Source organism: Amblyomma americanum, chromosome 1 (assembly GCF_052857255.1).
Source record: "Amblyomma americanum isolate KBUSLIRL-KWMA chromosome 1, ASM5285725v1, whole genome shotgun sequence".
In the NCBI taxonomy this organism is placed as follows: Eukaryota; Metazoa; Arthropoda; class Arachnida; order Ixodida; family Ixodidae; genus Amblyomma; species Amblyomma americanum.
The window spans coordinates 299,046,357-299,184,642 of record NC_135497.1 but is presented as its reverse complement, the minus strand read 5'-3'; the positions used below and the strand labels follow the sequence as shown (position 1 = coordinate 299,184,642).

At 55.7% G+C, this 138,286-nt stretch overlaps 20 protein-coding genes across 20 annotated transcripts in view; all 20 read right to left on the bottom strand.

The window, feature by feature from the left end:
* Positions 1–12,343: 12,343 nt before the first annotated feature.
* On the bottom strand, positions 12,344–14,752 carry LOC144119450 (endothelin-converting enzyme 2-like). The gene has a single exon (XM_077652057.1). It carries the CDS (start codon positions 14,750–14,752, stop codon positions 12,344–12,346), a length of 2,409 nt encoding a protein of 802 aa, XP_077508183.1.
* Positions 14,753–18,752: 4,000 nt separating this feature from the next.
* On the bottom strand, positions 18,753–21,161 carry LOC144119440 (endothelin-converting enzyme 2-like). Its single transcript, XM_077652049.1, has one exon. The coding sequence runs from the start codon at positions 21,159–21,161 to the stop codon at positions 18,753–18,755; it is 2,409 nt and encodes an 802-aa protein (XP_077508175.1).
* Positions 21,162–25,422: 4,261 nt separating this feature from the next.
* LOC144119429 (endothelin-converting enzyme-like 1) lies at positions 25,423–27,645 on the bottom strand. The gene has a single exon (XM_077652047.1). The coding sequence runs from the start codon at positions 27,643–27,645 to the stop codon at positions 25,423–25,425; it is 2,223 nt and encodes a 740-aa protein (XP_077508173.1).
* Positions 27,646–31,592: 3,947 nt separating this feature from the next.
* LOC144119418 (endothelin-converting enzyme 2-like) lies at positions 31,593–34,001 on the bottom strand. The gene has a single exon (XM_077652043.1). The coding sequence runs from the start codon at positions 33,999–34,001 to the stop codon at positions 31,593–31,595; it is 2,409 nt and encodes an 802-aa protein (XP_077508169.1).
* Positions 34,002–37,683: 3,682 nt separating this feature from the next.
* Positions 37,684–40,092, bottom strand: LOC144119411 (endothelin-converting enzyme 2-like). The gene has a single exon (XM_077652035.1). It carries the CDS (start codon positions 40,090–40,092, stop codon positions 37,684–37,686), a length of 2,409 nt encoding a protein of 802 aa, XP_077508161.1.
* A 3,685-nt stretch (positions 40,093–43,777) lies between these two features.
* Positions 43,778–46,186, bottom strand: LOC144119401 (endothelin-converting enzyme 2-like). Its single transcript, XM_077652028.1, has one exon. The coding sequence runs from the start codon at positions 46,184–46,186 to the stop codon at positions 43,778–43,780; it is 2,409 nt and encodes an 802-aa protein (XP_077508154.1).
* A 3,685-nt stretch (positions 46,187–49,871) lies between these two features.
* LOC144119393 (endothelin-converting enzyme 2-like) lies at positions 49,872–52,280 on the bottom strand. Its single transcript, XM_077652020.1, has one exon. The coding sequence runs from the start codon at positions 52,278–52,280 to the stop codon at positions 49,872–49,874; it is 2,409 nt and encodes an 802-aa protein (XP_077508146.1).
* Positions 52,281–56,294: 4,014 nt separating this feature from the next.
* On the bottom strand, positions 56,295–58,703 carry LOC144119381 (endothelin-converting enzyme 2-like). The gene has a single exon (XM_077652015.1). The coding sequence runs from the start codon at positions 58,701–58,703 to the stop codon at positions 56,295–56,297; it is 2,409 nt and encodes an 802-aa protein (XP_077508141.1).
* Positions 58,704–62,551: 3,848 nt separating this feature from the next.
* LOC144119372 (neprilysin-1-like) lies at positions 62,552–64,798 on the bottom strand. Its single transcript, XM_077652012.1, has one exon. The coding sequence runs from the start codon at positions 64,796–64,798 to the stop codon at positions 62,552–62,554; it is 2,247 nt and encodes a 748-aa protein (XP_077508138.1).
* Positions 64,799–75,370: 10,572 nt separating this feature from the next.
* On the bottom strand, positions 75,371–77,617 carry LOC144119362 (neprilysin-1-like). The gene has a single exon (XM_077652005.1). It carries the CDS (start codon positions 77,615–77,617, stop codon positions 75,371–75,373), a length of 2,247 nt encoding a protein of 748 aa, XP_077508131.1.
* A 4,120-nt stretch (positions 77,618–81,737) lies between these two features.
* Positions 81,738–84,041, bottom strand: LOC144119353 (endothelin-converting enzyme 2-like). The gene has a single exon (XM_077651998.1). The coding sequence runs from the start codon at positions 84,039–84,041 to the stop codon at positions 81,738–81,740; it is 2,304 nt and encodes a 767-aa protein (XP_077508124.1).
* Positions 84,042–88,042: 4,001 nt separating this feature from the next.
* LOC144119344 (endothelin-converting enzyme 2-like) lies at positions 88,043–90,451 on the bottom strand. The gene has a single exon (XM_077651991.1). It carries the CDS (start codon positions 90,449–90,451, stop codon positions 88,043–88,045), a length of 2,409 nt encoding a protein of 802 aa, XP_077508117.1.
* A 3,684-nt stretch (positions 90,452–94,135) lies between these two features.
* On the bottom strand, positions 94,136–96,544 carry LOC144119330 (endothelin-converting enzyme 2-like). Its single transcript, XM_077651981.1, has one exon. The coding sequence runs from the start codon at positions 96,542–96,544 to the stop codon at positions 94,136–94,138; it is 2,409 nt and encodes an 802-aa protein (XP_077508107.1).
* Positions 96,545–100,661: 4,117 nt separating this feature from the next.
* LOC144119318 (endothelin-converting enzyme 2-like) lies at positions 100,662–103,070 on the bottom strand. Its single transcript, XM_077651979.1, has one exon. The coding sequence runs from the start codon at positions 103,068–103,070 to the stop codon at positions 100,662–100,664; it is 2,409 nt and encodes an 802-aa protein (XP_077508105.1).
* Positions 103,071–106,754: 3,684 nt separating this feature from the next.
* On the bottom strand, positions 106,755–109,163 carry LOC144119307 (endothelin-converting enzyme 2-like). Its single transcript, XM_077651972.1, has one exon. The coding sequence runs from the start codon at positions 109,161–109,163 to the stop codon at positions 106,755–106,757; it is 2,409 nt and encodes an 802-aa protein (XP_077508098.1).
* Positions 109,164–112,845: 3,682 nt separating this feature from the next.
* LOC144119298 (endothelin-converting enzyme 1-like) lies at positions 112,846–114,111 on the bottom strand. Its single transcript, XM_077651962.1, has one exon. The coding sequence runs from the start codon at positions 114,109–114,111 to the stop codon at positions 112,846–112,848; it is 1,266 nt and encodes a 421-aa protein (XP_077508088.1).
* Positions 114,112–118,953: 4,842 nt separating this feature from the next.
* LOC144119288 (endothelin-converting enzyme 2-like) lies at positions 118,954–121,362 on the bottom strand. Its single transcript, XM_077651952.1, has one exon. The coding sequence runs from the start codon at positions 121,360–121,362 to the stop codon at positions 118,954–118,956; it is 2,409 nt and encodes an 802-aa protein (XP_077508078.1).
* Positions 121,363–125,046: 3,684 nt separating this feature from the next.
* Positions 125,047–127,455, bottom strand: LOC144119278 (endothelin-converting enzyme 2-like). The gene has a single exon (XM_077651946.1). The coding sequence runs from the start codon at positions 127,453–127,455 to the stop codon at positions 125,047–125,049; it is 2,409 nt and encodes an 802-aa protein (XP_077508072.1).
* Positions 127,456–131,127: 3,672 nt separating this feature from the next.
* LOC144119266 (endothelin-converting enzyme 2-like) lies at positions 131,128–133,536 on the bottom strand. The gene has a single exon (XM_077651939.1). It carries the CDS (start codon positions 133,534–133,536, stop codon positions 131,128–131,130), a length of 2,409 nt encoding a protein of 802 aa, XP_077508065.1.
* A 3,791-nt stretch (positions 133,537–137,327) lies between these two features.
* Positions 137,328–138,286, bottom strand: part of LOC144119256 (endothelin-converting enzyme 2-like) — a 2,304-nt gene continuing 1,345 nt past the window's right edge. The window contains exon 1 of the mRNA XM_077651927.1: positions 137,328–138,286. This exon is cut by the window's right edge and continues 1,345 nt beyond it. Coding sequence (XP_077508053.1) covers positions 137,328–138,286 — 959 coding nt within the window.

The window sequence follows — 138,286 nt, the reverse complement described above, 5'->3', positions numbered from 1 at the left end:
CCCAAACTTTACATATTAAACAAGATGTTCCCCACACAGTATAGCGCCAACTGTCCGTGGTGCAGAGCAAAACCAACACTATATCATGTCACATGGGAGTGCGGAAGAAATCAAGCGTTCCACAAACACAAAACACCAAGTGCGGAGCAATGGGAGAGCCGGCTCACCAGCTGCGAGCTAGGGGTCCAAAGGGCCCTCACAGCACACGCAAGCGAGGGGGCCCGACTCAGTGGAGCCCTGGACTAGGGGCCCACCCACGGCCAAGGAGGACCCAAGCTTCAAGACGAAGACTTCGCCCTCTACCGCTACTACTTCCTAAAGGAACCAATAAAGTTTTTCATTCATTCATTCCACTCCGCTAGAACGAAAACCCGCCGCCGCATTCCGTCGCTGATTATGATGAGAGGTCCGTTCTGGTTCTGGCAGGTTCGCTGAAGCCGCGCTGTTCTGCATTCCGTCGTTGATGACACACACTGATTCCGGTAGCATCGCTTAAGCCGCTCTGCGCCGCATCAGACCTCTGCGTGGAGCTTACAGTCGCAGCTCTTTTGCTGGCAGCTGCGGCCTCTGCAGCTCCCCAATCGCGCCACCGTGAATCACCTTGGGGCTGCCGGTCTGTCCTTGCCTGCTTCGCTTGCGGTAACCCGGGCCACCGTGAATCACCTTTGGCACCCGGTTCGTGGCTGCTTTCTTCGATTCTGGTAACTTGTGAATTGCCGCCGCAGTGAACGCATCACAGGCAGCCAGGCTGACGAAGAAGTCGCCTCTGCACACTTGTGCAGGTTACGCAGGTTAGAAGTGGTGGACCTATATTATTCTTTGCCACACCGTGAACTGATGAACGCTGTGAAGAGGTTCATTACCGAGGATAACGATGAATGGGTGTTTATTGACCAATGCAGACTGTTCATTGAAAGCTTTTTAGAAATTCTGTCGTTTTATTTGTCTGCGACCGTGGTAGAATGACAAGGAACATCATATGTACAAGCAGCCGGTGTTTGCATAGGATCTAGAGTTGCACCCATTTTGGCTGATATCTTCCTTAGCGGTGTTGACACTGGCATAAACAGCGCGTAAAAAGACTTCGTCACTCGTATTTTCGGGTACGTAGATGGCTACCTGGTTATCACCCGTGCAGGCAGCTTCCCAAAAAGGCTGGTTGATGTTTTGAAAGCTTTCAGCGAATATGGATGTGGCCTCAAGTTCACTATGAGATCCCCAATGAAAACCAGCTTCAGTTTTTGATGTGACTTTGTTTATCGAACGTGAACATTTTTGCTAGAGTTTTCGGCCGATGTCTGCAAAACCTTTGCTGAACATTTCATAGAGTCACTCCAAGCTAATCAAAGAAGGCATAGCACTATCATGCCTGAAATCTGCTCTGAAAAAGTCATGTCACGAAAGGGTTGCTGACGGCATTACTGCACAAGTGTGCAGGTTACGCGCTATTGGTTATCCAGACCGCGTCATCTCTAGGGCTTCAGAAAAGCTGCTTAAAAGTGTTAAGAGCGGTAACTCCAATGAAAGGAAGGAGAAAAGAAGACTTGCTGTAGTCCCCTACAAGCATGGCATGTCGCACGGCCTCAAGAAGGTTGCAGGCAGGTACGACGTCAATGTCGTATTTTCTGCCCCTGGAAAACTGAATGCCATGTGCAAACAAGTCTCGCAGGCACAACAAACAAAGAAGGTCGGTTGGCAGGTTCGACATGTGTCACCCTCCGTTGACTGCAAAGAAAACGTTCTATACAAGACACCCTTCAAGTGCGGTGCCGCCTATGTTGGGCAAACAGGCAGATGCCTCAATAACCCAATGCAATGGGCATTGAAACCCCCTTGGACGTCCCATGGATGTCCTAAACGTCCACAGGACGTCCGAGGCAGTTTCAGTGCCCATTGGGAAGAGGTTAATGGAGCGCGAATGCACAAGAACAAATGACCCTCTTTGCCATGTTGCCGCTCATTGCACTAGTCGCAAGTGCAAACACGAAAAAGAACATAAAAGAAAACAGAGAAAGATGGCCCGGCTCCTGGGACAAAGTTTCGTTGCAAAAAATGCGAATACGGACCGCTGTACGAGAAGACAGCAGTGCTGTTCCACCATAAGAACAAGGTGGTCCGAGAAATGATGGAAGCATTTCACATTCATAATCTAGGAGAAAAGTGCATCAGCAATCCTTCTGTGACATTATGTGACAAGAAAAATCAGTATCTGGACTTGCACATGGCATAGGTTGTTTACCCCCTTTTGTCGTTTTTTCTGTTTTTATATATTATTGTTTACGTTCACTATATATTACCTATTTTCGTTCTTCAATAAACTTAGTTGCTAGTCAGCGCTTGTCTTGCCTTTGTCCTGCCTTTTCTGCGCTGTTCAACCGCCAATCCGTAGACGAGCGCTACTGAGCCACCGCGGCGGGCTCCTATCCAGTTTGCGGAACGCACTCAACGTTACAGGCGCCAAGTCGCTGCCACCTGGCAGGGCGGGCGCGCTGCGTATCCAGTGTGCGGAATGCACACGACGTCACAGACGCCGAGCCGCGTTTACTTAGCCGATACACTGATAGTATTATTTGGTATTGGAGGAAAGGAAATGGCGCAGTATCTGTCTCATATATCGTTGGACACCTGAAACGCGCCGTAAGAGAAGGGATAAAGGAGGGAGTGAAAGAAGAAAGGAAGGAAGCGGTGCCATAGTGGAGAGCTCCGGAATAATTTCGACCACCTGGGAATCTTTAACGTGCACAGACATCTCATAGCAGATGGTAGTAAAAGCAGGCAGAAAATAAGCTTATTCGTCAGGCCAATATGACAAAATCAATTGGGTTAAAATAACTTCGGACGATAGCGCAATAATTGAAGGATATATGGTGTGCGCTGAGATCTCACTGAAATTGGGCAGATTTTGAAGAAAATACTTTTAAAAAACCAGTGCTTCTGCGAGCGCCCGGCAGTATTAAATGAAGGTAACGGGTGATTAGAACCTTTCGACTAAATAAACGATAGGCCGTATGTACCTGGAAGATAATGCCAATATCCGAGAGCTTTACCTTTACAATAAATTGGTTCACAAGTGGTGGTGGTGGTAGTGGTTTTGTTAAAAATAATAGTAAAAAGGAAGGAAAGATTTTTGCTAGCCCCGGCATCTGCCATCGATACTGAAGCACCTGAGCTGGGGCAGCGGAAATAAAGGACAGCAGGCAGAATGGAGAAATGAAATGAAAGAGGTGAGGGGACAGGAATAGAGGACAGGGGGAGAAGTAATATGTACAAACTATTTACACAATAAGTAATGTGTCCAGGTTGTGCGCGTGATTAGTTCATTTTAGAGGAATTAAATCACACACGCGCACAGCACTGTGTAGGTTACAACTGGAGTGGGGCGTCCAGTTATTAATCGTTCAAGGTAGAACTCGCGGAGCGTTCGGTCACTGCGTGTAACTACCTGACGGAGAACAGACGGGACGTCAAGCCCGTGTGTTCGAGGAATGCACAGAGGCTCACCAAAGTTCGCTCACGAGTGCGCGCACTGCCCTGCGGCCACAATAGCGTCTTGATGGAGTCTGGTAGTATGCCCTGCGCCCTATAGGCCGCGAGCATATCGCGACGAGCATCGGCGAACGCGGAGCAGCGAAGGAGCAGATGTTCTAGTGTTTCCACTGCACCGCATCCGTCACACACATCACTCGTCGCGATTCCGTGACGCACCCGTCGTTCCCCGGGCCACACGCAGCCAATGCGCGCGCGGAGGGTCATTGCACGTTGCGACCGTGTAAGTGCGCGACAGCCGGTGACACTGTCGGTGCGCTCACCTCCCGCGATGCGTGGGTCGGGGTGCTGCTTTCGGAGATGGTCGTGAATGGCCGCACGCACGTCCTCCAGCACAAGGGGCAGATCGCTGGCAGGTAGTTGGTGTGCAGCGGTCGCGAGGTCGTCAGCTTCTTCGTTGCCGGCGATGCCGCAGTGACCGGGCCCCCACTGTGCACGCACGGCACAACCTCTCTGCGCGAGGCGCTCGATGCGCGAGCGAATTTCCCGCACTAGTGGGGTACCGCGGCCGTTAGATTGCAGGCGGCTGAGGGCGGCGCGGGAGTCGCACAGCAGAGCACTCCTGGGCGGCGGAGGGCCGAGGGTGAGCAGCAGGTCCAGCCCGAGCCGGATCCCCATCAACTCCGCCGTGGTGGAGGAGCCCAGGAAGGTTGCGTGTTGCTGGCTGTGCAGTCGCAGGGCGCGGATGGTGGCCGCCGCAGCAAGGGAGCAGCTGTCGCGGGCCACTGAGCCGTCGGTGTACACGAGGAGATGGTCCTGGAGCTCCTCGTGTATGACGGCTCTGGCCAGCTGCTGCACAGCGCAGAGGGGTGTGCTCCGCTTTCCCGCGATGCCGACGATCTCTCGCTGTACCTCCGAGGCAGCAGGCCAGGGCGCGCAGGAGCCGTAGGGGGGTGGGCCTTGGGTCAATTGCTCATACTCGAGCAGCGCCGCGCCCATTCGTGAGTGCGGGTGCGAGCGCATACGCTGCAGCAGCGAGCCGCCGTCCGGTGCGCGGTGAAGCCGGTCGATGTGATTCAGTGCCCTGCGCGCTGCTTGGAGCTCAAGGGGCCACGCTCCTGCCTCGGCCAACGTTGCGGCGCACTGAGAGCTTTTGGGCAGGCCTAGGCACACGCGCAGGGACTTGCGGTGCTGAAGCTCGAGCTTCTTCCAGCACGGCTTGCGCACCGTGACGAGCGGCAGCGCATAGAGCACCGCCCCCAAAGCTGCGGCATTGTATAGACGCAGCGCGGCTTGCTGGGAGATGCCCTGGCCTCGAGCGGTGAGCTTGTGCACGGCGGCGGTGATCCTCTTCATCTGCAGACAGGCCTTGGTCGCCGCGGGGCGGAAGGAAAGGCGCCAGTCGATGTCCAGGCCAAGGCACCGCACCGATTTACGCCAAGGAATCGGAGTCCCGTCCAGTGACAGTGGCGCAAGGTGCGCGTGCGAGCGCGAAACGCAGGCCATGGCCACCGATTTGTCCGCGCTCAGCGACAGACCAAGGCCGCGCAAGCTGGCATCGATTGCGGTCAGGGCTCCCTGAAGGCACCCCCGCACGCGGAACGCCTCGCCCGGTGGTCCCCGGCACCACAGAGCTATGTCGTCTGCATATATGGACATGTACACATGGTGTCGCCCGCTCGTGGGGAGGGAGGCCGGCACCACCGACATGGCCACATTAAACAGAAATGGTGATAGGACAGAGCCCTGCGGCACGCCCATGTCGACCGGGCGAGGCTTCGAGAGCTTACCCCCTACTCGTACGCGCATGGTGCGCCCGCTCAGGAAGCCATGAACGTATCGCAAAAGGCGCCCGCTCACACCGGCCCCCTCAAGCACCGCGAGAATTGGTGCGCGGTGAACGTTGTCAAAATCGCCCGAGACGTCCAGCAGCAGCAGCAGCGCAACCTGGCCTGCCGCCCTGGCATGCTCCAGCGCTGTAACAACGTCCGATATAGAATCAGCCGTGCACCGCATCCCACGGAAACCCGTCTGCCGCTCGTCAAACAAATCAGCCTCCGCAGCCCGCTCGTTCAGACGCTGCAACGCCATATGCTCCATGAGCTTACCTGCCGCCGATGTTAATGCCACTGGGCGGTATCCGCTCAGCTCCGTAGGTGGGCGCCCTGCCTTTTCGATTTGACAAACGACCGCGGTTCGCCAATCCTCCGGTAGCTCCCCGCGTTCCCACACCAGGTTGATCTGCTGCAGGAGGATCTGTCGTTGCTGCGCATCCAGGTTTCGCAGCATTTGGTATGTCACCCCGTCCGGTCCGGGCGCCGAGCGGCGGCGGCAGCGCTGCAGCGCATTGTTCAATTCCGCCGCGGTGAACGGCGCATCACATGGACCTTCCGAGGCGACGGGCGAGGGACTGGCGTCGCTTCTGGGGCTCTCAGGAGCAGCTATGTTAGCGGCGTTTGCGGGGCTGGGCGGCGCGAACCGATCGGCAAACCGCTCTGCCAATTCTACAAAGCTGAGCCCGCTGGAGATTGCGAGGGCGGCCAGCGGTTGACGGTTTGCCTGTGGTTCGGTGATGCGCCGCAGGGTGTCAAACAGCCTCCGCGAGCTGACATCTTCCTCCATCCTTTGGCATAGTGAAGCCCACTGCCGGCGGTATAGCTTGTTGGCGTGGCGGCGCGCTGCTGCGTCCAAGCGGTTGTAGACAGTCCAGTCGGCGGCTCTGTCATTCCGTCGCGCCCGTCGCTCTGCGCGATCTCTCTTCTCGCGCAGATTGAGCAGCTTCATATCAGGTGTGGGCTGCCCTGGGTTCAATTAGGATGGAGTAATGATCCGAGCCCCAGAGAGATGGTGATCGGCGCCATGTCGCCCCGATGCCTCTGGATGCGAAGGAAACGTCGATGCAGGAGCCGGTTGTTCCGCGTCGTCGAAAGGTGGGCTCGCCGGTGTTCAAGGGGGTGAGTCCCAGCTGCGTTGCTGCGTCGTGCAGGTCGTCTCCCCGCGCGGAGTGGCGCGCACTGCCCCACGCACTATGGTGGGCGTTAAAATCACCACAGATGATTTGGCGCGGGGCACAGCACGAAGACACAGCACGAAAACACAGCGCGTTCCACGCGACAGCTGGACACACATAAACACTGGCCACCGACGTGTCAACACCACCAACGCGCACTGTCACCACCACGCACTCCTGGGCGTCAGATGTCGCCGCCGCCGAGCCGACGAGGGTGTGCTGGACGTCCTGCCGCACGTATATCGCGCACCTTGATTTCCCGGGGCGATGAGATGTGACACAACAGGGCACTGCAGCACAGGTGGGTTCCTCGCACGTGGTGGCTGAGTGGTAGCCAATGTAGCCAGATAGCCGCATCTGGGGCTCCCCGTCATGTGAACGTACGTACGTCTCCTGCAGCGCGATAACTTCCGGCGAATCCTGTGCGATGCGAACTCGCATTTCGGCGTACCGCGCCGCAAGCGAGCGCACGTTCCACTGCAGGATGGATGGTATGCGGGAGGGAGTCCGGCGGCTAGCCATCATGCTGGCTTATCTGTGCGGGAGCACCCGCTGCTTCTAAGCAAGGCCGGTGTCCATCGGTGCCCTCCGGGAAAAGTGCGCTGAGTGCGCGCAACGCCAGCTTTAGGCGCGCGATCTCCGCGTCCCGTGCGTCAGGGGGCTGGCCGTGAGAAGCGGCCGCAAGCTCGGGCCGCGCTGTACGGGACGCCGGGCAACCGGATCGCCGCTGCCGCTGCCGGCGCTGCCGTTGCTTCTGTGTCTGCTGCTGCTGCTGCTGCTGCTGCTGGGGTGTTCCCCTGACGACCTGCGCATAAGAAAGAGCGCGCGGCGTCTGCTGATGTTGCTAGGCTGGGGCCGCTGTCTCAGCCTGGACGACGGCTCGGACAACCCGCCTGGACATCGGGGCCATGGATGTGGCCATTAAAGTGGCCACGTGACGCTCTCGCTGCCAGTGCGGGCACGCTGGGTCAATGGCTGCGTGCCGCCCCCCGCAGTTAATGCAGCGGGGCTTGCTCGCGCAGGTACCAGGCTCGTGTGGCCCGCCGCAGCGCGTGCATCGGGCAGGAGCACGACACACCTCAGTGGCATGCCCCAGGCTGGCGCACTTGGCACACTGGAGCAGCCGGGGACGGAAGGGGCGGACCGCGAGCCTGCGCTTGAATATGGTGATGAACGCCGGGGTTGTCGGCGCCGCAAAACGGAGAGCGAGTGTGCTGCCCGACAGAGACGCCGACACCATCGGTACCGTTGACTCCGCCGCCGCTAGCAGCTCCTCCGCCGTCCTGCGCCCGTCCACACCGAAGACCAGGCCGGAGCTTTGATTCCGAGGAGGAGGCTCCATGGCGCAGACCGGCACGCCGCGGATGACGGCCGTGGCTAGCAGGGCCTGGAGAGCATCGCTGCTCCCCGCGTCCACTGCCACCACATTCCGCCGCATGTTTACCCAGACGGCGAGGACGCCCGGGCGGGATCCGATCTCCTCGGCCAACTCCCAGCCCTGTTCCCTGGTGAAGGCGGTGCCCCGGTTCGCCGGCCGAAACAGCCCCGTCCCCACCAGGCTGGACGGGACCTCCACGGCAGCCGCGGCTCGCTCCAGGGCAGCTCTCCGACGCCGCTGCGCCTTGGTAGTGATAATGCGCCACGGGGCCAGGCTGGCAGCAGCATCAGCGTCGCCGCTGCCTGCGGGGCATTGCTGCAGCGCGCCGCGGAGTTGGGCGCGCTCGGTGCCAGCAGACGAAGCCCCAGCCGCAGCCTGGTCTCGTGCGGCGGGATTTGGTGAGGTCGCACCCATTTTCTTCCGGACGCCGTCGCCCCCGCAGCAACAGCAGCAGCATCAGCAGCAGGCTGCAGGTGGGCTCCATGGGGCTCCTGCTGGGAAGGCCCTGCTCCTTCGAGTGTGGAGGGAGAGGGAACAGTGACGGTGGGGGGCCTTCGAGCTTCCCGCTTGGCCACCGCGATGTCCCTTTTGGTTTCCGAGTCCCTCTCCTCCTCGGACCCCGTTGAGCGTCGCCGTTTCCGGAGAGCAGACTCGTCCATTGGGGTGCACATGCTCTCCTCGGCTGCAGGTGTCCGCGGTGAGCCCGCAGCAGCAGCATCAGGGGGAGAGGGCATCACAGCCGGTTCCCCAGAAGCAGCAATGGCGGCAGGAAGCGCAGGGGTGGCCAGAAATGGCGGGGAGGGAGCCGCCATGAAGTTCTGCGTCTGGTGAGCGAGCGCCATGGCGTCCCGCAAGGCTAGAACGCGTGGGTCCGCCGGCGACACGTCCAAGGTCCCGATGACGGACTCAAGGTTCTCCGAGGTGGTGATGAGCGCCGCCGTCAGGCACCTCACCGTGTCCCGCAGATCAGCGATCTCGGCCTGCATTCGCCGAATGGTGCTGGACGACCTTCCTCTGGACGGCGTTCGTCTCCGTGATCGTGAGCGAGAGCGGCCTGCCCTGCGTTGCTGATTGTCACCGCCAAACACAGGCCTTCGCTCGTTCACGGTGTCTGTGGCCTCCATGGGGAGACCCCGCAACGCCGCGAAGCCTTAGGCCCAGCGTCCGAAGGAGCAGAGAGCTAAAAAACACGTCCGCTCGCTTCGAACGCCCACCGAAGAACCGCCGCGTTTCGATGGAGGCGGAACGCTAAGGCGCCCGTGTGCTGTGCGATGTCAGTGCACGTTAAAGATCCCCAGGTGGTCGAAATTATTCCGGAGCCCTTCACTACGGCACCCCTTTCTTCCCTTCTTCTTTCACTCCCTCCCTTATCACTTCCCTTACGGCGCGGTTCAGGTGTCCAACGATATATGAGACAGATACTGCGCCATTTCCTTCCCCAAAAACCAATTATTATTATTATTGGTCCACGTTCGGAACCGACCTGGGACAATGCCAAAATTGGCTTGGCCCACCCCTGGAAATTCAAAAATAAAGTGACCCACGTTCGGAAAGTACCTGAGACACTCCAAAAAAGGGTTTTGCCCAACCCCAAAATTCGGGTGACCTAGCCTGCTTTCGCAGAATATGTCGTGCGTAGGAATGCTAAACCACCAGCCATATTTGTTTACTCCTTCGGAGAGTACATGTGTGAAGTGATTTCGCCCAACGCCAACCGCAAGCTCATCGACTTCGGTCTATATCCTCCGAACCACGTCAGGCACGAATAGCAAACAACGAGTTTTAAGTGTGCACTAAGCATTTTCCTCAGCCATTTCCTGCGTCTTATTAAACCCCATGGCTACTTGGCACTGTATCAGATAATAAATGTGGCATCTGTCATAAAATTCTCCCATTGGCTAGAAGAACGGACGTCACCGGACCGAATGATTCTCATTGGCTGGAGACAAGTGGCGTCATTTGAAGCTGGTGCCTCAATTGGCCTGCGATCGTTACGACCGTGCTCACTCAGTCCCCTTGCTAAAGCAAAATTCACCGGTACACGCCGTAACACACAGAGCGAATATCCGAACACTACAAAGAACACCAGGGAAAGTTCCGCTATCTTCTTTCTGAGGAAGAGGAACATTTGTGGAGCTGTGAATTTGTAAGCTAGGTATTTAAGGTAGCTTCTAACAGGGAGCATTCGCGGAGCTGTAGAACGCGCATGCACACACCCACAGGCTCAACACGCTGCTGCGTCACATGCGTGACTTCGCAACGGCGTTCGAGTGCCCGCCTACCAGCGCGATCGACCTGCAGCCGCCAGAATACTGCGTGCCGTGGCCGTACACGGAGCGTTACATCATACGGCCCACCGGCGCGTTCTCCACGACCGCCGGAGACGTCACCGCTGCGACCACGTGATCTGTGCCAGGCAGCGCCGTGTGGTCACCAATTGCAGTGGCTATTGGAGCAATACTGTCAATTTCGTACATGAAATTAGGTTACGCTTTGAGGAATCACTTACCAAGCTAAATAATTTAACATCACAGAACAGAAAGATCAGAAAACCTAACTAACCCTGAAATGATATAATATAAAATTTTGTTAAGTAATACAGAGCTCCCATGCTTTTGGTCCCCCGTGTTAAAAATGTAAAGGGCCCTGAAACAACTTTAGAGGAAAGTAAGCTCGCTCAGTGGCTACATCCTGTTCTCATTAACATCTCAGCCATATAATGCACATCTGAAGTGGACATACAACCTACAACCGCGCGGGAAAGTTGGCGAGCCCTTTCCAGTGACATTTTGAAACACTAGCCCTCCTCCGTGTCGCACGTCTGCGTATGTCCGTTAAGAGCTGGCTGTTGGTTAGATTTATCCAGACGTCATGGTGATAACGGTAGAGTCCAGTCAGCAGCGTCCCTCCGGTGGGCCAGGAAGCTCTGCCATCCGGGCAATTCCCGCGCGCGTCGGCAGCCCGCGGTGGGGCCAAGTGGGTGGGACCGGTGTAAATAATAATAATAATAATTGGTTGTTGGGGAAGGGAAATGGTGCAGTGTCTGTCTAACATCTCGGCGGAGTCCTGGACCGTGCCGTGTGGGAGGGGATGAAGGAGGGACTGAGAGAAGAGATGCCGTAGTGGAGGGCTCCGGAATGGTTTCGGCCACCTAAGGATCTTAGACGTGCGCTGGCGTCGCACAGCACACGGGCGCCTTGGCGTTAGGCCTCCTTCGAAACGCGGCCGCCGCGGTGGGGTTCGAACTCGGGAGCTCCGGATCAGTGGTGGTGGTGGAAACATTATTGCCAAATACAGAGGGGGGCAAGCCCCCTAACATGGCACGAGGCAGCCCTTAGGGGGCTGCCCTTACAGGGAAAAGGACAGCCCTTGGAGGGCTATCCGCTTCAGGGCGTCGGTAATTATCCGGCGCTGGTCAGCAGCAGCGGAGCTGGCCAGGAGAGTCTCCCTGTATGACTCCGCCATGGTTGGGCATGGATGGTGTGGGAAGGTAGGACATGGGATGAGGACATGAAGGAAGTCTCTCGGTTTCCCGCAGAGCTTACAAGAAGAAATGAATTGATCGGGGTAGCCGGCATGAAGGAGAATAAGGTAAGGAGCAGTTCGGGTCTGGAGTCGGCACCAGTGGGAGGCCTGGATTCACTAGCCCAACGCCCTAACCACTGAGCTACTGGGGCAAGTCGAAAATGAAACTAAAATTGAAAATTTGTTTGAGGAAAAGAAAACAAAATTGAAAATTAGTTTTGAGGAAATTAAATGACGCAGTAACTGTCTCACATCTCGGTGGACACCCGAACCGCGCCATAAGAGAAGGGATTAAGGAGGCAGTGGAAGAAAGGGAGAGGTGCCGTAGTGGAGGTCTCGGTAATGATTCAGACGACCTGGGGATCTTTTAACCTGCACTGATATCGCGCAGCACGCGGGCGCCTTATGCGTTTAACCGCCCCTGAAACGCGACCTGAAATGGTACGAAACACGTATATGGCTTAATATAACCCTAATTATTATAGGCCCCTGCTACTGTTACCTGGAAACATCAGGCAGAATTCTCAACCTAAAACCAAGACTCTTGATACATGAAACAGTGCGTGTGGTATGGGTGCTACGCCACGACGTGCTATGAAAAAAGCCCTTTACTACACAAGATAACTAGCCCTAGTTTAGAGCAATAGGAGCCCTCCTGACTGAGAAAAAGAATGAGTTCATAGACAGTTAATGCTGGTGACTAGGTTGGCCACTGAAACTCCAAATATATCTCTCCCCCACCCGTATGCCTTTTCTCTTCCCAAATTAACGTGTTTACTTCTACTACTTCAAGAGCACGAACACAGAAGCACAGTTGCGCGCACAAGTGCGCAGACTTTAATGTTTCAAGCCAAATGGTTTTTGGCAGCGAACGTCTTGCGTCGAATCGTTCGAGCAACGACAGCTTAAAAAATATGGCAGCTAGCAGCCACCACAAAATTCTCTCATAAAACTGGGGGCTGTCGGACCATATGCCCCGCGAGACCCGTCGGCGCCAGTGTCAACGGATCCTGGTCGTCACTGCCACTCCGGCGTGCCGGTGGCCTCGTCCAGGACGTCACTGCGCCGTCAGCACCAACATTCGCACTCGCATTCGTAGACGCACTTTTACCGGCATCTTCACTCTCACCCCCATTTTTACGGGCAGCCCGCTGGTCACTGGCCTCGAAGAAGCCGCACCGTAGCGCTGGATTCATGGGCGAGGCCACGGGACACGTAAATGCGGTGGCGAACTCGCGGAAGTTCTTCAGCGGGAGTGTGCAGTACAGCTGTTGTCGCTCGCTGGACCCGCGCGCGCAGGACGCTTGGCAGAAGGCGACGAAGAAGGCCTGATCCTCTGACAGGCCAAGGAAAATGCGCCGCCTCTGATGCGTCCGCGTACCCTGGTCGGCGATAGAGCGCGACGCGTTGAAGGCCTGGTACGCTATCTCGGTGGCAGCGACCCCCACGAAGGCCTGCACACCTCCATCGGCTCCACTGGCGGCAGTCGCTGGGCACGCTCTCCTCCGCTCGTAGTCCCGGTACGAGGACTTTCCCCACCAAAGACCGGAGGTGGAACCGCGACCGTCCAGGAGGACGCCTCGTGGGTCGAACGCCCGGGCCAGGGCAGCGGCGTAGTGGGCTCCGAGGCCTCCCATGTTGACAGCGAGGCCCACTCCCTCCACGAACAGCGGGCTGCGCAGCGCGTGCAGCGAGACAGCCAGCTCGTTTAGGTAATAGTGGTAGCGGAACAGGGCCCGCGGCGGCTGCAAGTCTCCAGGGTAGAAGGCGTCGGCCACATCCCACTGCCTGCCAAGGAGCGCTCGGCGAGCCGACAACGCGTCAAGCCAGTACCGCAACACAGCACCGTCCTCTCTGAGCTCAGGGAAGTTCTCCAATATGGCAGCCACCTCCGATGCATTGAGGTAGGAGTCGGAAGGCCAGAGGGAGGTGTTCATGCGGCGCAGCTTGTCGACGGCGGCCCCTCGGCTCTCAGCGTCGATCCAAGATGTCTTCAGGAAGAGGTTGATGGCCGTCGGAGTGATGGTCATCAGAAGGGCGTCCACTGAGGAGCGCCAGTGAAGCGGGTAGGTAGTGTTTATGTAGCCGGAGAGGAGGGTTACTCCGAACGCTCTGTGTGTGGCCCAGAAACAGTCGGCGCTCCGCATATCTCCCATCTCGTACGCCGTGGGTCGACCCGGAAGTGCCGAGTCGGCCATCCATCCGAGCATCTGCACCAGCGACCATGCCAGCTGGTGTAGCACCACCTCAGCAGGAAGCGAACTCAGCAGATAGTCGACTGCCTGCAGCAGCTTCACATTCGTGGCGATGACGCGGTCAGCCTCGGTCACCCTGAGAGCTTTGTTGAACTGCCAGTTGAGGAGAGTGACCCACTGGGCGGTGGCCAGGCGAGGAGTGGCCAAATTCTGCATCTGCTTCAGCGGGAAGGCCAGTTCGTTCTGGCCACCAGACACCGAGCCGGACAGGGCACCGACGATCGTTGACTCATAACGGCGCAGCTCCTCCACTTCCTTGTCGCTCTTGGCCGCGAAGCTTCTCGCACGAAGGGCGTCGTGAAAGCGACGCACGCGTGCTTTGTACACTCCCCGCGTTACCATGGTGTCCAGAGCCCGCTTCCAATCGCTGGACACGATGCCGGACCCCACGCGGACCTGCCTTTGGTTGCGGCCCGGTATGGGTGAGACACGAACCCAGGACCACAGGCCCAGGTTCCAGTTGATGTCCAGGTCCAGGAGTACGTCCAGAGGCTGCGCGGGCGCCGTAGTGCGCTCAGGCCAGGACAGTGACCGGTTGGCAAGGAACTCGGTCAGCAAAGCGGCATCCCTGGTACTGCTACCACTGTGCAGGCAGACCTGGCACGCCCGCTCAGCTCGGTTGATGCGCAGGACCGGACGGGAATCGGGCACCAGGACTTTCCCGGTTGGCAGCACCATTTTGTTTGAGGCGTCGTTCACGGCCTCCAGGTACCGGATGGCGTCTTGCTGGGCCACGGCCAGGAGGTCTCGGAAGGCGGTCTCTGACTTGGCTGCGCGAGGATGCCAAGCGCCACACGCGAAGCGGTAAAAGTCGCCGCACGGGGCCGTGCTCCGGTTCAGGGAGTCCTTGAGGCGACGGAAGTGCGCCATGCAGAGCTTGGAGTTGCAGGTGTTCCACGAGCTGCGTCCCATGCCAAAGACGCCGCTTCCTTCGGAGCCTCTCTGATGACGGAGCAGAGACAGGCCGATGGTGATGGCGCTGAGCGTCAGTGCTACTCCCAGTAATGATGACAGCAGGTGACCTAGAGCCACCGCCCTTTGGCGCCGGTCTAGTCCTCCGCTCGTCGTCGAAGGCGCCTCGCAGCCTTCGCCAGCCATTCGAGACTACATTCTTTGTGCCCACCACTCGTGACGACGTGGAACAGCCATCTGTCCGTTCATGGCTCCTCGGGGCTTCAAATCGCACGTGTGATCTGCTCGTGTGCGCGTGGCGTCCCTCGTGCTGCCGAACGAAGCGCTTGCATCTCGTGCCGGTTCCGCTTCTTTCTTTCCTGTTCCTCACGTGGTACGCTCACATTTGCTGCATTGATATGTCGTACGATGCGATGATAATCAACCGACCGTGGCCAAACATTAGTTCTTTTTTGCAAAGCGTGTTGGTGAACCACAGCACGGTTTCCTTGATGATTTTGGGACCGGGTGTCGCAGAACGCGATATCCATCGGTGTTCCATCTAAATCCGCCGCGTTGGCTCAGTGGTTAGAACGCTCGGCTACTGAGCCGGGTTCGAACCCGACCGTGGTGGCCGCGTTTCGATGGAGGCGAAACGCTAAGGCTCCCGTGTGCTGTGCGATGTCAGTGCACGTTAAAGATCCCCAGGTGGTCGAAATTATTCCGGAGCCCTCCACTACGGCACCCCTTTCTTCCTTTCTTCTTTCACTCCCTCCCTTATCCCTTCCCTTACGGCGCGGTTCAGGTGTGCAACGATATATGAGACAGATACTGCGCCATTTCCTTCCCCAAAAACCAATTATTAATATTATTGGTCCACGTTCGGAACCGGCCTGGGACAATGCCAAAATTGGCTTGGCCCACCCCCGGAAATTCAAAAATGAAGTGACCCAAGTTCGGAAAGTACCTGAGTCACTCCAAAAAAGGGTTTAATAATAATAATAATTGGATTTGGGGGGAAAGGAAATGGCGCAGTATCTGTCTCATAAATCGTTGGACACCTGAACCGCGCCGTGAGGAAAAGGATAAAGGAGGGAGTGAAAGAAGAAGGGAAGAAGAGGTGCCGTAGTGGAGGGCTCCGGAATAATTTCGACCACCTGGGGATCTTTAACGTGCACTGACATCGCACAGCACACGGGCGCCTCAGCGTTTTTCTCCATAAAAACGCAGCCGCCGCCGTCGGGTTTGAACCCGGGTAACTCCGGATCAATAGTCGAGCGCCCTAACCACTGAGCCACCGCGGCGGGGCTAAAAGGGTTTGACCCAACCCCAACATTCGGGTGGCCTAGCGTGCTTTCGCAGAATATGTCGTGCATAGGAATGCTACCCACCAGCCATATTTGTTTACTCCTTCGGAGAGTACATGTGTAAAGTGCTTTTGCCCAACGCCAACCGCAAGCTCATCGACTTCGGTCTATTGCCTCCGAACCACGTCAGGCACGAATAGCAAACAACGAGTTTTAAGTGTGCACTAAGCATTTTCCTCAGCCATTTCTTGCGTCTTATTAAACCCCATGGCTACTTGGCACTGTATCAGATAATAAATGTGGCATCTGTCATAAAATTCTCCCATTGGCTAGAAGAACGGACGTCACCGGACCGAATGATTCTCATTGGCTGGAGACAAGTGGCGTCATTTGAAGCTGGTGCCTCAATTGGCCTGCGATCGTTACGACCGTGCTCACTCAGTCCCCTTGCTAAAGCAAAATTCACCGGTACACGCCGTAACACACAGAGCGAATATCTGAACACTACAAAGAACACCAGGGAAAGTTCCGCTATCTTCTTTCTGAGGAAGAGGAACATTTGTGGAGCTGTGAATTTGTAAGCTAGGTATTTAAGGTAGCTTCTAACAGGGAGCATTCGCGGAGCTGTAGAACGCGCATGCACACACCCACAGGCTCAACACGCTGCTGCGTCACATGCGTGACTTCGCAACGGCGTTCGAGTGCCCGCCTACCAGCGCGATCGACCTGCAGCCGCCAGAATACTGCGTGCCGTGGCCGTACACGGAGCGTTACATCATACGGCCCACCGGCGCGTTCTCCACGACCGCCGGAGACGTCACCGCTGCGACCACGTGATCTGTGCCAGGCAGCGCCGTGTGGTCACCAATTGCAGTGGCTATTGGAGCAATACTGTCAATTTCGTACATGAAATTAGGTTACGCTTTGAGGAATCACTTACCAAGCTAAATAATTTAACATCACAGAACAGAAAGATCAGAAAACCTAACTAACCCTGAAATGATATAATATAAAATTTTGTTAAGTAATACAGAGCTCCCATGCTTTTGGTCCCCCGTGTTAAAAATGTAAAGGGCCCTGAAACAACTTTAGAGGAAAGTAAGCTCGCTCAGTGGCTACATCCTGTTCTCATTAACATCTCAGCCATATAATGCACATCTGAAGTGGACATACAACCTACAACCGCGCGGGAAAGTTGGCGAGCCCTTTCCAGTGACATTTTGAAACACTAGCCCTCCTCCGTGTCGCACGTCTGCGTATGTCCGTTAAGAGCTGGCTGTTGGTTAGATTTATCCAGACGTCATGGTGATAACGGTAGAGTCCAGTCAGCAGCGTCCCTCCGGTGGGCCAGGAAGCTCTGCCATCCGGGCAATTCCCGCGCGCGTCGGCAGCCCGCGGTGGGGCCAAGTGGGTGGGACCGGTGTAAATAATAATAATAATAATTGGTTGTTGGGGAAGGGAAATGGTGCAGTGTCTGTCTAAAATCTCGGCGGAGTCCTGGACCGTGCCGTGTGGGAGGGGATGAAGGAGGGACTGAGAGAAGAGATGCCGTAGTGGAGGGCTCCGGAATGGTTTCGGCCACCTAAGGATCTTAGACGTGCGCTGGCGTCGCACAGCACACGGGCGCCTTGGCGTTAGGCCTCCTTCGAAACGCGGCCGCCGCGGTGGGGTTCGAACTCGGGAGCTCCGGATCAGTGGTGGTGGTGGAAACATTATTGCCAAATACAGAGGGGGGCAAGCCCCCTAACATGGCACGAGGCAGCCCTTAGGGGGCTGCCCTTACAGGGAAAAGGACAGCCCTTGGAGGGCTATCCGCTTCAGGGCGTCGGTAATTATCCGGCGCTGGTCAGCAGCAGCGGAGCTGGCCAGGAGAGTCTCCCTGTATGACTCCGCCATGGTTGGGCATGGATGGTGTGGGAAGGTAGGACATGGGATGAGGACATGAAGGAAGTCTCTCGGTTTCCCGCAGAGCTTACAAGAAGAAATGAATTGATCGGGGTAGCCGGCATGAAGGAGAATAAGGTAAGGAGCAGTTCGGGTCTGGAGTCGGCACCAGTGGGAGGCCTGGATTCACTAGCCCAACGCCCTAACCACTGAGCTACTGGGGCAAGTCGAAAATGAAACTAAAATTGAAAATTTGTTTGAGGAAAAGAAAACAAAATTGAAAATTAGTTTTGAGGAAATTAAATGACGCAGTAACTGTCTCACATCTCGGTGGACACCCGAACCGCGCCATAAGAGAAGGGATTAAGGAGGCAGTGGAAGAAAGGGAGAGGTGCCGTAGTGGAGGTCTCGGTAATGATTCAGACGACCTGGGGATCTTTTAACCTGCACTGACATCGCGCAGCACGCGGGCGCCTTATGCGTTTAACCGCCCCTGAAACGCGACCTGAAATGGTACGAAACACGTATATGGCTTAATATAACCCTAATTATTATAGGCCCCTGCTACTGTTACCTGGAAACATCAGGCAGAATTCTCAACCTAAAACCAAGACTCTTGATACATGAAACAGTGCGTGTGGTATGGGTGCTACGCCACGACGTGCTATGAAAAAAGCCCTTTACTGCACAAGATAACTAGCCCTAGTTTAGAGCAATAGGAGCCCTCCTGACTGAGAAAAAGAATGAGTTCATAGACAGTTAATGCTGGTGACTAGGTTGGCCACTGAAACTCCAAATATATCTCTCCCCCACCCGTATGCCTTTTCTCTTCCCAAATTAACGTGTTCACTACTACTACTTCAAGAGCACGAACACAGAAGCACAGTTGCGCGCACAAGTGCGCAGACTTTAATGTTTCAAGCCAAATGGTTTTTGGCAGCGAACGTCTTGCGTCGAATCGTTCGAGCAACGACAGCTTAAAAAATATGGCAGCTAGCAGCCACCACAAAATTCTCTCATAAAACTGGCGGCTGTCGGACCATATGCCCCGCGAGACCCGTCGGCGCCAGTGTCAACGGATCCTGGTCGTCACTGCCACTCCGGCGTGCCGGTGGCCTCGTCCAGGACGTCACTGCGCCGTCAGCACCAACATTCGCACTCGCATTCGTAGACGCACTTTTACCGGCATCTTCACTCTCACCCCCATTTTTACGGGCAGCCCGCTGGTCACTGGCCTCGAAGAAGCCGCACCGTAGCGCTGGATTCATGGGCGAGGCCACGGGACACGTAAATGCGGTGGCGAACTCGCGGAAGTTCTTCAGCGGGAGTGTGCAGTACAGCTGTTGTCGCTCGCTGGACCCGCGCGCGCAGGACGCTTGGCAGAAGGCGACGAAGAAGGCCTGATCCTCTGACAGGCCAAGGAAAATGCGCCGCCTCTGATGCGTCCGCGTACCCTGGTCGGCGATAGAGCGCGACGCGTTGAAGGCCTGGTACGCTATCTCGGTGGCAGCGACCCCCACGAAGGCCTGCACACCTCCATCGGCTCCACTGGCGGCAGTCGCTGGGCACGCTGTCCTCCGCTCGTAGTCCCGGTACGAGGACTTTCCCCACCAAAGACCGGAGGTGGAACCGCGACCGTCCAGGAGGACGCCTCGTGGGTCGAACGCCCGGGCCAGGGCAGCGGCGTAGTGGGCTCCGAGGCCTCCCATGTTGACAGCGAGGCCCACTCCCTCCACGAACAGCGGGCTGCGCAGCGCGTGCAGCGAGACAGCCAGCTCGTTTAGGTAATAGTGGTAGCGGAACAGGGCCCGCGGCGGCTGCAAGTCTCCAGGGTAGAAGGCGTCGGCCACATCCCACTGCCTGCCAAGGAGCGCTCGGCGAGCCGACAACGCGTCAAGCCAGTACCGCAACACAGCACCGTCCTCTCTGAGCTCAGGGAAGTTCTCCAATATGGCAGCCACCTCCGATGCATTGAGGTAGGAGTCGGAAGGCCAGAGGAAGGTGTTCATGCGGCGCAGCTTGTCGACGGCGGCCGCTCGGCTCTCAGCGTCGATCCAAGATGTCTTCAGGAAGAGGTTGATGGCCGTCGGAGTGATGGTCATCAGAAGGGCGTCCACTGAGGAGCGCCAGTGAAGCGGGTAGGTAGTGTTTATGTAGCCGGAGAGGAGGGTTACTCCGAACGCTCTGTGTGTGGCCCAGAAACAGTCGGCGCTCCGCATATCTCCCATCTCGTACGCCGTGGGTCGACCCGGAAGTGCCGAGTCGGCCATCCATCCGAGCATCTGCACCAGCGACCATGCCAGCTGGTGTAGCACCACCTCAGCAGGAAGCGAACTCAGCAGATAGTCGACTGCCTGCAGCAGCTTCACGTTCGTGGCGATGACGCGGTCAGCCTCGGTCACCCTGAGAGCTTTGTTGAACTGCCAGTTGAGGAGAGTGACCCACTGGGCGGTGGCCAGGCGAGGAGTGGCCAAATTCTGCATCTGCTTCAGCGGGAAGGCCAGTTCGTTCTGGCCACCAGACACCGAGCCGGACAGGGCACCGACGATCGTTGACTCATAACGGCGCAGCTCCTCCACTTCCTTGTCGCTCTTGGCCGCGAAGCTTCTCGCACGAAGGGCGTCGTGAAAGCGACGCACGCGTGCTTTGTACACTCCCCGCGTTACCATGGTGTCCAGAGCCCGCTTCCAATCGCTGGACACGATGCCGGACCCCACGCGGACCTGCCTTTGGTTGCGGCCCGGTATGGGTGAGACACGAACCCAGAACCACAGGCCCAGGTTCCAGTTGATGCCCAGGTCCAGGAGTACGTCCAGAGGCTGCGCGGGCGCCGTAGTGCGCTCAGGCCAGGACAGTGACCGGTTGGCAAGGAACTCGGTCAGCAAAGCGGCATCCCTGGTACTGCTACCACTGTGCAGGCAGACCTGGCACGCCCGCTCAGCTCGGTTGATGCGCAGGACCGGACGGGAATCGGGCACCAGGACTTTCCCGGTTGGCAGCACCATTTTGTTTGAGGCGTCGTTCACGGCCTCCAGGTACCGGATGGCGTCTTGCTGGGCCACGGCCAGGAGGTCTCGGAAGGCGGTCTCTGACTTGGCTGCGCGAGGATGCCAAGCGCCACACGCGAAGCGGTAAAAGTCGCCGCACGGGGCCGTGCTCCGGTTCAGGGAGTCCTTGAGGCGACGGAAGTGCGCCATGCAGAGCTTGGAGTTGCAGGTGTTCCACGAGCTGCGTCCCATGCCAAAGACGCCGCTTCCTTCGGAGCCTCTCTGATGACGGAGCAGAGACAGGCCGATGGTGATGGCGCTGAGCGTCAGTGCTACTCCCAGTAATGATGACAGCAGGTGACCTAGAGCCACCGCCCTTTGGCGCCGGTCTAGTCCTCCGCTCGTCGTCGAAGGCGCCTCGCAGCCTTCGCCAGCCATTCGAGACTACATTCTTTGTGCCCACCACTCGTGACGACGTGGAACAGCCATCTGTCCGTTCATGGCTCCTCGGGGCTTCAAATCGCACGTGTGATCTGCTCGTGTGCGCGTGGCGTCCCTCGTGCTGCCGAACGAAGCGCTTGCATCTCGTGCCGGTTCCGCTTCTTTCTTTCCTGTTCCTCACGTGGTACGCTCACATTTGCTGCATTGATATGTCGTACGATGCGTTGATAATCAACCGACCGTGGCCAAACATTAGTTCTTTTTTGCAAAGCGTGTTGGTGAACCACAGCACGGTTTCCTTGATGATTTTGGGACCGGGTGTCGCAGAACGCGATATCCATCGGTGTTCCATCTAAATCCGCCGCGTTGGCTCAGTGGTTAGAACGCTCGGCTACTGAGCCGGGTTCGAACCCGACCGTGGTGGCCGCGTTTCGATGGAGGCGAAACGCTAAGGCTCCCGTGTGCTGTGCGATGTCAGTGCACGTTAGAGATCCCCAGGTGGTCGAAATTATTCCGGAGCCCTCCACTACGGCACCCCTTTCTTCCTTTCTTCTTTCACTCCCTCCCTTATCCCTTCCCTTACGGCGCGGTTCAGGTGTGCAACGATATATGAGACAGATACTGCGCCATTTCCTTCCCCAAAAACCAATTATTAATATTATTGGTCCACGTTCGGAACCGGCCTGGGACAATGCCAAAATTGGCTTGGCCCACCCCCGGAAATTCAAAAATGAAGTGACCCAAGTTCGGAAAGTACCTGAGTCACTCCAAAAAAGGGTTTAATAATAATAATACTTGGTTTTGGGGGGAAAGGAAATGGCGCAGTATCTGTCTCATATATCGTTGGACACCTGAACCGCGCCGTGAGGAAAAGGATAAAGGAGGGAGTGAAAGAAGAAGGGAAGAAGAGGTGCCGTAGTGGAGGGCTCCGGAATAATTTCGACCACCTGGGGATCTTTAACGTGCACTGACATCGCACAGCACACGGGCGCCTCAGCGTTTTTCCTCCATAAAAACGCAGCCGCCGCCGTCGGGTTCGAACCCGGGTAACTCCGGATCAATAGTCGAGCGCCCTAACCACTGAGCCACCGCGGCGGGGCTAAAAGGGTTTGACCCAACCCCAACATTCGGGTGGCCTAGCGTGCTTTCGCAGAATATGTCGTGCATAGGAATGCTAAACCACCAGCCATATTTGTTTACTCCTTCGGAGAGTACATGTGTAAAGTGCTTTTGCCCAACGCCAACCGCAAGCTCATCGACTTCGGTCTATTGCCTCCGAACCACGTCAGGCACGAATAGCAAACAACGAGTTTTAAGTGTGCACTAAGCATTTTCCTCAGCCATTTCTTGCGTCTTATTAAACCCCATGGCTACTTGGCACTGTATCAGATAATAAATGTGGCATCTGTCATAAAATTCTCCCATTGGCTAGAAGAACGGACGTCACCGGACCGAATGATTCTCATTGGCTGAGACAAGTGGCGTCATTCGAAGCTGGTGCCTCAATTGGCCTGCGATCATTACGTCCGTGCTCACTCAGTCCCCTTGCTAAAGCAAAATTCACCAGTACACGCCGTAACACACAGAGCGAATATCCGAACACTACAAAGAACACCAGGCAAAGTTCCGCTATCTTCTTTCTGAGGAAGAGGAACATTTGTGGAGCTGTGAATTTGTAAGCTAGGTATTTAAGGTAGCTTCTAACAGGGAGCATTCGCGGAGCTGTAGAACGCGCATGCACACACCCACAGGCTCAACACGCTGCTGCGTCACATGCGTGACTTCGCAACGGCGTTCGAGTGCCCGCCTATCAGCGCGATCGACCTGCAGCCGCCAGCGTACTGCGTGCCGTGGCCGTACACGGAGCGTTACATCATACGGCCCACCGGCGCGTTCTCCACGACCGCCGGAGACGTCACCGCTGCGACCACGTGATCTGTGCCAGGCAGCGCCGTGTGGTCACCAATTGCAGTGGCTATTGGAGCAATACTGTCAATTTCGTACATGAAATTAGGTTTCGCTTTGAGGAATCACTTACCAAGGTAAATAATTTAACATCACAGAACAGAAAGATCAGAAAAGCTAACTAACCCTGAAATGATATATAAAATTTTGTTAAGTAATACAGAGCTCCCATGCTTTTGGTCCCCCGTGTTAAAAATGTAAAGGGCCCTGAAACAACTTTAGAGGAAAGTAAGCTCGCTCAGTGGCTACATCCTGTTCTCATTAACATCTCAGCCATATAATACACATCTGAAGTGGGCATACAACCTACAACCGCGCGGGAAAGTTGGCGAGCCCTTTCCAGTGACATTTTGAAACACTAGCCCTCCTCCGTGTCGCACGTCTGCGTATGTCCGTTAAGAGCTGGCTGTTGGTTAGATTTATCCAGACGTCATGGTGATAACGGTACAGTCCAGTCAGCAGCGTCCCTCCGGTGGGCCAGGAAGCTCTGCCATCCGGGCAATTCCCGCGCGCGTCGGCAGCCCGCGGTGGGGCCAAGTGGGTGGGACCGGTGTAAATAATAATAATAATAATTGGTTGTTGGGGAAGGGAAATGGTGCAGTGTCTGTCTAACATCTCGGCGGAGTCCTGGACCGTGCCGTGTGGGAGGGGATGAAGGAGGGACTGAGAGAAGAGATGCCGTAGTGGAGGGCTCCGGAATGGTTTCGGCCACCTAAGGATCTTAGACGTGCGCTGGCGTCGCACAGCACACGGGCGCCTTGGCGTTAGGCCTCCTTCGAAACGCGGCCGCCGCGGTGGGGTTCGAACTCGGGAGCTCCGGATCAGTGGTGGTGGTGGAAACATTATTGCCAAATACAGAGGGGGGCAAGCCCCCTAACATGGCACGAGGCCGCCCTTAGGGGGCTGCCCTTACAGGGAAAAGGACAGCCCTTGGAGGGCTATCCGCTTCAGGGCGTCGGTAATTATCCGGCGCTGGTCAGCAGCAGCGGAGCTGGCCAGGTGAGTCTCCCTGTATGACTCCGCCATGGTTGGGCATGGATGGTGTGGGAAGGTAGGACATGTGAGGAGGACATGAAGGAAGTCCCTCGGTTTCCCGCAGAGCTTACAAGAAGAAATGAATTGATCGGGGTAGCCGGCATGAAGGAGAATAAGGTAAGGAGCAGTTCGGGTCTGGAGTCGGCACCAGTGGGAGGCCTGGATTCACTAGCCCAGCGCCCTAACCACTGAGCTACTGGGGCAAGTCGAAAATGAAACTAAAATTGAAAATTTGTTTGAGGAAAAGAAAACAAAATTGAAAATTAGTTTTGAGGAAATTAAATGACGCAGTAACTGTCTCACATCTCGGTGGACACCCGAACCGCGCCATAAGAGAAGGGATTAAGGAGGCAGTGGAAGAAAGGGAGAGGTGCCGTAGTGGAGGTCTCGGTAATGATTCAGACGACCTGGGGATCTTTTAACCTGCACTGACATCGCGCAGCACGCGGGCGCCTTATGCGTTTAACCTCCCCTGAAACGCGACCTGAAATGGTACGAAACACGTATATGGCTTAATATAACCCTAATTATTATAGGCCCCAGCTACTGTTACCTGGCAACATCAGGCAGAATTCTCAACCTAAAACCAAGACTCTTGATACATGAAACAGTGCGGGTGGTGTGGGTGCTACGCCACGACGTGCCAAGTCGCCTGGGGCTATGAAAAAAGCCCTTTACTACACAAGATAACTAGCCCTAGTTTAGAGCAATAGGAGCCCTCCTGACTGAGAAAAAGAATGAGTTCATAGACAGTTTATGCTGGTGACTAGGTTGACCACTGAAACTCCAAATATATCTCTCCCCCACCCTTATGCCTTTTCTCTTCCCAAATTAACGTGTTTACTACTACTACTTCAAGAGCACGAACACAGAAGCACAGTTGCGCGCACAAGTGCGCAGACTTTATTGTTTCAAGCCAAATGATTTTTGGCAGCGAACGTCTGGCGTCGATTCGTTCGAGCAACGACAGCTTAAAAAATATGGCAGCTAGCAGCCACCACAAAATTCTCTCATAAAACTGGGGGCTGTCGAACCATATGCCCCGCGAGACCCGTCGTCGCCAGTGTCAACGGATCCTGGTCGTCACTGCCACTCCGGCGTGCCGGTGGCCTCGTCCAGGACGTCACTGCGCCGTCAGCACCAACATTCGCACTCGCATTCGTAGACGCACGTTTACCGGCATCTTCACTCTCACCCCCATTTTTACGGGCAGCCCGCTGGTCACTGGCCTCGAAGAAGCCGCACCGTAGCGCTGGATTCATGGGCGAGGCCACGGGACACGTAAATGAGGTGGCGAACTTGGGAAGTTCTTCAGCGGCAGTGTGCAGGACAGCTGTTGTCGTTCGCTGGGCCCGCGCGCGCAGGACGATTGGCAGAAGGCGACGAAGAAGCCCTGATCCTCTGACAGGCCAAGGAAAATGCGCCGCCTCTGATGCGTCCGCGTACCCTGGTCGGCGATAGAGCGCGACGCGTTGAAGGCCCCGTACGCTATCTCGATGGCAGCGACTCCCTCGAAGGCCTGCACACCTCCTTCGGCTCCACTGGCGGCAGTCGCTGGGCACGCTGTCCTCCGCTCGTAGTCCCGGTACGAGGACTTTCCCCACCAAAGACCGGAGGTGGAACCGCGACCGTCCAGGAGGACGCCTCGTGGGTCGAACGCCCGGGCCAGGACAACGGCGTAGTGGGCTCCGAGGCCTCCCATGTTCACAGCGAGGCCCACTCCCTCCACGAACAGCGGGCTGCGCAGCGCGTGCAGCGAGACAGCCAGCTCGTTTAGGTAATAGTGGTAGCGGAACAGGGCCCGCGGCGGCTGCAAGTCTCCAGGGTAGAAGGCGTCGGCCACATCCCACTGCCTGCCAAGGAGCGCTCGGCGAGCCGACAACGCGTCCAGCCAGTACCGCAGCACAGCACCGTCCTCTCTGGGCTCAGGGAAGTTCTCCAATATGGCGGCCACCTCCGATGCATTGAGGTAGGAGTCGGAAGGCCAGAGGGAGGTGTTCATGCGGCGCAGCTTGTCGACGGCGGCCGCTCGGCTCTCAGCGTGGATCCAAGATGTCTTCAGGAAGAAGTTTATGGCCGTCTGAGTGATGGTCATCAGAATGGCGTCCACTGAGGAGTGCCAGTGAAGCGGGTAGGTAGTGTTTATGTAGCCGGAGAGGTGGGTTACTCCGAACGCTCTGTGTGTGACCCAGAAACAGTCGGCGCTCCGCATATCTTCCATCTCGTACGCCGTGGGTCGACCCGGAAGTGCCGAGTCGGCCATCCATCCGATCATCTGCACCAGCGACCATGCCAGGTGGTGTAGCACCACCTCAGCAGGAAGCGAACTCAGCAGATAGTCGACTGCCTGCAGCAGCTTCACGCTCGTGGCGATGACGCGGTCAGCCTCGGTCACTCTGAGAGCTTTGTTGAGCTGCCAGTTGAGGAGAGTGTCCCACTGGGCGGCGGCCAGGCGAGGAGTGGCCAAATTCTGCATCTGCTTCAGCGGGAAGGCCAGTTCGTTCTGGCCACCAGACACCGAGCCGCACAGGGCACCGACGATCGTTGACTCATAACGGCGCAGCTCCTTCATTTCCTTGTCGCTCATGGCCGCGAAGCTTCTCGCACGAAGGGCGTCGTGAAAGCGACGCACGCGTGCTTTGTACACTCCCCGCGTTACCATGGTGTCCAGAGCCCGCTTCCAATCGCTGGACACGATGCCGGACCCCACGCGGACCTGCCTTTGGTTGCGGCCCGGTATGGGTGAGACACGAACCCAGAACCACAGGCCCAGGTTCCAGTTGATGTCCAGGTCCAGGAGTACGTCCAGAGGCGGCGCGGGCGCCGTAGTGCGCTCAGGCCAGGACAGTGACCGGTTGGCAAGGAACTCGGTCAGCAAAGCGGCATCCCTGGTACTGCTACCACTGTGCAGGCAGACCTGGCACGCCCGCTCAGCTCGGTTGATGCGCAGGACCGGACGGGAATCGGGCACCAGGACTTTCCCGGTTGGCAGCACCATTTTGTTGGAGGCGTCGTTCACGGCCTCCAGGTACCGGATGGCGTCTTGCTGGGCCACGGCCAGGAGGTCTCGGAAGGCGGTCTCTGACTTGGCTGCGCGAGGATGCCAAGCGCCACACGCGAAGCGGTAAAAGTCGCCGCACGGGGCCGTGCTCCGGTTCAGGGAGTCCTTGAGGCGACGGAAGTGCGCCATGCAGAGCTTGGAGTTGCAGGTGTTCCACGAGCTCCGTCCCATGCCAAAGACGCCGCTTCCTTCGGAGCCTCTCTGATGACGGAGCACAGACAGGCCGATGGTGATGGCGCTGAGCGTCAGTGCTACTCCCAGTAATGATGACAGCAGGTGACCTAGAGCCACCGCCCTTTGGCGCCGGTCTACTCCTCCGCTCGTCGTCGAAGGCGCCTCGCAGCCTTCGCCGGCCATTCGAGACCACATTCTTTGTGGCCGCCACTCGTGACGACGTGGAACAGCCAGCTGTCCGTTCATGGCTCCTCGGGGCTTCGAATCGTACGTGTGATCTGCTCGTGTGCGCGTGGCGTCCCTCGTGCTGCCGAACGAAGCGCTTGCATCTCGTGCTGGTTCCGCTTCTTTCTTTCCTGTTCCTCCCGTGGTACGCTCACATTTGTTGCATTGATATGTCATACGATGCGTTGATAATCAACCGACCGTGGCCATACATTAGTTCCTTTATGCAAAGCGTGTTGGTGAACCACAGCACGGTTTTCTTGATGATTTTGGGACCGGGTTTCGCAGAACGCGATATCCATCGGTGTTCCATCTGAATCCGCCGCGTTGGCTCAGTGGTTAGAACGCTCGGCTACTGAGCCGGGTTCGAACCCGACCGTGGTGGCCGCGTTTCGATGGAGGCGAAACGCTATGGCGCCCGTGTGCTGTGCGATGTCAGTGCACGTTAAAGATCCCCAGGTGGTCGAAATTATTCCGGAGCCCTCCACTACGGCACCCCTTTCTTCCTTTCTACTTTCACTCCCTCCCTTATCTCTTCCCTTACGGCGCGGTTCAGGTGTGCAACAATATATGAGACAGATACTGCGCGATTCCCTTCCCCAAAAACCAATTATTACTATTATTGGTCCACGTTCGGAACCGGCCTGGGACAATGCCAAAATTGGCTTGGCCCACCCCCGGAAATTGAAAAATGAAGTGACCCACGTTCGGAAAGTACCTGAGTCACTCCAAAAAAGGGTTTAATAATAATAATAATTGGTTTTGGGGGGAAAGGAAATGGCGCAGTATCTGTCTCATATATCGTTGGACACCTGAACCGCGCCGTGAGGAAAAGGATAAAGGAGGGAGTGAAAGAAGAAGGGAAGAAGAGGTGCCGTAGTGGAGGGCTCCGGAATAATTTCGACCACCTGGGGATCTTTAACGTGCACTGACATCGCACAGCACACGGGCGCCTCAGCGTTTTCCTCCATAAAAAAGCAGCCGCCGCCGTCGGGTTCGAACCCGGGTAACTCCGGATCAGTAGTCGAGCGCCCTAACCACAGAGCCTCCGCGGCGGGGCTAAAACGGTTTGACCCAACTCCAAAATTCGGGTGACCTAGCCTGCTTTCGCAGAATATGTCGTGCGTAGGAATGCTAAACCACCAGCCATATTTGTTTACTCCTTCGGAGAGTACATGTGTGAAGTGCTTTCGCCCAACGCCAACCGCAAGCTCATCGACTTCGGTCTATTGCCTCCGAACCACGTCAGGCACGAATAGCAAACAACGAGCTTTAAGTGTGCACTAAGCATTTTCCTCAGCCATTTCTTGCGTTTTATTAAACCCCATGCCTACTTTGCACTGTAACAGATAATAAATGTGGCATCTGTCATAAAATTCTCCCATTGGCTAGAATAACGGACGTCACCGGACCGAATGATTCTCATTGGCTGGAGACAAGTGGCGTCATTCGAAGCTGGTGCCTCAATTGGCCTGCGATAGTTACGTCCGTGCTCACTCAGTCCCCTTGCTAAAGCAAAATTCACCGGTACACGCCGTAACACACAGAGCGAATATCCAAACACTACAAAGAACACTAGGGAAAGTTCTGCTATCTTCTTTCTGAGGAAGAGGAACATTTGTGGAGCTGTGAATTTGTAAGCTAGGTATTTAAGGTAGCTTCCAACAGGGAGCATTCGCGGAGCTGTAGAACGCGCATGCGCACCCCCAGCTCAACACGCTGCTGCGTCACATGCGTGACTTCGCAACGGCGTTCGAGTGCCCGCCTACCAGCGCGATCGACCTGCAGCCGCCAGAATACTGCGTGCCGTGGCCGTACACGGAGCGTTACATCATACGGCCCACCGGCGCGTTCTCCACGACCGCCGGAGACGTCACCGCTGCGACCACGTGATCTGTGCCAGGCAGCGCCCTGTGGTCACCAATTGCAGTGGCTATTGGAGCAATACTGTCAATTTCGTACATGAAATTAGGTTTCGCTTTGAGGAATCACTTGCCAAGCTAAATAATTTAACATCACAGAACAGAAAGATCAGAAAACCTAACTAACCCTGAAATGATATAATATAAAATTTTGTTAAGTAATACAGAGCTCCCATGCTTTTGGTCCCCCGTGTTAAAAATGTAAAGGGCCCTGAAACAACTTTAGAGGAAAGTAAGCTCGCTCAGTGGCTACATCCTGTTCTCATTAACATCTCAGCCATATAATACACATCAGAAGAGGACATACAACCTACAACCGCGCGGGAAAGTTGGCGAGCCCTTTCCAGTGACATTTTGAAACACTAGCTCTCCTCCGTGTCGCACGTCTGCGTATGTCCGTTAAGAGCTGGCTGTTGGTTAGATTTATCCAGACGTCATGGTGCTAACGGCAGAGTCCAGTCAGCAGCGTCCCTCCGGTGGGCCAGGAAGCTCTGCCATCCGGGCAATTCCCGCGCGCGTCGGCAGCCCGCGGTGGGGCCAAGTTGGTGGGACAGGTGTAAATAATAATAATAATAATTGGCTGTTGGGGAAGGGAAATGGTGCAGTGTCTGTCTAACATCTCGGCGGAGTCCTGGGCCGCGCCGTGGGGGAGGGGATGAAGGAGGGACTGAGAGAAGAGGTGCCGTAGTGGAGGGCTCCGGAATGGTTTCGGCCACCTAAGGATCTTAGACGTGCGCTGGCGTCGCACAGCACACGGGCGCCTTGGCGTTACGCCTCCTTCGAAACGCGGCCGCCGCGGTGGGGTTCGAACTCGGGAGCTCCGGATCAGTGGTGGTGGTGGAAACATTATTGCCAAATACAGAGGGGGGCAAGCCCCCTAACATGGCACGAGGCAGCCCTTAGGGGGCTGCCCTTACAGGGAAAAGGACAGCCCTTGGAGGGCTATCCGCTTCAGGGTGTCGGTAATTATCCGGCGCTGGTCAGCAGCAGCGGAGCTGTCCAGGAGAGTCTCCCTGTATGACTCCGCCATGCTTGGGCATGGATGGTGTGGGAAGGTAGGACATGTGAGGAGGACATGAAGGAAGTCCCTCGGTTTCCCGCAGAGCTTACAAGAAATAATGAATTGATCGGGGTAGCCGGCATGAAGGAGAATAAGGTAAGGAGCAGTTCGGGTCGGGAGTCGGCACCAGTTGGAGGCCTGGATTCACTAGCCCAGCGCCCTAACCACTGAGCTACTGGGGCAAGTCGAAAATGAAACTAAAATTGAAAATCTGTTTGAGGAAAGGAAAACAAAATTGAAAATTGGTTTTGAGGAAATGAAATGACGCAGTAACTGTCTCACATCTCGGTGGACACCCGAACCGCGCCATAAGAGAAGGGATTAAGGGGGCAGTGGAAGAAAGGGAGAGGTGCCGTAGTGGAGTTCTCGGTAATGATTCAGGCGACCTGGGGTCTTTTAACCTGCACTGACATCGCGCAGCACGCGGGCGCCTTATGCGTTTAACCTCCCCTGAAACGCGACCTGAAATGGTACGAAACACGTATATGGCTTAATATAACCCTAATTATTATAGGCCCCAGCTACTGTTGCCTGGCAACATCAGGCAGTATTCTCAACCTAAAACCAAGACTCTTGATACATGAAACAGTGCGTGTGGTGTGGGTGCTACGCCACGATGTGCCAAGTCGCCTGGGGCTATGAAAAAAGCCCTTTACTACACAAGATAACTAGCCCTTGTTTAGAGCAATAGGAGCCCTCCTGACTGAGAAAAAGAATGAGTTCATAGACAGTTTATGCTGGTGACTAGGTTGACCACTGAAACTCCAAATATATCTCTCCCCCATCCTTATGCCTTTTCTCTTCCCAAATTAACGTGTTTACTACTACTACTTCAAGAGCACGAACACAGAAGCACAGTTGCGCGCACAAGTGCGCAGACTTTATTGTTTCAAGCCAAATGGTTTTTGGCAGCGAACGTCTTGCGTCGATTCGTTCGAGCAACGACAGCTTAAACAATATGGCAGCTAGCAGCCACCACAAAATTCTCATAAAACTGGGGGCTGTCGAACCATATGCCCCGCGAGACCCGTCGTCGCCAGTGTCAACGGATCCTGGTCGTCACTGCCACTCCGGCGTGCCGGTGGCCTCGTCCAGGACGTCACTGCGCCGTCAGCACCAACATTCGAAATTGCATTCGTAGACGCACTTTTACCGGCATCTTCACTCTCACCCCCATTTTTACGGGCAGCCCGCTGGTCACTGGCCTCGAAGAAGCCGCACCGTAGCGCTGGATTCATGGGCGAGGCCACGGGACACGTAAATGCGGTGGAGAACTCGCGGAAGTTCTTCAGCGGCAGTGTGCAGGACAGCTGTTGTCGTTCGCTGGGCCCGCGCGCGCAGGACGATTGGCAGAAGGCGACGAAGAAGCCCTGATCCTCTGACAGGCCAAGGAAAATGCGCCGCCTCTGATGCGTCCGCGTACCCTGGTCGGCGATAGAGCGCGACGCGTTGAAGGCCCCGTACGCTATCTCGATGGCAGCGACTCCCTCGAAGGCCTGCACACCTCCTTCGGCTCCACTGGCGGCAGTCGCTGGGCACGCTGTCCTCCGCTCGTAGTCCCGGTACGAGGACTTTCCCCACCAAAGACCGGAGGTGGAACCGCGACCGTCCAGGAGGACGCCTCGTGGGTCGAACGCCCGGGCCAGGGCAACGGCGTAGTGGGCTCCGAGGCCTCCCATGTTCACAGCGAGGCCCACTCCCTCCACGAACAGCGGGCAGCGCAGCGCGTGCAGCGAGACAGCCAGCTCGTTTAGGTAATAGTGGTAGCGGAACAGGGCCCGCGGCGGCTGCAAGTCTCCAGGGTAGAAGGCGTCGGCCACATCCCACTGCCTGCCAAGGAGCGCTCGGCGAGCCGACAACGCGTCCAGCCAGTACCGCAGCACAGCACCGTCCTCTCTGGGCTCAGGGAAGTTCTCCAATATGGCGGCCACCTCCGATGCATTGAGGTAGGAGTCGGAAGGCCAGAGGGAGGTGTTCATGCGGCGCAGCTTGTCGACGGCGGCCGCTCGGCTCTCAGCGTGGATCCAAGATGTCTTCAGGAAGAAGTTGATGGCCGTCTGAGTGATGGTCATCAGAATGGCGTCCACTGAGGAGTGCCAGTGAAGCGGGTAGGTAGTGTTTATGTAGCCGGAGAGGTGGGTTACTCCGAACGCTCTGTGTGTGACCCAGAAACAGTCGGCGCTCCGCATATCTTCCATCTCGTACGCCGTGGGTCGACCCGGAAGTGCCGAGTCGGCCATCCATCCGATCATCTGCACCAGCGACCATGCCAGCTGGTGTAGCACCACCTCAGCAGGAAGCGAACTCAGCAGATAGTCGACTGCCTGCAGCAGCTTCACGCTCGTGGCGATGACGCGGTCAGCCTCGGTCACTCTGAGAGCTTTGTTGAGCTGCCAGTTGAGGAGAGTGTCCCACTGGGCGGCGGCCAGGCGAGGAGTGGCCAAATTCTGCATCTGCTTCAGCGGGAAGGCCAGTTCGTTCTGGCCACCAGACACCGAGCCGCACAGGGCACCGACGATCGTTGACTCATAACGGCGCAGCTCCTTCATTTCCTTGTCGCTCATGGCCGCGAAGCTTCTCGCACGAAGGGCGTCGTGAAAGCGACGCACGCGTGCTTTGTACACTCCCCGCGTTACCATGGTGTCCAGAGCCCGCTTCCAATCGTAGGACACGATGCCGGACCCCACGCGCACCTGCCGTTGGTTGCAGCCCGGTATGGGTGAGACACGAACCGAGAACCACAGGCCCAGGTTCCAGTTGATGTCCAGGTCCTGGAGTACGTCCAGAGGCTGCGCGGGCGCCGTAGTGCGCTCAGGCCAGGACAGTGACCGGTCGGCAAGGAACTCGGTCAGCAAAGCGGCATCCTTGGTACTGCTACCACTGTGCAGGCAGACCTGGTGCGCCCGCTCAGCTCGGTTAATGCGCAGTACCGGACGGGAATCGGGCAAAAGGACTTTCCCGGTTGGCAGCACCATTTTGTTTGAGGCGTCGTTCACGGCCTCCAGGTACCGGATGGCGTCTTGCTGGGCCACGGCCAGGAGGTCTCGGAAGACGGTCTCTGACTTGGCTGCGCGAGGATGCCAAGCGCCACACGCGAAGCGGTAAAAGTCGCCGCACGGGGCCGTGCTCCGGTTCAGGGAGTCCTTGAGGCGACGGAAGTGCGCCATGCAGAGCTTGGAGTTGCAGGTGTTCCACGAGCTGCGTCCCATGCCAAAGACGCCGCTTCCTTCGGAGCCTCTCTGATGACGGAGCACAGACAGGCCGATGGTGATGGCGCTGAGCGTCAGTGCTACTCCCAGTAATGATGACAGCAGGTGACCTAGAGCCACCGCCCTTTGGCGCCGGTCTAGTCCTCCGCTCGTCGTCGAAGGCGCCTTACAGCCTTCGCCAGCCATTCGAGACCACATTCTTTGTGCCCACCACTCGTGACGACGTGGAACAGCCAGCTGTCCGTTCATGGCTCCTCGGGGCTTCGAATCGCACGTGTGATCTCCTCGTGTGCGCGTGGCGTCCCTCGTGCTGCCGAACGAAGCGCTTGCATCTCGTGCCGGTTCCGCTTCTTTCTTTCCTGTTCCTCACGTGGTACGCTCACATTTGCTGCATTGATATGTCATACGATGCGTTGATAATCAACCGACCGTGGCCATACATTTGTTCTTTTATGCAAAGCGTGTTGGTGAACCACAGCACGGTTTTCTTGATGATTTTGGGACCGGGTTTCGCAGAACGCGATATCCATCGGTGTTCCATCTGAATCCGCCGCGTTGGCTCAGTGGTTACAACGCTCGGCTACTGAGCCGGGTTCGAACCCGACCGTGGTGGCCGCGTTTCGATGGAGGCGAAACGCTAAGGCGCCCGTGTGCTGTGCGATGTCAGTGCACGTTAAAGATCCCCAGGTGGTCGAAATTATTCCGGAGCCCTCCACTACGGCACCCCTTTCTTCCTTTCTTCTTTCACTCCCTCCCTCATCACTTCCCATACGGCGCGGATCAGGTGTCCAACGATATATGAGACAGATACTGCGCCATTTCCTTCCCCAAAAACAAATTATTATTATTATTTGTCCACTTTCGGAACCGACCTGGGACAATGCCAAAATTGGCTTGGCCCACCCCTGGAAATTCAAAAATGAAGTGACCCACGTTCGAAAAGTATCTGAGACACTCCAAAAAAGGGTTTTGCCCAACACCAAAATTCGGGTGACCTAGCCTGCTTTCGCAGAATATGTCGTGCGTAGGAATGCTAAACCACCAGCCATATTTGTTTACTCCTTCGGAGAGTACATGTGTGAAGTGCTTTCGCCCAACGCCAACCGCAAGCTCATCAACTTCGGTCTATTGCCTCCGAACCACGTCAGGCACGAATAGCAAACAACGAGTTTTAAGTGTGCACTAAGCATTTTCCTCAGCCATTTCTTGCGTTTTATTAAACCCCATGCCTACTTGGCACTGTATCAGATAATAAATGTGGCATCTGTCATAAAATTCTCCCATTGGCTAGAATAACGGACGTCACCGGACCGAATGATTCTCATTGGCTGGAGACAAGTGGCGTCATTCGAAGCTGGTGCCTCAATTGGCCTGCGATATTTACGTCCGTGCTCACTCAGTCCCCTTGCTAAAGCAAAATTCACCGGTACACGCCGTAACACACAGAGCGAATATCCAAACACTACAAAGAACACCAGGGAAAGTTCCGCTATCTTCTTTCTGAGGAAGAGGAACATTTGTGGAGCTGTGAATTTGTAAGCTAGGTATTTAAGGTAGCTTCTAACAGGGAGCATTCGCGGAGCTGTAGAACGCGCATGCGCACCCACAGGCTCAACACGCTGCTGCGTCACATGCGTGACTTCGCAACGGCGTTCGAGTGCCCGCCTACCAGCGCGATCGACCTGCAGCCGCCAGAATACTGCGTGCCGTGGCCGTACACGGAGCGTTACATCATACGGCCCACCGGCGCGTTCTCCACGACCGCCGGAGACGTCACCGCTGCGACCACGTGATCTGTGCCAGGCAGCGCCCTGTGGTCACCAATTGCAGTGGCTATTGGAGCAATACTGTCAATTTCGTACATGAAATTAGGTTTCGCTTTGAGGAATCACTTGTTAAGCTAAATAATTTAACATCACATAACAGAAAGATCAGAAAACCTAACTAGCCCTGAAATGATATAATATAAAATTTTGTTAAGTAATACACAGCTCCCATGCTTTTGGTCCCCCATGTTAAAAATGTAAAGGGCCCTGAAACAACTTTAGAGGAAAGTAAGCTCGCTCAGTGGCTACATCCTGTTCTCATTAACATCTCAGCCATATAATACACATCAGAAGAGGACATACAACCTACAACCGCGCGGGAAAGTTGGCGAGCCCTTTCCAGTGACATTTTGAAACACTAGCTCTCCTCCGTGTCGCACGTCTGCGTATGTCCGTTAAGAGCTGGCTGTTGGTTAGATTTATCCAGACGTCATGGTGCTAACGGCAGAGTCCAGTCAGCAGCGTCCCTCCGGTGGGCCAGGAAGCTCTGCCATCCGGGCAATTCCCGCGCGCGTCGGCAGCCCGCGGTGGGGCCAAGTGGGTGGGACCGGTGTAAATAATAATAATAATAATTGGCTGTTGGGGAAGGGAAATGGTGCAGTGTCTGTCTAGCATCTCGGCGGAGTCCTGGGCCGCGCCGTGGGGGAGGGGATGAAGGAGGGACTGAGAGAAGTGCCGTAGTGGAGGGCTCCGGAATGGTTTCGGCCACCTAAGGATCTTAGACGTGCGCTGGCGTCGCACAGCACACGGGCGCCTTGGCGTTACGCCTCCTTCGAAACGCGGCCGCCGCGGTGGGGTTCGAACTCGGGAGCTCCGGATCAGTGGTGGTGGTGGAAACATTATTGCCAAATACAGAGGGGGGCAAGCCCCCTAACATGGCACGAGGCAGCCCTTAGGGGGTTGCCCTTACAGGGAAAAGGACAGCCCTTGGAGGGCTATCCGCTTCAGGGTGTCGGTAATTATCCGGCGCTGGTCAGCAGCAGCGGAGCTGGCCAGGAGAGTCTCCCTGTATGACTCCGCCATGGTTGGGCATGGATGGTGTGGGAAGGTAGGACATGTGAGGAGGACATGAAGGAAGTCCCTCGGTTTCCCGCAGAGCTTACAAGAAATAATGAATTGATCGGGGTAGCCGGCATGAAGGAGAATAAGGTAAGGAGCAGTTCGGGTCGGGAGTCGGCATCAGTGGGAGGCCTGGATTCACTAGCCCAGCGCCCTAACCACTGAGCTACTGGGGCAAGTCGAAAATGAAACTAAAATTGAAAATCTGTTTGAGGAAAGGAAAACAAAATTGAAAATTGGTTTTGAGGAAATGAAATGACGCAGTAACTGTCTCACATCTCGGTGGACACCCGAACCGTGCCATAAGAGAAGGGATTAAGGAGGCAGTGGAAGAAAGGGAGAGGTGCCGTAGTGGAGGTCTCGGTAATGATTCAGGCGACCTGGGGATCTTTTAACCTGCACTGACATCGCGCAGCACGCGGGTGCCTTATGCGTTTAACCTCCCCTGAAACGCGACCTGAAATGGTACGAAACACGTATATGGCTTAATATAACCCTAATTATTATAGGCCCCAGCTACTGTTGCCTGGCAACATCAGGCAGTATTCTCAACCTAAAACCAAGACTCTTGATACAAGAAACAGTGCGTGTGGTGTGGGTGCTACGCCACGATGTGCCAAGTCGCCTGGGGCTATGAAAAAAGCCCTTTACTACACAAGATAACTAGCCCTTGTTTAGAGCAATAGGAGCCCTTCTGACTGAGAAAAAGAATGAGTTCATAGACAGTTTATGCTGGTGACTAGGTTGACCACTGAAACTCCAACTATATCTCTCCCCCATCCTTGTGCCTTTTCTCTTCCCAAATTAACGTGTTTACTACTACTACTTCAAGAGCACGAACACAGAAGCACAGTTGCGCGCACAAGTGCGCAGACTTTATTGTTTCAAGCCAAATGGTTTTTGGCAGCGAACGTCTTGCGTCGATTCGTTCGAGCAACGACAGCTTAAACAATATGGCAGCTAGCAGCCACCACAAAATTCTCTCATAAAACTGGGGGCTGTCGAACCATATGCCCCGCGAGACCCGTCGTCGCAAGTGTAAACGGATCCTGGTCGTCACTGCCACTCCGGCGTGCCGGTGGCCTCGTCCAGGACGTCACTGCGCCGTCAGCACCAACATTCGCACTCGCATTCGTAGACGCACTTTTACCGGCATCTTCACTCTCACCCCCATTTTTACGGGCAGCCCGTTGGTCAGTGGCCTCGAAGAAGCCGCACCGTAGCGCTGGATTCATGGGCGAGGCCACGGGACACGTAAATGCGGTGGCGAACTCGCGGAAGTTCTTCAGCGGCAGTGTGCAGGACAGCTGTTGTCGCTCGCTGGGCCCGCGAGCGCAGGACGCTTGGCAGAAGGCGACGAAGAAGCCCTGATCCTCTGACAGGCCAAGGAAAATGCGCCGCCTCTGATGCGTCCGCGTACCCTGGTCGGCGATAGAGCGCGACGCGTTGAAGGCCCCGTACGCTATCTCGATGGCAGCGACTCCCTCGAAGGCCTGCACACCTCCTTCGGCTCCACTGGCGGCAGTCGCTGGGCACGCTGTCCTCCGCTCGTAGTCCCGGTACGAGGACTTTCTCCACCAAAGACCGGAGGTGGAACCGCGACCGTCCAGGAGGACGCCTCGTGGGTCGAACGCCCGGGCCAGGGCAACGGCGTAGTGGGCTCCGAGGCCTCCCATGTTCACAGCGAGGCCCACTCCCTCCACGAACAGCGGGCTGCGCAGCGCGTGCAGCGAGACAGCCAGCTCGTTTAGGTAATAGTGGTAGCGGAACAGGGCCCGCGGCGGCTGCAAGTCTCCAGGGTAGAAGGCGTCGGCCACATCCCACTGCCTGCCAAAGAGCGCTCGGCGAGCCGACAAGGCGTCCAGCCAGTACCGCAGCACAGCACCGTCCTCTCTGGGCTCAGGGAAGTTCTCCAATATGGCGGCCACCTCCGATGCATTGAGGTAGGAGTCGGAAGGCCAGAGGGAGGTGTTCATGCGGCGCAGCTTGTCGACGGCGGCCGCTCGGCTCTCAGCGTGGATCCAAGATGTCTTCAGGAAGAAGTTGATGGCCGTCTGAGTGATGGTCATCAGAATGGCGTCCACTGAGGAGCGCCAGTGAAGCGGGTAGGTAGTGTTTATGTAGCCGGAGAGGTGGGTTACTCCGAACGCTCTGTGTGTGACCCAGAAACAGTCGGCGCTCCGCATATCTTCCATCTCGTACGCCGTGGGTCGACCCGGAAGTGCCGAGTCGGCCATCCATCCGATCATCTGCACCAGCGACCATGCCAGGTGGTGTAGCACCACCTCAGCAGGAAGCGAACTCAGCAGATAGTCGACTGCCTGCAGCAGCTTCACGCTCGTGGCGATGACGCGGTCAGCCTCGGTCACTCTGAGAGCTTTGTTGAGCTGCCAGTTGAGGAGAGTGTCCCACTGGGCGGCGGCCAGGCGAGGAGTGGCCAAATTCTGCATCTGCTTCAGCGGGAAGGCCAGTTCGTTCTGGCCACCAGACACCGAGCCGCACAGGGCACCGACGATCGTTGACTCATAACGGCGCAGCTCCTTCATTTCCTTGTCGCTCATGGCCGCGAAGCTTCTCGCACGAAGGGCGTCGTGAAAGCGACGCACGCGTGCTTTGTACACTCCCCGCGTTACCATGGTGTCCAGAGCCCGCTTCCAATCGTAGGACACGATGCCGGACCCCACGCGCACCTGCCGTTGGTTGCAGCCCGGTATGGGTGAGACACGAACCGAGAACCACAGGCCCAGGTTCCAGTTGATGTCCAGGTCCAGGAGTACGTCCAGAGGCTGCGCGGGCGCCGTAGTGCGCTCAGGCCAGGACAGTGACCGGTCGGCAAGGAACTCGGTCAGCAAAGCGGCATCCTTGGTACTGCTACCACTGTGCAGGCAGACCTGGTGCGCCCGCTCAGCTCGGTTAATGCGCAGTACCGGACGGGAATCGGGCAAAAGGACTTTCCCGGTTGGCAGCACCATTTTGTTTGAGGCGTCGTTCACGGCCTCCAGGTACCGGATGGCGTCTTGCTGGGCCACGGCCAGGAGGTCTCGGAAGACGGTTTCTGACTTGGCTGCACGAGGATGCCAAGCGCCACACGCGAAGCGGTATAAGTCGCCGCACGGGGCCGTGCTCCGGTTCAGGGAGTCCTTGAGGCGACGGAAGTGCGCCATGCAGAGCTTGGAGTTGCAGGTGTTCCACGAGCTGCGTCCCATGCCAAAGACGCCGCTTCCTTCGGAGCCTCTCTGATGACGGAGCACAGACAAGCCGATGGTGATGGCGCTGAGCGTCAGTGCTACTCCCAGTAATGATGACAGCAGGTGACCTAGAGCCACCACCCTTTGGCGCCGGTCTAGTCCTCCGCTCGTCGTCGAAGGCGCCTTGCAGCCTTCGCCAGCCATTTGAGACCACATTCTTTGTGCCCACCACTCGTGACGACGTGGAACAGCCAGCTGTCCTTTCATGGCTCCTCGGGGCTTCGAATCGCACATGTGATCTGCTCGTGTGCGCGTGGCGTCCCTCGTGCTGCCGAACGAAGCGCTTGCATCTCGTGCCGGTTCCGCTTCTTTCTTTCCTGTTCCTCACGTGGTACGCTCACATTTGCTGCATTGATATGTCATACGATGCGTTGATAATCAACCGACCGTGGCCATACATTTGTTCTTTTATGCAAAGCGTGTTGGTGAACCACAGCACGGTTTTCTTGATGATTTTGGGACCGGGTTTCGCAGAACGCGATATCCATCGGTGTTCCATCTGAATCCGCCGCGTTGGCTCAGTGGTTAGAACGCTCGGCTACTGAGCCGGGTTCGAACCCGAGCGTGGTGGCCGCGTTTCGATGGAGGCGAAACGCTAAGGCGCCCGTGTGCTGTGCGATGTCAGTGCACGTTAAAGATCCCCAGGTGGTCGAAATTATTCCGGAGCCCTCCACTACGGCACCCCTTTCTTCCTTTCTTCTTTCACTCCCTCCCTCATCAGTTCCCATACGGCGCGGATCAGGTGTCCAACGATATATGAGACAGATACTGCGCCATTTCCTTCCCCAAAAACAAATTATTATTATTATTTGTCCACTTTCGGAACCGACCTGGGACAATGCCAAAATTGGCTTGGCCCACCCCTGGAAATTCAAAAATGAAGTGACCCACGTTCGAAAAGTATCTGAGACACTCCAAAAAAGGGTTTTGCCCAAAACCAAAATTCGGGTGACCTAGCCTGCTTTCGCACAATATGTCGTGCGTAGGAATGCTAAACCAAAAGCCATATTTGTTTACTCCTTCGGAGAGTACATGTGTGAAGTGCTTTCGCCCAACGCCAACCGCAAGCTCATCGACTTCGGTCTATTGCCTCCGAACCACGTCAGGCACGAATAGCAAACAACGAGTTTTAAGTGTGCACTAAGCATTTTCCTCAGCCATTTCTTGCGTTTTATTAAACCCCATGCCTACTTGGCACTGTATCAGATAATAAATGTGGCATCTGTCATAAAATTCTCCCATTGGCTAGAATAACGGACGTCACCGGACCGAATGATTCTCATTGGCTGGAGACAAGTGGCGTCATTCGAAGCTGGTGCCTCAATTGGCCTGCGATAGTTACGTCCGTGCTCACTCAGTCCCCTTGCTAAAGCAAAATTCACCGGTACACGCCGTAACACACAGAGCGAATATCCAAACACTACAAAGAACACCAGGGAAAGTTCCGTTATCTTCTTTCTGAGGAAGAGGAACATTTGTGGAGCTGTGAATTTGTAAGCTAGGTATTTAAGGTAGCTTCTAACAGGGAGCATTCGCGGAGCTGTAGAACGCGCATGCGCACCCACAGGCTCACCACGCTGCTGCGTCACATGCGTGACTTCGCAACGGCGTTCGAGTGCCCGCCTACCAGCGCGATCGACCTGCAGCCGCCAGAATACTGCGTGCCGTGGCCGTACACGGAGCGTTACATCATACGGCCCACCGGCGCGTTCTCCACGACCGCCGGAGACGTCACCGCTGCGACCACGTGATCTGTGCCAGGCAGCGCCCTGTGGTCACCAATTGCAGTGGCTATTGGAGCAATACTGTCAATTTCGTACATGAAATTAGGTTTCGCTTTGAGGAATCACTTGCCAAGCTAAATAATTTAACATCACAGAATAGAAAGATCAGAAAACCTAACTAACCCTGAAATGATATAATATAAAATTTAGTTAAGTAATACACAGCTCCCATGCTTTCGGTCCCCCATGTTAAAAATGTAAAGGGCCCTGAAACAACTTTAGAGGAAAGTAAGCTCGCTCAGTGGCTACATCCTGTTCTCATTAACATCTCAGCCATATAATACACATCAGAAGAGGACATACAACCTACAACCGCGCGGGAAAGTTGGCGAGCCCTTTCCAGTGACATTTCGAAACACTAGCTCTCCTCCGTGTCGCACGTCTGCGTATGTCCGTTAAGAGCTGGCTGTTGGTTAGATTTATCCAGACGTCATGGTGCTAACGGCAGAGTCCAGTCAGCAGCGTCCCTCCGGTGGGCCAGGAAGCTCTGCCATCCGGGCAATTCCCGCGCGCGTCGGCAGCCCGCGGTGGGGCCAAGTGGGTGGGACCGGTGTAAATAATAATAATAATAATTGGCTGTTGGGGAAGGGAAATGGTGCAGTGTCTGTCTAACATCTCGGCGGAGTCCTGGGCCGCGCCGTGGGGGAGGGGATGAAGGAGGGACTGAGAGAAGAGGTGCCGTAGTGGAGGGCTCCGGAATGGTTTCGGCCACCTAAGGATCTTAGACGTGCGCTGGCGTCGCACAGCACACGGGCGCCTTGGCGTAACGCCTCCTTCGAAACGCGGCCGCCGCGGTGGGGTTCGAACTCGGGAGCTCCGGATCAGTGGTGGTGGTGGAAACATTATTGCCAAATACAAAGGGGGGCAAGCCCCCTAACATGGCACGAGGCAGCCCTTAGGGGGCTGCCCTTACAGGGAAAAGGACAGCCCTTGGAGGGCTATCCGCTTCAGGGTGTCGGTAATTATCCGGCGCTGGTCAGCAGCAGCGGAGCTGGCCAGGAGAGTCTCCTTGTATGACTCCGCCATGGTTGGGCATGGATGGTGTGGGAAGGTAGGACATGTGAGGAGGACATGAAGGAAGTCCCTCGGTTTCCCGCAGAGCTTACAAGAAATAATGAATTAATCGGGGTAGCCGGCATGAAGGAGAATAAGGTAAGGAGCAGTTCGGGTCTGGAGTCGGCACCAGTGGGAGGCCTGGATTCACTAGCCCAGCGCCCTAACCACTGAGGTACTGGGGCAAGTCGAAAATGAAACTAAAATTGAAAATCTGTTTGAGGAAAGGAAAACAAAATTGAAAATTGGTTTTGAGGAAATGAAATGACGCAGTAACTGTCTCACATCTCGGTGGACACCCGAACCGCGCCATAAGAGAAGGGATTAAGGAGGCGGTGGAAGAAAGGGAGAGGTGCCGTAGTGGAGGTCTCGGTAATGATTCAGGCGACCTGGGGATCTTTTAACCTGCACTGACATCGCGCAGCACGCGGGCGCCTTATGCGTTTAACCTCCCCTGAAACGCGACCTGAAATGGTACGAAACACGTATATGGCTTAATATAACCCTAATTATTATAGGCCCCAGCTACTGTTGCCTGGCAACATCAGGCAGTATTCTCAACCTAAAACCAAGACTCTTGATACATGAAACAGTGCGTGTGGTGTGGGTGCTACGCCACGATGTGCCAAGTCGCCTGGGGCTATGAAAAAAGCCCTTTACTACACAAGATAACTAGCCCTTGTTTAGAGCAATAGGAGCCCTTCTGACTGAGAAAAAGAATGAGTTCATAGACAGTTTATGCTGGTGACTAGGTTGACCACTGAAACTCCAAATATATCTCTCCCCCATCCTTATGCCTTTTCTCTTCCCAAATTAACGTGTTTACTACTACTACTTCAAGAGCACGAACACAGAAGCACAGTTGCGCGCACAAGTGCGCAGACTTTATTGTTTCAAGCCAAATGGTTTTTGGCAGCGAACGTCTTGCGTCGATTCGTTCGAGCAACGACAGCTTAAACAATATGGCAGCTAGCAGCCACCACAAAATTCTCTCATAAAACTGGGGGCTGTCGAACCATATGCCCCGCGAGACCCGTCGTCGCCAGTGTCAACGGATCCTGGTCATCACTGCCACTCCGGCGTGCCGGTGGCCTCGTCCAGGACGTCACTGCGCCGTCAGCACCAACATTCGCACTCGCATTCGTAGACGCACTTTTACCGGCATCTTCACTCTCACCCCCATTTTTACGGGCAGCCCGCTGGTCACTGGCCTCGAAGAAGCCGCACCGTAGCGCTGGATTCATGGGCGAGGCCACGGGACACGTAAATGCGGTGGCGAACTCGCGGAAGTTCTTCAGCGGCAGTGTGCAGGACAGCTGTTGTCGCTCGCTGGGCCCGCGCGCGCAGGACGCTTGGCAGAAGGCGACGAAGAAGCCCTGATCCTCTGACAGGCCAAGGAAAATGCGCCGCCTCTGATGCGTCCGCGTACCCTGGTCGGCGATAGAGCGCGACGCGTTGAAGGCCCCGTACGCTATCTCGATGGCAGCGACTCCCTCGAAGGCCTGCACACCTCCTTCGGCTCCACTGGCGGCAGTCGCTGGGCACGCTGTCCTCCGCTCGTAGTCCCGGTACGAGGACTTTCCCCACCAAAGACCGGAGGTGGAACCGCGACCGTCCAGGAGGACGCCTCGTGGGTCGAACGCCCGGGCCAGGGCAACGGCGTAGTGGGCTCCGAGGCCTCCCATGTTCACAGCGAGGCCCACTCCCTCCACGAACAGCGGGCTGCGCAGCGCGTGCAGCGAGACAGCCAACTCGTTTAGGTAATAGTGGTAGCGGAACAGGGCCCGCGGCGGCTGCAAGTCTCCAGGGTAGAAGGCGTCGGCCACATCCCACTGCCTGCCAAGGAGCGCTCGGCGAGCCGACAACGCGTCCAGCCAGTACCGCAGCACAGCACCGTCCTCTCTGGGCTCAGGGAATTTCTCCAATATGGCGGCCACCTCCGATGCATTGAGGTAGGAGTCGGAAGGCCAGAGGGAGGTGTTCATGCGGCGCAGCTTGTCGACGGCGGCCGCTCGGCTCTCAGCGTGGATCCAAGATGTCTTCAGGAAGAAGTTGATGGCCGTCTGAGTGATGATCATCAGAATGGCGTCCACTGAGGAGCGCCAGTGAAGCGGGTAGGTAGTGTTTATGTAGCCGGAGAGGTGTGTTACTCCGAACGCTCTGTGTGTGACCCAGAAACAGTCGGCGCTCCGCATATCTTCCATCTCGTACGCCGTGGGTCGACCCGGAAGTGCCGAGTCGGCCATCCATCCGATCATCTGCACCAGCGACCATGCCAGGTGGTGTAGCACCACCTCAGCAGGAAGCGAACTCAGCAGATAGTCGACTGCCTGCAGCAGCTTCACGCTCGTGGCGATGACGCGGTCAGCCTCGGTCACTCTGAGAGCTTTGTTGAGCTGCCAGTTGAGGAGAGTGTCCCACTGGACGGCGGCCAGGCGAGGAGTGGCCAAATTCTGCATCTGCTTCAGCGGGAAGGCCAGTTCGTTCTGGCCACCAGACACCGAGCCGCACAGGGCACCGACGATCGATGACTCATAACGGCGCAGCTCCTTCATTTCCTTGTCGCTCATGGCCGCGAAACTTCTCGCACGAAGGGCGTCGTGAAAGCGACGCAGGCGTGCTTTGTACACTCCCCGCGTTACCATGGTGTCCAGAGCCCGCTTCCAATCGTAGGACACGATGCCGGACCCCACGCGCACCTGCCGTTGGTTGCAGCCCGGTATGGGTGAGACACGAACCGAGAACCACAGGCCCAGGTTCCAGTTGATGTCCAGGTCCAGGAGTACGTCCAGAGGCTGCGCGGGCGCCGTAGTGCGCTCAGGCCAGGACAGTGACCGGTCGGCAAGGAACTCGGTCAGCAAAGCGGCATCCTTGGTACTGCTACCACTGTGCAGGCAGACCTGGTGCGCCCGCTCAGCTCGGTTAATGCGCAGTACCGGACGGGAATCGGGCAAAAGGACTTTCCCGGTTGGCAGCACCATTTTGTTTGAGGCGTCGTTCACGGCCTCCAGGTACCGGATGGCGTCTTGCTGGGCCACGGCCAGGAGGTCTCGGAAGACGGAATCTGACTTGGCTGTGCGAGGATGCCAAGCGCCACACGCGAAGCGGTAAAAGTCGCCGCACGGGGCCGTGCTCCGGTTCAGGGAGTCCTTGAGGCGACGGAAATGCGCCATGCAGAGCTTGGAGTTGCAGGTGTTCCACGAGCTGCGTCCCATGCCAAAGACGCCGCTTCCTTCGGAGCCTCTCTGATGACGGAGCACAGACAGGCCGATGGTGATGGCGCTGAGCGTCAGTGCTACTCCCAGTAATGATGACAGCAGGTGACCTAGAGCCACCGCCCTTTGGCGCCGGTCTAGTCCTCCGCTCGTCGTCGAAGGCGCCTTGCAGCCTTCGCCAGCCATTCGAGACCACATTCTTTGTGCCCACCACTCGTGACGACGTGGAACAGCCAGCTGTCCTTTCATGGCTCCTCGGGGCTTCGAATCGCACGTGTGATCTGCTCGTGTGCGCGTGGCGTCCCTCGTGCTGCCGAACGAAGCGCTTGCATCTCGTGCCGGTTCCGCTTCTTTCTTTCCTGTTCCTCACGTGGTACGCTCACATTTGCTGCATTGATATGTCATACGATGCGTTGATAATCAACCGACCGTGGCCATACATTTGTTCTTTTATGCAAAGCGTGTTGGTGAACCACAGCACGGTTTTCTTGATGATTTTGGGACCGGATTTCGCAGAACGCGATATCCATCGGTGTTCCATCTGAATCCGCCGCGTTGGCTCAGTGGTTAGAACGCTCGGCTACTGAGCCGGGTTCGAACCCGACCGTGGTGGCCGCGTTTCGATGGAGGCGAAACGCTAAGGCGCCCGTGTGCTGTGCGATGTCAGTGCACGTTAAAGATCCCCAGGTGGTCGAAATTATTCCGGAGCCCTCCACTACGGCACCCCTTTCTTCCTTTCTTCTTTCACTCCCTCCCTCATCACTTCCCATACGGCGCGGATCAGGTGTCCAACGATATATGAGACAGATACTGCGCCATTTCCTTCCCCAAAAACAAATTATTATTATTATTTGTCCACTTTCGGAACCGACCTGGGACAATGCCAAAATTGGCTTGGCCCACCCCTGGAAATTCAAAAATGAAGTGACCCACGTTCGAAAAGTATCTGAGACACTCCAAAAAAGGGTTTTGCCCAACACCAAAATTCGGGTGACCTAGCCTGCTTTCGCAGAATATGTCGTGCGTAGGAATGCTAAACCACCAGCCATATTTGTTTACTCCTTCGGAGAGTACATGTGTGAAGTGCTTTCGCCCAACGCCAACCGCAAGCTCATCGACTTCGGTCTATTGCCTCCGAACCACGTCAGGCACGAATAGCAAACAACGAGTTTTAAGTGTGCACTAAGCATTTTCCTCAGCCATTTCTTGCGTTTTATTAAACCCCATGCCTACTTGGCACTGTATCAGATAATAAATGTGGCATCTATCATAAAATTCTCCCATTGGCTAGAATAACGGACGTCACCGGACCGAATGATTCTCATTGGCTGGAGACAAGTGGCGTCATTCGAAGCTGGTGCCTCAATTGGCCTGCGATAGTTACGTCCGTGCTCACTCAGTCCCCTTGCTAAAGCAAAATTCACCGGTACACGCCGTAACACACAGAGCGAATATCCAAACACTACAAAGAACACCAGGGAAAGTTCCGCTATCTTCTTTCTGAGGAAGAGGAACATTTGTGGAGCTGTGAATTTGTAAGCTAGGTATTTAAGGTAGCTTCTAACAGGGAGCATTCGCGGAGCTGTAGAACGCGCATGCGCACCCACAGGCTCAACACGCTGCTGCGTCACATGCGTGACTTCGCAACGGCGTTCGAGTGCCCGCCTACCAGCGCGATCGACCTGCAGCCGCCAGAATAGTGCGTGCCGTGGCCGTACACGGAGCGTTACATCATACGGCCCACCGGCGCGTTCTCCACGACCGCCGGAGACGTCACCGCTGCGACCACGTGATATGTGCCAGGCAGCGCCCTGTGGTCACCAATTGCAGTGGCTATTGGAGCAATACTGTCAATTTCGTACATGAAATTAGGTTTCGCTTTGAGGAATCACTTGCCAAGCTAAATAATTTAACATCACAGAATAGAAAGATCAGAAAACCTAACTAACCCTGAAATGATATAATATAAAATTTTGTTAAGTAATGCACAGCTCCCATGCTTTTGGTCCCCCATGTTAAAAATGTAAAGGGCCCTGAAACAACTTTAGAGGAAAGTAAGCTCGCTCAGTGGCTACATCCTGTTCTCATTAACATCTCAGCCATATAATACACATCAGAAGAGGACATACAACCTACAACCGCGCGGGAAAGTTGGCGAGCCCTTTCCAGTGACATTTTGAAACACTAGCTCTCCTCCGTGTCGCACGTCTGCGTATGTCCGTTAAGAGCTGGCTGTTGGTTAGATTTATCCAGACGTCATGGTGCTAACGGCAGAGTCCAGTCAGCAGCGTCCCTCCGGTGGGCCAGGAAGCTCTGCCATCCGGGCAATTCCCGCGCGCGTCGGCAGCCCGCGGTGGGGCCAAGTGGGTGGGACCGGTGTAAATAATAATAATAAAAATTGGCTGTTGGGGAAGGGAAATGGTGCAGTGTCTGTCTAACATCTCGGCGGAGTCCTGGGCCGCGCCGTGGGGGAGGGGATGAAGGAGGGACTGAGAGAAGAGGTGCCGTAGTGGAGGGCTCCGGAATGGTTTCGGCCACCTAAGGATCTTAGACGTGCGCTGGCGTCGCACAGCACACGGGCGCCTTGGCGTTACGCCTCCTTCGAAACGCGGCCGCCGCGGTGGGGTTCGAACTCGGGAGCTCCGGATCAGTGGTGGTGGTGGAAACATTATTGCCAAATACAGAGGGGGGCAAGCCCCCTAACATGGCACGAGGCAGCCCTTAGGGGGCTGCCCTTACAGGGAAAAGGACAGCCCTTGGAGGGCTATCCGCTTCAGGGTGTCGGTAATTATCCGGCGCTGGTCAGCAGCAGCGGAGCTGGCCAGGAGAGTCTCCCTGTATGACTCCGCCATGGTTGGGCATGGATGGTGTGGGAAGGTACGACATGTGAGGAGGACATGAAGGAAGTCCCTCGGTTTCCCGCAGAGCTTACAAGAAATAATGAATTGATCGGGGTAGCCGGCATGAAGGAGAATAAGGTAAGGAGCAGTTCGGGTCTGGAGTCGGCGCCAGTGGGAGGCCTGGATTCACTAGCCCAGCGCCCTAACCACTGAGGTACTGGGGCAAGTCGAAAATGAAACTAAAATTGAAAATCTGTTTGAGGAAAGGAAAACATAATTGAAAATTGGTTTTGAGGAAATGAAATGACGCAGTAACTGTCTCACATCTCGGTGGACACCCGAACCGCGCCATAAGAGAAGGGATTAAGGAGGCAGTGGAAGAAAGGGAGAGGTGCCGTAGTGGAGGTCTCGGTAATGATTGAGACGACCTGGGGATCTTTTAACCTGCACTGACATCGCGCAGCACGCGGGCGCCTTATGCGTTTAACCTCCCGTGAAACGCGACCTGAAATGGTACGAAACACGTATATGGCTTAATATAACCCTAATTATTATAGGCCCCAGCTACTGTTACCTGGCAACATCAGGCAGTATTCTCAACCTAAAACCAAGACTCTTGATACATGAAACAGTGCGTGTGGTGTGGGTGCTACGCCACGATGTGCCAAGTCGCCTGGGGCTATGAAAAAAGCCCTTTACTACACAAGATAACTAGCCCTTGTTTAGAGCAATAGGAGCCCTCCTGACTGAGAAAAAGAATGAGTTCATAGACAGTTTATGCTGGTGACTAGGTTGACCCCTGAAACTCCAAATATATCTCTCCCCCACCCTTATGCCTTTTCTCTTCCCAAATTAACGTGTTTACTACTACTACTTCAAGAGCACGAACACAGAAGCACAGTTGCGCGCACAAGTGCGCAGACTTTATTGTTTCAAGCCAAATGGTTTTTGGCAGCGAACGTCTTGCGTCGATTCGTTCGAGTAACGACAGCTTAAACAATATGGCAGCTAGCAGCCACCACAAAATTCTCTCATAAAACTGGGGGCTGTCGAACCATATGCCCCGCGAGACCACTCGTCGCCAGTGTCAACGGATCCTGGTCGTCACTGCCACTCCGGCGTGCCGGTGGCCTCGTACAGGACGTCACTGCGCCGTCAGCACCAACATTCGCACTCGCATTCGTAGACGCACTTTTACCGGCATCTTCACTCTCACCCCCATTTTTACGGGCAGCCCGCTGGTCACTGGCCTCGAAGAAGCCGCACCGTAGCGCTGGATTCATGGGCGAGGCCACGGGACACGTAAATGCGGTGGCGAACTCGCGGAAGTTCTTCAGCGGCAGTGTGCAGGACAGCTGTTGTCGCTCGCTGGGCCCGCGCGCGCAGGACGCTTCGCAGAAGGCGACGAAGAAGGCCTGATCCTCTGACAGGCCAAGGAAAATGCGCCGCCTCTGATGCGTCCGCGTACCCTGGTCGGCGATAGAGCGCGACGCGTTGAAGGCCCCGTACGCTATCTCGATGGCAGCGACTCCCTCGAAGGCCTGCACACCTCCTTCGGCTCCACTGGCGGCAGTCGCTGGGCACGCTGTCCTCCGCTCGTAGTCCCGGTACGAGGACTTTCCCCACCAAAGACCGGAGGTGGAACCGCGACCGTCCAGGAGGACGCCTCGTGGGTCGAACGCCCGGGCCAGGGCAACGGCGTAGTGGGCTCCGAGGCCTCCCATGTTCACAGCGAGGCCCACTCCCTCCACGAACAGCGGGCTGCGCAGCGCGTGCAGCGAGACAGCCAGCTCGTTTCGGTAATAGTGGTAGCGGAACAGGGCCCGCGGCGGCTGCAAGTCTCCAGGGTAGAAGGCGTCGGCTACATCCCACTGCCTGCCAAGGAGCGCTCGGCGAGCCGACAACGCGTCCAGCCAGTACCGCAACACAGCACCGTCCTCTCTGGGCTCAGGGAAGTTCTCCAATATGGCGGCCACCTCCGATGCATTGAGGTAGGAGTCGGAAGGCCAGAGGGAGGTGTTCATGCGGCGCAGCTTGTCGACGGCGGCCGCTCGGCTCTCAGCGTGGATCCAAGATGTCTTCAGGAAGAAGTTGATGGCCGTCTGAGTGATGGTCATCAGAATGGCGTCCACTGAGGAGAGCCAGTGAAGCGGGTAGGTAGTGTTTATGTAGCCGGAGAGGTGGGTTACTCCGAACGCTCTGTGTGTGACCCAGAAACAGTCGGCGCTCCGCATATCTTCCATCTCGTACGCCGTGGGTCGACCCGGAAGTGCCGAGTCGGCCATCCATCCGATCATCTGCACCAGCGACCATGCCAGCTGGTGTAGCACCACCTCAGCAGGAAGCGAACTCAGCAGATAGTCGACTGCCTGCAGCAGCTTCACGCTCGTGGCGATGACGCGGTCAGCCTCGGTCACTCTGAGAGCTTTGTTGAGCTGCCAGTTGAGGAGAGTGTCCCACTGGGCGGCGGCCAGGCGAGGAGTGGCCAAATTCTGCATCTGCTTCAGCGGGAAGGCCAGTTCGTTCTGGCCACCAGACACCGAGCCGCACAGGGCACCGACGATCGTTGACTCATAACGGCGCAGCTCCTTCATTTCCTTGTCGCTCATGGCCGCGAAGCTTCTCGCACGAAGGGCGTCGTGAAAGCGACGCACGCGTGCTTTGTACACTCCCCGCGTTACCATGGTGTCCAGAGCCCGCTTCCAATTGTAGGACACGATGCCGGACCCCACGCGCACCTGCCGTTGGTTGCAGCCCGGTATGGGTGAGACACAAACCGAGAACCACAGGCCCAGGTTCCAGTTCATGTCCAGGTCCAGGAGTACGTCCAGAGGCTGCGCGGGCGCCGTAGTGCGCTCAGGCCAGGACAGTGACCGGTCGGCAAGGAACTCGGTCAGCAAAGCGGCATCCTTGGTACTGCTACCACTGTGCAGGCAGACCTGGTGCGCCCGCTCAGCTCGGTTAATGCGCAGTACCGGACGGGAATCGGGCAAAAGGACTTTCCCGGTTGGCAGCACCATTTTGTTTGAGGCGTCGATCACGGCCTCCAGGTACCGGATGGCGTCTTGCTGGGCCACGGCCAGGAGGTCTCGGAAGACGGTCTCTGACTTGGCTGCGCGAGGATGCCAAGCGCCACACGCGAAGCGGTAAAAGTCGCCGCACGGGGCCGTGCTCCGGTTCAGGGAGTCCTTGAGGCGACGGAAGTGCGCCATGCAGAGCTTGGAGTTGCAGGTGTTCCACGAGCTGCGTCCCATGCCAAAGACGCCGCTTCCTTCGGAGCCTCTCTGATGACGGAGCACAGACAGGCCGATGGTGATGGCGCTGAGCGTCAGTGCTACTCCCAGTAATGATGACAGCAGGTGACCTAGAGCCACCGCCCTTTGGCGCCGGTCTAGTCCTCCGCTCGTCGTCGAAGGCGCCTTGCAGCCTTCGCCAGCCATTCGAGACCACATTCTTTGTGCCCACCACTCGTGACGACGTGGAACAGCCAGCTGTCCGTTCATGGCTCCTCGGGGCTTCGAATCGCACGTGTGATCTGCTCGTGTGCGCGTGGCGTCCCTCTTGCTGCCGAACGAAGCGCTTGCATCTCGTGCCGGTTCCGCTCCTTTCTTTCCTGTTCCTCACGTGGTACGCTCACATTTGCTGCATTGATATGTCATACGATGCGTTGATAATCAACCGACCGTGGCCAAACATTAGTTCTTTTTTGCAAAGCGTGTTGGTGAACCACAGCACGCTTTACTTGATGATTTTGGGACCGGGTTTCGCAGAACGCGATATCCATCGGTGTTCCGTCTAAATCCGCCGCGTTGGCTCAGTGGTTAGAACGCTCGGCTACTGAGCCGGGTTCGAAACCGACCGTGGTGGCCGCGTTTCGATGGAGGCGAAACGCTAAGGCGCCCGTGTGCTGTGCGATGTCAGTGCACGTTAAAGATCCCCAGGTGGTCGAAATTTTTCCGGAGCCCTCCACTACGGCACCCCTTTCTTCCTTTCTTCTTTCACTCCCTCCCTTATCCCTTCCCTTACGGCGCGGTTCAGGTGTGGAACGATATATGAGACAGATACTGCGTCATTTCCTTCCCCAAAAACCAATTATTAATATTATTGGTCCACGTTCGGAACCTGCCTGGGACAATGCCAAAATTGGCTTGGCCCACCCCCGGAAATTCAAAAATGAAGTGACCCACGTTCGGAAAGTACCTGAGTCACTCCAGAAAAGGGTTTAATAATAATAATAATTGGTTTTGGGGGAACGGAAATGGCGCAGTATCTGTCTCAATATCGTTGGACACCTGAACCGCGCCGTAAGGAAAAGGATAAAGGAGGGAGTGAAAGAAGAAGGGAAGAAGAGGTGCCGTAGTGGAGGGCTCCGGAATAATTTCGACCACCTGGGGATCTTTAACGTGCACTGACATCGCACAGCACACGGGCGCCTCAGCGTTTTTCCTCCATAAAAACGCAGCCGCCGCCGTCGGGTTCGAACCCGGGTAACTCCGGATCAGTAGTCGAGCGCCCTAACCACTGAGCCACCGCGGCGGGGCTAAAAGGGTTTGACCCAACCCCAAAATTCGGGTGGCCTAGTGTGCTTTCGCAGAATATGTCGTGCATAGGAATGCTAAACCACCAGCCATATTTGTTTACTCCTTCGGAGAGTACATGTGTAAAGTGCTTTTGCCCAACGCCAACCGCAAGCTCATCGACTTCGGTCTATTGCCTCCGAACCACGTCAGGCACGAATAGCAAAACCCGAGTTTTAAGTGTGCACTAAGCATTTTCCTCAGCCATTTCTGCGTCTTATTAAACCCCATGGCTACTTGCCACTGTATCAGATAATAAATGTGGCATCTGTCATAAAATTCTCCCATTGGCTAGAAGAACGGACGTCACCGGACCGAATGATTCTCATTGGCTGGAGACAAGTGGCGTCATTCGAAGCTGGTGCCTCAATTGGCCTGCGATCGTTACGTCCGTGCTCACTCAGTCCCCTTGCTAAAGCAAAATTCACCGGTACACGCCGTAACACACAGAGCGAATATCCGAACACTACAAAGAACACCAGGGAAAGTTCCGCTATCTTCTTTCTGAAGAAGAGGAACATTTGTGGAGCTGTGAATTTGTAAGCTAGGTATTTAGGGTAGCTTCTAACACGGAGCATTCGCGGAGCTGTAGAACGCGCATGCACACACCCACAGGCTCAACACGCTGCTGCGTCACATGCGTGACTTCACAACGGCGTTCGAGTGCCCGCCTACCAGCGCGATCGACCTGCAGCCGCCAGAATACTGCGTGCCGTGGCCGTACACGGAGCGTTACATCATACGGCCCACCGGCGCGTTCTCCACGACCGCCGGAGACGTCACCGCTGCGACTACGAGATCTGTGCCAGGCAGCGCCGTGTGGTCACCAATTGCAGTGGCTATTGGAGCAATACTGTCAATTTCGTACATGAAATTAGGTTTCGCTTTGAGGAATCACTTACCAAGCTAAATAATTTAACATCACAGAACAGAAAGATCAGAAAACCTAACTAACCCTGAAATGATATAATATAAAATTTTGTTAAGTAATACAGAGCTCCCATGCTTTTGGTCCCCCGTGTTAAAAATGTAAAGGGCCCTGAAACAACTTTAGAGGAAAGTAAGCTCGCTCAGTGGCTACATCCTGTTCTCATTAACATCTCAGCCATATAATACACATCTGAAGTGGACATACAACCTAAAACCGCGCGGGAAAGTTGGCGAGCCCTTTCCAGTGACATTTTGAAACACTAGCCCTCCTCCGTGTCGCACGTCTGCGTATGTCCGTTAAGAGCTGGCTGTTGGTTAGATTTATCCAGACGTCATGGTGCTAACGGCAGAGTCCAGTCAGCAGCGTCCCTCCGGTGGGCCAGGAAGCTCTGCCATCCGGGCAATTCCCGCGCGCGTCGGAAGCCCGCGGTGGGGCCAAGTGGGTGGGACCGGTGTAAATAATAATAATAATAATTGGCTGTTGGGGAAGGGAAATGGTGCAGTGTCTGTCTAACATCTCGGCGGAGTCCTGGGCCGCGCCGTGGGGGAGGGGATGAAGGAGGGACTGAGAGAAGAGGTGCCGTAGTGGAGGGCTCCGGAATGGTTTCGGCCACCTAAGGATCTTAGACGTGCGCTGGCGTCGCACAGCACACGGGCGCCTTGGCGTTACGCCTCCTTCGAAACGCGGCCGCCGCGGTGGGGTTCGAACTCGGGAGCTCCGGATCAGTGGTGGTGGTGGAAACATTATTGCCAAATACAGAGGGGGGCAAGCCCCCTAACATGGCACGAGGCAGCCCTTAGGGGGCTGCCCTTACAGGGAAAAGGACAGCCCTTGGAGGGCTATCCGCTTCAGGGTGTCGGTAATTATCCGGCGCTGGTCAGCAGCAGCGGAGCTGGCCAGGAGAGTCTCCTTGTATGACTCCGCCATGGTTGGGCATGGATGGTGTGGGAAGATAGGACATGTGAGGAGGACATGAAGGAAGTCCCTCCGTTTCCCGCAGAGCTTACAAGAAATAATGAATTGATCGGGGTAGCCGGCATGAAGGAGAATAAGGTAAGGAGCAGTTCGGGTCTGGAGTCGGCACCAGTGGGAGGCCTGGATTCACTAGCCCAGCGCCCTAACCACTGAGGTACTGGGGCAAGTCGAAAATGAAACTAAAATTGAAAATCTGTTTGAGGAAAGGAAAACAAAATTGAAAATTGGTTTTGAGGAAATGAAATGACGCAGTAACTGTCTCACATCTCGGTGGACACCCGAACCGCGCCATAAGAGAAGGGATTAAGGAGGCAGTGGAAGAAAGGGAGAGGTGCCGTAGTGGAGGTCTCGGTAATGATTGAGACGACCTGGTGATCTTTTAACCTGCACTGACATCGCGCAGCACGCGGGCGCCTTATGCGTTTAACCTCCCCTGAAACGCGACCTGAAATGGTACGAAACACGTATATGGCTTAATATAACCCTATATATTATAGGCCCCAGCTACTGTTACCTGGCAACATCAGGCAGTATTCTCAACCTAAAACCAAGACTCTTGATACATGAAACAGTGCGTGTGGTGTGGGTGCTACGCCACGATGTGCCAAGTCGCCTGGGGCTATGAAAAAAGCCCTTTACTACACAAGATAACTAGCCCTTGTTTAGAGCAATAGGAGCCCTCCTGACTGAGAAAAAGAATGAGTTCATAGACAGTTTATGCTGGTGACTAGGTTGACCACTGAAACTCCAAATATATCTCTCCCCCACCCTTATGCCTTTTCTCTTCCCAAATTAACGTGTTTACTACTACTACTTCAAGAGCACGAACACAGAAGCACAGTTGCGCGCACAAGTGCGCAGACTTTATTGTTTCAAGCCAAATGGTTTTTGGCAGCGAACGTCTTGCGTCGATTCGTTCGAGCAACGACAGCTTAAACAATATGGCAGCTAGCAGCCACCACAAAATTCTCTCATAAAACTGGGGGCTGTCGAACCATATGCCCCGCGAGACCCCTCGTCGCCAGTGTCAACGGATCCTGGTCGTCACTGCCACTCCGGCGTGCCGGTGGCCTCGTCCAGGACGTCACTGCGCCGTCAGCACCAACATTCGCACTCGCATTCGTAGACGCACTTTTACCGGCATCTTCACTCTCACCCCCATTTTTACGGGCAGCCCGCTGGTCACTGGCCTCGAAGAAGCAGCACCGTAGCGCTGGATTCATGGGCGAGGCCACGGGACACGTAAATGCGGTGGCGAACTCGCGGAAGTTCTTCAGCGGCAGTGTGCAGGACAGCTGTTGTCGCTCGCTGGGCCCGCGCGCGCAGGACGCTTCGCAGAAGGCGACGAAGAAGGCCTGATCCTCTGACAGGCCAAGGAAAATGCGCCGCCTCTGATGCGTCCGCGTACCCTGGTCGGCGATAGAGCGCGACGCGTTGAAGGCCCCGTACGCTATCTCGATGGCAGCGACTCCCTCGAAGGCCTGCACACCTCCTTCGGCTCCACTGGCGGCAGTCGCTGGGCACGCTGTCCTCCGCTCGTAGTCCCGGTACGAGGACTTTCCCCACCAAAGACCGGAGGTGGAACCGCGACCGTCCAGGAGGACGCCTCGTGGGTCGAACGCCCGGGCCAGGGCAACGGCGTAGTGGGCTCCGAGGCCTCCCATGTTCACAGCGAGGCCCACTCCCTCCACGAACAGCGGGCTGCGCAGCGCGTGCAGCGAGACAGCCAGCTCGTTTCGGTAATAGTGGTAGCGGAACAGGGCCCGCGGCGGCTGCAAGTCTCCAGGGTAGAAGGCGTCGGCCACATCCCACTGCCTGCCAAGGAGCGCTCGGCGAGCCGACAACGCGTCCAGCCAGTACCGCAACACAGCACCGTCCTCTCTGGGCTCAGGGAAGTTCTCCAATATGGCGGCCACCTCCGATGCATTGAGGTAGGAGTCGGAAGGCCAGAGGGAGGTGTTCATGCGGCGCAGCTTGTCGACGGCGGCCGCTCGGCTCTCAGCGTGGATCCAAGATGTCTTCAGGAAGAACTTGATGGCCGTCTGAGTGATGGTCATCAGAATGGCGTCCACTGAGGAGAGCCAGTGAAGCGGGTAGGTAGTGTTTATGTAGCCGGAGAGGTGGGTTACTCCGAACGCTCTGTGTGTGACCCAGAAACAGTCGGCGCTCCGCATATCTTCCATCTCGTACGCCGTGGGTCGACCCGGAAGTGCCGAGTCGGCCATCCATCCGATCATCTGCACCAGCGACCATGCCAGCTGGTGTAGCACCACCTCAGCAGGAAGCGAACTCAGCAGATAGTCGACTGCCTGCAGCAGCTTCACGCTCGTGGCGATGACGCGGTCAGCCTCGGTCACTCTGAGAGCTTTGTTGAGCTGCCAGTTGAGGAGAGTGTCCCACTGGGCGGCGGCCAGGCGAGGAGTGGCCAAATTCTGCATCTGCTTCAGCGGGAAGGCCAGTTCGTTCTGGCCACCAGACACCGAGCCGCACAGGGCACCGACGATCGTTGACTCATAACGGCGCAGCTCCTTCATTCCCTTGTCGCTCATGGCCGCGAAGCTTCTCGCACGAAGGGCGTCGTGAAAGCGACGCACGCGTGCTTTGTACACTCCCCGCGTTACCATGGTGTCCAGAGCCCGCTTCCAATCGTAGGACACGATGCCGGACCCCACGCGCACCTGCCGTTGGTTGCAGCCCGGTATGGGTGAGACACGAACCGAGAACCACAGGCCCAGGTTCCAGTTGATGTCCAGGTCCTGGAGTACGTCCAGAGGCTGCGCGGGCGCCGTAGTGCGCTCAGGCCAGGACAGTGACCGGTCGGCAAGGAACTCGGTCAGCAAAGCGGCATCCTTGGTACTGCTACCACTGTGCAGGCAGACCTGGTGCGCCCGCTCAGCTCGGTTAATGCGCAGTACCGGACGGGAATCGGGCAAAAGGACTTTCCCGGTTGGCAGCACCATTTTGTTTGAGGCGTCGTTCACGGCCTCCAGGTACCGGATGGCGTCTTGCTGGGCCACGGCCAGGAGGTCTCGGAAGACGGTCTCTGACTTGGCTGCGCGAGGATGCCAAGCGCCACACGCGAAGCGGTAAAAGTCGCCGCACGGGGCCGTGCTCCGGTTCAGGGAGTCCTTGAGGCGACGGAAGTGCGCCATGCAGAGCTTGGAGTTGCAGGTGTTCCACGAGCTGCGTCCCATGCCAAAGACGCCGCTTCCTTCGGAGCCTCTCTGATGACGGAGCACAGACAGGCCGATGGTGATGGCGCTGAGCGTCAGTGCTACTCCCAGTAATGATGACAGCAGGTGACCTAGAGCCACCGCCCTTTGGCGCCGGTCTAGTCCTCCGCTCGTCGTCGAAGGCGCCTTGCAGCCTTCGCCAGCCATTCGAGACCACATTCTTTGTGCCCACCACTCGTGACGACGTGGAACAGCCAGCTGTCCTTTCATGGCTCCTCGGGGCTTCGAATCGCACGTGTGATCTGCTCGTGTGCGCGTGGCGTCCCTCGTGCTGCCGAACGAAGCGCTTGCATCTCGTGCCGGTTCCGCTTCTTTCTTTCCTGTTCCTCACGTGGTACGCTCACATTTGCTGCATTGATATGTCATACGATGCGTTGATAATCAACCGACCGTGGCCATACATTTGTTCTTTTATGCAAAGCGTGTTGGTGAACCACAGCACGGTTTTCTTGATGATTTTGGGACCGGGTTTCGCAGAACGCGATATCCATCGGTGTTCCATCTGAATCCGCCGCGTTGGCTCAGTGGTTACAACGCTCGGCTACTGAGCCGGGTTCGAACCCGACCGTGGTGGCCGCGTTTCGATGGAGGCGAAACGCTAAGGCGCCCGTGTGCTGTGCGATGTCAGTGCACGTTAAAGATCCCCAGGTGGTCGAAATTATTCCGGAGCCCTCCACTACGGCACCCCTTTCTTCCTTTCTTCTTTCACTCCCTCCCTCATCACTTCCCATACGGCGCGGATCAGGTGTCCAACGATATATGAGACAGATACTGCGCCATTTCCTTCCCCAAAAACAAATTATTATTATTATTTGTCCACTTTCGGAACCGACCTGGGACAATGCCAAAATTGGCTTGGCCCACCCCTGGAAATTCAAAAATGAAGTGACCCACGTTCGAAAAGTATCTGAGACACTCCAAAAAAGGGTTTTGCCCAACACCAAAATTCGGGTGACCTAGCCTGCTTTCGCAGAATATGTCGTGCGTAGGAATGCTAAACCACCAGCCATATTTGTTTACTCCTTCGGAGAGTACATGTGTGAAGTGCTTTCGCCCAACGCCAACCGCAAGCTCATCGACTTCGGTCTATTGCCTCCGAACCACGTCAGGCACGAATAGCAAACAACGAGTTTTAAGTGTGCACTAAGCATTTTCCTCAGCCATTTCTTGCGTTTTATTAAACCCCATGCCTACTTGGCACTGTATCAGATAATAAATGTGGCATCTGTCATAAAATTCTCCCATTGGCTAGAATAACGGACGTCACCGGACCGAATGATTCTCATTGGCTGGAGACAAGTGGCGTCATTCGAAGCTGGTGCCTCAATTGGCCTGCGATAGTTACGTCCGTGCTCACTCAGTCCCCTTGCTAAAGCAAAATTCACCGGTACACGCCGTAACACACAGAGCGAATATCCAAACACTACAAAGAACACCAGGGAAAGTTCCGCTATCTTCTTTCTGAGGAAGAGGAACATTTGTGGAGCTGTGAATTTGTAAGCTAGGTATTTAAGGTAGCTTCTAACAGGGAGCATTCGCGGAGCTGTAGAACGCGCATGCGCACCTACAGGCTCAACACGCTGCTGCGTCACATGCGTGACTTCGCAACGGCGTTCGAGTGCCCGCCTACCAGCGCGATCGACCTGCAGCCGCCAGAATACTGCGTGCCGTGGCCGTACACGGAGCGTTACATCATACGGCCCACCGGCGCGTTCTCCACGACCGCCGGAGACGTCACCGCTGCGACCACGTGATCTGTGCCAGGCAGCGCCCTGTGGTCACCAATTGCAGTGGCTATTGGAGCAATACTGTCAATTTCGTACATGAAATAAGGTTTCGCTTTGAGGAATCACTTGCCAAGCTAAATAATTTAACATCACAGAATAGAAAGATCAGAAAACCTAACTAACCCTGAAATGATATAATATAAAATTTTGTTAAGTAATACACAGCTCCCATGCTTTTGGTCCCCCATGTTAAAAATGTAAAGGGCCCTGAAACAACTTTAGAGGAAAGTAAGCTCGCTCAGTGGCTACATCCTGTTCTCATTAACATCTCAGCCATATAATACACATCAGAAGAGGACATACAACCTACAACCGCGCGGGAAAGTTGGCGAGCCCTTTCCAGTGACATTTTGAAACACTAGCTCTCCTCCGTGTCGCACGTCTGCGTATGTCCGTTAAGAGCTGGCTGTTGGTTAGATTTATCCAGACGTCATGGTGCTAACGGCAGAGTCCAGTCAGCAGCGTCCCTCCGGTGGGCCAGGAAGCTCTGCCATCCGGGCAATTCCCGCGCGCGTCGGCAGCCCGCGGTGGGGCCAAGTGGGTGGGACCGGTGTAAATAATAATAATAATAATTGGCTGTTGGGGAAGGGAAATGGTGCAGTGTCTGTCTAACATCTCGGCGGAGTCCTGGGCCGCGCCGTGGGGGAGGGGATGAAGGAGGGACTGAGAGAAGAGGTGCCGTAGTGGAGGGCTCCGGAATGGTTTCGGCCACCTAAGGATCTTAGACGTGCGCTGGCGTCGCACAGCACACGGGCGCCTTGGCGTTACGCCTCCTTCGAAACGCGGCCGCCGCGGTGGGGTTCGAACTCGGGAGCTCCGGATCAGTGGCGGTGGTGGAAACATTATTGCTAAATACAGAGGGGGGCAAGCCCCCTAACATGGCACGAGGCAGCCCTTAGGGGGCTGCCCTTACAGGGAAAAGGACAGCCCTTGGAGGGCTATCCGCTTCAGGGTGTCGGTAATTATCCGGCGCTGGTCAGCAGCAGCGGAGCTGGCCAGGAGAGTCTCCCTGTATGACTCCGCCATGGTTGGGCATGGATGGTGTGGGAAGGTACGACATGTGAGGAGGACATGAAGGAAGTCCCTCGGTTTCCCGCAGAGCTTACAAGAAATAATGAATTGATCGGGGTAGCCGGCATGAAGGAGAATAAGGTAAGGAGCAGTTCGGGTCTGGAGTCGGCACCAGTGGGAGGCCTGGATTCACTAGCCCAGCGCCCTAACCACTGAGGTACTGGGGCAAGTCGAAAATGAAACTAAAATTGAAAATCTGTTTGAGGAAAGGAAAACAAAATTGAAAATTGGTTTTGAGGAAATGAAATGACGCAGTAACTGTCTCTCATCTCGGTGGACACCCGAACCGCGCCATAAGAGAAGGGATTAAGGAGGCAGTGGAAGAAAGGGAGAGGTGCCGTAGTGGAGGTCTCGGTAATGATTCAGACGACCTGGGGATCTTTTAACCTGCACTGACATCGCGCAGCACGCGGGCGCCTTATGCGTTTAACCTCCCCTGAAACGCGACCTCAAATGGTACGAAACACGTATATGGCTTAATATAACCCTAATTATTATAGGCCCCAGCTACTGTTACCTGGCAACATCAGGCAGTATTCTCAACCTAAAACCAAGACTCTTGATACATGAAACAGTGCGTGTGGTGTGGGTGCTACGCCACGATGTGCCAAGTCGCCTGGGGCTATGAAAAAAGCCCTTTACTACACAAGATAACTAGCCCTTGTTTAGAGCAATAGGAGCCCTCCTGACTGAGAAAAAGAATGAGTTCATAGACAGTTTATGCTGGTGACTAGGTTGACCACTGAAACTCCAAATATATCTCTCCCCCACCCTTATGCCTTTTCTCTTCCCAAATTAACGTGTTTACTACTACTACTTCAAGAGCACGAACACAGAAGCACAGTTGCGCGCACAAGTGCGCAGACTTTAATGTTTCAAGCCAAATGGTTTTTGGCAGCGAACATCTTGCGTCGATTCGTTCGAGCAACGACAGCTTAAAAAATATGGCAGCTAGCAGCCACCACAAAATTCTCTCATAAAACGGGGGGCTGTCAGACCATATGCCCCGCGAGACCCGTCGGCGCCAGTGTCAACGGATCCTGGTCGTCACTGCCACTCCTGCGTGCCGGTGGCCTCGTCCAGGACGTCACTGCGCCGTCAGCACCAACATTCGCACTCGCATTCGTAGACGCACTTTTACCGGCATCTTCCGCTCTCACCCCCATTTTTACGGGCAGCCCGCTGGTCGCTGGCGTCGAAGAAGCCGCACCGTAGCGCTGGATTCATGGGCGAGGCCACGGGACACGTAAATGCGGTGGCGAACTCGCGGACGTTCTTCAGCGGCAGTCTGCAGGACCGCTGTGTTCGCTCGCTGGGCCCGCGCGCGCAGGACGCTTCGCAGAAGGCGACGAAGAAGGCCTGATCCTCTGACAGTCCCAGGAAAGTGCGCCGCCTCTGATGAATCCGCGTAACCTGGTCGGCGATACAGCGCGACGCGTTGAAGGCCTGGTACGCTATCTCGATGGCAGCGACCCCCTCGAAGGCCTGCACACCTCCTTCGGCTCCACTGGCGGCAGTCGCTGGGCACGCTGTCCTCCGCTCGTAGTCCCGGTACGAGGACTTTCCCCACCAAAGACCGGAGGTGGAACCGCGACCGTCCAGGAGGACGCCTCGTGGGTCGAACGCCCGGGCCAGGGCAGCGGCAAAGTGGGCTCCGAGGCCTCCCATGTTGACAGCGAGGCCCACTCCCTCCACGAACAGCGGTCTGCGCAGCGCGTGAAGCGAGACAGCCAGCTCGTTTAGGTAATAGTGGCAGCGGAACAGGGCCCGCGGCGGCTGCAAGTCTCCAGGGTAGAAGGCGTCGGCCACATCCCACTGCCTGTCAAGGAGCGCTCGGCGAGCCGACAACGCGTCAAGCCAGTACCGCAACACAGCACCGTCCTCTCTGGGCTCAGGGAAGTCCTCCAATATGGCGGCCACCTCCGATGCATTGAGGTAGGAGTCGGAAGGCCAGAGGGATGTGTTCATGCGGCGCAGCTTGTCGACGGCGGCCGCTCGGCTCTCAGCGTCGATCCAAGATGTCTTCAGGAAGAGGTTGATGGCCGTCTTAGTGATGGTCATCAGAATGGCGTCCACTGAGGAGCGCCAGTGAAGCGGGTAGGTAGTGTTTATGTAGCCGGAGAGGAGGGTTACTCCGAACGCTCTGTGTGTGGCCCAGAAACAGTCGGCGCTCCGCATATCTCTCATCTCGTACGCCGTGGGTCGACCCGGAAGTGCCGAGTCGGCCATCCATCCGATCATCTGCACCAGCGACCATGTCAGCTGGTGTAGCACCACCTCAGCAGAAAGCGAACTCAGCAGATAACCGACTGCCTGCAGCAGCTTCACGTTCGTGGCGATGACGCGGTCAGCCTCGGTCACCCTGAGAGCTTTGTTGAGCTGCCAGTTGAGGAGAGTGACCCACTGGGCGGTGGCCAGGCGAGGAGTGGCCAAACTCTGCATCTGCTTGAGCGGGAAGGCCAGTTCGTTCTGGCCACCAGACACCGAGCCGGACAGGGCAATGACGATCGTTGACTCATAACGGCGCAGCTCCTCCACTTCCTTGTCGCTCATGGCCGCGAAGCTTCTCGCACGAAGGGCGTCGTGAAAGCGACGCACGCGTGCTTTGTACACTCCCCGCGTTACCATGGTGTCCAGAGCCCGCTTCCAATCGTAGGACACGATGCCGGACCCCACGCGCACCTGCCGTTGGTTGCGGCCCGGTATGGGTGAGACACGAACCGAGAACCACAGGCCCAGGTTCCAGTTGATGTCCAGGTCCAGGAGTACGTCCAGAGGCTGCGCGGGCGCCGTAGTGCGCTCAGGCCAGGACAGTGACCGGTTGGCAAGGAACTCGGTCAGCAAAGCGGCATCCCTGGTACTGCTACCACTGTGCAGGCAGACCTGGTACGCCCGCTCAGCTCGGTTAATGCACAGTACCGGACGCGAATCGGGCAAAAGGACTTTCCCGGTTGGCAGCACCATTTTGTTTGAGGCGTCGCTCACGGCCTCCAGGTACCGGATGGCGTCTTGCTGGGCCACGGCCAGGAGGTCTCGGAAGACAGTCTCTGACTTGGCTGCGCGAGGATGCCAAGCGCCACACGCGAAGCGGTAAAAGTCGCCGCACGGGGCCGCGCTCCGGTTCAGGGAGTCCTTGAGGCGACGGAAGTGCGCCATGCAGAGCTTGGAGTTGCAGGTGTTCCACGAGCTGCGTCCCATGCCAAAGACGCCGCTTCCTTCGGAGCCTCTCCGATGACGGAGCACAGAGAGGCCGATGGTGATGGCGCTTAGCGTCAGTGCCACTCCCAGGAATGATGACAGCAGGGGACCTAGAGGCACCGCCCTTTGGCGCCGGTCTAGTCCTCCGCTCGTCGTCGAAGGCGCCTCGCAGCCTTCGCCAGCCATTCGAGACCACATTCTTTGTGCCCACTACTCGTGACGACGTGGAACAGTCAGCTGTCCGTTCATGGCTCCTCGGGGCTTCGAATCGTACGTGTGATCTGCTCGTGTGCGCGGGGCGTCCCTCGTGCTGCCGAACGAAGCGCTTGCATCTCGTGCCGGTTCCGCTTCTTTCTTTCCTGTTCCTCACGTGGTACGCTCACATTTGCTGCATTGATATGTCATACAATGCGTTGATAATCAACCGACCGTGGCCAAACATTAGTTCTTTTTTGCAAAGCGTGTTGGTGAACCACAGCACCGTTTCCTTGATGATTTTGGGACCGGGTTTCGCAGAACGCGATATCCATCGGTGTTCCATCTGAATCCGCCGCATTGGCTCAGTGGTTAGAACGCTCGGCTACTGAGCCGGGTTCGAACCCGACCGTGGTGGCCGTGTTTCGATGGAGGCGAAACGCTAAGGCGCCCGTGTGCTGTGCGATGTCAGTGCACGTTAAAGATCCCCAGGTGGTCGAAATTATTCCGGAGCCCTCCACTACGGCATCCCTTTCTTCCTTTCTGCTTTCACTCCCTCCCTTATCCCTTCCCTTACGGCGCGGTTCAGGTGTGCAACGATATATGAGACAGATACTGCGCCGTTTCCTTCCCCAAAAACCAATTACTAATATTATTGGTCCACGTTCGGAACCGGCCTGGGACAATGCCAAAATTGGCTTGGCCCACCCAAGGAAATTCAAAAATGAAGTGACCCACGTTCGGAAAGTACCGGAGTCACTCCAAAAAAGGGTTTAATAATAATAATAATTGGTTTTCGGGGGGAAAGGATATGGCGCAGTATCTGTCTCATATATCGTTGGACACCTGAACCGCGCCGTAAGGAAAAGGATAAAGGATGGAGTGAAAGAAGAAGGGAAGAAGAGGTGCCGTAGTGGAGGGCTCCGGAATAATTTCGACCACCTGGGGATCTTTAACGTGCACTGACATCGCACAGCACACGGGCGCCTCAGCGTTTTTCCTCCATAAAAACGCAGCCGCCGCCGTCGGGTTCGAACCCGGGTAACTCCGGATCAGTAGTCGAGCGCCCTAACCACTGAGCCACCGCGGCGGGGCTAAAAGGGTTTGGCCCAACCCCAAAATTCGGGTGGCCTAGCGTGCTTTCGCAGAATATGTCGTGCATAGCAATGCTAAACCACCAGCCATATTTGTTTACTCCTTCGGAGAGTACATGTGTAAAGTGCTTTCGCCCAACGCCAACCGCAAGCTAATCGACTTCGGTCTCTTGCCTCCGAACCACGTCAGGCACGAATAGCAAACAACGAGTTTTAAGTGTGCACTAACCATTTGCCTCGGCCATTTCTTGCGTTTTATTAAACCCCATGGCTACTTGGCACTGTATCAGATAATAAATGTGGCATCTGTCATAAAATTCTCCCATTGGCTGTAAGAACGGACGTCACCGGACCGATTGATTCTCATTGGCTGGAGACAAGTGGCGTCATTCGAAGCTGGTGCCTCAATTGGCCTGCGATCGTTACGTCCGTGCTCACTCAGTCCCCTTGCTAAAGCAAAATTCACCGGTACACGCCGTAACACACAGAGCGAATATCCAAACACTACAAAGAACACCAGGGAAAGTTCCGCTATCTTCTTTATGAGAAAGAGGAACATTTGTGGAGCTGTGAATTTGTAAGCTGGGTATTTAAGGTAGCTTCTAACAGGGAGCATTCGCGGAGCTGTAGAACGCGCACGCGCACACCCACAGGCTCAACACGCTGCTGCGTCACATGCGTGACTTCGCAACGGCGTTCGAATGCCCGCCTACCAGCGCGATCGACCTGCAGCCGCCAGAATACTGCGTGCCGTGGCCGTACACGGAGCGTTACATCATACGGCCCACCGGCGCGTTCTCCACGACCGCCGGAGACGTCACCGCTGCGACCACGTGATCTGTGCCAGGCAGCGCCATGTGGTCACCAATTGCAGTGGCTATTGGAGCAATACTGTCAATTTCGTACATGAAATTAGGTTTCGCTTTGAGGAATCACTTACCAAGCTAAATAATTTAACATCACAGAACAGAAAGATCAGAAAACCTTACTAACCCTGAAATGATATAAAATTTTGTTAAGTAATACAGAGAGCTCCCATGCTTTTGGTCCCCCGTGTTAAAAATGTAAAGGGCCCTGAAACAACTTTAGAGGAAAGTGGTGCAGTCTCTGTCTAACATCTCGGCGGAGTCCTGGGCCGCGCCGTGGGGGAGGGGATGAAGGAGGGACTGAGAGAAAAGATGCCGTAGTGGAGGGCTCCGGAATGGTTTCGGCCACCTAGGAATCTTAGACGTGCGCTGGCGTCGCACAGCACACGGGCGACTTGGCGTTTCGCCTAATTCGAAACGCGGCCGCCGCGGTGGGGTTCGAACTCGGGTGCTCCGGATCAGTGGTGGTGGTGGAAACATTATTGCCAAATACAGAGGGGGGCAAGCCCCCTAACATGGCACGAGGCAGCCCTTAAGGGGCTGCACTTACAGGGAAAAGGACAGCCCTTGGAGGGCTATCCGCTTCAGGGCGTCGGTAATTATCCGGACCCGCCGCGGTGGCTCAGTGGTTGGGGCGCTCGACTACTGATCCGGAGTTCCCGGGTTCGAGCCCGACCGTGGCGGCTGCGTTTTTTATGGAGGAAAAACGCTAAGGCGCCCGTGTGCTGTGCGATGTCAGTGCACGTTAAAGATCCCCAGGTGGTCGAAATTATTCCGGAGCCCTCCACTACGGCACCTCCTTCTTCCTTTCTTCTTTCACTCCCTTCCTTATCCCTTCTCTTACGGCGCGGTTTAGGTGTCCAACGATATATGAGACAGATAATGCGCCATTTCCTTTCCCCAAAAGCAATTATTATTATTATTATTAATTATCCGGCGCTGGTCAGCAGCAGCGGAGCTGGCCAGGAGAGTCTCCCAGTATGACTCCTCCATGGTTGGGCATGGATGGTGTGGGAAGGTAGGACATGTGAGGAGGACATGGAGGAAGTCTCTCGATTTCCCGCAGAGCTTACAAGAAGAAATGAATTGATCGGGGTAGCCGGCATGAAAGAATAAGATAAGGAGCAGTTCGGGTCTGGAGTCGGCACCAGTGGGAGGCCTAGATTCACTAGCCCAGCGCCCTAACCACTGAGCTACTGGGGCAAGTCGAAAATGAAACTAAAATTGAAAATTTGTTTGAGGAAAAGAAAAGAAAATTGAAACTTGGTTTTGAGGAAATGAAATGACGCAGTAACTGTCTCACATATCGGTGGACATCCAGACCGGGCCATAAGAGAAGGGATTAAGGAGGCATTGGAATAAAGGAACAGAGAGGTGCCGTAGTGGAGGTCTCGGTAATGATTCAGACGATCTTGGGTTTTTTTAAACTGCATTGACATCGCGCAGCACGCGGGCGCCTTATGCGTTTCACCTCCCCTGAAACGCGACCTGAAATGGTACGAAACTCGTATATAGCTTAATATAACCCTGATTATTATAGGCCCCAGCAACAGTTACCTGGCAACATCAGGAAGAATTCTCAACCTAAAACCAAGGCTCTTGATACATGAAACAGTGCGTGTGGTGTGGGTGCTACGCCACGAATTGCCATGTCGCCTGGGGCTATGAAAAAAGCCCTTCACTACACAAGATAACTAGCCCTAGGTTAGAGCAATAGGAGCCCTCCTGACGGAGAAAAATAATGAGTTCATAGACAGTTTATGCTGGTGACTAGGTTTACCACTGAAACTCCAAATATATCTCTCCCCCACCCTTTTGCCTTTTCTCGTCCCAAATTAACGTGTTTACTGCTACAACTTCAAGAGCACGAACACAGAAGCACAGTTGCGCGCACAAGTGCGCAGACTTTAATATTTCAAAGTCGCATGGCTCTTGGCAGCGAACGTCTTGCGTCGATTCGTTCGAGCAACGACAGCTTAAAAAATATGGCAGCTAGCAGCCACCACAAAATTCTCTCATAAAACTGGGGGCTGTCGTAAAATATGCCCCGCGAGACCCGTCGGCGCCAGTGTCAACGGATCCTGGTCGTCACTGCCACTCCTGCGTGCCGGTGGCCTCGTCCAGGACGTCACTGCGCCGTCGGCACCAACATTCACACTCGCATCCGTAGACGCACTTTTACCGGCATCTTCACTCTCACCCCCATTTTTACGGTCAGCCCGCTGGTCGCTGGCCTCGAAGAAGCCGCACCGTAGCGCTTAATTCATGGGCGAGGCCATGGGACACGTAAACGCGGTGGCGATCTCGCGGAAGTTCTTCAGCGGCAGTGTGCAGGACAGCTGTTGTCGCTCGCTGGGCCCGCGCGCGCAGGACGCTTGGCAGAAGGCGACGAAGAAGGCCTGATCCTCTGACAGGCCAAGGAAAATGCGCCGCCTCTGATGCGTCCGCGTACCCTGGTCGGCGATAGAGCGCGACGCGTTGAAGGCCCCGTACGCTATCTCGATGGCAGCGACTCCCTCGAAGGCCTGCACACCTCCTTCGGCTCCACTGGCGGCAGTCGCTGGGCACGCTGTCCTCCGCTCGTAGTCCCGGTACGAGGACTTTCCCCACCAAAGACCGGAGGTGGAACCGCGACCGTCCAGGAGGACGCCTCGTGGGTCGAACGCCCGGGCCAGGGCAACGGCGTAGTGGGCTCCGAGGCCTCCCATGTTCACAGCGAGGCCCACTCTCTACACGAACAGCGGGCTGCGCAGCGCGTGCAGCGAGACAGCCAGCTCGTTTAGGTAATAGTGGTAGCGGAACAGGGCCCGCGGCGGCTGCAAGTCTCCAGGGTAGAAGGCGTCGGCCACATCCCACTGCCTGCCAAGGAGCGCTCGGCGAGCCGACAACGCGTCAAGCCAGTACCGCAACACAGCACCGTCCTCTCTGGGCTCAGGGAAGTCCTCCAATATGGCGGCCACCTCCGATGCATTGAGGTAGGAGTCGGAAGGCCAGAGGGATGTGTTCATGCGGCGCAGCTTGTCGACGGCGGCCGCTCGGCTCTCAGCGTGGATCCAAGATGTCTTCAGGAAGAAGTGTATGGCCGTCTGAGTGATGGTCATCAGAATGGCGTCCACTGAGGAGCGCCAGTGAAGCGGGTAGGTAGTGTTTATGTAGCCGGAGAGGTGGGTTACTCCGAACGCTCTGTGTGTGACCCAGAAACAGTCGGCGCTCCGCATATCTTCCATCTCGTACGCCGTGGGTCGACCCGTAAGTGCCGAGTCGGCCATCCATCCGATCATCTGCACCAGCGACCATGTCAGCTGGTGTAGCACCACCTCAGCAGAAAGCGAACTCAGCAGATAACCGACTGCCTGCAGCAGCTTCACGTTCGTGGCGATGACGCGGTCAGCCTCGGTCACTCTGCGAGCTTTGTTGAGCTGCCAGTTGAGGAGAGTGTCCCACTGGGAGGTGGCCAGGCGAGGAGTGGCCAAATTCTGCATCTGCTTCAGCGGGAAGGCCAGTTCGTTCTGGCCACCAGACACCGAGCCGGACAGGGCACCGACGATCGTTGACTCATAACGGCGCAGCTCCTCCACTTCCTTGTCGCTCATGGCCGCGAAGCTTCTCACACGAAGGGCGTCGTGAAAGCGACGCACGCGTGCTTTGTACACTCCCCGCGTTACCATGGTGTCCAGAGCCCGCTTCCAATCATAGGACACGATGCCGGACCCCACGCGCACCTGCCGTTGGTTGCGGCCCGGTATGGGTGAGACACGAACCGAGAACCACAGGCCCAGGTTCCAGTTGATGTCCAGGTCCAGGAGTACGTCCAGAGGCTGCGCGGGCGCCGTAGTGCGCTCAGGCCAGGACAGTGACCGGTCGGCAAGGAACTCGGTCAGCAAAGCGGCATCCCTGGTACTGCTACCACTGTGCAGGCAGACCTGGCACGCCCGCTCAGCTCGGTTAATGCGCAGTACCGGACGGGAATCGGGCAAAAGGACTTTCCCGGTTGGCAGCACCATTTTGTTTCAGGCGTCGTTCACGGCCTCCAGGTACCCGATGGCGTCTTGCTGGGCCACGGCCAGGAGGTCTCGGAAGGCGGTCTCTGACTTGGCTGCGCGAGGATGCCAAGCGCCACACGCGAAGCGGTAAAAGTCGCCGCACGAGGCCGTGCTCCGGTTCAGGGAGTCCTTGAGGCGACGGAAGTGCGCCATGCAGAGCTTGGAGTTGCAGGTGTTCCACGAGCTGCGTCCCATGCCAAAGACGCCGCTTCCTTCGGAGCCTCTCTGATGACGGAGCACAGACAGGCCGATGGTGATGGCGCTGAGCGTCAGTGCTACTCCCAGTAATGATGACAGCAGGTGACCTAGAGCCACCGCCCTTTGGCGCCGGTCTAGTCCTCCGCTCGTCGTCGAAGGCGCCTCGCAGCCTTCACCATCCATTCGAGACCACATTCTTTGTGCCCACCACTCGTGACAACGTGGAACAGCCAGCTGTCCGTTCATGGCTCCTCGGGGCTTCGAATCGCACGTGTGATCTGCTCGTGTGCGCGTGGCGTCCCTCGTGCTGCCGAACGAAGCGCTTGCATCTCGTGCCGGTTCCGCTTCTTTCTTTCCTGTTCCTCACGTGGTACGCTCACATTTGCTGCATTGATATGTCATACGATGCGTTGATAATCAACCGACCGTGGCCAAACATTAGTTCTTTTTTGCAAAGCGTGTTGGTGAACCACAGCACGGTTTCCTTGATGATTTTGGGACCGGGTTTCGCAGAACGCGATATCCATCGGTGTTCCATCTAAATCCGCCGCGTTGGCTCAGTGGTTAGAACGCTCGGCTACTGAGCCGGGTTCGAACCCGACCGTGGTGGCCGCGTTTCGATGGAGGCGAAACGCTAAGGCGCCCGTGTGCTGTGCGATGTCAGTGCACGTTAAAGATCCCCAGGTGGTCGAAATTATTCCGGAGCCCTCCACTACGGCACCCCTTTCTTCCTTTCTTCTTTCACTCCCTCCCTTATCCCTTCCCTTACGGCGCGGTTCAGGTGTGCAACGATATATGAGACAGATACTGCGCCATTTCCTTCCCCAAAAACCAATTATTATTATTATTGGTCCACGTACGGAACCGGCCTGGGACAATGCAAAAATTGGCTTGGCCCACCCCCGGAAATTCAAAAATGAAGTGACCCACGTTCGGAAAGTACCTGAGTCACTCCAAAAAAGGGTTTATTAATAATAATAATTGGTTTTGGGAGAAAGGAAATGGCGCAGTATCTGTCTCATATATCGTTGGACACCTGAACCGCGCCGTAAGGAAAAAGATAAAGGAGGGAGTGAAAGAAGAAGGGAAGAAGAGGTGCCGTAGTGGAGGGCTCCGGAATAATTTCGACCACCTGGGGATCTTTAACGTGCACTGACATCGCACAGCACACGGGCGCCTCAGCGTTTTTCCTCCATAAAAACGCAGCCGCCGCCGTCGGGTTCGAACCCGGGTAACTCCGGATCAGTAGTCGAGCGCCCTAACCACTGAGCCACCGCGGCGGGGCTAAAAGGGTTTGACCCAACCCCAAAATTCGGGTGGCCTAGCGTGCTTTCGCAGAATATGTCGTGCATAGGAATGCTAAACCACCAGCCATATTTGTTTACTCCTTCGGAGAGTACATGTGTAAAGTGCTTTTGCCCAACGCCAACCGCAAGCTCATCGACTTCGGTCTATTGCCTCCGAACCACGTCAGGCACGAATAGCAAACAACGAGTTTTAAGTGTGCACTAAGCATTTTCCTCAGCCATTTCTTGCGTCTTATTAAACCCCATGGCTACTTGGCACTGTATGAGATAATAAATGTGGCATCTGTCATAAAATTCCCCCATTGGCTAGAAGAACGGACGTCACCGGACCGAATGATTCTCATTGGCTGGAGACAAGTGGCGTCATTCGAAGCTGGTGCCTCAATTGGCCTGCGATCGTTACGTCCGTGCTCACGCAGTCCCCTTGCTAAAGCAAAATTCACCGGTACACGCCGTAACACACAGAGCGAATATCCAAACACTACAAAGAACACCAGGGAAAGTTCCGCTATCTTCTTTCTGAGGAAGAGGAACATTTGTGAAGCTGTGAATTTTTAAGCTAGGTATTTAAGGTAGCTTCTAACAGGGAGCATTCGCGGAGCTGTAGAACGCGCATGCACACACCCACAGGCTCAACACGCTGCTGCGTCACATGCGTGACTTCGCAACGGCGTTCGAGTGCCCGCCTACCAGCGCGATCGACCTGCAGCCGCCAGAATACTGCGTGCCGTGGCCGTACACGGAGCGTTACATCATACGGCCCACCGGCGCGTTCTCCACGACCGCCGGAGACGTCACCGCTGCGACCACGTGATCTGTGCCAGGCTGCGCCGTGTGGTCACCAATTGCAGTGGCTATTGGAGCAATACTGTCAATTTCGTACATGAAATTAGGTTTCGCTTTGAGGAATCACTTACCAAGCTAAATAATTTAACATCACAGAACAGAAAGATCAGAAAACCTAACTAACCCTGAAATGATATAATATAAAATTTTGTTAAGTAATACAGAGCTCCCATGCTTTTGGTCCCCCGTGTTAAAAATGTAAAGGGCCCTGAAACAACTTTAGAGGAAAGTAAGTTCGCTCAGTGGCTACATCCTGTTCTCATTAACATCTCAGCCATATAATACACATCTGAAGTGGACATCCAACCTACAACCGCGCGGGAAAGTTGGCGAGCCCTTTCCAGTGACATTTTGAAACACTAGCCCTCCTCCGTGTCGCACGTCTGCGTATGTCCGTTAAGAGCTGGCTGTTGGTTAGATTTATCCAGACGTCATGGTGATAACGGTAGAGTCCAGTCAGCAGTGTCCCTCCGGTGGGCCAGGAAGCTCTGCCATCCGGGCAATTCCCGCGAGCGTCGGCAGCCCGCGGTGGGGCCAAGTGGGTGGGACCGGTGTAAATAATAATAATAATAATTGGTTGTTGGGGAAGGGAAATGGTGCAGTGTCTGTCTAACATCTCGGCGGAGTCCTGGACCGTGCCGTGTGGGAGGGGATGAAGGAGGGACTGAGAGAAGAGGTGCCGTAGTGGAGGGCTCCGGAATGGTTTCGGCCACCTAAGGATCTTAGACGTGCGCTGGCGTCGCACAGCACACGGGCGCCTTGGCGTTACGCCTCCTTCGAAACGCGGCCGCCGCGGTGGGGTTCGAACTCGGGAGCTCCGGATCAGTGGCGGTGGTGGAAACATTATTGCTAAATACAGAGGGGGGCAAGCCCCCTAACATGGCACGAGGCAGCCCTTAGGGGGCTGCCCTTACAGGGAAAAGGACAGCCCTTGGAGGGCTATCCGCTTCAGGGTGTCGGTAATTATCCGGCGCTGGTCAGCAGCAGCGGAGCTGGCCAGGAGAGTCTCCCTGTATGACTCCGCCATGGTTGGGCATGGATGGTGTGGGAAGGTACGACATGTGAGGAGGACATGAAGGAAGTCCCTCGGTTTCCCGCAGAGCTTACAAGAAATAATGAATTGATCGGGGTAGCCGGCATGAAGGAGAATAAGGTAAGGAGCAGTTCGGGTCTGGAGTCGGCACCAGTGGGAGGCCTGGATTCACTAGCCCAGCGCCCTAACCACTGAGGTACTGGGGCAAGTCGAAAATGAAACTAAAATTGAAAATCTGTTTGAGGAAAGGAAAACAAAATTGAAAATTGGTTTTGAGGAAATGAAATGACGCAGTAACTGTCTCTCATCTCGGTGGACACCCGAACCGCGCCATAAGAGAAGGGATTAAGGAGGCAGTGGAAGAAAGGGAGAGGTGCCGTAGTGGAGGTCTCGGTAATGATTCAGACGACCTGGGGATCTTTTAACCTGCACTGACATCGCGCAGCACGCGGGCGCCTTATGCGTTTAACCTCCCCTGAAACGCGACCTCAAATGGTACGAAACACGTATATGGCTTAATATAACCCTAATTATTATAGGCCCCAGCTACTGTTACCTGGCAACATCAGGCAGTATTCTCAACCTAAAACCAAGACTCTTGATACATGAAACAGTGCGTGTGGTGTGGGTGCTACGCCACGATGTGCCAAGTCGCCTGGGGCTATGAAAAAAGCCCTTTACTACACAAGATAACTAGCCCTTGTTTAGAGCAATAGGAGCCCTCCTGACTGAGAAAAAGAATGAGTTCATAGACAGTTTATGCTGGTGACTAGGTTGACCACTGAAACTCCAAATATATCTCTCCCCCACCCTTATGCCTTTTCTCTTCCCAAATTAACGTGTTTACTACTACTACTTCAAGAGCACGAACACAGAAGCACAGTTGCGCGCACAAGTGCGCAGACTTTAATGTTTCAAGCCAAATGGTTTTTGGCAGCGAACATCTTGCGTCGATTCGTTCGAGCAACGACAGCTTAAAAAATATGGCAGCTAGCAGCCACCACAAAATTCTCTCATAAAACGGGGGGCTGTCAGACCATATGCCCCGCGAGACCCGTCGGCGCCAGTGTCAACGGATCCTGGTCGTCACTGCCACTCCTGCGTGCCGGTGGCCTCGTCCAGGACGTCACTGCGCCGTCAGCACCAACATTCGCACTCGCATTCGTAGACGCACTTTTACCGGCATCTTCCGCTCTCACCCCCATTTTTACGGGCAGCCCGCTGGTCGCTGGCGTCGAAGAAGCCGCACCGTAGCGCTGGATTCATGGGCGAGGCCACGGGACACGTAAATGCGGTGGCGAACTCGCGGACGTTCTTCAGCGGCAGTCTGCAGGACCGCTGTGTTCGCTCGCTGGGCCCGCGCGCGCAGGACGCTTCGCAGAAGGCGACGAAGAAGGCCTGATCCTCTGACAGTCCCAGGAAAGTGCGCCGCCTCTGATGAATCCGCGTAACCTGGTCGGCGATACAGCGCGACGCGTTGAAGGCCTGGTACGCTATCTCGATGGCAGCGACCCCCTCGAAGGCCTGCACACCTCCTTCGGCTCCACTGGCGGCAGTCGCTGGGCACGCTGTCCTCCGCTCGTAGTCCCGGTACGAGGACTTTCCCCACCAAAGACCGGAGGTGGAACCGCGACCGTCCAGGAGGACGCCTCGTGGGTCGAACGCCCGGGCCAGGGCAGCGGCAAAGTGGGCTCCGAGGCCTCCCATGTTGACAGCGAGGCCCACTCCCTCCACGAACAGCGGTCTGCGCAGCGCGTGAAGCGAGACAGCCAGCTCGTTTAGGTAATAGTGGCAGCGGAACAGGGCCCGCGGCGGCTGCAAGTCTCCAGGGTAGAAGGCGTCGGCCACATCCCACTGCCTGTCAAGGAGCGCTCGGCGAGCCGACAACGCGTCAAGCCAGTACCGCAACACAGCACCGTCCTCTCTGGGCTCAGGGAAGTCCTCCAATATGGCGGCCACCTCCGATGCATTGAGGTAGGAGTCGGAAGGCCAGAGGGATGTGTTCATGCGGCGCAGCTTGTCGACGGCGGCCGCTCGGCTCTCAGCGTCGATCCAAGATGTCTTCAGGAAGAGGTTGATGGCCGTCTTAGTGATGGTCATCAGAATGGCGTCCACTGAGGAGCGCCAGTGAAGCGGGTAGGTAGTGTTTATGTAGCCGGAGAGGAGGGTTACTCCGAACGCTCTGTGTGTGGCCCAGAAACAGTCGGCGCTCCGCATATCTCTCATCTCGTACGCCGTGGGTCGACCCGGAAGTGCCGAGTCGGCCATCCATCCGATCATCTGCACCAGCGACCATGTCAGCTGGTGTAGCACCACCTCAGCAGAAAGCGAACTCAGCAGATAACCGACTGCCTGCAGCAGCTTCACGTTCGTGGCGATGACGCGGTCAGCCTCGGTCACCCTGAGAGCTTTGTTGAGCTGCCAGTTGAGGAGAGTGACCCACTGGGCGGTGGCCAGGCGAGGAGTGGCCAAACTCTGCATCTGCTTCAGCGGGAAGGCCAGTTCGTTCTGGCCACCAGACACCGAGCCGGACAGGGCAATGACGATCGTTGACTCATAACGGCGCAGCTCCTCCACTTCCTTGTCGCTCATGGCCGCGAAGCTTCTCGCACGAAGGGCGTCGTGAAAGCGACGCACGCGTGCTTTGTACACTCCCCGCGTTACCATGGTGTCCAGAGCCCGCTTCCAATCGTAGGACACGATGCCGGACCCCACGCGCACCTGCCGTTGGTTGCGGCCCGGTATGGGTGAGACACGAACCGAGAACCACAGGCCCAGGTTCCAGTTGATGTCCAGGTCCAGGAGTACGTCCAGAGGCTGCGCGGGCGCCGTAGTGCGCTCAGGCCAGGACAGTGACCGGTTGGCAAGGAACTCGGTCAGCAAAGCGGCATCCCTGGTACTGCTACCACTGTGCAGGCAGACCTGGTACGCCCGCTCAGCTCGGTTAATGCACAGTACCGGACGCGAATCGGGCAAAAGGACTTTCCCGGTTGGCAGCACCATTTTGTTTGAGGCGTCGCTCACGGCCTCCAGGTACCGGATGGCGTCTTGCTGGGCCACGGCCAGGAGGTCTCGGAAGACAGTCTCTGACTTGGCTGCGCGAGGATGCCAAGCGCCACACGCGAAGCGGTAAAAGTCGCCGCACGGGGCCGCGCTCCGGTTCAGGGAGTCCTTGAGGCGACGGAAGTGCGCCATGCAGAGCTTGGAGTTGCAGGTGTTCCACGAGCTGCGTCCCATGCCAAAGACGCCGCTTCCTTCGGAGCCTCTCCGATGACGGAGCACAGAGAGGCCGATGGTGATGGCGCTTAGCGTCAGTGCCACTCCCAGGAATGATGACAGCAGGGGACCTAGAGGCACCGCCCTTTGGCGCCGGTCTAGTCCTCCGCTCGTCGTCGAAGGCGCCTCGCAGCCTTCGCCAGCCATTCGAGACCACATTCTTTGTGCCCACTACTCGTGACGACGTGGAACAGTCAGCTGTCCGTTCATGGCTCCTCGGGGCTTCGAATCGTACGTGTGATCTGCTCGTGTGCGCGGGGCGTCCCTCGTGCTGCCGAACGAAGCGCTTGCATCTCGTGCCGGTTCCGCTTCTTTCTTTCCTGTTCCTCACGTGGTACGCTCACATTTGCTGCATTGATATGTCATACAATGCGTTGATAATCAACCGACCGTGGCCAAACATTAGTTCTTTTTTGCAAAGCGTGTTGGTGAACCACAGCACCGTTTCCTTGATGATTTTGGGACCGGGTTTCGCAGAACGCGATATCCATCGGTGTTCCATCTGAATCCGCCGCATTGGCTCAGTGGTTAGAACGCTCGGCTACTGAGCCGGGTTCGAACCCGACCGTGGTGGCCGTGTTTCGATGGAGGCGAAACGCTAAGGCGCCCGTGTGCTGTGCGATGTCAGTGCACGTTAAAGATCCCCAGGTGGTCGAAATTATTCCGGAGCCCTCCACTACGGCATCCCTTTCTTCCTTTCTGCTTTCACTCCCTCCCTTATCCCTTCCCTTACGGCGCGGTTCAGGTGTGCAACGATATATGAGACAGATACTGCGCCGTTTCCTTCCCCAAAAACCAATTACTAATATTATTGGTCCACGTTCGGAACCGGCCTGGGACAATGCCAAAATTGGCTTGGCCCACCCAAGGAAATTCAAAAATGAAGTGACCCACGTTCGGAAAGTACCTGAGTCACTCCAAAAAAGGGTTTATTAATAATAATAATTGGTTTTGGGAGAAAGGAAATGGCGCAGTATCTGTCTCATATATCGTTGGACACCTGAACCGCGCCGTAAGGAAAAAGATAAAGGAGGGAGTGAAAGAAGAAGGGAAGAAGAGGTGCCGTAGTGGAGGGCTCCGGAATAATTTCGACCACCTGGGGATCTTTAACGTGCACTGACATCGCACAGCACACGGGCGCCTCAGCGTTTTTCCTCCATAAAAACGCAGCCGCCGCCGTCGGGTTCGAACCCGGGTAACTCCGGATCAGTAGTCGAGCGCCCTAACCACTGAGCCACCGCGGCGGGGCTAAAAGGGTTTGACCCAACCCCAAAATTCGGGTGGCCTAGCGTGCTTTCGCAGAATATGTCGTGCATAGGAATGCTAAACCACCAGCCATATTTGTTTACTCCTTCGGAGAGTACATGTGTAAAGTGCTTTTGCCCAACGCCAACCGCAAGCTCATCGACTTCGGTCTATTGCCTCCGAACCACGTCAGGCACGAATAGCAAACAACGAGTTTTAAGTGTGCACTAAGCATTTTCCTCAGCCATTTCTTGCGTCTTATTAAACCCCATGGCTACTTGGCACTGTATGAGATAATAAATGTGGCATCTGTCATAAAATTCCCCCATTGGCTAGAAGAACGGACGTCACCGGACCGAATGATTCTCATTGGCTGGAGACAAGTGGCGTCATTCGAAGCTGGTGCCTCAATTGGCCTGCGATCGTTACGTCCGTGCTCACGCAGTCCCCTTGCTAAAGCAAAATTCACCGGTACACGCCGTAACACACAGAGCGAATATCCAAACACTACAAAGAACACCAGGGAAAGTTCCGCTATCTTCTTTCTGAGGAAGAGGAACATTTGTGAAGCTGTGAATTTTTAAGCTAGGTATTTAAGGTAGCTTCTAACAGGGAGCATTCGCGGAGCTGTAGAACGCGCATGCACACACCCACAGGCTCAACACGCTGCTGCGTCACATGCGTGACTTCGCAACGGCGTTCGAGTGCCCGCCTACCAGCGCGATCGACCTGCAGCCGCCAGAATACTGCGTGCCGTGGCCGTACACGGAGCGTTACATCATACGGCCCACCGGCGCGTTCTCCACGACCGCCGGAGACGTCACCGCTGCGACCACGTGATCTGTGCCAGGCTGCGCCGTGTGGTCACCAATTGCAGTGGCTATTGGAGCAATACTGTCAATTTCGTACATGAAATTAGGTTTCGCTTTGAGGAATCACTTACCAAGCTAAATAATTTAACATCACAGAACAGAAAGATCAGAAAACCTAACTAACCCTGAAATGATATAATATAAAATTTTGTTAAGTAATACAGAGCTCCCATGCTTTTGGTCCCCCGTGTTAAAAATGTAAAGGGCCCTGAAACAACTTTAGAGGAAAGTAAGTTCGCTCAGTGGCTACATCCTGTTCTCATTAACATCTCAGCCATATAATACACATCTGAAGTGGACATCCAACCTACAACCGCGCGGGAAAGTTGGCGAGCCCTTTCCAGTGACATTTTGAAACACTAGCCCTCCTCCGTGTCGCACGTCTGCGTATGTCCGTTAAGAGCTGGCTGTTGGTTAGATTTATCCAGACGTCATGGTGATAACGGTAGAGTCCAGTCAGCAGTGTCCCTCCGGTGGGCCAGGAAGCTCTGCCATCCGGGCAATTCCCGCGAGCGTCGGCAGCCCGCGGTGGGGCCAAGTGGGTGGGACCGGTGTAAATAATAATAATAATAATTGGTTGTTGGGGAAGGGAAATGGTGCAGTGTCTGTTTAACATCTCGGCGGAGTCCTGGACCGTGCCGTGTGGGAGGGGATGAAGGAGGGACTGAGAGAAGAGATGCCGTAGTGGAGGGCTCCGGAATGGTTTCGGCCACCTAAGGATCTTAGACGTGCGCTGGCGTCGCACAGCACACGGGCGCCTTGGCGTTAGGCCTCCTTCGAAACGCGGCCGCCGCGGTGGGGTTCGAACTCGGGAGCTCCGGATCAGTGGTGGTGGTGGAAACACTATTGCCAAATACAGAGGGGGCAAGCCCCCTAACATGGCACGAGGCAGCCCTTAGGGGGCTGCCCTTACAGGTAAAAGGACAGCCCTTGGAGGGCTATCCGCTTCAGGGCGTCGGTAATTATCCGGCGCTGGTCAGCAGCAGCGGAGCTGGCCAGGAGAGTCTCCCTGTATGACTCCGCCATGGTTGGGCATGGATGGTGTGGGAAGGTTAGACATGTGAGGAGGACATGAAGGAAGTCCCTCGGTTTCCCGCAGAGCTTACAAGAAGAAATGAATTGATCGGGGTAGCCGGCATGAAGGAGAATAAGGTAAGGAGCAGTTCGGGTCTGGAGTCGGCACCAGTGGGAGGCCTGGATTCACTATCCCAGCGCCCTAACCACTGAGCTACTGGGGCAAGTCGAAAATGGAACTAAAATTGAAAATTTGTTTGAGGAAAAGAAAACAAATATGAAAATTGGTTTTGAGGAAATTAAATGACGCAGTAACTGTCTCACATCTCGGTGGACATCCGAACCGCGCCATAAGAGAAGGGATTAAGGAGGCAGTTGAAGAAAGGGAGAGGTGCCGTAGTGGAGGTCTCGGTAATGATTCAGACGACCTGGGGATCTTTTAACCTGCACTGACATCGCGCAGCACGCGGGCGCCTTATGCGTTTAACCTCCCCTGAAACGCGACCTGAAATGGTACGAAACACGTATATGGCTTAATATAACCCTAATTATTATAGGCCCCAGCTACTGTTACCTGGCAACATCAGGCAGAATTCTCAACCTAAAACCAAGACTCTTGATACATGAAACAGTGCGTGTGGTATGGGTGCTATGACACGATGTGCCAAGTCGCCTGGGGCTATGAAAAAAGCCCTTTACTACACAAGATAACTAGCCCTTGTTTAGAGCAATAGGAGCCCTCCTGACTGAGAAAAAGAATGACTTCATAGACAGTTTATGCTGGTGACTAGGTTGACCACTGAAACTCCAAATATATCTCTCCCCCACCCTTATGCCTTTTCTCTTCCCAAATTAACGTGTTTACTACTACTACTTCAAGAGCACGAACACAGAAGCACAGTTGCGCGCACAAGTGCGCAGACTTTATTGTTTCAAGCCAAATGGTTTTTGGCAGCGAACGTCTTGCGTCGATTCGTTCGAGCAACGACAGCTTAAAAAATATGGCAGCTAGCAGCCACCACACAATTCTCACATAAAACTGGGGGCTGTCGAACCATATGCCCCGCGAGACCCGTCGTCGCCAGTGTCAACGGATCCTGGTCGTCACTGCCACTCCGGCATGCCGGTGGCCTCGTCTAGGACGTCACTGCGCCGTCAGCACCAACATTCGCACTCGCATTCGTAGACGCACTTTTACCGGCATCTTCACTCTCACCCCCATTTTTACGGGCAGCCCGCTGGTCACTGGCCTCGAAGAAGCCGCACCGTAGCGCTGGATTCATGGGCGAGGCCACGGGACACGTAAATGCGGTGGCGAACTCGCGGACGTTCTTCAGCGGCAGTGTCCAGGACAGCTGTTGTCGCTCGCTGGGCCCGCGCGCGCAGGACGCTTGGCAGAAGGCGACGAAGAAGGCCTGATCCTCTGACAGGCCAAGGAAAATGCGCCGCCTCTGATGCGTCCGCGTACCCTGGTCGGCGATAGAGCGCGACGCGTTGAAGGCCCCGTACGCTATCTCGATGGCAGCGACTCCCTCGAAGGCCTGCACACCTCCTTTGGCTCCACTGGCGGCAGTCGCTGGGCACGCTGTCCTCCGCTCGTAGTCCCGGTACGAGGACTTTCCCCACCAAAGACCGGAGGAGGAACCGCGACCGTCCAGGAGGACGCCTCGTGGGTCGAACGCCCGGGCCAGGGCAACGGCGTAGTGGGCTCCGAGGCCTCCCATGTTCACAGCGAGGCCCACTCCCTCCACGAACAGCGGGCTGCGCAGCGCGTGCAGCGAGACAGCCAGCTCGTTTAGGTAATAGTGGTAGCGGAACAGGGCCCGCGGCGGCAGTAAGTCTCCAGGGTAGAAGGCGTCGGCCACATCCCACTGCCTGCCAAGGAGCGCTCGGCGAGCCGACAACGCGTCCAGCCAGTACTGCAACACAGCACCGTCCTCTCTGGGCTCAGGGAAGTTCTCTAATATGGCGGCCACCTCCGATGCATTGAGGTAGGAGTCGGAAGGCCAGAGGGAGGTGTTCATGCGGCGCAGCTTGTCGACGGCGGCCGCTCGGCTCTCAGCGTGGATCCAAGATGTCTTCAGGAAGAAGTTGATGGTCGTCTGAATGATGGTCATCAGAATGGCGTCCACTGAGGAGCGCCAGTGAAGCGGGTAGGTAGTGTTTATGTAGCCGGAGAGGTGGGTTACTCCAAACGCTCTGTGTGTGACCCAGAAACAGTCGGCGCTGCGCATATCTTCCATCTCGTACGCCGTGGGTCGACCCGGAAGTGCCGAGTCGGCCATCCATCCGATCATCTGCACCAGCGACCATGCCAGCTGGTGTAGCACCACCTCAGCAGGAAGCGAACTCAGCAGATAGTCGACTGCCTGCAGCAGCTTCACGTTCGTGGCGATGACGCGGTCAGCCTCGGTCACTCTGAGAGCTTTGTTGAGCTGCCAGTTGAGGAGAGTGTCCCACTGGGCGGTGGCCAGGCGAGGAGTGGCCAAATTCTGCATCTGCTTCAGCGGGAAGGCCAGTTCGTTCTGGCCACCAGACACCGAGCCGCACAGGGCACCGACGATCGTTGACTCATAACGGCGATGCTCCTTCATTTCCTTGTCGCTCATGGCCGCGAAGCTTCTCGCACGAAGGGCGTCGTGAAAGCGACGCACGCGTGCTTTGTACACTCCCCGCGTTACCATGGTGTCCAGAGCCCGCTTCCAATCGTAGGACACGATGCCGGACCCCACGCGCACCTGCCGTTGGTTGCAGCCCGGTATGGGTGAGACACGAACCGAGAACCAGAGGCCCAGGTTCCAGTTGATGTCCAGGTCCAGGAGTACGTCCAGAGGCTGCGCGGGCGCCGTAGTGCGCTCAGGCCAGGACACAGACCGGTCGGCAAGGAACTCGGTCAGCAAAGCGGCATCCTTGGTACTGCTACCACTGTGCAGGCAGACCTGGTGCGCCCGCTCAGCTAGGTTAATGCGCAGTACCGGACGGGAATCAGGCAAAAGGACTTTCTCGGTTGGCAGCACCATTTTGTTTGAGGCGTCGTTCACGGCCTCCAGGTACCGGATGGCGTCTTGCTGTGCCACGGCCAGGAGGTCTCGGAAGACGGTCTCTGACTTGGCTGCGCGAGGATGCCAAGCGCCACACGCGTAGCGGTAAAAGTCGCCGCACGGGGCCGTGCTCCGGTTCAGGGAGTCCTTGAGGCGACGGAAGTGCGCCATGCAGAGCTTGGAGTTGCAGGTGTTCCACGAGCTGCGTCCCATGCCAAAGACGCCGCTTCCTTCGGAGCCTCTCTGATGACGGAGCACAGACAGGCCGATGGTGATGGCGCTGAGCGTCAGTGCTACTCCCAGTAATGATGACAGCAGGTGACCTAGAGCCACCGCCCTTTGGCGCCGGTCTAGTCCTCCGCTCGTCGTCGAAGGCGCCTTGCAGCCTTCGCCAGCCATTCGAGACCACATTCTTTGTGCCCACCACTCGTGACGACGTGGAACAGCCAGCTGTCCGTTCATGGCTCCTCGGGGCTTCGAATCGCACGTGTGATCTGCTCGTGTGCGCGTGGCGTCCCTCGTGCTGTCGAACGAAGCGCTTGCATCTCGTGCCGGTTCCGCTTCTTTCTTTGCTGTTCCTCACGTGGTACGCTCACATTTGCTGCATTGATATGTCATACGATGCGTTGATAATCAACCGACCGTGGACAAACATTAGTTCTTTTTTGCAAAGCGTGTTGGTGAACCACAGCACGGTTTACTTGATGATTTTGGGACCGGGTTTCGCAGAACGCGATATCCATCGGTGTTCCGTCTAAATCCGCCGCGTTGGCTCAGTGGTTAGAACGCTCGGCTACTGAGCCGGGTTCGAACCCGACCGTGGTGGCCGCGTTTCGATGGAGGCGAAACGCTAAGGCGCCCGTGTGCTGTGCGATGTCAGTGCACGTTAAAGATCCCCAGGTGGTCGAAATTATTCCGGAGCCCTCCACTACGGCACCCCTTTCTTCCTTTCTTCTTTCACTCCCTCCCTCATCACTTCCCATACGGCGCGGATCAGGTGTCCAAGGATATATGAGACAGATACTGCGCCATTTCCTTCCCCAAAAACAAATTATTATTATTATTGGTCCACGTTCGGAACCGGCCTGGGACAATGCCAAAATTGGCTTGGCCCACCCCCAGAAATTCAAAAATGAAGTAACCCACGTTCGGAAAGTACCTGAGTCACTCCAAAAATGGGTTTAAAAATAATAATAATTGGTTTTGGGGGGAAAGGAAATGGCGCAGTATCTGTCTCATATATCGTTGGACACCTGAACCGCGCCGTAAGGAAAAGGATAAAGGAGGGAGTGAAAGAAGAAGGGAAGAAGAGGTGCCGTAGTGGAGGGCTCCGGAATAATTTCGACCACCTGGGGATCTTTAACGTGCACTGACATCGCACAGCACACGGGCGCCTCAGCGTTTTTCCTCCATAAAAACGCAGCCGCCGCCGTCGGGTTCGAACCCGGGTAACTCCGGATCAGTCTTCGAGCGCCCTAACCACTGAGCCACCGCGGCGGGGTTAAAAGGGTTTGACCCAACCCCAAAATTCGGGTGGCCTAGCGTGCTTTCGCAGAATATGTCGTGCATAGGAATGCTAAACCACCAGCCATATTTGTTTACTCCTTCGGAGAGTAAATGTGTAAAGTGCTTTTGCCCAACGCCAACCGCAAGCTCATCGACTTCGGTCTATTGCCTCCGATCCACGTCAGGCACGAATAGCAAACAACGAGTTTTAAGTGTGCACTAAGCATTTTCCTCAGCCATTTCTGCGTCTTATTAAACCCCATGGCTACTTTGCACTGTATCAGATAATAAATGTGGCATCTGTCATAAAATTCTCCCATTGGCTAGAAGAACGGACGTCACCGGACCGAATGATTCTCATTGGCTGGAGACAAGTGGCGTCATTCGAAGCTGGTGCCTCAATTGGCCTGCGATCGTTACGTCCGTGCTCACTCAGTCCCCTTGCTAAAGCAAAATTCACCGGTACACGCCGTAACACACAGAGCGAATATCCGAACACTACAAAGAACACCAGGGAAAGTTCCGCTATCTTCTTTCTGAGGAAGAGGAACATTTGTGGAGCTGTGAATTTGTAAGCTAGGTATTTAAGGCAGCTTCTAACACGGAGCATTCGCGGGGCTGTAGAACGCGCATGCACACACCCACAGGCTCAACACGCTGCTGCGTCACATGCGTGACTTCGCAACGGCGTTCGAGTGCCCGCCTACCAGCGCGATCGACCTGCAGCCGCCAGAATACTGCGTGCCGTGGCCGTACACGGAGCGTTACATCATACGGCCCACCGGCGCGTTCTCCACGACCGCCGGAGACGTCACCGCTGCGACCACGTGATCTGTGCCAGGCAGCGCCGTGTGGTCACCAATTGCAGTGGCTATTGGAGCAATACTGTCAATTTCGTACATGAAATTAGGTTTCGCTTTGAGGAATCACTTACCAAGCTAAATAATTTAACATCACACAACAGAAAGATCAGAAAACCTAACTAACCCTGAAATGATATAATATAAAATTTTGTTAAGTAATACAGAGCTCCCATGCTTTTGGTCCCCCGTGTTAAAAATGTAAAGGGCCCTGAAACAACTTTAGAGGCAAGTAAGCTCGCTCAATGGCTACATCCTGTTCTCATTAACATCTCAGCCATATAATACACATCTGAAGTGGACATACAACCTACAACCGCGCGGGAAAGTTGGCGAGCCCTTTCCAGTGACATTTTGAAACACTAGCCCTCCTCCGTGTCGCACGTCTGCGTATGTCCGTTAAGAGCTGGCTGTTGGTTAGATTTATCCAGACGTCATGGTGATAGCGGTAGAGTCCAGTCAGCAGCGTCCCTCCGGTGGGCCAGGAAGCTCTGCCATCCGGGCAATTCTCGCGCGCGTCGGCAGCCGGCGGTGGGGCCAAGTGGGTGGGACCGGTGTAAATAATAATAATAATAATTGGTTGTTGGGGAAGGGAAATGGTGCAGTGTCTGTCTAACATCTCGGCGGAGTCCTGGACCGTGCCGTGTGGGAGGGGATGAAGGAGGGACTGAGAGAAGAGATGCCGTAGTGGAGGGCTCCGGAATGGTTTCGGCCACCTAAGGATCTTAGACGTGCGCTGGCGTCGCACAGCACACGGGCGCCTTGGCGTTAGGCCTCCTTCGAAACGCGGCCGCCGCGGTGGGGTTCGAACTCGGGAGCTCCGGATCAGTGGTGGTGGTGGAAACATTATTGCCAAATACAGAGGGGGGCAAGCCCCCTAACATGGCACGAGGCAGCCCTTAGGGGGCTGCCCTTACAGGGAAAAGGACAGCCCTTGGAGGGCTATCCGCTTCAGGGCGTCGGTAATTATCCGGCGCTGGTCAGCAGCAGCGGAGCTGGCCAGGAGAGTCTCCCTGTATGACTCCGCCATGGTTGGGCATGGATGGCGTGGGAAGGTAGGACATGTGTGGAGGACATGAAGGAAGTCCCTCGGTTTCCCGCAGAGCTTACAAGAAGAAATGAATTGATCGGGGTAGCCGGCATGAAGGAGAATAAGGTAAGGAGCAGTTCGGGTCTGGAGTCGGCACCAGTGGGAGGCCCGGATTCACTAGCCCAGCGCCCTAACCACTGAGCTACTGGGGCAAGTCGAAAATGAAACTAAAATTGAAAATTTGTTTGAGGAAAAGAAAACAAAATTGAAAATTGGTTTTGAGGAAAAAAAATGACGCAGTAACTGTCTCACATCTCGGTGGACACCCGAACCGCGCCATAAGAGAAGGGATTTAGGAGGCAGTGGAAGAAAGGGAGAGGTGCCGTAGTGGAGGTCTCGGTAATGATTCAGACGACCTGGGGATCTTTTAACCTGCACTGACATCGCGCAGCACGCGGGCGCCTTATGCGTTTAACCTCCCCTGAAACGCGACCTGAAATGGTACGAAACACGTATATGGCTTAATATAACCCTAATTATTATAGGCCCCAGCTACTGTTACCTGGCAACATCAGGCAGAATTCTCAACCTAAAACCAAGACTCCTGATATATGAAACAGTGCGTGTGGTATGGGTGCTACGCCACGACGTGCTATGAAAAAAGCCCTTTACTACACAAGATAACTAGCCCTAGTTTAGAGCAATAGGAGCCCTCCTGACTGAGAAAAAGAATGGGTTCATAGACAGTTAATGCTGGTGACTAGGTTGGCCACTGAAACTCCAAATATATCTCTCCCCCACCCTTATGCCTTTTCTCTTCCCAAATTAACGTGTTTACTACTACTACTTCAAGAGCACGAACACAGAAGCACAGTTGCGCGCACAAGTGCGCAGACTTTAATGTTTCAAGCCAAATGGTTTTTGGCAGCGAACATCTTGCGTCGATTCGTTCGAGCAACGACAGCTTAAAAAATATGGCAGCTAGCAGCCACCACAAAATTCTCTCATAATACTGGGGGCTGTCGGACCATATGCCCCGCGAGACCCGTCGGCGCCAGTGTCAACGGATCCTGGTCGTCACTGCCACTCCGGCGTGCCGGTGGCCTCGTCCAGGACGTCACTGCGCCGTCAGCACCAACATTCGCACTCGCATTCGTAGACGCTCTTTTACCGGCATCTTCACTCTCACCCCCATTTTTACGGGCAGCCCGCTGGTCACTGGCCTCGAAGAAGCCGCACCGTAGCGCTGGATTCATGGGCGAGGCCACGGGACACGTAAATGCGGTGGCGAACTCGCGGACGTTCTTCAGCGGCAGTGTCCAGGACAGCTGTTGTCGCTCGCTGGGCCCGCGCGCGCAGGACGCTTGGCAGAAGGCGACGAAGAAGGCCTGATCCTCTGACAGGCCAAGGAAAATGCGCCGCCTCTGATGCGTCCACGTACCCTGGTCGGCGATAGAGCGCGACGCGTTCAAGGCCCCGTACGCTATCTCGATGGCAGCGACTCCCTCGAAGGCCTGCACACCTCCTTCGGCTCCACTGGCGGCAGTCGCTGGGCACGCTGTCCTCCGCTCGTAGTCCCGGTACGAGGACTTTCCCCACCAAAGACCGGAGGTGGAACCGCGACCGTCCAGGAGGACGCCTCGTGGGTCGAACGCCCGGGCCAGGGCAACGGCGTAGTGGGCTCCGAGGCCTCCCATGTTCACAGCGAGGCCCACTCCCTCCACGAACAGCGGGCTGCGCAGCGCGTGCAGCGAGACAGCCAGCTCGTTTAGGTAATAGTGGTAGCGGAACAGGGCCCGCGGCGGCTGCAAGTCTCCAGGGTAGAAGGCGTCGGCCACATCCCACTGCCTGCCAAGGAGCGCTCGGCGAGCCGACAACGCGTCCAGCCAGTACCGCAGCACAGCACCGTCCTCTCTGGGCTCAGGGAAGTTCTCCAATATGGCGGCCACCTCCGATGCATTGAGGTAGGAGTCGGAAGGCCAGAGGGAGGTGTTCATGCGGCGCAGCTTGTCGACGGCGGCCGCTCGGCTCTCAGCGTGGATCCAAGATGTCTTCAGGAAGAAGTTGATGGCCGTCTGAGTGATGGTCATCAGAATGGCGTCCACTGAGGAGCGCCAGTGAAGCGGGTAGGTAGTGTTTATGTAGCCGGAGAGGTGTGTTACTCCGAACGCTCTGTGTGTGACCCAGAAACAGTCGGCGCTCCGCATATCTTCCATCTCGTACGCCGTGGGTCGACCCGGAAGTGCCGAGTCGGCCATCCATCCGATCATCTGCACCAGCGACCATGCCAGGTGGTGTAGCACCACCTCAGCAGGAAGCGAACTCAGCAGATAGTCGACTGCCTGCAGCAGCTTCACGCTCGTGGCGATGACGCGGTCAGCCTCGGTCACTCTGAGAGCTTTGTTGAGCTGCCAGTTGAGGAGAGTGTCCCACTGGACGGCGGCCAGGCGAGGAGTGGCCAAATTCTGCATCTGCTTCAGCGGGAAGGCCAGTTCGTTCTGGCCACCAGACACCGAGCCGCACAGGGCACCGACGATCGTTGACTCATAACGGCGCAGCTCCTTCATTTCCTTGTCGCTCATGGCCGCGAAACTTCTCGCACGAAGGGCGTCGTGAAAGCGACGCACGCGTGCTTTGTACACTCCCCGCGTTACCATGGTGTCCAGAGCCCGCTTCCAATCGTAGGACACGATGCCGGACCCCACGCGCACCTGCCGTTGGTTGCAGCCCGGTATGGGTGAGACACGAACCGAGAACCACAGGCCCAGGTTCCAGTTGATGTCCAGGTCCAGGAGTACGTCCAGAGGCTGCGCGGGCTCCGTAGTGCGCTCAGGCCAGGACAGTGACCGGTCGGCAAGGAACTCGGTCAGCAAAGCGGCATCCTTGGTACTGCTACCACTGTGCAGGCAGACCTGGTGCGCCCGCTCAGCTCGGTTAATGCGCAGTACCGGACGGGAATCGGGCAAAAGGACTTTCCCGGTTGGCAGCACCATTTTGTTTGAGGCGTCGTTCACGGCCTCCAGGTACCGGATGGCGTCTTGCTGGGCCACGGCCAGGAGGTCTCGGAAGACGGAATCTGACTTGGCTGCGCGAGGATGCCAAGCGCCACACGCGAAGCGGTAAAAGTCGCCGCACGGGGCCGTGCTCCGGTTCAGGGAGTCCTTGAGGCGACGGAAATGCGCCATGCAGAGCTTGGAGTTGCAGGTGTTCCACGAGCTGCGTCCCATGCCAAAGACGCCGCTTCCTTCGGAGCCTCTCTGATGACGGAGCACAGACAGGCCGATGGTGATGGCGCTGAGCGTCAGTGCTACTCCCAGTAATGATGACAGCAGGTGACCTAGAGCCACCGCACTTTGGCGCCGGTCTAGTCCTCCGCTCGTCGTCGAAGGCGCCTTGCAGCCTTCGCCAGCCATTCGAGACCACATTCTTTGTGCCTACCACTCGTGACGACGTGGAACAGCCAGCTGTCCTTTCATGGCTCCTCGGGGCTTCGAATCGCACGTGTGATCTGCTCGTGTGCGCGTGGCGTCCCTCGTGCTGCCGAACGAAGCGCTTGCATCTCGTGCCGGTTCCGCTTCTTTCTTTCCTGTTCCTCACGTGGTACGCTCACATTTGCTGCATTGATATGTCATACGATGCGTTGATAATCAACCGACCGTAGCCATACATTTGTTCTTTTATGCAAAGCGTGTTGGTGAACCACAGCACGGTTTTCTTGATGATTTTGGGAGCGGGTTTCGCAGAACGCGATATCCATCGGTGTTCCATCTGAATCCGCCGCGTTGGCTCAGTGGTTAGAACGCTCGGCTACTGAGCCGGGTTCGAACCCGACCGTGGTGGCCGCGTTTCGATGGAGGCGAAACGCCAAGGCGCCCGTGTGCTGTGCGATGTCAGTGCACGTTAAAGATCCCCAGGTGGTCGAAATTATTCCGGAGCCCTCCACTACGGCACCCCTTTCTTCCTTTCTTCTTTCACTCCCTCCCTCATCACTTCCCATACGGCGCGGATCAGGTGTCCAACGATATATGAGACAGATACTGCGCCATTTCCTTCCCCAAAAACAAATTATTATTATTATTTGTCCACTTTCGGAACCGACCTGGGACAATGCCAAAATTGGCTTGGCCCACCCCTGGAAATTCAAAAATGAAGTGACCCACGTTCGAAAAGTATCTGAGACACTCCAAAAAAGGGTTTTGCCCAACACCAAAATTCGGGTGACCTAGCCTGCTTTCGCAGAATATGTCGTGCGTAGGAATGCTAAACCACCAGCCATATTTGTTTACTCCTTCGGAGAGTACATGTGTGAAGTGCTTTCGCCCAACGCCAACCGCAAGCTCATCGACTTCGGTCTATTGCCTCCGAACCACGTCAGGCACGAATAGCAAACAACGAGTTTTAAGTGTGCACTAAGCATTTTCCTCAGCCATTTCTTGCGTTTTATTAAACCCCATGCCTACTTGGCACTGTATCAGATAATAAATGTGGCATCTGTCATAAAATTCTCCCATTGGCTAGAATAACGGACGTCACCGGACCGAATGATTCTCATTGGCTGGAGACAAGTGGCGTCATTCGAAGCTGGTGCCTCAATTGGCGTGCGATAGTTACGTCCGTGCTCACTCAGTCCCCTTGCTAAAGCAAAATTCACCGGTACACGCCGTAACACACAGAGCGAATATCCAAACACTACAAAGAACACCAGGGAAAGTTCCGCTATCTTCTTTCTGAGGAAGAGGAACATTTGTGGAGCTGTGAATTTGTAAGCTAGGTATTTAAGGTAGCTTCTAACAGGGAGCATTCGCGGAGCTGTAGAACGCGCATGCGCACCCACAGGCTCAACACGCTGCTGCGTCACATGCGTGACTTCGCAACGGCGTTCGAGTGCCCGCCTACCAGCGCGATCGACCTGCAGCCGCCAGAATACTGCGTGCCGTGGCCGTACACGGAGCGTTACATCATACGGCCCACCGGCGCGTTCTCCACGACCGCCGGAGACGTCACCGCTGCGACCACGTGATCTGTGCCAGGCAGCGCCCTGTGGTCACCAATTGCAGTGGCTATTGGAGCAATACTGTCAATTTCGTACATGAAATTAGGTTTCCCTTTGAGGAATCACTTGCCAAGCTAAATAATTTAACATCACAGAATAGAAAGATCAGAAAACCTAACTAACCCTGAAATGATATAATATAAAATTTTGTTAAGTAATACACAGCTCCCATGCTTTTGGTCCCCCATGTTAAAAATGTAAAGGGCCCTGAAACAACTTTAGAGGAAAGTAAGCTCGCTCAGTGGCTACATCCTGTTCTCATTAACATCTCAGCCATATAATACACATCAGAAGAGGACATACAACCTACAACCGCGCGGGAAAGTTGGCGAGCCCTTTCCAGTGACATTTTGAAACACTAGCTCTCCTCCGTGTCGCACGTCTGCGTATGTCCGTTAAGAGCTGGCTGTTGGTTAGATTTATCCAGACGTCATGGTGCTAACGGCAGAGTCCAGTCAGCAGCGTCCCTCTGGTGGGCCAGGAAGCTCTGCCATCCGGGCAATTCCCGCGCGCGTCGGCAGCCCGCGGTGGGGCCAAGTGGGTGGGACCGGTGTAAATAATAATAATAATAATTGGCTGTTGGGGAAGGGAAATGGTGCAGTGTCTGTCTAACATCTCGGCGGAGTCCTGGGCCGCGCCGTGGGGGAGGGGATGAAGGAGGGACTGAGAGAAGAGGTGCCGTAGTGGAGGGCTCCGGAATGGTTTCGGCCACCTAAGGATCTTAGACGTGCGCTGGCGTCGCACAGCACACGGGCGCCTTGGCGTTACGCCTCCTTCGAAACGCGGCCGCCGCGGTGGGGTTCGAACTCGGGAGCTCCGGATCAGTGGTGGTGGTGGAAACATTATTGCCAAATACAGAGGGGGGCAAGCCCCCTAACATGGCACGAGGCAGCCCTTAGGGGGCTGCCCTTACAGGGAAAAGGACAGCCCTTGGAGGGCTATCCGCTTCAGGGTGTCGGTAATTATCCGGCGCTGGTCAGCAGCAGCGGAGCTGGCCAGGAGAGTCTCCCTGTATGACTCCGCCATGGTTGGGCATGGATGGTGTGGGAAGGTACGACATATGAGGAGGACATGAAGGAAGTCCCTCGGTTTCCCGCAGAGCTTACAAGAAATAATGAATTGATCGGGGTAGCCGGCATGAAGGAGAATAAGGTAAGGAGCAGTTCGGGTCTGGAGTCGGCACCAGTGGGAGGCCTGGATTCACTAGCCCAGCGCCCTAACCACTGAGGTACTGGGGCAAGTCGAAAATGAAACTAAAATTGAAAATCTGTTTGAGGAAAGGAAAACAAAATTGAAAATTGGTTTTGAGGAAATAAAATGACGCAGTAACTGTCTCACATCTCGGTGGACACCCGAACCGCGCCATAAGAGAAGGGATTAAGGAGGCAGTGGAAGAAAGGGAGAGGTGCCGTAGTGGAGGTCTCGGTAATGATTCAGACGACCTGGGGATCTTTTAACCTGCACTGACATCGCGCAGCACGCGGGCGCCTTATGCGTTTAACCTCCCCTGAAACGCGACCTCAAATGGTACGAAACACGTATATGGCTTAATATAACCCTAATTATTATAGGCCCCAGCTACTGTTACCTGGCAACATCAGGCAGTATTCTCAACCTAAAACCAAGACTCTTGATACATGAAACAGTGCGTGTGGTGTGGGTGCTACGCCACGATGTGCCAAGTCGCCTGGGGCTATGAAAAAGCCCTTTACTACACAAGATAACTAGCCCTTGTTTAGAGCAATAGGAGCCCTCCTGACTGAGAAAAAGAATGAGTTCATAGACAGTTTGTGCTGGTGACTAGGTTGACCACTGAAACTCCAAATATATCTCTCCCCCACCCTTATGCCTTTTCTCTTCCCAAATTAACGTGTTTACTACTACTACTTCAAGAGCACGAACACAGAAGCACAGTTGCGCGCACAAGTGCGCAGACTTTATTGTTTCAAGCCAAATGGTTTTTGGCAGCGAACGTCTTGCGTCGATTCGTTCGAGTAACGACAGCTTAAACAATATGGCAGCTAGCAGCCACCACAAAATTCTCTCATAAAACTGGGGGCTGTCGAACCATATGCCCCGCGAGACCCGTCGTCGCCAGTGTCAACGGATCCTGGTCGTCACTGCCACTCCGGCGTGCCGGTGGCCTCGTCCAGGACGTCACTGCGCCGTCAGCAACAACATTCGCACTCGCATTCGTAGACGCACTTTTACCGGCATCTTCACTCTCACCCCCATTTTTACGGGCAGCCCGCTGGTCACTGGCCTCGAAGAAGCCGCACCGTAGCGCTGGATTCATGGGCGAGGCCACGGGACACGTAAATGCGGTGGCGAACTCGCGGAAGTTCTTCAGCGGCAGTGTGCAGGACAGCTGTTGTCGCTCGCTTGGCCCGCGCGCGCAGGACGCTTCGCAGAAGGCGACGAAGAAGGCCTGATCCTCTGACAGGCCAAGGAAAATGCGCCGCCTCTGATGCGTCCGCGTACCCTGGTCGGCGATAGAGCGCGACGCGTTGAAGGCCCCGTACGCTATCTCGATGGCAGCGACTCCCTCGAAGGCCTGCACACCTCCTTCGGCTCCACTGGCGGCAGTCGCTGGGCACGCTGTCCTCCGCTCGTAGTCCCGGTACGAGGACTTTCCCCACCAAAGACCGGAGGTGGAACCGCGACCGTCCAGGAGGACGCCTCGTGGGTCGAACGCCCGGGCCAGGGCAACGGCGTAGTGGGCTCCGAGGCCTCCCATGTTCACAGCGAGGCCCACTCCCTCCACGAACAGCGGGCTGCGCAGCGCGTGCAGCGAGACAGCCAGCTCGTTTCGGTAATAGTGGTAGCGGAACAGGGCCCGCGGCGGCTGCAAGTCTCCAGGGTAGAAGGCGTCGGCCACATCCCACTGCCTGCCAAGGAGCGCTCGGCGAGCCGACAACGCGTCCAGCCAGTACCGCAACACAGCACCGTCCTCTCTGGGCTCAGGGAAGTTCTCCAATATGGCGGCCACCTCCGATGCATTGAGGTAGGAGTCGGAAGGCCAGAGGGAGGTGTTCATGCGGCGCAGCTTGTCGACGGCGGCCGCTCGGCTCTCAGCGTGGATCCAAGATGTCTTCAGGAAGAAGTTGATGGCCGTCTGAGTGATGGTCATCAGAATGGCGTCCACTGAGGAGAGCCAGTGAAGCGGGTAGGTAGTGTTTATGTAGCCGGAGAGGTGGGTTACTCCGAACGCTCTGTGTGTGACCCAGAAACAGTCGGCGCTCCGCATATCTTCCATCTCGTACGCCGTGGGTCGACCCGGAAGTGCCGAGTCGGCCATCCATCCGATCATCTGCACCAGCGACCATGCCAGCTGGTGTAGCACCACCTCAGCAGGAAGCGAACTCAGCAGATAGTCGACTGCCTGCAGCAGCTTCACGCTCGTGGCGATGACGCGGTCAGCCTCGGTCACTCTGAGAGCTTTGTTGAGCTGCCAGTTGAGGAGAGTGTCCCACTGGGTGGCGGCCAGGCGAGGAGTGGCCAAATTCTGCATCTGCTTCAGCGGGAAGGCCAGTTCGTTCTGGCCACCAGACACCGAGCCGCACAGGGCACCGACGATCGTTGACTCATAACGGCGCAGCTCCTTCATTTCCTTGTCGCTCATGGCCGCGAAGCTTCTCGCACGAAGGGCGTCGTGAAAGCGACGCACGCGTGCTTTGTACACTCCCCGCGTTACCATGGTGTCCAGAGCCCGCTTCCAATCGTAGGACACGATGCCGGACCCCACGCGGACCTGCCGTTGGTTGCAGCCTGGTATGGGTGAGACACGAACCGAGAACCACAGGCCCAGGTTCCAGTTGATGTCCAGGTCAAGGATTACGCCCAGAGGCTGCGCGGGCGCCGTAGTGCGCTCAGGCCAGGACAGTGACCGGTCGGCAAGGAACTCGGTCAGCAAAGCGGCATCCTTGGTACTGCTACCACTGTGCAGGCAGACCTGGTGCGCCCGCTCAGCTCGGTTAATGCGCAGTACCGGACGGGAATCGGGCAAAAGGACTTTCCCGGTTGGCAGCACCATTTTGTTTGAGGCGTCGTTCACGGACTCCAGGTACCGGATGGCGTCTTGCTGGGCCACGGCCAGGAGGTCTCGGAAGACGGTCTCTGACTTGGCTGCGCGAGGATGCCAAGCGCCACACGCGAAGCGGTAAAAGTCGCCGCACGGGGCCGTGCTCCGGTTCAGGGAGTCCTTGAGGCGACGGAAGTGCGCCATGCAGAGCTTGGAGTTGCAGGTGTTCCACGAGTTGCGTCCCATGCGAAAGACGCCGCTTCCTTCGGAGCCTCTCTGATGACGGAGCACAGACAGGCCGATGGTGATGGCGCTGAGCGTCAGTGCTACTCCCAGTAATGATGACAGCAGGTGACCTAGTGCCACCGCCCTTTGGCGCCGGTCTAGTCCTCCGCTCGTCGTCGAAGGCGCCTTGCAGCCTTCGCCAGCCATTCGAGACCACATTCTTTGTGCCCACCACTCCTGACGACATGGAACAGCCAGCTGTCCTTTCATGGCTCCTCGGGGCTTCGAATCGCACGTGTGATCTGCTCGTGTGCGCGTGGCGTCCCTCGTGCTGCGGAACGAAGCGCTTGCATCTCGTGCCGGTTCCGCTTCTTTCTTTCCTGTTCCTCACGTGGTACGCTCACATTTGCTGCATTGATATGTCATACGATGTGTTGATAATAAACCGACCGTGGCCATACATTTGTTCTTTTATGCAAAGCGTGTTGGTGAACCACAGCACGGTTTTCTTGATGATTTTGGGACCGGGTTTCGCAGAACGCGATATCCATCGGTGTTCCATCTGAATCCGCCGCGTTGGCTCAGTGGTTAGAACGCTCGGCTACTGAGCCGGGTTGGAACCCGACCGTGGTGGCCGCGTTTCGATGGAGGCGAAACGCTAAGGCGCCCGTGTGCTGTGCGATGTCAGTGCACGTTAAAGATCCCCAGGTGGTCGAAATTATTCCGGAGCCCTCCACTACTTCTTCTTCTTCTTCTCCTCAAGTAATATGGCACATACCCACGTGGGGGGATTGGCCAAGGTATAGGGTAGAATGCCAATGAAGCATTTGCGCTGGGAAGGAAACGTCAGAAGACTGAATCAAGATAAAAAAAAAAATTGGGAAAAATAAAATGAATTCAAGAGGTATGAGTCATCCGGAATAGAATCAATCTAGCCTTTTTTGGACATGCGAAAGAATTTTGTGTATAGCTAACAGGATAATCGATTAGTTGCACTTATGTAATCGTGAAGGTAGCCGCATACACTGCTTAACGGGAATCCCTTGGCACTCGCACCGAACGATAGAAGAACTGTAAGAGACAGAGGCAGTCCTAGTCTCGAAAGAGGAACCTCCAGATATTGCTTTCTCTGAACCGCGAACCGCCGGCAAGAGAGGAGAAAATGATCGATTGCGGCACCCCTTTCTTCCTTTCTTCTTTCACTCCCTCCCTCATCACTTCCCATACGGCGCGGATCAGGTGTCCAACGATATATGAGACAGATACTGCGCCATTTCCTTCCCAAAAACAAATTATTATTATTATTTGTCCACTTTCGGAACCGACCTGGGACAATGCCAAAATTGGCTTGGCCCACCCCTGGAAATTCAAAAATGAAGTGACCCACGTTCGAAAAGTATCTGAGACACTCCAAAAAAGGGTTTTGCCCAACACCAAAATTCGGGTGACCTAGCCTGCTTTCGCAGAATATGTCGTGCGTAGGAATGCTAAACCACCAGCCATATTTGTTTACTCCTTCGGAGAGTACATGTGTGAAGTGCTTTCGCCCAACGCCAACCGCAAGCTCATCGACTTCGGTCTATTGCCTCCGAACCACGTCAGGCACGAATAGCAAACAACGAGTTTTAAGTGTGCACTAAGCATTTTCCTCAGCCATTTCTTGCGTTTTAATAAACCCCATGCCTACTTGGCACTGTATCAGATAATAAATGTGGCATCTGTCATAAAATTCTCCCATTGGCTAGAATAACGGACGTCACCGGACCGAATGATTCTCATTGGCTGGAGACAAGTGGCGTCATTCGAAGCTGGTGCCTCAATTGGCGTGCGATAGTTACGTCCGTGCTCACTCAGTCCCCTTGCTAAAGCAAAATTCACCGGTACACGCCGTAACACACAGAGCGAATATCCAAACACTACAAAGAACACCAGGGAAAGTTCCGCTATCTTCTTTCTGAGGAAGAGGAACATTTGTGGAGCTGTGAATTTGTAAGCTAGGTATTTAAGGTAGCTTCTAACAGGGAGCATTCGCGGAGCTGTAGAACGCGCATGCGCACCCACAGGCTCAACACGCTGCTGCGTCACATGCGTGACTTCGCAACGGCGTTCGAGTGCCCGCCTACCAGCGCGATCGACCTGCAGCCGCCAGAATACTGCGTGCCGTGGCCGTACACGGAGCGTTACATCATACGGCCCACCGGCGCGTTCTCCACGACCGCCGGAGACGTCACCGCTGCGACCACGTGATCAGTGCCAGGCAGCGCCCTGTGGTCACCAATTGCAGTGGCTATTGGAGCAATACTGTCAATTTCGTACATGAAATTAGGTTTCGCTTTGAGGAATCACTTGCCAAGCTAAATAATTTAACATCACAGAATAGAAAGATCAGAAAACCTAACTAACCCTGAAATGATATAATATAAAATTTTGTTAAGTAATACACAGCTCCCATGCTTTTGGTCCCCCATGTTAAAAATGTAAAGGGCCCTGAAACAACTTTAGAGGAAAGTAAGCTCGCTCAGTGGCTACATCCTGTTCTCATTAACATCTCAGCCATATAATACACATCAGAAGAGGACATACAACCTACAACCGCGCGGGAAAGTTGGCGAGCCCTTTCCAGTGACATTTTGAAACACTAGCTCTCCTCCGTGTCGCACGTCTGCGTATGTCCGTTAAGAGCTGGCTGTTGGTTAGATTTATCCAGACGTCATGGTGCTAACGGCAGAGTCCAGTCAGCAGCGTCCCTCTGGTGGGCCAGGAAGCTCTGCCATCCGGGCAATTCCCGCGCGCGTCGGCAGCCCGCGGTGGGGCCAAGTGGGTGGGACCGGTGTAAATAATAATAATAATAATTGGCTGTTGGGGAAGGGAAATGGTGCAGTGTCTGTCTAACATCTCGGCGGAGTCCTGGGCCGCGCCGTGGGGGAGGGGATGAAGGAGGGACTGAGAGAAGAGGTGCCGTAGTGGAGGGCTCCGGAATGGTTTCGGCCACCTAAGGATCTTAGACGTGCGCTGGCGTCGCACAGCACACGGGCGCCTTGGCGTTACGCCTCCTTCGAAACGCGGCCGCCGCGGTGGGGTTCGAACTCGGGAGCTCCGGATCAGTGGTGGTGGTGGAAACATTATTGCCAAATACAGAGGGGGGCAAGCCCCCTAACATGGCACGAGGCAGCCCTTAGGGGGCTGCCCTTACAGGGAAAAGGACAGCCCTTGGAGGGCTATCCGCTTCAGGGTGTCGGTAATTATCCGGCGCTGGTCAGTAGCAGCGGAGCTGGCCAGGAGAGTCTCCCTGTATGACTCCGCCATGGTTGGGCATGGATGGTGTGGGAAGGTACGACACATGAGGAGGACATGAAGGAAGTCCCTCGGTTTCCCGCAGAGCTTACAAGAAATAATGAATTGATCGGGGTAGCCGGCATGAAGGAGGATAAGGTAAGGAGCAGTTCGGGTCTGGAGTCGGCACCAGTGGGAGGCCTGGATTCACTAGCCCAGCGCCCTAACCACTGAGGTACTGGGGCAAGTCGAAAATGAAACTAAAATTGAAAATCTGTTTGAGGAAAGGAAAACAAAATTGAAAATTGGTTTTGAGGAAATGAAATGACGCAGTAACTGTCTCACATCTCGGTGGACACCCGAACCGCGCCATAAGAGAAGGGATTAAGGAGGCAGTGGAAGAAAGGGAGAGGTGCCGTAGTGGAGGTCTCGGTAATGATTCAGACGACCTGGGGATCTTTTAACCTGCACTGACATCGCGCAGCACGCGGGCGCCTTATGCGTTTAACCTCCCCTGAAACGCGACCTCAAATGGTACGAAACACGTATATGGCTTAATATAACCCTAATTATTATAGGCCCCAGCTACTGTTACCTGGCAACATCAGGCAGTATTCTCAACCTAAAACCAAGACTCTTGATACATGAAACAGTGCGTGTGGTGTGGGTGCTACGCCACGATGTGCCAAGTCGCCTGGGGCTATGAAAAAGCCCTTTACTACACAAGATAACTAGCCCTTGTTTAGAGCAATAGGAGCCCTCCTGACTGAGAAAAAGAATGAGTTCATAGACAGTTTGTGCTGGTGACTAGGTTGACCACTGAAACTCCAAATATATCTCTCCCCCACCCTTATTCCTTTTCTCTTCCCAAATTAACGTGTTTACTACTACTACTTCAAGAGCACGAACACAGAAGCACAGTTGCGCGCACAAGTGCGCAGACTTTATTGTTTCAAGCCAAATGGTTTTTGGCAGCGAACGTCTTGCGTCGATTCGTTCGAGTAACGACAGCTTAAACAATATGGCAGCTAGCAGCCACCACAAAATTCTCTCATAAAACTGGGGGCTGTCGAACCAAATGCCCCGCGAGACCCGTCGTCGCCAGTGTCAACGGATCCTGGTCGTCACTGCCACTCCGGCGTGCCGGTGGCCTCGTCCAGGACGTCACTGCGCCGTCAGCACCAACATTCGCACTCGCATTCGTAGACGCACTTTTACCGGCATCTTCACTCTCACCCCCATTTTTACGGGCAGCCCGCTGGTCACTGGCCTCGAAGAAGCCGCACCGTAGCGCTGGATTCATGGGCGAGGCCACGGGACACGTAAATGCGGTGGCGAACTCGCGGAAGTTCTCCAGCGGCAGTGTGCAGGACAGCTGTTGTCGCTCGCTGGGCCCGCGCGCGCAGGACGCTTCGCAGAAGGCGACGAAGAAGGCCTGATCCTCTGACAGGCCAAGGAAAATGCGCCGCCTCTGATGCGTCCGCGTACCCTGGTCGGCGATAGAGCGCGACGCGTTGAAGGCCCCGTACGCTATCTCGATGGCAGCGACTCCCTCGAAGGCCTGCACACCTCCTTCGGCTCCACTGGCGGCAGTCGCTGGGCACGCTGTCCTCCGCTCGTAGTCCCGGTACGAGGACTTTCCCCACCAAAGACCGGAGGTGGAACCGCGACCGTCCAGGAGGACGCCTCGTGGGTCGAACGCCCTGGCCAGGGCAACGGCGTAGTGGGCTCCGAGGCCTCCCATGTTCACAGCGAGGCCCACTCCCTCCACGAACAGCGGGCTGCGCAGCGCGTGCAGCGAGACAGCCAGCTCGTTTCGGTAATAGTGGTAGCGGAACAGGGCCCGCGGCGGCTGCAAGTCTCCAGGGTAGAAGGCGTCGGCCACATCCCACTGCCTGCCAAGGAGCGCTCGGCGAGCCGACAACGCGTCCAGCCAGTACCGCAACACAGCACCGTCCTCTCTGGGCTCAGGGAAGTTCTCCAATATGGCGGCCACCTCCGATGCATTGAGGTAGGAGTCGGAAGGCCAGAGGGAGGTGTTCATGCGGCGCAGCTTGTCGACGGCGGCCGCTCGGCTCTCAGCGTGGATCCAAGATGTCTTCAGGAAGAAGTTGATGGCCGTCTGAGTGATGGTCATCAGAATGGCGTCCACTGAGGAGAGCCAGTGAAGCGGGTAGGTAGTGTTTATGTAGCCGGAGAGGTGGGTTACTCCGAACGCTCTGTGTGTGACCCAGAAACAGTTGGCGCTCCGCATATCTTCCATCTCGTACGCCGTGGGTCGACCCGGAAGTGCCGAGTCGGCCATCCATCCGATCATCTGCACCAGCGACCATTCCAGCTGGTGTAGCACCACCTCAGCAGGAAGCGAACTCAGCAGATAGTCGACTGCCTGCAGCAGCTTCACGCTCGTGGCGATGACGCGGTCAGCCTCGGTCACTCTGAGAGCTTTGTTGAGCTGCCAGTTGAGGAGAGTGTCCCACTGGGTGGCGGCCAGGCGAGGAGTGGCCAAATTCTGCATCTGCTTCAGCGGGAAGGCCAGTTCGTTCTGGCCACCAGACACCGAGCCGCACAGGGCACCGACGATCGTTGACTCATAACGGCGCAGCTCCTTCATTTCCTTGTCGCTCATGGCCGCGAAGCTTCTCGCACGAAGGGCGTCGTGAAAGCGACGCACGCGTGCTTTGTACACTCCCCGCGTTACCATGGTGTCCAGAGCCCGCTTCCAATCGTAGGACACGATGCCGGACCCCACGCGCACCTGCCGTTGGTTGCAGCCTGGTATGGGTGAGACACGAACCGAGAACCACAGGCCCAGGTTCCAGTTGATGTCCAGGTCCAGGAGTACGCCCAGAGGCTGCGCGGGCGCCGTAGTGCGCTCAGGCCAGGACAGTGACCGGTCGGCAAGGAACTCGGTCAGCAAAGCGGCATCCTTGGTACTGCTACCACTGTGCAGGCAGACCTGGTGCGCCCGCTCAGCTCGGTTAATGCGCAGTACCGGACGGGAATCGGGCAAAAGGACTTTCCCGGTTGGCAGCACCATTTTGTTTGAGGCGTCGTTCACGGACTCCAGGTACCGGATGGCGTCTTGCTGGGCCACGGCCAGGAGGTCTCGGAAGACGGTCTCTGACTTGGCTGCGCGAGGATGCCAAGCGCCACACGCGAAGCGGTAAAAGTCGCCGCACGGGGCCGTGCTCCGGTTCAGGGAGTCCTTGAGGCGACGGAAGTGCGCCATGCAGAGCTTGGAGTTGCAGGTGTTCCACGAGTTGCGTCCCATGCGAAAGACGCCGCTTCCTTCGGAGCCTCTCTGATGACGGAGCACAGACAGGCCGATGGTGATGGCGCTGAGCGTCAGTGCTACTCCCAGTAATGATGACAGCAGGTGACCTAGAGCCACCGCCCTTTGGCGCCGGTCTAATCCTCCGCTCGTCGTCGAAGGCGCCTTGCAGCCTTCGCCAGCCATTCGAGACCACATTCTTTGTGCCCACCACTCGTGACGACATGGAACAGCCAGCTGTCCTTTCATGGCTCCTCGGGGCTTCGAATCGCACGTGTGATCTGCTCGTGTGCGCGTGGCGTCCCTCGTGCTGCGGAACGAAGCGCTTGCATCTCGTGCCGGTTCCGCTTCTTTCTTTCCTGTTCCTCACGTGGTACGCTCACATTTGCTGCATTGATATGTCATACGATGTGTTGATAATCAACCGACCGTGGCCATACATTTGTTCTTTTATGCAAAGCGTGTTGGTGAACCACAGCACGGTTTTCTTGATGATTTTGGGACCGGGTTTCGCAGAACGCGATATCCATCGGTGTTCCATCTGAATCCGCCGCGTTGGCTCAGTGGTTAGAACGCTCGGCTACTGAGCCGGGTTGGAACCCGACCGTGGTGGCCGCGTTTCGATGGAGGCGAAACGCTAAGGCGCCCGTGTGCTGTGCGATGTCAGTGCACGTTAAAGATCCCCAGGTGGTCGAAATTATTCCGGAGCCCTCCACTACGGCACCCCTTTCTTCCTTTCTTCTTTCACTCCCTCCCTCATCACTTCCCATACGGCGCGGATCAGGTGTCCAACGATATATGAGACAGATACTGCGCCATTTCCTTCCCCAAAAACAAATTATTATTATTATTTGTCCACTTTCGGAACCGACCTGGGACAATGCCAAAATTGGCTTGGCCCACCCCTGGAAATTCAAAAATGAAGTGACCCACGTTCGAAAAGTATCTGAGACACTCCAAAAAAGGGTTTTGCCCAACACCAAAATTCGGGTGACCTAGCCTGCTTTCGCAGAATATGTCGTGCGTAGGAATGCTAAACCACCAGCCATATTTGTTTACTCCTTCGGAGAGTACATGTGTGAAGTGCTTTCGCCCAACGCCAACCGCAAGCTCATCGACTTCGGTCTATTGCCTCCGAACCACGTCAGGCACGAATAGCAAACAACGAGTTTTAAGTGTGCACTAAGCATTTTCCTCAGCCATTTCTTGCGTTTTATTAAACCCCATGCCTACTTGGCACTGTATCAGATAATAAATGTGGCATCTGTCATAAAATTCTCCCATGGCTAGAATAACGGACGTCACCGGACCGAATGATTCTCATTGGCTGGAGACAAGTGGCGTCATTCGAAGCTGGTGCCTCAATTGGCCTGCGATATTTACGTCCGTGCTCACTCAGTCCCCTTGCTAAAGCAAAATTCACCGGTACACGCCGTAACACACAGAGCGAATATCCAAACACTACAAAGAACACCAGGGAAAGTTCCGCTATCTTCTTTCTGAGGAAGAGGAACATTTGTGGAGCTGTGAATTTGTAAGCTAGGTATTTAAGGTAGCTTCTAACAGGGAGCATTCGCGGAGCTGTAGAACGCGCATGCGCACCCACAGGCTCAACACGCTGCTGCGTCACATGCGTGACTTCGCAACGGCGTTCGAGTGCCCGCCTACCAGCGCGATCGACCTGCAGCCGCCAGAATACTGCGTGCCGTGGCCGTACACGGAGCGTTACATCATACGGCCCACCGGCGCGTTCTCCACGACCGCCGGAGACGTCACCACTGCGACCACGTGATCTGTGCCAGGCAGCGCCCTGTGGTCACCAATTGCAGTGGCTATTGGAGCAATACTGTCAATTTCGTACATGAAATTAGGTTTCGCTTTGAGGAATCACTTGTTAAGCTAAATAATTTAACATCACATAACAGAAAGATCAGAAAACCTAACTAGCCCTGAAATGATATAATATAAAATTTTGTTAAGTAATACACAGCTCCCATGCTTTTGGTCCCCCATGTTAAAAATGTAAAGGGCCCTGAAACAACTTTAGAGGAAAGTAAGCTCGCTCAGTGGCTACATCCTGTTCTCATTAACATCTCAGCCATATAATACACATCAGAAGAGGACATACAACCTACAACCGCGCGGGAAAGTTGGCGAGCCCTTTCCAGTGACATTTTGAAACACTAGCTCTCCTCCGTGTCGCACGTCTGCGTATGTCCGTTAAGAGCTGGCTGTTGGTTAGATTTATCCAGACGTCATGGTGCTAACGGCAGAGTCCAGTCAGCAGCGTCCCTCCGGTGGGCCAGGAAGCTCTGCCATCCGGGCAATTCCCGCGCGCGTCGGCAGCCCGCGGTGGGGCCAAGTGGGTGGGACCGGTGTAAATAATAATAATAATAATTGGCTGTTGGGGAAGGGAAATGGTGCAGTGTCTGTCTAGCATCTCGGCGGAGTCCTGGGCCGCGCCGTGGGGGAGGGGATGAAGGAGGGACTGAGAGAAGAAGTGCCGTAGTGGAGGGCTCCGGAATGGTTTCGGCCACCTAAGGATCTTAGACGTGCGCTGGCGTCGCACAGCACACGGGCGCCTTGGCGTTACGCCTCCTTCGAAACGCGGCCGCCGCGGTGGGGTTCGAACTCGGGAGCTCCGGATCAGTGGTGGTGGTGGAAACATTATTGCCAAATACAGAGGGGGGCAAGCCCCCTAACATGGCACGAGGCAGCCCTTAGGGGGTTGCCCTTACAGGGAAAAGGACAGCCCTTGGAGGGCTATCCGCTTCAGGGTGTCGGTAATTATCCGGCGCTGGTCAGCAGCAGCGGAGCTGGCCAGGAGAGTCTCCCTGTATGACTCCGCCATGGTTGGGCATGGATGGTGTGGGAAGGTAGGACATGTGAGGAGGACATGAAGGAAGTCCCTCGGTTTCCCGCAGAGCTTACAAGAAATAATGAATTGATCGGGGTAGCCGGCATGAAGGAGAATAAGGTAAGGAGCAGTTCGGGTCGGGAGTCGGCATCAGTGGGAGGCCTGGATTCACTAGTCCAGCGCCCTAACCACTGAGCTACTGGGGCAAGTCGAAAATGAAACTAAAATTGAAAATCTGTTTGAGGAAAGGAAAACAAAATTGAAAACTGGTTTTGAGGAAATGAAATGACGCAGTAACTGTCTCACATCTCGGTGGACACCCGAACCGTGCCATAAGAGAAGGGATTAAGGAGGCAGTGGAAGAAAGGGAGAGGTGCCGTAGTGGAGGTCTCGGTAATGATTCAGGCGACCTGGGGATCTTTTAACCTGCACTGACATCGCGCAGCACGCGGGTGCCTTATGCGTTTAACCTCCCCTGAAACGCGACCTGAAATGGTACGAAACACGTATATGGCTTAATATAACCCTAATTATTATAGGCCCCAGCTACTGTTGCCTGGCAACATCAGGCAGTATTCTCAACCTAAAACCAAGACTCTTGATACAAGAAACAGTGCGTGTGGTGTGGGTGCTACGCCACGATGTGCCAAGTCGCCTGGGGCTATGAAAAAAGCCCTTTACTACACAAGATAACTAGCCCTTGTTTAGAGCAATAGGAGCCCTTCTGACTGAGAAAAAGAATGAGTTCATAGACAGTTTATGCTGGTGACTAGGTTGACCACTGAAACTCCAAATATATCTCTCCCCCATCCTTATGCCTTTTCTCTTCCCAAATTAACGTGTTTACTACTACTACTTCAAGAGCACGAACACAGAAGCACAGTTGCGCGCACAAGTGCGCAGACTTTATTGTTTCAAGCCAAATGGTTTTTGGCAGCGAACGTCTTGCGTCGATTCGTTCGAGCAACGACAGCTTAAACAATATGGCAGCTAGCAGCCACCACAAAATTCTCTCATAAAACTGGGGGCTGTCGAACCATATGCCCCGCGAGACCCGTCGTCGCCAGTGTAAACGGATCCTGGTCGTCACTGCCACTCCGGCGTGCCGGTGGCCTCGTCCAGGACGTCACTGCGCCGTCAGCACCAACATTCGCACTCGCATTCGTAGACGCACTTTTACCGGCATCTTCACTCTCACCCCCATTTTTACGGGCAGCCCGTTGGTCAGTGGCCTCGAAGAAGCCGCACCGTAGCGCTGGATTCATGGGCGAGGCCACGGGACACGTAAATGCGGTGGCGAACTCGCGGATGTTCTTCAGCGGCAGTGTGCAGGACAGCTGTTGTCGCTCGCTGGGCCCGCGCGCGCAGGACGCTTGGCAGAAGGCGACGAAGAAGCCCTGATCCTCTGACAGGCCAAGGAAAATGCGCCGCCTCTGATGCGTCCGCGTACCCTGGTCGGCGATAGAGCGCGACGCGTTGAAGGCCCCGTACGCTATCTCGATGGCAGCGACTCCCTCGAAGGCCTGCACACCTCCTTCGGCTCCACTGGCGGCAGTCGCTGGGCACGCTGTCCTCCGCTCGTAGTCCCGGTACGAGGACTTTCCCCACCAAAGACCGGAGGTGGAACCGCGACCGTCCAGGAGGACGCCTCGTGGGTCGAACGCCCGGGCCAGGGCAACGGCGTAGTGGGCTCCGAGGCCTCCCATGTTCACAGCGAGGCCCACTCCCTCCACGAACAGCGGGCTGCGCAGCGCGTGCAGCGAGACAGCCAGCTCGTTTAGGTAATAGTGGTAGCGGAACAGGGCCCGCGGCGGCTGCAAGTCTCCAGGGTAGAAGGCGTCGGCCACATCCCACTGCCTGCCAAAGAGCGCTCGGCGAGCCGACAACGCGTCCAGCCAGTACCGCAGCACAGCACCGTCCTCTCTGGGCTCAGGGAAGTTCTCCAATATGGCGGCCACCTCCGATGCATTGAGGTAGGAGTCGGAAGGCCAGAGGGAGGTGTTCATGCGGCGCAGCTTGTCGACGGCGGCCGCTCGGCTCTCAGCGTGGATCCAAGATGTCTTCAGGAAGAATTTGATGGCCGTCTGAGTGATGGTCATCAGAATGGCGTCCACTGAGGAGCGCCAGTGAAGCGGGTAGGTAGTGTTTATGTAGCCGGAGAGGTGGGTTACTCCGAACGCTCTGTGTGTGACCCAGAAACAGTCGGCGCTCCGCATATCTTCCATCTCGTACGCCGTGGGTCGACCCGGAAGTGCCGAGTCGGCCATCCATCCGATCATCTGCACCAGCGACCATGCCAGGTGGTGTAGCACCACCTCAGCAGGAAGCGAACTCAGCAGATAGTCGACTGCCTGCAGCAGCTTCACGCTCGTGGCGATGACGCGGTCAGCCTCGGTCACTCTGAGAGCTTTGTTGAGCTGCCAGTTGAGGAGAGTGTCCCACTGGGCGGCGGCCAGGCGAGGAGTGGCCAAATTCTGCATCTGCTTCAGCGGGAAGGCCAGTTCGTTCTGGCCACCAGACACCGAGCCGCACAGGGCACCGACGATCGTTGACTCATAACGGCGCAGCTCCTTCATTTCCTTGTCGCTCATGGCCGCGAAGCTTCTCGCACGAAGGGCGTCGTGAAAGCGACGCACGCGTGCTTTGTACACTCCCCGCGTTACCATGGTGTCCAGAGCCCGCTTCCAATCGTAGGACACGATGCCGGACCCCACGCGCACCTGCCGTTGGTTGCAGCCCGGTATGGGTGAGACACGAACCGAGAACCACAGGCCCAGGTTCCAGTTGATGTCCAGGTCCAGGAGTACGTCCAGAGGCTGCGCGGGCGCCGTAGTGCGCTCAGGCCAGGACAGTGACCGGTCGGCAAGGAACTCGGTCAGCAAAGCGGCATCCTTGGTACTGCTACCACTGTGCAGGCAGACCTGGTGCGCCCGCTCAGCTCGGTTAATGCGCAGTACCGGACGGGAATCGGGCAAAAGGACTTTCCCGGTTGGCAGCACCATTTTGTTTGAGGCGTCGTTCACGGCCTCCAGGTACCGGATGGCGTCTTGCTGGGCCACGGCCAGGAGGTCTCGGAAGACGGTTTCTGACTTGGCTGCACGAGGATGCCAAGCGCCACACGCGAAGCGGTATAAGTCGCCGCACGGGGCCGTGCTCCGGTTCAGGGAGTCCTTGAGGCGACGGAAGTGCGCCATGCAGAGCTTGGAGTTGCAGGTGTTCCACGAGCTGCGTCCCATGCCAAAGACGCCGCTTCCTTCGGAGCCTCTCTGATGACGGAGCACAGACAGGCCGATGGTGATGGCGCTGAGCGTCAGTGCTACTCCCAGTAATGATGACAGCAGGTGACCTAGAGCCACCACCCTTTGGCGCCGGTCTAGTCCTCCGCTCGTCGTCGAAGGCGCCTTGCAGCCTTCGCCAGCCATTCGTGACCACATTCTTTGTGCCCACCACTCGTGACGACGTGGAACAGCTAGCTGTCCTTTCATGGCTCCTCGGGGCTTCGAATCGCACATGTGATCTGCTCGTGTGCGCGTGGCGTCCCTCGTGCTGCCGAACGAAGCGCTTGCATCTCGTGCCGGTTCCGCTTCTTTCTTTCCTGTTCCTCACGTGGTACGCTCACATTTGCTGCATTGATATGTCATACGATGCGTTGATAATCAACCGACCGTGGCCATACATTTGTTCTTTTATGCAAAGCGTGTTGGTGAACCACAGCACGGTTTTCTTGATGATTTTGGGACCGGGTTTCGCAGAACGCGATATCCATCGGTGTTCCATCTGAATCCGCCGCGTTGGCTCAGTGGTTAGAACGCTCGGCTACTGAGCCGGGTTCGAAACCGACCGTGGTGGCCGCGTTTCGATGGAGGCGAAACGCTAAGGCGCCCGTGTGCTGTGCGATGTCAGTGCACGTTAAAGATCCCCAGGTGGTCGAAATTATTCCGGAGCCCTCCACTACGGCACCCCTTTCTTCCTTTCTTCTTTCACTCCCTCCCTCATCACTTCCCATACGGCGCGGATCAGGTGTCCAACGATATATGAGACAGATACTGCGCTATTTCCTTCCCCAAAAACAAATTATTATTATTATTTGTCCACTTTCGGAACCGACCTGGGACAATGCCAAAATTGGCTTGGCCCACCCCTGGAAATTCAAAAATGAAGTGACCCACGTTCGAAAAGTATCTGAGACACTCCAAAAAAGGGTTTTGCCCAACACCAAAATTCGGGTGACCTAGCCTGCTTTCGCACAATATGTCGTGCGTAGGAATGCTAAACCACCAGCCATATTTGTTTACTCCTTCGGAGAGTACATGTGTGAAGTGCTTTCGCCCAACGCCAACCGCAAGCTCATCGACTTCGGTCTATTGCCTCCGAACCACGTCAGGCACGAATAGCAAACAACGAGTTTTAAGTGTGCACTAAGCATTTTCCTCAGCCATTTCTTGCGTTTTATTAAACCCCATGCCTACTTGGCACTGTATCAGATAATAAATGTGGCATCTGTCATAAAATTCTCCCATTGGCTAGAATAACGGACGTCACCGGACCGAATGATTCTCATTGGCTGGAGACAAGTGGCGTCATTCGAAGCTGGTGCCTCAATTGGCCTGCGATAGTTACGTCCGTGCTCACTCAGTCCCCTTGCTAAAGCAAAATTCACCGGTACACGCCGTAACACACAGAGCGAATATCCAAACACTACAAAGAACACCAGGGAAAGTTCCGTTATCTTCTTTCTGAGGAAGAGGAACATTTGTGGAGCTGTGAATTTGTAAGCTAGGTATTTAAGGTAGCTTCTAACAGGGAGCATTCGCGGAGCTGTAGAACGCGCATGCGCACCCACAGGCTCAACACGCTGCTGCGTCACATGCGTGACTTCGCAACGGCGTTCGAGTGCCCGCCTACCAGCGCGATCGACCTGCAGCCGCCAGAATACTGCGTGCCGTGGCCGTACACGGAGCGTTACATCATACGGCCCACCGGCGCGTTCTCCACGACCGCCGGAGACGTCACCGCTGCGACCACGTGATCTGTGCCAGGCAGCGCCCTGTGGTCACCAATTGCAGTGGCTATTGGAGCAATACTGTCAATTTCGTACATGAAATTAGGTTTCGCTTTGAGGAATCACTTGCCAAGCTAAATAATTTAACATCACAGAATAGAAAGATCAGAAAACCTAACCCTGAAATGATATAATATAAAATTTTGTTAAGTAATACACAGCTCCCATGCTTTCGGTCCCCCATGTTAAAAATGTAAAGGGCCCTGAAACAACTTTAGAGGAAAGTAAGCTCGCTCAGTGGCTACATCCTGTTCTCATTAACATCTCAGCCATATAATACACATCAGAAGAGGACATACAACCTACAACCGCGCGGGAAAGTTGGCGAGCCCTTTCCAGTGACATTTCGAAACACTAGCTCTCCTCCGTGTCGCACGTCTGCGTATGTCCGTTAAGAGCTGGCTGTTGGTTAGATTTATCCAGACGTCATGGTGCTAACGGCAGAGTCCAGTCAGCAGCGTCCCTCCGGTGGGCCAGGAAGCTCTGCCATCCGGGCAATTCCCGCGCGCGTCGGCAGCCCGCGGTGGGGCCAAGTGGGTGGGACCGGTGTAAATAATAATAATAATAATTGGCTGTTGGGGAAGGGAAATGGTGCAGTGTCTGTCTAACATCTCGGCGGAGTCCTGGGCCGCGCCGTGGGGGAGGGGATGAAGGAGGGACTGAGAGAAGAGGTGCCGTAGTGGAGGGCCCCGGAATGGTTTCGGCCACCTAAGGATCTTAGACGTGCGCTGGCGTCGCACAGCACACGGGCGCCTTGGCGTAACGCCTCCTTCGAAACGCGGCCCGCCGCGGTGGGGTTCGAACTCGGGAGCTCCGGATCAGTGGTGGTGGTGGAAACATTATTGCCAAATACAAAGGGGGGCAAGCCCCCTAACATGGCACGAGGCAGCCCCTAGGGGGCTGCCATTACAGGGAAAAGGACAGCCCTTGGAGGGCTATCCGCTTCAGGGTGTCGGTAATTATCCGGCGCTGGTCAGCAGCAGCGGAGCTGGCCAGGAGAGTCTCCTTGTATGAATCCGCCATGGTTGGGCATGGATGGTGTGGGAAGGTAGGACATGTGAGGAGGACATGAAGGAAGTCCCTCGGTTTCCCGCAGAGCTTACAAGAAATAATGAATTAATCGGGGTAGCCGGCATGAAGGAGAATAAGGTAAGGAGCAGTTCGGGTCTGGAGTCGGCACCAGTGGGAGGCCTGGATTCACTAGCCCAGCGCCCTAACCACTGAGGTACTGGGGCAAGTCGAAAATGAAACTAAAATTGAAAATCTGTTTGAGGAAAGGAAAACAAAATTGAAAATTGGTTTTGAGGAAATGAAATGACGCAGTAACTGTCTCACATCTCGGTGGACACCCGAACCGCGCCATAAGAGAAGGGATTAAGGAGGCGGTGGAAGAAAGGGAGAGGTGCCGTAGTGGAGGTCTCGGTAATGATTCAGGCGACCTGGGGATCTTTTAACCTGCACTGACATCGCGCAGCACGCGGGCGCCTTATGCGTTTAACCTCCCCTGAAACGCGACCTGAAATGGTACGAAACACGTATATGGCTTAATATAACCCTAATTATTATAGGCCCCAGCTACTGTTGCCTGGCAACATCAGGCAGTATTCTCAACCTAAAACCAAGACTCTTGATACATGAAACAGTGCGTGTGGTGTGGGTGCTACGCCACGATGTGCCAAGTCGCCTGGGGCTATGAAAAAAGCCCTTTACTACACAAGATAACTAGCCCTTGTTTAGAGCAATAGGAGCCCTTCTGACTGAGAAAAAGAATGAGTTCATAGACAGTTTATGCTGGTGACTAGGTTGACCACTGAAACTCCAAATATATCTCTCCCCCATCCTTATGCCTTTTCTCTTCCCAAATTAACGTGTTTACTACTACTACTTCAAGAGCACGAACACAGAAGCACAGTTGCGCGCACAAGTGCGCAGACTTTATTGTTTCAAGCCAAATGGTTTTTGGCAGCGAACGTCTTGCGTCGATTCGTTCGAGCAACGACAGCTTAAACAATATGGCAGCTAGCAGCCACCACAAAATTCTCTCATAAAACTGGGGGCTGTCGAACCATATGCCCCGCGAGACCCGTCGTCGCCAGTGTCAACGGATCCTGGTCGTCACTGCCACTCCGGCGTGCCGGTGGCCTCGTCCAGGACGTCACTGCGCCGTCAGCACCAACATTCGCACTCGCATTCGTAGACGCACTTTTACCGGCATCTTCACTCTCACCCCCATTTTTACGGGCAGCCCGCTGGTCACTGGCCTCGAAGAAGCCGCACCGTAGCGCTGGATTCATGGGCGAGGCCACGGGACACGTAAATGCGGTGGCGAACTCGCGGAAGTTCTTCAGCGGCAGTGTGCAGGACAGCTGTTGTCGCTCGCTGGGCCCGCGCGCGCAGGACGCTTGGCAGAAGGCGACGAAGAAGCCCTGATCCTCTGACAGGCCAAGGAAAATGCGCCGCCTCTGATGCGTCCGCGTACCCTGGTAGGCGATAGAGCGCGACGCGTTGAAGGCTCCGTACGCTATCTCGATGGCAGCGACTCCCTCGAAGGCCTGCACACCTCCTTCGGCTCCACTGGCGGCAGTCGCTGGGCACGCTGTCCTCCGCTCGTAGTCCCGGTACGAGGACTTTCCCCACCAAAGACCGGAGGTGGAACCGCGACCGTCCAGGAGGACGCCTCGTGGGTCGAACGCCCGGGCCAGGGCAACGGCGTAGTGGGCTCCGAGGCCTCCCATGTTCACAGCGAGGCCCACTCCCTCCACGAACAGCGGGCTGCGCAGCGCGTGCAGCGAGACAGCCAGCTCGTTTAGGTAATAGTGGTAGCGGAACAGGGCCCGCGGCGGCTGCAAGTCTCCAGGGTAGAAGGCGTCGGCCACATCCCACTGCCTGCCAAGGAGCGCTCGGCGAGCCGACAACGCGTCCAGCCAGTACCGCAGCACAGCACCGTCCTCTCTGGGCTCAGGGAATTTCTCCAATATGGCGGCCACCTCCGATGCATTGAGGTAGGAGTCGGAAGGCCAGAGGGAGGTGTTCATGCGGCGCAGCTTGTCGACGGCGGCCGCTCGGCTCTCAGCGTGGATCCAAGATGTCTTCAGGAAGAAGTTGATGGCCGTCTGAGTGATGGTCATCAGAATGGCGTCCACTGAGGAGCGCCAGTGAAGCGGGTAGGTAGTGTTTATGTAGCCGGAGAGGTGTGTTACTCCGAACGCTCTGTGTGTAACCCAGAAACAGTCGGCGCTCCGCATATCTTCCATCTCGTACGCCGTGGGTCGACCCGGAAGTGCCGAGTCGGCCGTCCATCCGATCATCTGCACCAGCGACCATGCCAGGTGGTGTAGCACCACCTCAGCAGGAAGCGAACTCAGCAGATAGTCGGACTGCCTGCAGCAGCTTCACGCTCGTGGCGATGACGCGGTCAGCCTCGGTCACTCTGAGAGCTTTGTTGAGCTGCCAGTTGAGGAGAGTGTCCCACTGGACGGCGGCCAGGCGAGGAGTGGCCAAATTCTGCATCTGCTTCAGCGGGAAGGCCAGTTCGTTCTGGCCACCAGACACCGAGCCGCACAGGGCACCGACGATCGTTGACTCATAACGGCGCAGCTCCTTCATTTCCTTGTCGCTCATGGCCGCGAAACTTCTCGCACGAAGGGCGTCGTGAAAGCGACGCACGCGTGCTTTGTACACTCCCCGCGTTACCATGGTGTCCAGAGCCCGCTTCCAATCGTAGGACACGATGCCGGACCCCACGCGCACCTGCCGTTGGTTGCAGCCCGGTATGGGTGAGACACGAACCGAGAACCACAGGCCCAGGTTCCAGTTGATGTCCAGGTCCAGGAGTACGTCCAGAGGCTGCGCGGGCGCCGTAGTGCGCTCAGGCCAGGACAGTGACCGGTCGGCAAGGAACTCGGTCAGCAAAGCGGCATCCTTGGTACTGCTACCACTGTGCAGGCAGACCTGGTGCGCCCGCTCAGCTCGGTTAATGCGCAGTACCGGACGGGAATCGGGCAAAAGGACTTTCCCGGTTGGCAGCACCATTTTGTTTGAGGCGTCGTTCACGGCCTCCAGGTACCGGATGGCGTCTTGCTGGGCCACGGCCAGGAGGTCTCGGAAGACGGAATCTGACTTGGCTGCGCGAGGATGCCAAGCGCCACACGCGAAGCGGTAAAAGTCGCCGCACGGGGCCGTGCTCCGGTTCAGGGAGTCCTTGAGGCGACGGAAATGCGCCATGCAGAGCTTGGAGTTGCAGGTGTTCCACGAGCTGCGTCCCATGCCAAAGACGCCGCTTCCTTCGGAGCCTCTCTGATGACGGAGCACAGACAGGCCGATGGTGATAGCGCTGAGCGTCAGTGCTACTCCCAGTAATGACAGCAGGTGACCTAGAGCCACCGCCCTTTGGCGCCGGTCTAGTCCTCCGCTCGTCGTCGAAGGCGCCTTGCAGCCTTCGCCAGCCATTCGAGACCACATTCTTTGTGCCTACCACTCGTGACGACGTGGAACAGCCAGCTGTCCTTTCATGGCTCCTCGGGGCTTCGAATCGCACGTGTGATCTGCTCGTGTGCGCGTGGCGTCCCTCGTGCTGCCGAACGAAGCGCTTGCATCTCGTGCCGGTTCCGCTTCTTTCTTTCCTGTTCCTCACGTGGTACGCTCACATTTGCTGCATTGATATGTCATACGATGCGTTGATAATCAACCGACCGTAGCCATACATTTGTTCTTTTATGCAAAGCGTGTTGGTGAACCACAGCACGGTTTTCTTGATGATTTTGGGAGCGGGTTTCGCAGAACGCGATATCCATCGGTGTTCCATCTGAATCCGCCGCGTTGGCTCAGTGGTTAGAACGCTCGGCTACTGAGCCGGGTTCGAACCCGACCGTGGTGGCCGCGTTTCGATGGAGGCGAAACGCCAAGGCGCCCGTGTGCTGTGCGATGTCAGTGCACGTTAAAGATCCCCAGGTGGTCGAAATTATTCCGGAGCCCTCCACTACGGCACCCCTTTCTTCCTTTCTTCTTTCACTCCCTCCCTCATCACTTCCCATGCGGCGCGGATCAGGGGTCCAACGATATATGAGACAGATACTGCGCCATTTCCTTCCCCAAAAACAAATTATTATTATTATTTGTCCACTTTCGGAACCGACCTGGGACAATGCCAAAATTGGCTTGGCCCACCCCCTGGAAATTCAAAAATGAAGTGACCCACGTTCGAAAAGTATCTGAGACACTCCAAAAAAGGGTTTTGCCCAACACCTAAATTCGGGTGACCTAGCCTGCTTTCGCAGAATATGTCGTGCGTAGGAATGCTAAACCACCAGCTATATTTGTTTACTCCTTCGGAGAGTACATGTGTGAAGTGCTTTCGCCCAACGCCAACCGCAAGCTCATCGACTTCGGTCTATTGCCTCCGAACCACGTCAGGCACGATAGCAAACAACGAGTTTTAAGTGTGCACTAAGCATTTTCCTCAGCCATTTCTTGCGTTTTATTAAACCCCATGCCTACTTGGCACTGTATCAGATAATAAATGTGGCATCTGTCATAAAATTCTCCCATTGGCTAGAATAACGGACGTCACCCGGACCGAATGATTCTCATTGGCTGGAGACAAGTGGCGTCATTCGAAGCTGGTGCCTCAATTGGCGTGCGATAGTTACGTCCGTGCTCACTCAGTCCCCCTTGCTAAAGCAAAATTCACCGGTACACGCCGTAACACACAGAGCGAATATCCAAAACACTACAAAGAACACCAGGGAAAGTTCCGCTATCTTCTTTCTGAGGAAGAGGACACATTGTGGAGCTGTGAATTTGTAAGCTAGGTATTTAAGGTAGCTTCTAACAGGGAGCATTCGCGGAGCTGTAGAACGCGCATGCGCACCCACAGGCTCAACACGCTGCTGCGTCACATGCGTGACTTCGCAACGGCGTTCGAGTGCCCGCCTACCAGCGCGATCGACCTGCAGCCGCCAGAATACCTGCGTGCCGTGGCCGTACACGGAGCGTTACATCATACGGCCCACCCGGCGCGTTCTCCACGACCGCCGGAGACGTCACCGCTGCGACCCACGTGATCTGTGCCAGGCAGCGCCCTGTGGTCACCAATTGCAGTGGCTATTGGAGCAATACTGTCAATTTCGTACATGAAATTAGGTTTCGCTTTGAGGAATCACTTGCCAAGCTAAATAATTTAACATCACAGAATAGAAAGATCAGAAAACCTAACTAACCTGAAAATGATATAATATAAAATTTTGTTAAGTAATACACAGCTCCCATGCTTTTGGTCCCCCATGTTAAAAATGTAAAGGGCCCTGAAACAACTTAGAGGAAAGTAAGCTCGCTCAGTGGCTACATCCTGTTCTCATTAACATCTCAGCCATATATACACATCAGAAGAGGACATACAACCTACAAACCGCGCGGGAAAGTTGGCGAGCCCTTTCCAGTGACATTTTGAAACACTAGCTCTCCTCCGTGTCGCACGTCTGCGTATGTCCGTTAAGAGCTGGCTGTTGGTTACGATTTATCCAGGACGTCATGGTGCCTAACGCAGAGTCCAGTCAGCAAGCGTCCCTCTGGTGGGCCAGGAAGCTCTGCCATCCGGGCAATTCCCGCGCGCGTCGGCAGCCCGCGGTGGGGCCAAGTGGGTGGGACCGGTGTAATAATAATAATAATAATTGGCTGTTGGGGAAGGGAAATGGTGCAGTGTCTGTCTAACATCTCGGCGGAGTCCTGGGCCGCGCCGTGGGGGAGGGGATGAAGGAGGGACTGAGAGAAGAGGTGCCGTAGTGGAGGGCTCCGGAATGGTTTCGGCCACCTAAGGATCTTAGACGTGCGCTGGCGTCGCACAGCACACGGGCGACCTTGGCGTTACGCCTCCTTCGAAACGCGGCGCAGCCGCGGTGGGGTTCGAACTCGGGAGCTCCGGATCAGTGGTGGTGGTGGAAACATTATTGCCAAATACAGAGGGGGGCAAGCCCCCTAACATGGCACGAGGCAGCCCTTAGGGGGCTGCCCTTACAGGGAAGAGGACAGCCCTTGGAGGGCTATCCGCTTCAGGGTGTCGGTAATTATCCGGCGCTCGGTCAGCAGCAGCGCGAGCTGGCCAGGATAGTCTCCCCTGTATGACTCCGCCATGGTTGGGCATGGATGGTGTGGGAAGGTACGACATATGAGGAGGACATGAAGGAAGTCCCTCGGTTTCCCGCAAGAGCTTACAAGAAATAATGAATTGATCGGGTAGCCGCATGAAGGAGAATAAGGTAAGGAGCAGTTCGGGTCTGGAGTCGGCACCAGTGGGAGGCCTGGATTCACTAGCCCCAGCGCCCTAACCACTGAGGTACTGGGGCAAGTCGAAAATGAAACTAAAATTGAAATCTGTTTGAGGAAAGGAAAACAAAATTGAAAATTGGTTTTGAGGAAATGAAATGACGCAGTAACTGTCTCACATCTCGGTGGACACCCCGAACCGCGCCATAAGAGAAGGGATTAAGGAGGCAGTGGAAGAAAGGGAGAGGTGCCGTAGTGGAGGTCTCGTAATGATTCCAGACGACCTGGGGATCTTTTAACCTGCACTGACATCGCGCAGCACGCGGGCGCCTTATGCGTTTAACCTCCCCTGAAACGCGACCCTCAAATGGTACGAAACACGTATATGGCTTATATAACCCTAATTATTATAGGCCCCCAGCTACTGTTACCTGGCAACATCAGGCAGTATTCTCAACCTAAAACCAAGGACTCTTGATACATGAAACAGTGCGTGTGGTGTGGGGTGCTACGCCACGATGTGCCAAGTCGCCTGGGGCTAATGAAAAAGCCCTTTACTACACAAGATAACTAGCCCTTGTTTAGAGCAATAGGAGCCCTCCTGACTGAGAAAAAGAATGAGTTCATAGACAGTTTGTGCTGGTGACTAGGTTGACCACTGAAACTCCAAATATATCTCTCCCCCACCCTTATGCCTTTTCTCTTCCCAAATTAACGTGTTTACTACTACTACTTCAAGAGCACCAACACAGAAGCACAGTTGCGCGCACAAGTGCGCAGACTTTATTGTTTCAAGCCAAATGGTTTTTGGCAGCGAACGTCTTGCGTCGATTCGTTCGAGTAACGACAGCTTAAACAATATGGCAGCTAGCAGCCACCACAAAATTCTCTCATAAAACTGGGGGCTGTCGAACCATATGCCCCGCGAGACCCGTCGTCGCCAGTGTCAACGGATCCTGGTCGTCACTGCCACTCCGGCGTGCCGGTGGCCTCGTCCAGGACGTCACTGCGCCGTCAGCACCAACATTCGCACTCGCATTCGTAGACGAACTTTTACCGGCATCTTCACTCTCACCCCCATTTTTACGGGCAGCCCGCTGGTCACTGGCCTCGAAGAAGCCGCACCGTAGCGGTGGATTCATGGGCGAGGCCACGGGACACGTAAATGCGGTGGCGAACTCGCGGAAGTTCTTCAGCGGCAGTGTGCAGGACAGCTGTTGTCGCTCGCTGGGCCCGCGCGCGCAGGACGCTTCGCAGAAGGCGACGAAGAAGGCCTGATCCTCTGACAGGCCAAAGAAAATGCGCCGCCTCTGATGCGTCCGCGTACCCTGGTCGGCGATAGAGCGCGACGCGTTGAAGGCCCCGTACGCTATCTCGATGGCAGCGACTCCCTCGAAGGCCTGCACACCTCCTTCGGCTCCACTGGCGGCAGTCGCTGGGCACGCTGTCCTCCGCTCGTAGTCCCGGTACGAGGACTTTCCCCACCAAAGACCGGAGGTGGAACCGCGACCGTCCAGGAGGACGCCTCGTGGGTCGAACGCCCGGGCCAGGGCAACGGCGTAGTGGGCTCCGAGGCCTCCCATGTTCACAGCGAGGCCCACTCCCTCCACGAACAGCGGGCTGCGCAGCGCGTGCAGCGATACAGCCAGCTCGTTTCGGTAATAGTGGTAGCGGAACAGGGCCCGCGGCGGCTGCAAGTCTCCAGGGTAGAAGGCGTCGGCCACATCCCACTGCCTGCCAAGGAGCGCTCGGCGAGCCGACAACGCGTCCAGCCAGTACCGCAACACAGCACCGTCCTCTCTGGGCTCAGGGAAGTTCTCCAATATGGCGGCCACCTCCGATGCATTGAGGTAGGAGTCGGAAGGCCAGAGGGAGGTGTTCATGCGGCGCAGCTTGTCGACGGCGGCCGCTCGGCTCTCAGCGTGGATCCAAGATGTCTTCAGGAAGAAGTTGATGGCCGTCTGAGTGATGGTCATCAGAATGGCGTCCACTGAGGAGAGCCAGTGAAGCGGGTAGGTAGTGTTTATGTATCCGGAGAGGTGGGTTACTCCGAACGCTCTGTGTGTGACCCAGAAACAGTCGGCGCTCCGCATATCTTCCATCTCGTACGCCGTGGGTCGACCCGGAAGTGCCGAGTCGGCCATCCATCCGATCATCTGCACCAGCGACCATGCCAGCTGGTGTAGCACCACCTCAGCAGGAAGCGAACTCAGCAGATAGTCGACTGCCTGCAGCAGCTTCACGCTCGTGGCGATGACGCGGTCAGCCTCGGTCACTCTGAGAGCTTTGTTGAGCTGCCAGTTGAGGAGAGTGTCCCACTGGGTAGCGGCCAGGCGAGGAGTGGCCAAATTCTGCATCTGCTTCAGCGGGAAGGCCAGTTCGTTCTGGCCACCAGACACCGAGCCGCACAGGGCACCGACGATCGTTGACTCATAACGGCGCAGCTCCTTCCTTTCCTTGTCGCTCATGGCCGCGAAGCTTCTCGCACGAAGGGCGTCGTGAAAGCGACGCACGCGTGCTTTGTACACTCCCCGCGTTACCATGGTGTCCAGAGCCCGCTTCCAATCGTAGGACACGATGCCGGACCCCACGCGCACCTGCCGTTGGTTGCAGCCTGGTATGGGTGAGACACGAACCGAGAACCACAGGCCCAGGTTCCAGTTGATGTCCAGGTCCAGGAGTACGCCCAGAGGCTGCGCGGGCGCCGTAGTGCGCTCAGGCCAGGACAGTGACCGGTCGGCAAGGAACTCGGTCAGCAAAGCGGCATCCTTGGTACTGCTACCACTGTGCAGGCAGACCTGGTGCGCCCGCTCAGCTCGGTTAATGCGCAGTACCGGACGGGAATCGGGCAAAAGGACTTTCCCGGTTGGCAGCACCATTTTGTTTGAGGCGTCGTTCACGGACTCCAGGTACCGGATGGCGTCTTGCTGGGCCACGGCCAGGAGGTCTCGGAAGACGGTCTCTGACTTGGCTGCGCGAGGATGCCAAGCGCCACACGCGAAGCGGTAAAAGTCGCCGCACGGGGCCGTGCTCCGGTTCAGGGAGTCCTTGAGGCGACGGAAGTGCGCCATGCAGAGCTTGGAGTTGCAGGTGTTCCACGAGTTGCGTCCCATGCGAAAGACGCCGCTTCCTTCGGAGCCTCTCTGATGACGGAGCACAGACAGGCCGATGGTGATGGCGCTGAGCGTCAGTGCTACTCCCAGTAATGATGACAGCAGGTGACCTAGTGCCACCGCCCTTTGGCGCCGGTCTAGTCCTCCGCTCGTCGTCGAAGGCGCCTTGCAGCCTTCGCCAGCCATTCGAGACCACATTCTTTGTGCCCACCACTCCTGACGACATGGAACAGCCAGCTGTCCTTTCATGGCTCCTCGGGGCTTCGAATCGCACGTGTGATCTGCTCGTGTGCGCGTGGCGTCCCTCGTGCTGCGGAACGAAGCGCTTGCATCTCGTGCCGGTTCCGCTTCTTTCTTTCCTGTTCTTCACGTGGTACGCTCACATTTGCTGCATTGATATGTCATACGATGTGTTGATAATCAACCGACCGTGGCCATACATTTGTTCTTTTATGCAAAGCGTGTTGGTGAACCACAGCACAGTTTTCTTGATGATTTTGGGACCGGGTTTCGCAGAACGCGATATCCATCGGTGTTCCATCTGAATCCGCCGCGTTGGCTCAGTGGTTAGAACGCTCGGCTACTGAGCCGGGTTGGAACCCGACCGTGGTGGCCGCGTTTCGATGGAGGCGAAACGCTAAGGCGCCCGTGTGCTGTGCGATGTCAGTGCACGTTAAAGATCCCCAGGTGGTCGAAATTATTCCGGAGCCCTCCACTACGGCACCCCTTTCTTCCTTTCTTCTTTCACTCCCTCCCTCATCACTTCCCATACGGCGCGGATCAGGTGTCCAACGATATATGAGACAGATACTGCGCCATTTCCTTCCCCAAAAACAAATTATTATTATTATTTGTCCACTTTCGGAACCGACCTGGGACAATGCCAAAATTGGCTTGGCCCACCCCTGGAAATTCAAAAATGAAGTGACCCACGTTCGAAAAGTATCTGAGACACTCCAAAAAAGGGTTTTGCCCAACACCAAAATTCGGGTGACCTAGCCTGCTTTCGCAGAATATGTCGTGCGTAGGAATGCTAAACCACCAGCCATATTTGTTTACTCCTTCGGAGAGTACATGTGTGAAGTGCTTTCGCCCAACGCCAACCGCAAGCTCATCGACTTCGGTCTATTGCCTCCGAACCACGTCAGGCACGAATAGCAAACAACGAGTTTTAAGTGTGCACTAAGCATTTTCCTCAGCCATTTCTTGCGTTTTATTAAACCCCATGCCTACTTGGCACTGTATCAGATAATAAATGTGGCATCTGTCATAAAATTCTCCCATTGGCTAGAATAACGGACGTCACCGGACCGAATGATTCTCATTGGCTGGAGACAAGTGGCGTCATTCGAAGCTGGTGCCTCAATTGGCGTGCGATAGTTACGTCCGTGCTCACTCAGTCCCCTTGCTAAAGCAAAATTCACCGGTACACGCCGTAACACACAGAGCGAATATCCAAACACTACAAAGAACACCAGGGAAAGTTCCGCTATCTTCTTTCTGAGGAAGAGGAACATTTGTGGAGCTGTGAATTTGTAAGCTAGGTATTTAAGGTAGCTTCTAACAGGGAGCATTCGCGGAGCTGTAGAACGCGCATGCGCACCCACAGGCTCAACACGCTGCTGCGTCACATGCGTGACTTCGCAACGGCGTTCGAGTGCCCGCCTACCAGCGCGATCGACCTGCAGCCGCCAGAATACTGCGTGCCGTGGCCGTACACGGAGCGTTACATCATACGGCCCACCGGCGCGTTCTCCACGACCGCCGGAGACGTCACCGCTGCGACCACGTGATCTGTGCCAGGCAGCGCCCTGTGGTCACCAATTGCAGTGGCTATTGGAGCAATACTGTCAATTTCGTACATGAAATTAGGTTTCGCTTTGAGGAATCACTTGCCAAGCTAAATAATTTAACATCACAGAATAGAAAGATCAGAAAACCTAACTAACCCTGAAATGATATAATATAAAATTTTGTTAAGTAATACACAGCTCCCATGCTTTTGGTCCCCCATGTTAAAAATGTAAAGGGCCCTGAAACAACTTTAGAGGAAAGTAAGCTCGCTCAGTGGCTACATCCTGTTCTCATTAACATCTCAGCCATATAATACACATCAGAAGAGGACATACAACCTACAACCGCGCGGGAAAGTTGGCGAGCCCTTTCCAGTGACATTTTGAAACACTAGCTCTCCTCCGTGTCGCACGTCTGCGTATGTCCGTTAAGAGCTGGCTGTTGGTTAGATTTATCCAGACGTCATGGTGCTAACGGCAGAGTCCAGTCAGCAGCGTCCCTCTGGTGGGCCAGGAAGCTCTGCCATCCGGGCAATTCCCGCGCGCGTTGGCAGCCCGCGGTGGGGCCAAGTGGGTGGGACCGGTGTAAATAATAATAATAATAATTGGCTGTTGGGGAAGGGAAATGGTGCAGTGTCTGTCTAACATCTCGGCGGAGTCCTGGGCCGCGCCGTGGGGGAGGGGATGAAGGAGGGACTGAGAGAAGAGGTGCCGTAGTGGAGGGCTCCGGAATGGTTTCGGCCACCTAAGGATCTTAGACGTGCGCTGGCGTCGCACAGCACACGGGCGCCTTGGCGTTACGCCTCCTTCGAAACGCGGCCGCCGCGGTGGGGTTCGAACTCGGGAGCTCCGGATCAGTGGTGGTGGTGGAAACATTATTGCCAAATACAGAGGGGGGCAAGCCCCCTAACATGGCACGAGGCAGCCCTTAGGGGGCTGCCCTTACAGGGAAAAGGACAGCCCTTGGAGGGCTATCCGCTTCAGGGTGTCGGTAATTATCCGGCGCTGGTCAGCAGCAGCGGAGCTGGCCAGGAGAGTCTCCCTGTATGACTCCGCCATGGTTGGGCATGGATGGTGTGGGAAGGTACGACATATGAGGAGGACATGAAGGAAGTCCCTCGGTTTCCCGCAGAGCTTACAAGATATAATGAATTGATCGGGGTAGCCGGCATGAAGGAGAATAAGGTAAGGAGCAGTTCGGGTCTGGAGTCGGCACCAGTGGGAGGCCTGGATTCACTAGCCCAGCGCCCTAACCACTGAGGTACTGGGGCAAGTCGAAAATGAAACTAAAATTGAAAATCTGTTTGAGGAAAGGAAAACAAAATTGAAAATTGGTTTTGAGGAAATGAAATGACGCAGTAACTGTCTCACATCTCGGTGGACACCCGAACCGCGCCATAAGAGAAGGGATTAAGGAGGCAGTGGAAGAAAGGGAGAGGTGCCGTAGTGGAGGTCTCGGTAATGATTCAGACGACCTGGGGATCTTTTAACCTGCACTGACATCGCGCAGCACGCGGGCGCCTTATGCGTTTAACCTCCCCTGAAACGCGACCTCAAATGGTACGAAACACGTATATGGCTTAATATAACCCTAATTATTATAGGCCCCAGCTACTGTTACCTGGCAACATTAGGCAGTATTCTCAACCTAAAACCAAGACTCTTGATACATGAAACAGTGCGTGTGGTGTGGGTGCTACGCCACGATGTGCCAAGTCGCCTGGGGCTATGAAAAAGCCCTTTACTACACAAGATAACTAGCCCTTGTTTAGAGCAATAGGAGCCCTCCTGACTGAGAAAAAGAATGAGTTCATAGACAGTTTGTGCTGGTGACTAGGTTGACCACTGAAACTCCAAATATATCTCTCCCCCACCCTTATGCCTTTTCTCTTCCCAAATTAACGTGTTTACTACTACTACTTCAAGAGCACGAACACAGAAGCACAGTTGCGCGCACAAGTGCGCAGACTTTATTGTTTCAAGCCAAATGGTTTTTGGCAGCGAACGTCTTGCGTCGATTCGTTCGAGTAACGACAGCTTAAACAATATGGCAGCTAGCAGCCACCACAAAATTCTCTCATAAAACTGGGGGCTGTCGAACCATATGCCCCGCGAGACCCGTCGTCGCCAGTGTCAACGGATCCTGGTCGTCACTGCCACTCCGGCGTGCCGGTGGCCTCGTCCAGGACGTCACTGCGCCGTCAGCACCAACATTCGCACTCGCATTCGTAGACGCACTTTTACCGGCATCTTCACTCTCACCCCCATTTTTACGGGCAGCCCGCTGGTCACTGGCCTCGAAGAAGCCGCACCGTAGCGCTGGATTCATGGGCGAGGCCACGGGACACGTAAATGCGGTGGCGAACTCGCGGAAGTTCTTCAGCGGCAGTGTGCAGGACAGCTGTTGTCGCTCGCTGGGCCCGCGCGCGCAGGACGCTTCGCAGAAGGCGACGAAGAAGGCCTGATCCTCTGACAGGCCAAAGAAAATGCGCCGCCTCTGATGCGTCCGCGTACCCTGGTCGGCGATAGAGCGCGACGCGTTGAAGGCCCCGTACGCTATCTCGATGGCAGCGACTCCCTCGAAGGCCTGCACACCTCCTTCGGCTCCACTGGCGGCAGTCGCTGGGCACGCTGTCCTCCGCTCGTAGTCCCGGTACGAGGACTTTCCCCACCAAAGACCGGAGGTGGAACCGCGACCGTCCAGGAGGACGCCTCGTGGGTCGAACGCCCGGGCCAGGGCAACGGCGTAGTGGGCTCCGAGGCCTCCCATGTTCACAGCGAGGCCCACTCCCTCCACGAACAGCGGGCTGCGCAGCGCGTGCAGCGAGACAGCCAGCTCGTTTCGGTAATAGTGGTAGCGGAACAGGGCCCGCGGCGGCTGCAAGTCTCCAGGGTAGAAGGCGTCGGCCACATCCCACTGCCTGCCAAGGAGCGCTCGGCGAGCCGACAACGCGTCCAGCCAGTACCGCAACACAGCACCGTCCTCTCTGGGCTCAGGGAAGTTCTCCAATATGGCGGCCACCTCCGATGCATTGAGGTAGGAGTCGGAAGGCCAGAGGGAGGTGTTCATGCGGCGCAGCTTGTCGACGGCGGCCGCTCGGCTCTCAGCGTGGATCCAAGATGTCTTCAGGAAGAAGTTGATGGCCGTCTGAGTGATGGTCATCAGAATGGCGTCCACTGAGGAGAGCCAGTGAAGCGGGTAGGTAGTGTTTATGTAGCCGGAGAGGTGGGTTACTCCGAACGCTCTGTGTGTGACCCAGAAACAGTCGGCGCTCCGCATATCTTCCATCTCGTACGCCGTGGGTCGACCCGGAAGTGCCGAGTCGGCCATCCATCCGATCATCTGCACCAGCGACCATGCCAGCTGGTGTAGCACCACCTCAGCAGGAAGCGAACTCAGCAGATAGTCGACTGCCTGCAGCAGCTTCACGCTCGTGGCGATGACGCGGTCAGCCTCGGTCACTCTGAGAGCTTTGTTGAGCTGCCAGTTGAGGAGAGTGTCCCACTGGGTGGCGGCCAGGCGAGGAGTGGCCAAATTCTGCATCTGCTTCAGCGGGAAGGCCAGTTCGTTCTGGCCACCAGACACCGAGCCGCACAGGGCACCGACGATCGTTGACTCATAACGGCGCAGCTCCTTCATTTCCTTGTCGCTCATGGCCGCGAAGCTTCTCGCACGAAGGGCGTCGTGAAAGCGACGCACGCGTGCTTTGTACACTCCCCGCGTTACCATGGTGTCCAGAGCCCGCTTCCAATCGTAGGACACGATGCCGGACCCCACGCGCACCTGCCGTTGGTTGCAGCCTGGTATGGGTGAGACACGAACCGAGAACCACAGGCCCAGGTTCCAGTTGATGTCCAGGTCCAGGAGTACGCCCAGAGGCTGCGCGGGCGCCGTAGTGCGCTCAGGCCAGGACAGTGACCGGTCGGCAAGGAACTCGGTCAGCAAAGCGGCATCCTTGGTACTGCTACCACTGTGCAGGCAGACCTGGTGCGCCCGCTCAGCTCGGTTAATGCGCAGTACCGGACGGGAATCGGGCAAAAGGACTTTCCCGGTTGGCAGCACCATTTTGTTTGAGGCGTCGTTCACGGACTCCAGGTACCGGATGGCGTCTTGCTGGGCCACGGCCAGGAGGTCTCGGAAGACGGTCTCTGACTTGGCTGCGCGAGGATGCCAAGCGCCACACGCGAAGCGGTAAAAGTCGCCGCACGGGGCCGTGCTCCGGTTCAGGGAGTCCTTGAGGCGACGGAAGTGCGCCATGCAGAGCTTGGAGTTGCAGGTGTTCCACGAGTTGCGTCCCATGCGAAAGACGCCGCTTCCTTCGGAGCCTCTCTGATGACGGAGCACAGACAGGCCGATGGTGATGGCGCTGAGCGTCAGTGCTACTCCCAGTAATGATGACAGCAGGTGACCTAGTGCCACCGCCCTTTGGCGCCGGTCTAGTCCTCCGCTCGTCGTCGAAGGCGCCTTGCAGCCTTCGCCAGCCATTCGAGACCACATTCTTTGTGCCCACCACTCCTGACGACATGGAACAGCCAGCTGTCCTTTCATGGCTCCTCGGGGCTTCGAATCGCACGTGTGATCTGCTCGTGTGCGCGTGGCGTCCCTCGTGCTGCGGAACGAAGCGCTTGCATCTCGTGCCGGTTCCGCTTCTTTCTTTCCTGTTCTTCACGTGGTACGCTCACATTTGCTGCATTGATATGTCATACGATGTGTTGATAATCAACCGACCGTGGCCATACATTTGTTCTTTTATGCAAAGCGTGTTGGTGAACCACAGCACGGTTTTCTTGATGATTTTGGGACCGGGTTTCGCAGAACGCGATATCCATCGGTGTTCCATCTGAATCCGCCGCGTTGGCTCAGTGGTTAGAACGCTCGGCTACTGAGCCGGGTTGGAACCCGACCGTGGTGGCCGCGTTTCGATGGAGGCGAAACGCTAAGGCGCCCGTGTGCTGTGCGATGTCAGTGCACGTTAAAGATCCCCAGGTGGTCGAAATTATTCCGGAGCCCTCCACTACGGCACCCCTTTCTTCCTTTCTTCTTTCACTCCCTCCCTCATCACTTCCCATACGGCGCGGATCAGGTGTCCAACGATATATGAGACAGATACTGCGCCAGTTCCTTCCCCAAAAACAAATTATTATTATTATTTGTCCACTTTCGGAACCGACCTGGGACAATGCCAAAATTGGCTTGGCCCACCCCTGGAAATTCAAAAATGAAGTGACCCACGTTCGAAAAGTATCTGAGACACTCCAAAAAAGGGTTTTGCCCAACACCAAAATTCGGGTGACCTAGCCTGCTTTCGCAGAATATGTCGTGCGTAGGAATGCTAAACCACCAGCCATATTTGTTTACTCCTTCGGAGAGTACATGTGTGAAGTGCTTTCGCCCAACGCCAACCGCAAGCTCATCGACTTCGGTCTATTGCCTCCGAACCACGTCAGGCACGAATAGCAAACAACGAGTTTTAAGTGTGCACTAAGCATTTTCCTCAGCCATTTCTTGCGTTTTATTAAACCCCATGCCTACTTGGCACTGTATCAGATAATAAATGTGGCATCTGTCATAAAATTCTCCCATTGGCTAGAATAACGGACGTCACCGGACCGAATGATTCTCATTGGCTGGAGACAAGTGGCGTCATTCGAAGCTGGTGCCTCAATTGGCCTGCGATAGTTACGTCCGTGCTCACTCAGTCCCCTTGCTAAAGCAAAATTCACCGGTACACGCCGTAACACACAGAGCGAATATCCAAACACTACTAAGAACACCGGGGAAAGTTCCGCTATCTTCTTTCTGAGGAAGAGGAACATTTGTGGAGCTGTGAATTTGTAAGCTAGGTATTTAGGGTAGCTTCTAACACGGAGCATTCGCGGAGCTGTAGAACGCGCATGCACACACCCACAGGCTCAACACGCTGCTGCGTCACATGCGTGACTTCACAACGGCGTTCGAGTGCCCGCCTACCAGCGCGATCGACCTGCAGCCGCCAGAATACTGCGTGCCGTGGCCGTACACGGAGCGTTACATCATACGGCCCACCGGCGCGTTCTCCACGACCGCCGGAGACGTCACCGCTGCGACCACGTGATCTGTGCCAGGCAGCGCCCTGTGGTCACCAATTGCAGTGGCTATTGGAGCAATACTGTAATTAGGTTTCGCTTTGAGGAATCACTTGCCAAGCTAAATAAATTAACATCACAGAACAGAAAGATCAGAAAACCTAACTAACCCTGAAATGATATAATATAAAATTTTGCTAAGTAATACACAGCTCCCATGCTTTTGGTCCCCCATGTTAAAAATGTAAAGGGCCCTGAAACAACTTTAGAGGAAAGTAAGCTCGCTCAGTGGCTACATCCTGTTCTCATTAACATCTCAGCCATATAATACACATCAGAAGAGGACATACAACCTACAACCGCGCGGGAAAGTTGGCGAGCCCTTTCCAGTGACATTTTGAAACACTAGCTCTCCTCCGTGTCGCACGTCTGCGTATGTCCGTTAAGAGCTGGCTGTTGGTTAGATTTATCCAGACGTCATGGTGCTAACGGCAGAGTCCAGTCAGCAGCGCCCCTCCGGTGGGCCAGGAAGCTCTGCCATCCGGGCAATTCCCGTGCGCGTCGGCAGCCCGCGGTGGGGCCAAGTGGGTGGGACCGGTGTAAATAATAATAATAATAATTGGCTGTTGGGGAAGGGAAATGGTGCAGTGTCTGTCTAACATCTCGGCGGAGTCCTGGGCCGCGCCGTGGGGGAGGGGATGAAGGAGGGACTGAGAGAAGAGGTGCCGTAGTGGAGGGCTCCGGAATGGTTTCGGCCACCTAAGGATCTTAGACGTGCGCTGGCGTCGCACAGCACACGGGCGCCTTGGCGTTACGCCTCCTTCGAAACGCGGCCGCCGCGGTGGGGTTCGAACTCGGGAGCTCCGGATCAGTGGTGGTGGTGGAAACATTATTGCCAAATACAGAGGGGGGCAAGCCCCCTAACATGGCACGAGGCAGCCCTTAGGGGGCTGCCCTTACAGGGAAAAGGACAGCCCTTGGAGGGCTATCCGCTTCAGGGTGTCGGTAATTATCCGGCGCTGGTCAGCAACAGCGGAGCTGGCCAGGAGAGTCTCCCTGTATGACTCCGCCATGGTTGGGCATGGATGGTGTGGGAAGGTACGACATGTGAGGAGGACATGAAGGAAGTCCCTCGGTTTCCCGCAGAGCTTACAAGAAATAATGAATTGATCGGGGTAGCCGGAATGAAGGAGAATAAGGTAAGGAGCAGTTCGGGTCTGGAGTCGGCACCAGTGGGAGGCCTGGATTCACTAGCCCAGCGCCCTAACCACTGAGGTACTGGGGCAAGTCGAAAATGAAACTAAAATTGAAAATCTGTTTGAGGAAAGGAAAACAAAATTGAAAATTGGTTTTGAGGAAATGAAATGACGCAGTAACTGTCTCACATCTCGGTGGACACCCGAACCGCGCCATAAGAGAAGGGATTAAGGAGGCAGTGGAAGAAAGGGAGAGGTGCCGTAGTGGAGGTCTCGGTAATGATTCAGACGACCTGGGGATCTTTTAACCTGCACTGACATCGCGCAGCACGCGGGCGCCTTATGCGTTTAACCTCCCGTGAAACGCGACCTCAAATGGTACGAAACACGTATATGGCTTAATATAACCCTAATTATTATAGGCCCCAGCTACTGTTACCTGGCAACATCAGGCAGTATTCTCAACCTAAAACCAAGACTCTTGATACATGAAACAGTGCGTGTGGTGTGGGTGCTACGCCACGATGTGCCAAGTCGCCTGGGGCTATGAAAAAAGCCCTTTACTACACAAGATAACTAGCCCTTGTTTAGAGCAATAGGAGCCCTCCTGACTGAGAAAAAGAATGAGTTCATAGACAGTTTATGCTGGTGACTAGGTTGACCACTGAAACTCCAAATATATCTCTCCCCCACCCTTATGCCTTTTCTCTTCCCAAATTAACGTGTTTACTACTACTACTTCAAGAGCACGAACACAGAAGCACAGTTGCGCGCACAAGTGCGCAGACTTTATTGTTTCAAGCCAAATGGTTTTTGGCAGCGAACGTCTTGCGTCGATTCGTTCGAGTAACGACAGCTTAAACAATATGGCAGCTAGCAGCCACCACAAAATTCTCTCATAAAACTTTGGGCTGTCGAACCATATGCCCCGCGAGACCCGTCGACGCCAGTGTCAACGGATCCTGGTCGTCACTGCCACTCCGGCGTGCCGGTGGCCTCGTCCAGGACGTCACTGCGCCGTCAGCACCAACATTCGCACTCGCATTCGTAGACGCACTTTTACCGGCATCTTCACTCTCACCCCCATTTTTACGGGCAGCCCGCTGGTCACTGGCCTCGAAGAAGCCGCACCGTAGCGCTGGATTCATGGGCGAGGCCACGGGACACGTAAATGCGGTGGCGAACTCGCGGAAGTTCTTCAGCGGCAGTGTGCAGGACAGCTGTTGTCGCTCGCTGGGCCCGCGCGCGCAGGACGCTTCGCAGAAGGCGACGAAGAAGGCCTGATCCTCTGACAGGCCAAGGAAAATGCGCCGCCTCTGATGCGTCCGCGTACCCTGGTCGGCGATAGAGCGCGACGCGTTGAAGGCCCCGTACGCTATCTCGATGGCAGCGACTCCCTCGAAGGCCTGCACACCTCCTTCGGCTCCACTGGCGGCAGTCGCTGGGCACGCTGTCCTCCGCTCGTAGTCCCGGTACGAGGACTTTCCCCACCAAAGACCGGAGGTGGAACCGCGACCGTCCAGGAGGACGCTTCGTGGGTCGAACGCCCGGGCCAGGGCAACGGCGTAGTGGGCTCCGAGGCCTCCCATGTTCACAGCGAGGCCCACTCCCTCCACGAACAGCGGGCTGCGCAGCGCGTGCAGCGAGACAGCCAGCTCGTTTCGGTAATAGTGGTAGCGGAACAGGGCCCGCGGCGGCTGCAAGTCTCCAGGGTAGAAGGCGTCGGCCACATCCCACTGCCTGCCAAGGAGCGCTCGGCGAGCCGACAACGCGTCCAGCCAGTACCGCAACACAGCACCGTCCTCTCTGGGCTCAGGGAAGTTCTCCAATATGGCGGCCACCTCCGATGCATTGAGATAGGAGTCGCAAGGCCAGAGGGAGGTGTTCATGCGGCGCAGCTTGTCGACGGCGGCCGCTCGGCTCTCAGCGTGGATCCAAGATGTCTTCAGGAAGAAGTTGATGGCCGTCTGAGTGATGGTCATCAGAATGGCGTCCACTGAGGAGAGCCAGTGAAGCGGGTAGGTAGTGTTTATGTAGCCGGAGAGGTGGGTTACTCCGAACGCTCTGTGTGTGACCCAGAAACAGTCGGCGCTCCGCATATCTTCCATCTCGTACGCCGTGGGTCGACCCGGAAGTGCCGAGTCGGCCATCCATCCGATCATCTGCACCAGCGACCATGCCAGCTGGTGTAGCACCACCTCAGCAGGAAGCGAACTCAGCAGATAGTCGACTGCCTGCAGCAGCTTCACGCTCGTGGCGATGACGCGGTCAGCCTCGGTCACTCTGAGAGCTTTGTTGAGCTGCCAGTTGAGGAGAGTGTCCCACTGGGCGGCGGCCAGGCGAGGAGTGGCCAAATTCTGCATCTGCTTCAGCGGGAAGGCCAGTTCGTTCTGGCCACCAGACACCGAGCCGCACAGGGCACCGACGATCGTTGACTCATAACGGCGCAGCTCCTTCATTTCCTTGTCGCTCATGGCCGCGAAGCTTCTCGCACGAAGGGCGTCGTGAAAGCGACGCACGCGTGCTTTGTACACTCCCCGCGTTACCATGGTGTCCAGAGCCCGCTTCCAATTGTAGGACACGATGCCGGACCCCACGCGCACCTGCCGTTGGTTGCAGCCCGGTATGGGTGAGACACGAACCGAGAACCACAGGCCCAGGTTCCAGTTGATGTCCAGGTCCAGGAGTACGTCCAGAGGCTGCGCGGGCGCCGTAGTGCGCTCAGGCCAGGACAGTGACCGGTCGGCAAGGAACTCGGTCAGCAAAGCGGCATCCTTGGTACTGCTACCACTGTGCAGGCAGACCTGGTGCGCCCGCTCAGCTCGGTTAATGCGCAGTACCGGACGGGAATCGGGCAGAAGGACTTTCCCGGTTGGCAGCACCATTTTGTTTGAATCGTCGTTCACGGCCTCCAGGTACCGGATGGCGTCTTGCTGGGCCACGGCCAGGAGGTCTCGGAAGACGGTCTCTGACTTGGCTGCGCGAGGATGCCAAGCGCCACACGCGAAGCGGTAAAAGTCGCCGCACGGGGCCGTGCTCCGGTTCAGGGAGTCCTTGAGGCGACGGAAGTGCGCCATGCAGAGCTTGGAGTTGCAGGTGTTCCACGAGCTGCGTCCCATGCCAAAGACGCCGCTTCCTTCGGAGCCTCTCTGATGACGGAGCACAGACAGGCCGATGGTGATGGCGCTGAGCGTCAGTGCTACTCCCAGTAATGATGACAGCAGGTGACCTAGAGCCACCGCCCTTTGGCGCCGGTCTAGTCCTCCGCTCGTCGTCGAAGGCGCCTTGCAGCCTTCGCCAGCCATTCGAGACCACATTCTTTGTGCCCACCACTCGTGACGACGTGGAACAGCCAGCTGTCCTTTCATGGCTCCTCGGGGCTTCGAATCGCACGTGTGATCTGCTCGTGTGCGCGTGGCGTCCCTCGTGCTGCCGAACAAAGCGCTTGCATCTCGTGCCGGTTCCGCTTCTTTCTTTCCTGTTCCTCACGTGGTACGCTCACATTTGCTGCATTGATATGTCATACGATGCGTTGATAATCAACCGACCGTGGCCATACATTTGTTCTTTTATGCAAAGCGTGTTGGTGAACCACAGCACGGTTTTCTTGATGATTTTGGGACCGGATTTCGCAGAACGCGATATCCATCGGTGTTCCATCTGAATCCGCCGCGTTGGCTCAGTGGTTAGAACGCTCGGCTACTGAGCCGGGTTCGAACCCGACCGTGGTGGCCGCGTTTCGATGGAGGCGAAACGCTAAGGCGCCCGTGTGCTGTGCGATGTCAGTGCACGTTAAAGATCCCCAGGTGGTCGAAATTATTCCGGAGCCCTCCACTACGGCACCCCTTTCTTCCTTTCTTCTTTCACTCCCTCCCTCATCACTTCCCATACGGCGCGGATCAGGTGTCCAACGATATATGAGACAGATACTGCGCCATTTCCTTCCCCAAAAACAAATTATTATTATTATTTGTCCACTTTCGGAACCGACCTGGGACAATGCCAAAATTGGCTTGGCCCACCCCTGGAAATTCAAAAATGAAGTGACCCACGTTCGAAAAGTATCTGAGACACTCCAAAAAAGGGTTTTGCCCAACCCCAAAATTCGGGTGGCCTAGTGTGCTTTCCCAGAATATGTCGTGCATAGGAATGCTAAACCACCAGCCATATTTGTTTACTCCTTCGGAGAGTACATGTGTAAAGTGCTTTTGCCCAACGCCAACCGCAAGCTCATCGACTTCGGTCTATTGCCTCCGAACCACGTCAGGCACGAATAGCAAAACCCGAGTTTTAAGTGTGCACTAAGCATTTTCCTCAGCCATTTCTGCGTCTTATTAAACCCCATGGCTACTTGCCACTGTATCAGATAATAAATGTGGCATCTGTCATAAAATTCTCAAATTGGCTAGAAGAACGGACGTCACCGGACCGAATGATTCTCATTGGCTGGAGACAAGTGGCGTCATTCGAAGCTGGTGCCTCAATTGGCCTGCGATCGTTACGTCCGTGCTCACTCAGTCCCCTTGCTAAAGCAAAATTCACCGGTACACGCCGTAACACACAGAGCGAATATCCGAACACTACAAAGAACACCAGGGAAAGTTCCGCTATCTTCTTTCTGAAGAAGAGGAACATTTGTGGAGCTGTGAATTTGTAAGCTAGGTATTTAGGGTAGCTTCTAACACGGAGCATTCGCGGAGCTGTAGAACGCGCATGCACACACCCACAGGCTCAACACGCTGCTGCGTCACATGCGTGACTTCACAACGGCGTTCGAGTGCCCGCCTACCAGCGCGATCGACCTGCAGCCGCCAGAATACTGCGTGCCGTGGCCGTACACGGAGCGTTACATCATACGGCCCACCGGCGCGTTCTCCACGACCGCCGGAGACGTCACCGCTGCGACCACGTGATCTGTTCCAGGCAGCGCCCTGTGGTCACCAATTGCAGTGGCTATTGGAGCAATACTGTCAATTTCGTACATGAAATTAGGTTTCGCTTTGAGGAATCACTTACCAAGCTAAATAATTTAACATCACAGAACAGAAAGATCAGAAAACCTAACTAACCCTGAAATGATATAATATAAAATTTTGTTAAGTAATACAGAGCTCCCATGCTTTTGGTCCCCCGTGTTAAAAATGTAAAGGGCCCTGAAACAACTTTAGAGGAAAGTAAGCTCGCTCAGTGGCTACATCCTGTTCTCATTAACATCTCAGCCATATAATACACATCTGAAGTGGACATACAACCTACAACCGCGCGGGAAAGTTGGCGAGCCCTTTCCAGTGACATTTTGAAACACTAGCCCTCCTCCGTGTCGCACGTCTGCGTATGTCCGTTAAGAGCTGGCTGTTGGTTAGATTTATCCAGACGTCATGGTGCTAACGGCAGAGTCCAGTCAGCAGCGTCCCTCCGGTGGGCCAGGAAGCTCTGCCATCCGGGCAATTCCCGCGCGCGTCGGAAGCCCGCGGTGGGGCCAAGTGGGTGGGACCGGTGTAAATAATAATAATAATAATTGGCTGTTGGGGAAGGGAAATGGTGCAGTGTCTGTCTAACATCTCGGCGGAGTCCTGGGCCGCGCCGCGGGGGAGGGGATGAAGGAGGGACTGAGAGAAGAGGTGCCGTAGTGGAGGGCTCCGGAATGGTTTCGGCCACCTAAGGATCTTAGACGTGCGCTGGCGTCGCACAGCACACGGGCGCCTTGGCGTTACGCCTCCTTCGAAACGCGGCCGCCGCGGTGGGGTTCGAACTCGGGAGCTCCGGATCAGTGGTGGTGGTGGAAACATTATTGCCAAATACAGAGGGGGGCAAGCCCCCTAACATGGCACGATTCAGCCCTTAGGGGGCTGCCCTTACAGGGAAAAGGACAGCCCTTGGAGGGCTATCCGCTTCAGGGTGTCGGTAATTATCCGGCGCTGGTCAGCAGCAGCGGAGCTGGCCAGGAGAGTCTCCTTGTATGACTCCGCCATGGTTGGGCATGGATGGTGTGGGAAGATAGGACATGTGAGGAGGACATGAAGGAAGTCCCTCCGTTTCCCGCAGAGCTTACAAGAAATAATGAATTGATCGGGGTAGCCGGCATGAAGGAGAATAAGGTAAGGAGCAGTTCGGGTCTGGAGTCGGCACCAGTGGGAGGCCTGGATTCACTAGCCCAGCGCCCTAGCCACTGAGGTACTGGGGCAAGTCGAAAATGAAACTAAAATTGAAAATCTGTTTGAGGAAAGGAAAACAAAATTGAAAATTGGTTTTGAGGAAATGAAATGACGCAGTAACTGTCTCACATCTCGGTGGACACCCGAACCGCGCCATAAGAGAAGGGATTAAGGAGGCAGTGGAAGAAAGGGAGAGGTGCCGTAGTGGAGGTCTCGGTAATGATTGAGACGACCTGGTGATCTTTTAACCTGCACTGACATCGCGCAGCACGCGGGCGCCTTATGCGTTTAACCTCCCCTGAAACGCGACCTGAAATGGTACGAAACACGTATATGGCTTAATATAACCCTAATTATTATAGGCCCCAGCTACTGTTACCTGGCAACATCAGGCAGTATTCTCAACCTAAAACCAAGACTCTTGATACATGAAACAGTGCGTGTGGTGTGGGTGCTACGCCACGATGTGCCAAGTCGCCTGGGGCTATGAAAAAAGCCCTTTACTACACAAGATAACTAGCCCTTGTTTAGAGCAATAGGAGCCCTCCTGACTGAGAAAAAGAATGAGTTCATAGACAGTTTATGCTGGTGACTAGGTTGACCACTGAAACTCCAAATATATCTCTCCCCCACCCTTATGCCTTTTCTCTTCCCAAATTAACGTGTTTACTACTACTACTTCAAGAGCACGAACACAGAAGCACAGTTGCGCGCACAAGTGCGCAGACTTTATTGTTTCAAGCCAAATGGTTTTTGGCAGCGAACGTCTTGCGTCGATTCGTTCGAGTAACGACAGCTTAAACAATATGGCAGCTAGCAGCCACCACAAAATTCTCTCATAAAACTGGGGGCTGTCGAACCATATGCCCCGCGAGACCCCTCGTCGCCAGTGTCAACGGATCCTGGTCGTCACTGCCACTCCGGCGTGCCGGTGGCCTCGTCTAGGACGTCACTGCGCCGTCAGCACCAACATTCGCACTCGCATTCGTAGACGCACTTTTACCGGCATCTTCACTCTCACCCCCATTTTTACGGGCAGCCCGCTGGTCACTGGCCTCGAAGAAGCCGCACCGTAGCGCTGGATTCATGGGCGAGGCCACGGGACACGTAAATGCGGTGGCGAACTCGCGGAAGTTCTTCAGCGGCAGTGTGCAGGACAGCTGTTGTCGCTCGCTCGGCCCGCGCGCGCAGGACGCTTCGCAGAAGGCGACGAAGAAGGCCTGATCCTCTGACAGGCCAAGGAAAATGCGCCGCCTCTGATGCGTCCGCGTACCCTGGTCGGCGATAGAGCGCGACGCGTTGAAGGCCCCGTACGCTATCTCGATGGCAGCGACTCCCTCGAAGGCCTGCACACCTCCTTCGGCTCCACTGGCGGCAGTCGCTGGGCACGCTGTCCTCCGCTCGTAGTCCCGGTACGAGGACTTTCCCCACCAAAGACCGGAGGTGGAACCGCGACCGTCCAGGAGGACGCCTCGTGGGTCGAACGCCCGGGCCAGGGCAACGGCGTAGTGGGCTCCGAGGCCTCCCATGTTCACAGCGAGGCCCACTCCCTCCACGAACAGCGGGCTGCGCAGCGCGTGCAGCGAGACAGCCAGCTCGTTTCGGTAATAGTGGTAGCGGAACAGGGCCCGCGGCGGCTGCAAGTCTCCAGGGTAGAAGGCGTCGGCCACATCCCACTGCCTGCCAAGGAGCGCTCGGCGAGCCGACAACGCGTCCAGCCAGTACCGCAACACAGCACCGTCCTCTCTGGGCTCAGGGAAGTTCTCCAATATGGCGGCCACCTCCGATGCATTGAGGTAGGAGTCGGAAGGCCAGAGGGAGGTGTTCATGCGGCGCAGCTTGTCGACGGCGGCCGCTCGGCTCTCAGCGTGGATCCAAGATGTCTTCAGGAAGAAGTTGA

What these genes read in the sequence shown, in the direction of transcription:
- LOC144119298 (XM_077651962.1), bottom strand. Translation starts at nt 114,111, where the DNA reads ATGATCGGATGGACGGCCGACTCGGCACTTCCGGGTCGACCCACGGCG.
- LOC144119440 (XM_077652049.1), bottom strand. Translation starts at nt 21,161, where the DNA reads ATGGCTGGCGAAGGCTGCGAGGCGCCTTCGACGACGAGCGGAGGACTA.
- LOC144119318 (XM_077651979.1), bottom strand. Translation starts at nt 103,070, where the DNA reads ATGGCTGGCGAAGGCTGCAAGGCGCCTTCGACGACGAGCGGAGGATTA.
- LOC144119344 (XM_077651991.1), bottom strand. Translation starts at nt 90,451, where the DNA reads ATGGCTGGCGAAGGCTGCAAGGCGCCTTCGACGACGAGCGGAGGACTA.
- LOC144119393 (XM_077652020.1), bottom strand. Translation starts at nt 52,280, where the DNA reads ATGGCTGGCGAAGGCTGCAAGGCGCCTTCGACGACGAGCGGAGGACTA.
- LOC144119307 (XM_077651972.1), bottom strand. Translation starts at nt 109,163, where the DNA reads ATGGCTGGCGAAGGCTGCAAGGCGCCTTCGACGACGAGCGGAGGACTA.
- LOC144119372 (XM_077652012.1), bottom strand. Translation starts at nt 64,798, where the DNA reads ATGGCTGGCGAAGGCTGCGAGGCGCCTTCGACGACGAGCGGAGGACTA.
- LOC144119288 (XM_077651952.1), bottom strand. Translation starts at nt 121,362, where the DNA reads ATGGCTGGCGAAGGCTGCAAGGCGCCTTCGACGACGAGCGGAGGACTA.
- LOC144119266 (XM_077651939.1), bottom strand. Translation starts at nt 133,536, where the DNA reads ATGGCTGGCGAAGGCTGCAAGGCGCCTTCGACGACGAGCGGAGGACTA.
- LOC144119429 (XM_077652047.1), bottom strand. Translation starts at nt 27,645, where the DNA reads ATGAACGGACAGCTGGCTGTTCCACGTCGTCACGAGTGGCGGCCACAA.
- LOC144119353 (XM_077651998.1), bottom strand. Translation starts at nt 84,041, where the DNA reads ATGGCTGGCGAAGGCTGCAAGGCGCCTTCGACGACGAGCGGAGGACTA.
- LOC144119362 (XM_077652005.1), bottom strand. Translation starts at nt 77,617, where the DNA reads ATGGCTGGCGAAGGCTGCGAGGCGCCTTCGACGACGAGCGGAGGACTA.
- LOC144119450 (XM_077652057.1), bottom strand. Translation starts at nt 14,752, where the DNA reads ATGGCTGGCGAAGGCTGCGAGGCGCCTTCGACGACGAGCGGAGGACTA.
- LOC144119418 (XM_077652043.1), bottom strand. Translation starts at nt 34,001, where the DNA reads ATGGCTGGCGAAGGCTGTAAGGCGCCTTCGACGACGAGCGGAGGACTA.
- LOC144119401 (XM_077652028.1), bottom strand. Translation starts at nt 46,186, where the DNA reads ATGGCTGGCGAAGGCTGCAAGGCGCCTTCGACGACGAGCGGAGGACTA.
- LOC144119381 (XM_077652015.1), bottom strand. Translation starts at nt 58,703, where the DNA reads ATGGCTGGCGAAGGCTGCAAGGCGCCTTCGACGACGAGCGGAGGACTA.
- LOC144119278 (XM_077651946.1), bottom strand. Translation starts at nt 127,455, where the DNA reads ATGGCTGGCGAAGGCTGCAAGGCGCCTTCGACGACGAGCGGAGGACTA.
- LOC144119411 (XM_077652035.1), bottom strand. Translation starts at nt 40,092, where the DNA reads ATGGCTGGCGAAGGCTGCAAGGCGCCTTCGACGACGAGCGGAGGACTA.
- LOC144119330 (XM_077651981.1), bottom strand. Translation starts at nt 96,544, where the DNA reads ATGGCTGGCGAAGGCTGCAAGGCGCCTTCGACGACGAGCGGAGGACTA.